Here is a 144,179-nt window from a genome sequence, read left to right as displayed (position 1 = left end):
GGACTCTCCTTTCGAGGACGTGGGAGATATTGTAGGATGCCAAAGCCAAGCATAGAACAAGGAGCATTGTAAACATGGTCGTAGAAACATATCCCCCTTTGTGCCAACGATCTTCTAGCGCTAGTGTTGTAGAGAATCTCACCCATTAATGCACCGAATGTACCAAAGATATCCATTATGCATTCCATCAACTACGAGTCTTCTTTGTCCAAGGGATAGATATGTGCAATAGTCAAGTTAATCACACAATACACTAGTGAACAAAAAAAACCCTTGTGGAGTTTAGAAAATGCATAGTTTGGTTGGTTAGCTAAAAACCCTATCGATATTGCTTGTAGACATAGCTCAAAGTGTATAAGCACCAAAATTGTGTTCAAATTAGAATGGCCACCCTACACATTATGGCACACATATTTTTTTTTGTCTCGCTAGCCTTTTTGAGCAACACAATGCACTGTGGGCCTCCCGGTGGCCTTGTTTAGGCAAAATTTCACCCTATGGTTGCCCTTGATCCTTGAACTACGTCCTTACATCTGTTGATTTTTGTGGCAGCCATTCTAGCCCTCTGTTTCTTTAGTCAAAGATGTACATACAAAATGAACAACTAAAAAATATACAATACAAATGAAGCAAAAAGGCGATATAAAAGACCAATTTTATTTCTATTGTTTTTGAAATCGCATCATGGATTGTTCTTTTTGCAAATTATATATGTTGGTATTATGGGAAGAATGGTAGGCCTCATGCCAAGGGTTTTTATCATCTTTCTAGGGTTTGTGACCCCTTGACATAGGGTGGCCTCGCAATCCATTAGTATACATTTATTTGCATTAAGAGTGAGGGAATCTTTAGTAAGGATGACACTCAATGCCTTGCACTTGAGTACCTTTATAAAATCATCTTCAAAATCTCTATGTGAGCAACTTGAAGAATAGAGGGTCCTAGGTGGCTTAAGTAGTGCCACGAGAAAGGGAGCTATCCCTGCCAACGGGCACGTTGCAAGAGCCTCCAGTTTGCATAGAAAACTTATCAATGTGGTATATAGCATGCAAAATATTTTTAAAAACATTACCACTAATTGTAAGAAAAGTTTAAATACTTGTTTAGGTCTAAAAATATTTATCTAAGTATCTCTATCCATTTCAAGAGCTTTTCTATAAGCTCAATTGATATTGGAACGATCATCTCCACACCCATTGGAATTAGCGGTTTGTGTTGGTGGAAAGTGCGTTCGGGCATACTCTCATAAAAGGAAGCACATAATTTTATCTCCATTAGGGTGCTTGCCATTGCTTGCACCAAATTCTACTCATTTTCATTGGGATGATAGCAGATTCTTGCCGATAGACTTAGTTTTCAAAGGTGATTTCAAATTGTGTCAGCTCTTCCTTTCCACTTGGATCCTTCGTGCGCATGTAGAGAGCAAGCACTGAGAGCAACTCATCTTCTTTAAGTTGAGGTGTATTAGCAATGTTGTCAAGGAAAAGAAATTCACTCCCACCATGACTGCATGCAAGCGAGTAACTGGAAGTTGGGAACAGCCTCCAACACTTCATCTCCGTCTATCATCCAATCTTCCTTCTCGACAGAGTTGAGATCTTGTAAGAGAATGAGTGCATGGATGCTTCCATTTTTTTCATTAACCTCTTTGACGTCTTCATTTGACTCCTCCATAATGGTTATAGGGTCCTTCTTGCTAGCCTTTTCCTTTTAATTTCCCTTTTCCATACCCTCAAGCACAAAGAAAATCCAGAACTGTGTCCCAAGCTTCAATTGGGTGCCTATGTACCCAATGTCTAAGTCTAGGAGGTCATTCTCATCATCTGTATTGTAGTCTCATTTGTTTGGTGATCCCTTGGAATAGGCATAAGTAAAAGTTCTTGTTGACCATGTAGAGGTGTTTGATAAAATCCATCAGCAACCACACCCTTTCAGATATATGGCCATGTGCTTCTCCATGTAATCAAGAAAGTGTTGTTTGGAAGAAATTTGCATACAAGTTGGTTGTGACCTACATGTCAATAGAGTCCTTGAGCACACTCATCAGGTCATGTGCTTGGTTTACAAGGCCAAACTTTTCCAGTTGTGTGAGGAGTGCATCACATGACATTGCCATGGGTTTGTGCGTGAGGAATATGCCAAAAGAGCTTAGAGCTAGAGGTTTGAGAAAGTGAGAAATAAACTTTAAAAACTTAGAGAGTGACATATGCCCAAAGTTACTTTAAAGAAAATTGAAAACCCCCTTAAACATAACAAAAAATCATAAATTCTAAAAAAAGTGACAAAACCCCAACTAAAATGGTTGACATTTGCAATCAATTGAGTTAACATTTTTGCTCAAAAACTTCTTTAAAAAAATGAAATGCTCCCAAAAAACTTAGAAATAAATAAAGATACGTAGAGTTGAGATACAAAATATTATTTTTATTAATAAGAGAAAAAATTTCATCAATTACAAGCTTTTATTAATGAAAATACATCATCGGAACGCAATGTTCAAAAAAGAAAGCCGTTTTCTTTTCTAGACCAAACAACATTAACATTAAAAAACAAAGAGGTGCAGCTTGGGCAATGTATATCTCTTATTGAGCTACTCATAAAGATGGCCGAGGTGCAAGTCTTTATTCTCCGGAGACATGTTTAAGCTGTATAATTTTCAAGCAATAATATCAAATTTGAATGCCTCCCATACTCCCATAGTTTGCTTCCACCTTGACAAGCTTTGCTGTGCAATATGGTATCTCCTTGGTGACTGGCCACCTTGGTTTCCCATCCAATTGCAAGAAATCCATTCATTGCACCATCCCCTTTTCAAATACACATTGTTGGTGACCATTGATAAAATTTGCTTTGCAACATGATATCTCCCTTGTGGTTGATCACCTTGGTTTCCTATCTAATTGCAAGAAAGACGCTCATCGCACTGTCTCCTTTGCAAATCCACATTGTTGGTGTCCTATGGACACTCTGCAATCAGAAGATATACACAAAGACTTGAAGAGGCAGAAACCTTGTTACGATTGCTTTGTGTGACCCATAGGTGTACTTCATGGCTACATGTACATCCACCTCCACTCTCCTTCGGGTTGCTACTATAAGTATATTGTCTAGTGTAGTCCTTTCCAAACTCTCTAGACTTGGTGAGTGAATGGGAGATAAGTTACCATACCCATTTTTCTTCGGCGTGACATAAGCATGGTTGTAAAAAATGATTTCTCGTGGGGCAAGCTCAGAGAATAAACAACCATCATATAGTAATTTTCCAAGATCCACGTGGATGGTTTCAAAGGTCCCTATGAAGAATTCTATTGGCTCCCACTCTACAAAATTATATGGAAAGATATTTACAAGAATGAACAAACAACATATATCATGCACACATTAGAAAAAGCAATGTATGAGGTGAAAGAAAATAGACAATCCTAAGTATTTAAAGGAAAGGGGACATACAATTTTTTAGAAAACCTTGGTTGAGTTAATGTTGTCCTTAGCTTCAATTGAGAAGCTATATACACATATTGCATCTTTGCTAGCTAGTTATCATTTTCTTGAACTCCACGATCTTTCCTTTCAGTGGTGTGTGCTCTAGAGTGCTCTAGAAGCTATGTGTCTCCTTGAGACCTTGTGTGCACTTGATGAACTTGGCTACATTGTCATCCACGTAAATTGTTTGTAGTCGACAATAACCTAATGACTATAGTTGCCTTGTACATTGCTACAAGAAATTTATTCAATAACATCTTAGGTCATTGAGCACTTGGGAATATCATGGAAGCACTACACAAAGAAATATATGATTATTTCATGCACACTTGTGTTCTCAATTGTATATAGAGAAAGGTTAGAAGGTATACAAAGAAAATAATATCACCGCTATAAGCCTCCACTTGAAGTTGTCTCATTAGTAATATGGTAAGCATAACTATGAGCAAATAGCATGATTATTACCTAAAAGAGCACCCAAGGAATCTTAATGCTCTTACCAAATAGAACTTTGATGTATAACAAGAGATTGAATCTTCAAAAATAAGTCCTTCTATGAGGGAATACCATTTGAGAGCTAAATGGGAAAGAATGAGCACAAAATTATCAAGGAAATTAAATCCACACAAGAGGGAAGCCCTAGGAGTAGGATATAGTTCATATCTACAACTTTAGGGAGAGGTGTGAAGTGAGGTTCATAGATCAATGGAGAGTTTCAATAAGTGTTGCTACCATTGAGGAGAGTACAACAAGCTTGAGGAGGGAAAGAAGGTTTCAAACCTCTTCTACAAGAGCCTTTTGGGAGGAAAAAGTGACAATGAAGAAGGAGATGCAACTTTCAAGTAAGAGTGAACAGAGGATAGAGGTGGTACAATAGAGAGAGAGAGAGAGAGAGAGAGAGAGAGAGAGGGGGGGGGGGAGAGACTATCAGCTACTGCTAAAAGAGAGAAGATTGATTTTTATCCAAAATTTTTAGAAAAAGGTTCATATTTAATATTTTAGAAGATAATTTTTCATTATATTACTAAATATTTATTTCCCACCACCTCTAAGCCTATAAGTTTGACCAATCATATTAAGGCCCACCATACCCACCATTTTGATCTACATGACATCCATCCATTTGCCGATTCCATAATCCCATGGTAAATAAAGAGGCCCTATTATACCCCATTCTTTTCCTGATGCAAGGAGAGCTCATCAGGTAGACACAACACAGTGTGTGCTCAACTCATTATCTCTTAAAACTTAGATTCAAATTACAAGAATTGACCTTTATACTTTACAACTGGTCAAAATCAAATCCTTTGGTCAATATGGCTCATAAAAGTGGTAAGCTAAGTGCCTTAGCTAAATAATTTACAAGTGAGAAGACATTGGCCCCAATCTAATCAATAAAGGCCCACATGTACAATCGTAAACAAAATAATGATAGTTGCGAATTCCATTGTGTCCGCATGTGGTATCACTTTCAACAGCATATGTTGGTTTAATAACTAACACCCCCCCCCCCCCCTTCCCCCCTTTCCTAGCTTGTGCCTTTGAATGAATGTGAGATACCCACTTTCTTATCTACTAAGTTAGCATTCTTTTATTACAAATGTCTAAATAAAACTTCAAATTGCATAAAGTATGATATTTTATGGATCTCAAGTTGATCATTACTTCATACATAACTTTTTTGCTCTAAAGTTGGACAAATCTAGACTCCTAAAACCTAAATTGAAAGTTTAGTGGAACCTTAGACTTAATAGATCTTTTGGAATTGTGTGTGTCACTCAAATCAAGCACGGAAGCAACTGCAAGGCCTGTAAGCCCTAGAACTTGACCAAGTGGGCATATAGCAGTTGTAGATAGTATGCAAGACCTCACCAAATAGAGATAGCAACATTGGGTAATTTTTGAGACTAGGGGCTATCTCTTGTAACATGGGCAGCTTCTAGGAGGCCCCTCACTCACATACGCATTGTGTTTGGTATATGCTATTATACTTGAATCATATACTTCTCCCAAGATAAGGGCATCCACATACCACTTAAATTTCAATACCTCAAGTGGATTTATGAGATAATAATCTTTATTATGCTAATTTTTTTTCTTAGAAACTCTATGCAATAATACTAAGTCTCTCTCTATGCTGGAATCTATGACTAACTACTCACTTTGTTGCCTAAACAAGAGTGATTATTCTAATCATGTCTAATAAATAATGCATGATTAAATCTAATTGAGTAATTAAGAATGATAGTTATGCTCTCATTAAGTATCATACATCGTTAATCTATTAATTGTGTATTATATGTACTTTACTTTTAAGAAAATTATTGACAAACTTAATTTTGATTAGTGAAAAATAGATAAACTATAGCTTAATTAAGAGAATTAAAGTTTGAGTTGTATTCTCTATTGCATGATTAAGAGACATAAATTATCAATTTTTGTTAATTTTTAGCCAACCTAATTTTTGAGCTATTAAAATAGAGGAGATATTATTTTTGTGAGAAATAAACTTGGATTTATTTATTTTGACTGTTAGGATATTGAAAGGGGTAATGGTAAGTTTATACTATCCAATTTTTCACTTTTTTGTAATTTTTTACTTTATTTTTAAATTTTTAGGAATTATAAATTTACATTAATTATTCATATGACCAATAAAAAGTAAAAATTATAACCAAAGGTATATTTTGATCTGTTTTAGGAATTTTAGAGCTTATTTATTATTTATTTTGGACTTTTTAGCTAAAATAGTGGTAAAATTAGACTTTTTTTTTAATAGTTCATAAACACAAATAATTTAAATCTTATAATTATCTATTAGAATAACTAGAGATAATTAAGAGAAATTTGAATATTTTATTTTTATAATTATTAATAAAACAATTAACATTTTTATATGTAAATTGAGTAGAAAATTTATAAGGATAATTTACTTAATTATCAGATAATTATGGTAAATAGCCCTTAACTAATAGCCACATCAAATACCTAATGTAAGGTATTTATAATGGCTTCACCAAAAAAAATCAGTACTTACATAGTATAAGTACACCCTTTTTTTTGTCATACTCATAATTGTGAGTTGAGAGAATTTATATTAACTGGATAAGAATATAATTTCCCTTAAAGAGATAAAAATACTAAAACAAAAAATAAAGGAGAAGAAAACTACAAATGTACTAATGTGAAGTGGAATATCTCTTTATATGGACACACAGTATTTCTACTTTCCACTTTCATGGGTTTCTCATTTCCTAAACTCACCCTTCACTTACACACTTAGATGTTTTGAAAATCTTTTTATTTTTCCAAGATTGGGGACCCAACTATGCTAAATATAAAAGAGTCTACTTAATTCATAATAATCTTTAAATCAAGTATATATACTAAAGCTAGTCTTAAAATAAAGAAAATAAATAGATAGAATTGCCTAAAGTTATAAGAGTGCATTTAATAGCTTCAGTTCATTCTTGGCTACCTTAAAAAATAAAGGAGATCAATAAAGTAATCTAAGTGTAGTAGCTACCATTTATATATGCTATGACATCTTGTAAAAGAGTTCAAGATCAAGCGTCGAACGACCATGAGACTGGTCCCAACAACCATGCGATGACACTAGTGGAGCATGAGGAAGCGATACTGATTATATATGTTGTGGATGTTACATAGGTTAACAATGTCACTAAATTTATTCATACATTGCATACGTGACCATAGAAAGTCAATAAGAAACCCACTAACCAAAACATAGAGTTTATCCTTGGAAACATAACATTTGTTCATAAAATAAGAAAAATATATTTGGGATAGACTATTGACTAAAGAATAATGATTGTCAAAACTTTTGGTATGGTTTCTCTTAAAGTCTCTACTTACTAGCATTGATATTAGGTGTGGCAATTGTCATTGCATGAGATTTATCTAGGATGCACTATTGTTGCTATGATAAGAGCATGTTTAGGTTGGCCGATTAGAATACTACGGACTTCTTGTATTGTCGTGGTGTGAGACAACGTCCAAGATGTCACCATTATTACTATAGAGAAAGTACGCACAGGTTGGCTTAGTGAGTTACTCTTGCCAAGGGATATGGGATGCTTAAAATGGCAATGATTTTTAGATAATGCCTATACATATCTGTCCTGATTGTACAAGTAGAATTTCTAAGAGGAACATATTTCAAGAGTGTCTTGGAAAATGATCCGACTTCTTTGTTTTTAAAGAATTGTTTTCCGTACTATCTAAAAGGATGTTGGAACTAGAATGTGATATAAACTAATAAATAACTTGAATGTTTTTCACAATGTGGTAGGTAGTATGTCCGTTTTTAACTCATACGATGACAAAATGTTGCAAAGCATGACAAGCTAAAAATAGCACGAAATGCACACAAAAAAAGCAAAAATTTTAAAATTGAACCTCGACTTTAACTAGCCTACCTGAATTAGAAAACGGACTCGCTTTTCATTAAAAATGCCAAAAAGTAAGAAAAACACAAAAAGTACTCAAAAAATGGATTTTTAAAACTGGATAAATTGACCATTTAATAAGTTTGGTTTTCTGTGATGGTTTGGTTACAAAGAGGTTTGTTTCTACTTTGAATAATAGTTTCAAGATTTATTTCAAAGTTTTGTTGGTTGAAGTAGACAAGAAAAAATCATCAAGAATGTAATTTGGATGGGGTACATACTTTTTATAGTTTTTTTTTTAAATCATGTTTTTTGATATGAGGTGGTAGCAATGATTGGTAAGCTTGGTCACTGACTCTTTCTGTGTGATGATCAAAGGTCCACAATATCTTGCACTAAGTTTCTTGCACTTCTTCATTGATGAAGAGCTACTTTTAGGCTTCACTCTCAAAAATACCATATCTCCTTCTTCAAGGAGTTAAATAAATTTCTTAGGGTAAGCATAAATCTTCTGTCTATCTTGAGCAATCTTTATATCTTGACGTATGAGATTAGTTTGTAATTGCATCTCATCAAACATGACTTTGGATGCCTGAACTCTTATGAGTAGGTCTCTCCACTTTAATGGAGTAAGGCACTCTTGCCCATACATTTCTTGAAAAGTAGATATCCCAATTGTACATTGGAATGAAGAGATATATGCAAATTCAACAAAGTAAAAATATCTTGTCCATTTACTTTTCTCATGCATACAATAAGCTCTTAAGATGTCTTCGATAATCTAGCTGGTTCTCTTCGTTTGACCATCGTTTTTTGAGGATAATAAGTGGGACTAAAATTCAATTGGGTCCATGTGGCTGAGAATAAAGCTTTCCAAAAATTTGAAGTGAACTTTGCATCATGATCTAAAATAATTCAACGATGTCAATCATGATACATAGAAACACATTTCATGCAGACTTGAGCTATATCCTTAGCTATAAATGTTGTTTTGATGAAAATAACTGAGTCATTTTTGTAGGCATATCAGTGAGCACAGAAATAGAATCATATCCTAAAGATGTAGGAAGTCTTATGATGACATCCATTGATATGTATTCCCATTTTATTTGTGGTGCATCAATTGGATGAAGCTTACTAGGGTATCAAACTCATTCATCTTTAATGCATTGACATGTTAAGCATTTTGTAACATAGCTTAACACATCCCACTTCAATCGTAGCAAAAGAAAACTCTTCTTTATAGTAGCATAAGTTTTAATGTAACCTACAATAGGTATGTTGTGAGCTTCTTGCAGTATTTGAAGTTTGATTCCTTCATCATTTGGGATACAAAAACAATTATTGAAGTAAAGATGATTTTCTTCGACTTAAAAGCCTTTTGATTTTTCTTTCTTATTTATTTGTCCAATTATGTAAGCCTAATAAATATTTAATCCTCCTGAAAACTAGATCCTCAGGTATACCCTCACAAATAAGGTCAATCAAAGAGGTAGTGGAGGTTGTAATTGCCGCTATTGTATACTTCTTGCTTAAAGCATCGGCCACTAAGTTTTCCTTCTCTAGTTTATATTCAATCCCAAAATCATATTTGCATAATAATTCCATCCATCATTGTAGCATATTAAAGTCAATTTGACTATTGGTCCACTTGAAGCTCTTATGATCTATGTGTGACTAAAATTGCCTTCCAACAAGATAATGCCGCCATACCTTGAGAGTATGTAGAATAGCTAATAATTCCAAATCATGTGTAGGGTAATTTAACATGTGAATGCTTAACTTACATGATTCATAAGCTATCATCTTTCCTTCTTGAGACATAATTCCACCAATTGCTTGTTCCTTTGCATTAGTGAGGATAGTGAATGCCTTTGTGAAATTTGGAAGTCATAAAAAAGGAGAATTCACCAAAGGTTCTTTGAGTCTCTAGAATCTAACTTGGATACAATCATTCCAAGTAAACACTTTATTCTTCTGAAGGGTATTAGTCAAAGGTGTAGCTATCTTAGCATAACCTTCAATAAAAGTACGATACCATCCCGTCAATCCAAGAAAGCTACATACTTCTTTGATATATTTGGGTGTAGAACAAGCTACAATAGCTTCAATCATACTTGGGTCAATAGAAACACCATCTTTGGAAACAACCAATCCCAAGTATTCCACTCTAGCATTAAAAAAGGTATATTTGCTATGCTTAGTATAAAGCTAGTTTTGTCATGCGTGATATTCATGCTCTTCTTGTTGGGGTGTGTGATACATTCACACGATCACTTAGTGGAAAATCTTTCTACATTAGAAGCCTATACTTTGACATCATTGCTTACATCAATAGATGCTCTCTCTCTCTCTCTCTCTCTCTCTCTCTCTCTCTCTCTCTCTACTTTATAAAAGAAGCCTAAGCTACACACTTTTGTATCCACTCATATCCCAAGCATTTGAACCCACTTTCTATCCACCATTTTTATTCTAATTTGTCATTGATCTACTTATGATTTTATACTTTCATTAGTGTTGATCTCTCTCTTTAATCTCTTGTAACTAACACTCTAGAAACACCATCAATGGTTCACTCTTGTTTCTTCCATAATCTAAATCCCTTTCATGTGGTAATAGAGTTGATGGCTTACACCTAGGCCTATTAATCCTTTCATTTGATCATCAATAATAGTTTAACTAATTGCATTCAATCTTCCTTGCATTAGGCATATAGGAATACATACTATTGAAGTGCCACTATCCACATTGATAGAATTAGAAAGAAAAAATGTGATTAGAGTATTCGGTATCATTAATTAGGTCAAATTTTGCCACCTCATTGCCACTCAATTTTGCATTTTTGCACAAGCAAGTTTTCTCTTCCTAGCTTTCATTTGCTTTTCCAATTTCTGTGTGCTAGAAGCCCTTGTCAAGAGCTTCTTGTAAATCCCCTAAACTTTGGATTTTGGAGCTCATTAACTCAGCTAATCTCCATTCTATTTTTAGATGTGTATGGAGTTTTTCTGCCAAAACAAGATTTTGTTGTCCAAATTTGGCTTCCCTCTCAAGTCGGACCCATGTGCGGGTGTTGGCTAGGCCATCAAATATAGTACATTCAACTTACGCTGGTCACGAATTCAAAAGGCTGTTTTCAGCTTCGAGCAACATGGGCAGACATCAAATCTTCCTTAAATCAAACTTTGAAATCCCAAGTCAGTTTTGTAAGGAGAATTTCCTGGGTGAGGACTTTTTCCTTAGCTATCCGAACACCAATGCCCACCAAGAAGGACCATAATTCAAACCGGGTCCACATGGGCTCAATCCCAAGATCCTTGACCTCAAGCCTTTTGCCATTGAGCGTCTCCAAGGGGGTGCCTTCCAATGCTCTTGCTTGCCCCAAGCTTTGACTTTTCAAAGGAGTGCCTTTCCATGGGCTGCCTCCCTACGGAGGAGCCATCTTGAGCTCAAGACCTTTTGAATGAGATTCTCATGGCTACACCTTGATGATCCTTGACCTCTAAGTGAGAGAATTTCCATGGGCTTTGATTCCATACCATTTGGACCAAAGTGTTTCTTGTCCTTGGTGCTCAATTCTAAAAAGATATTGTTTATAAATCAATGTATGCCTTATCTAGCTTCAAGATTGGCAAAAGCGCTACTAGCACAAACACCATGCAATTGCACACACTTGTCTCTGCATTTTGTATTTTACATTGGACACAAAGCATGATCACATTTGGATTCATACATAAAAGTATTTTGTACAAGGACACACACTACCTTACAATGTGTAATGGAATTGGCCTATTTAATTTGAGAGTAGCGGAAATTAATGAGAGTACTTTTGAGAAATGACTTTGTGAGCATAGCGAATGAACATAATTGAAGATAGCAACATAATCATAGCAATTAGTTAACTTGGCATGAACAATACTTTTACAAGAGAGAGAATTTAGAGAACATGACAACAGTTGAGGACCAGATTTATGTGGAGCCGGTCCCCCCTCCAATAGGCATTTGTATTATGATTTCTCCCATTAAGAGAGATTTGTTACAATACAATCTTTGTGTTCCTTGTGACCTAGGTGATGCAATGAAGATGGAAAGCTTCATGCATCACAAACATAACATAAACTTGAAGAAAGCTTTAACTATCCCAAGCCTCAGTCCCAAGACCTCAAACACCTTCGAAGGTGGAGAGAGCTAGCAGGGAATGAGGGTAGGGAAGAGGAAGAAGAAAAAATTCGTAGGAGAAAGAATTAGTTCCTCACTTATCATAACTCTTGTTGCTAGCATACATAATAGCATAGTAATGAAGAAGAAGGAGATGGCAATCTTAAGCATTGAAGCATGGCTCTTGGTTGGATTTGCACTCCATATCCAAGAGTGTTGGTGTAAGCTCTCAACCTCTACTTGCTTGGAGAAGGAGAGGGAGCTCTTGCACTTTTCATAACACACAATGAGAGTGTTTGTGAGTGTGTGTGGGTGAGTATACCCCCTAAGCAACCCCCTAGATTTCTTGGGTCGACCCCCCCTTGTAGCTCATGCTTGAAGCTCATTGGACCCCTCCAGGCCTAGCCAATCACAAGCAGGAGGCATTACAAGCAGCAAGGGTAGCCTTGAGACAAGTGTCCCCCTTTCCCTTTTGAGAGAGAGGGCTAGATAAATGCTAAATCAATTAATTAAATCTCCTAAATTATTATTGGACCCCTTGGGTGGCCAACCAATAGGCTTCAGGCACACCATGAGGGCAACATGAGGAGGAACTTGACAAGTGTCCCTTTTGATTTCTTTGTACCATGCATGCCTTGTGTGAGTGTGTGGGTGTCCTCTCTCGTCCCCCCTCATGTAGGCCTCACCCCCTCCTTGTAGGGATTGAATCTTTGACTTTTTGACACCTCAAGCCCCTCATGCATAGGCCCAGTTCCCACCACAATCTTGGCTCATAAGCACTTTAAGCTTGGGTTGGGTTCTCACCTCAAGTGCAACCCTAGCATCTCAAGCATGTCAAGCACCTCAAGAATATCAAGCACCTCAATCATCAAGCACCTTAGTCATCAAGCATGACAAGCAAGACAAGCACCTCAAGCTGGGTCGGGTTCCCGCACCTCAAGCTCAGCCCTAGCTTACCTAAGGTCAAAGTCCTTTTACACACATTATTGGAGGTCTTCAATGAAGCTAACCCTAAGGTCTTATGCTCCATTTGTTAGCCTTGCTCTTTGATAGACCATCTCTCATTTGGACCCCTTTACCATTGGCCCTGTGTTGAGATAGATCTATAAGCACATGTCTATATCTTAACACTTGTTCCCGTTTATTCTCCCACATTAAGTGATCAATTTAATATGAGAAAATCATTTAGGTTGGTTAGATATTAGATATTAGATTTTATGACATAATGGGTAAGACCATCCTCACTAGCACATTATTTGCACAAAAAATTGGTATACAGGTCGTATGCTGACATGGCATCTAATAAAATATTTTGACAACACATTTGGAGGGGAGGAGAAGCATCAACAACAACAACCTTGACAATTTACAGCCGACATCGACAACAGAACACAACACAGAAGCTTTGATGATTTGCAGTAGGTGAAGACCTTTGATCTTTGATATTGGTCAATTGTATATGTCCTACCACCTAGTTTCCTATGAATCTCTAGGGGAGATACATTTTGATCCTACACCCAGTTGACAAAATCTCTAGGGAGGATGTTTGACTTTGATCGTACACCCTACTGCTAAATTCTCTAGGGACTCAAGGATACATTTTTCCTATTTAGGTGCTACTATGACACGCATGAGGAGGCTTGCAAGCCTAGTGGTAGCCAAGGATCAATCAATTCAGTGCTCTGGTGTGATGGTGAGTAGGAACAGTAGAGTGTCGTGCAGGTAGGGTCATCGACTTGTCGGCCATGAGGAGAGTGGTGGGATGCAATTAGGCAATGTTGAGCTTTAGGCACTGCAAGACTGACATTGACAAGCTAGTGTGATGATGATAGTAGAATTTATGTGTGGTCGAGAATAACGCTAAGCACATGCTGATTGTGGGGCTCACATAGAATAGAAAAAATGTGCAAGTAATTGCTAAATAATGCCCCTTTTTGGAATGGGAAAGTTGACTTCTTGGCCTCCTAACATTAGGAGGTCCCACCCAATTGTACACACACACACACACACACACACAAAATACACACCTAAAACAATTAAAGTGATTAACTCCACTAATCTCAGCCAAATCCAACAATCAAGCAGTCATCAAAAGGCTAAAAAATAGAGAGCTTTTGAGGTGTACAATTGAGGGCTTAAAAGCTATGTGAAACATGTGATTAGGAGCTCTATTAAAGATATTGTAAAGCACCAATAAAGTGAGCTAAAATTAAATGCAATGCACACAATGATTACACACAAGTGCACTAATAGAACGCCACTCATCATAATATTATTAATTAAGAAGGGTAGCGGCTCATTGGTATTGCCAAGAGCATGTGTAAGCTTAACTAACAACAATGATGATTAGAAAGTGGGATAATTAAGAATGCTAAATCAATATAAGTTAATAGGTACTTGTCCAGTAGACTTCCGGACCACTTTTAGTGGATGCTTGCATTGACTTCACATGGTACACACACACACACACACACACACATTCATGGATAAATAGAAACAAAAAAGACAAGATTGGGCTGATCTCCATGCTTTCCATCATCAATGATGTCATCCAAAGCTCCCTTTAAAAGCCTATATAATGGCTCACAATGTATTTGCTCTCCAGTTCAATTATCAATCCAATTTGTGTTTATTATTTTTGTGCATTGAGTCTCCTAATTGTGCTTAGTGTGGATGCACATGATGCTCTCACCATCATCATGAATGCAAGCTTAATCTATTCCACTTAAACTATGTACTTTACATGTGCTACCATAGCTTAAAGCTAGATTGGGTCTTAATATAGCACTAGATCCTATCAAGCTTGCATTTGCATCAAAGACATCTCTAAGCTAGTCCATTAAAGATCTCTCTCTCTCTCTCTCTCTCTCTCTCTCTCTCTCTCTCTCTCTCTCTCTCTCTCTCTTGCTTGTAATGGATACCACTCATACCTCTTTGCATTGCATTTAGCATAGAAATAAGCTTTTTTATTGATTTTTCTTGTATGTGTATATGTTGTGTTTAACTTGTGCTTCATTTTCTCAAGCCCACCATCATCCATCGATGCTATTCTATACAAAATGTGTGTGTGTGTGTGCGCGCATAAGGGCATGTTCATAAGCTACCAATTGAGCTCTTTTGTGCTCAATTTGGGGCACTTTTGAGCCTACTACGCTCAACCAAGCTATTGCAATGGGCATAAGTCTACTACTCACCCTTCTATAACAAGGTAATGAGCTCAAAATGTGTGTTTTTAGGGGAAGCAGCCAATAGTTAAATCTTTGAGGTGTTGAACTAAAGCCCAATTTTGGTAAAAGGCATGTGACCAGACCTCAAATTGGTGGTCAACTCCATTTAAAATGAGTTTCGGGTCCGTAAGATCCCCCATACATGCTCAACTGTTTTAAGTCTTTCAACTTTGATGTTAACCATAGTCAATCTCATTTGTTGAAAATTTTGGCTCCATGCAGGCACCGAGTCCCACACTCTCTCTTTTTTCCTTTGTTCCTCTCCAAGACTCACCTAGAGGACGCTCCTGGAGTCGCGGTCCCTCCACACTCCAAGAACCCTACTATTGTGAGGGCTCTTTCCCATGGGCTTGAGCCTCGGCTCCGGCTCCACTGTAGCAGGTTCACACAAAGGCTCAACCATTTACATTCGACTCTATTTTGTATATCCCCTAAAAATTTGGAAACCCCCTTACTTTTAGGGTGCATCCCAAACCATGTTCAAAGGATTTATTTCCCCACATAATTAACCCCCTTTGTATGTTTTTTAGAAAAGTGAAGAGTAACTTCACATAATGCTTATAAATTACTTTGAGGATTCATGGCATAAGGTCACACAAGGAAAATTAGACACTTCCCTCCATTAAGTAAAGGGTAAGACCTTTTTTCTTCACAGACATTTGGGGTGCACTATGGATAAGGAAGTACTCATAGTTTTTGATGGCCAAGGATTCCATACTTGGAAATTTTTTTAAAAAGGGGTTATTTAATGAAGAAGTAGTTGTGGTCCACAATCAAGCCATTGGGAGAGCATTGAAACTAGGCGGTCTCAAGAACAATTCACACCATGAGATGAGAAAGCATTAGGAATTCTTCTCACAATTGTAGGGGACAATTACATCCATTACTTAGACAAATGCATGACTTCCTTTGATGCATGAGTCACACTTGAGAGACACTTTGGATCCATAGGCAAACACTCCAAAATTTCTCTAAAAATGCAACTCTATGGTCTCATCATGGAACCAAGAGAAGACCTCCCTTGTCTTGTCAATAGAATGAAGAGCATTTTCACCCAATTGGCATACATAAAGTGCCTAATAAAAAAAATACCAAGTAGCCATTCCACTCAAAGTTGTACCAGATGGAAACTATGGTCAAATTTTCATCGTACTCAAAGAAAAGGATCGTATACCAAACCTAGAGGGCATCATCAACTAGCTCTAAGATCACAAAAAGAAGATCCAAGAACAAGAACTTTAGCAGGAGCTTTTGTTACTACATCATCAAGGAACCCAATAGAGAGGAGGTGCAACACTACAATCGCACCAACCACCAACAAATGTTACAAAATCAACCCTTGTGCACATTATGGTAAAAGTAATGATGGGTTCAATTAGGTTCGTACAAAGATAAAGGCAAAGTCAACATTACTGAAGAATCTCGTGATGAAGACAATGGAGCAGTGTGCTATGTATATGTATGCTAAGACACTCACATTATCCTACACCCTAGTTTCTTACAATTCTCTAGCAAAAGAATTTATGTCCTACACCCTTGTTGTCAACCAGGGAGCCTACACCCTATTATCACCACTCTCTAGGGGGAGGCATTTATTTTGTACACCTATTTAGACTAGATATTTAGATACCACTAGAAGGTTTCTTTGACATTTGATGTGCTCAAACACAAAAGGGGAGGATTGTTAGGTTTTGTGCCTAAGCTCACACCATGGATCTCTCCTCTTAACTCACTTTGTCCAGATTCATTGTATTGTCTACTAGACTTGCTTACTACTTTTACTTGATGCTTTCATTGATTTCACATGGTACACACACACACACACACACACACACACACACACACAAACACACATGAAGCATGAATGACCAAGAGAAAATGTGGGTTGATATCTATGCTTTCCATCATCCATGATGTCATCCAAAGCTCTGTCCAAAAGCCTAGTGGCTCACAATGTGTTTGCTTAGTAGTTCAATTATCTTTGTGTACTGAGTCTCCTAATTGTGCTTAGTGTGGTTGAACATGATGCTCTCACCATCACCATGAATTCAAGCCTAGTCTATTACCCTTAAACTATGCACTTTACATGAAAGGGATTGGGATTATGGTAGAAACAAGAGTGAGTCATTTATGGTGTGATTAGTGTCTTAATTACAAGAAACTAGAGAGAGAGAGAGAGAGAGAGAGAGAGAGAGAGAGAGAGAGATCCATCTCTAGTATCATGGATTCATTGCTCTCAAACTCTACCATATTTCCAACCTATAGTCCATGCCACAAGGTCCAAAGTTTAAGTTATGCATGGACAATCGATGAAAGATACGCCACTTGTTCAAGTTAAGCTCAATTGAAGTATAGAAATCCACAAGGTCTACCATTTGTTAAAGCTAAACTCCATTAGTCAAACATAGAGAGCCACAATGTCCATAGTCTAAGCTCTACATGGAAACTTATTACAAAGTTCACCAATTGTCCAAACTAAGCTCTTTTGAATCATAAAGGACCATAAGGTCCCCACCACTAGTCCGATCTAAGCTATACTCCATTCAAGCATAGAGGACCATAAGGGCCACCACTTGTCCAATCTATGCTCTATTGAATCATTGAGAGACATGACATCCACCACTTGTGCAAGCTATGCTCAATTCAAGCATAGAGGACCATAAAGTACTTGTGCAATCTATGCTTTATTGAAGCTTTGAGATCCATAAGATTAACCACTTGTCTAAGCTATGCTCTATTCAAGCATAGAAAGCCTTAAGGTACACCACTTTTCCAAGCTAAGCTCTTCTAAATCATAGAGGACAAAAGGTTCACCACTAGTCCAATCTATGTACTATTGAAGCATAGAGATCCATGAGGTCCACCACTTGTCCAATCTATGCTCCATTCAATTATAGAGGACCAGAAGGTCCACCACTTGTCCAACATATGATCTATTGAAGCATAGAGAGCCATAAGGTACACCACTTGTCCTTGCTATGCTCCATTCAAGCATAAAGAGCCACAACCACTCGCCCAAGCTAAGTTCTATTCAAGCATAGAGAACCACAAGGTCCATCACTTGTCCAATCTATGCTTTGTTGAAGCATAGAGATCCATAACGTCCACCATTTATCCAAGCTATGCTCCATTTAAGCATAAAGGACCATAAGGTCCACCACTTGTCCAATCTATGGTCTATTGAAGCATAGAGATCCATAACATTCACCACTTGTCCAAGCTATACTCCATTCAAGCATAGAGGACCATAAGGGTTGTCCAATCTATGCTCTATTGAAGCATAGAGAGACATGACATCCACCACTTGTGCAAGCTATGCTCCATTCAAGCATAGAGAGCCACAAGATCCACCACTTGTCCAATCTATGCTTTGTTGAAACATGTAGCGATATAACATCTACAACTAGTTCAAAATATGCTCTATTCAAGCGGGACCATAAGGTCCACCACTTGTTCAATATATGCTCTATTGAAGCATAGAGAGCCATAACGTCCAGCATTTGTCTCTATTCAAGCATAGATAGCCACAAGGTCCACCACTTCTCTAAGCTATGCTCCATTCTAGCGTACAGAGCCACAAGGTTCCCAATGTATTCTCTATTGAAGCATAGAGACCCATAAGGTTCACCACTTTTCCAAGCTATGCTCCTTTCAAGCATGGATATCCATAAGATCCATCCACAAACTAGGCTCCATTGATGCATAAAAATATAGATAGACACATTGTATGGCCACAAGCTTCCATCATATCTCCAATATATTATCTTTAGTATCAGCGATTCATTTCTCTCAAGCTCCACTATAAGCCCAACCACAAGTATCATGGATTATTTGGTCTCAAGGTCCACCACTTTTCCAACCTAAAGTATCGTTAATTATTTGGTTACAAGCTCCACCACTTGTTTTACCTATAGTCCATTGTAATACGTATATTGTGGTTTTAAGCTTCAATTTTCTAACATTCTTTTGTATGTAATTTTGATATAGTTTCTCTTTGATTTTGCATTTAAACATTTCCAAACCTTATAGTTGGCTCAATCGCTAATTGTTTCCACAACATAGAAACAATGGATAAGCATCCACTTGGTGATCTGGTAACAAATGGGCTTCAAGGAGCACTATTTCACTACTACATGCTTTGAACACAAGGGATGCTTTAGACTACCACAACATGAGTGATGGCAAAGAGCCCATTTTTGGATCACATGAAATTGCAGAAGAGAATTTACAGTCAACATTTTGCAAGTTGCTAGAGAGCTTATTGCTACAACTATACAATTATACTGGGAAAATAAAAATCGATATTTATTTTCTTATTTGTCATTACTTATTGTTGCAAGGGGGGTTTTTAAAACCATCCAGCAAGGATTTTTAATAGTCCAACATACACATGAGGACATAGATATTATGTTCAAAGAAGTTGAGAGTTACACAAACCTATACTTTGCCACATTTCATGGATACATTAAGAACCAATTCATCTTCAACTCCAACTTCATTCTTGCTCACTAAAGTTCTCGATTTCAAGAAAAATTGTGATGTCTACCTATGTGATGGAGAAGACATACTTGTTGGTCACTCAAAACCACTTCAAATTAGGTTCTTTATGCAAGAGCAAACTACAATTATACAATATAAGGCACATGTAGGTGTTTCAAACTAAAGTGAAAGTATTCATCTTTGCACAATAGATAGTGAAGTGAATTCAATGTTACCATGAGAAAAGCCACCTTTGGTACCAATGGTGCAGTATGTTAAGGCCCGTGAGGAAGTGATTCTAGGACTAGAGAATTTCATAAGGTACAAGTATGCCAAGGTACTATAGACTCATGAATTACTGGAGTAAGGTGATCAAAGAGATTATAAACAAATCAGATCAAAACCACTATCATATAAACATTTTTGGCCAAAAACTCAGGAATATCATCAATTACAAAGCAGTGTGATGAATTTCCAACAAGGGGCCAAGAGGTTCTTAGGATTGGAAGAGTTAAATGATCATTTTTTTGGACCTCAATGAGATATACCAAGGAAAGAATTCGACCCCATGACTGATGTGCAACAAATGACTTTGTAATGCTACTACCAAGTGACACATAAATATATATTGTTTGGCTTGCCATGGCTTTTTCAGACATTGAAAAAGAGCCTACATCAACAAAATATAAAAAGCTGTTGCTTTTTTTCCACTTACAGTGAGAAGTTCCCAAATTACATGAATATGCTTGATTTTGAGATTCCCATAATGCCATATTTTTATCATAATACCTAATATGGTTTTGGTTTATTAAGCTCTAAATAACCTTAACACTAGTTTGCTACCAAAAAGGACACTGTAGTGTCCTTTAAAGTGTCCTTTTTTAATGAATTTAGATAGCATGGTACATGAGATCTAGAAAACATCTCAAGAAATTATTTAGAGAACTTATAAAATGTTAGCCAAAGTACTCGCTTTTGTACACAACTTCAATAGTAACTACACTTATGAAAAACACCTACGCCAAACAATAGTTGATATTTCACTACAACTCGTACTCTAGTTTAAGAAAAAGATAAGCAAGATGCATGCAATTCCATTGTAACTACTCATATATGTGCTTGAAATTTTTGTATCTCTCATATGAAAAAAAATGTGACTGGAATTGAATATGTGGATCAAATATGGAACATTTATGGATTCAATTGACAATCACATAAATTGTATAGTTCATTTAAATTTGCAATGTCTTATGTTGCATATATACTAGATCTACGACTCTCTTACTTAATGTGATATTATTTTATTGTTATGCAAGCCACATTTGGTGATTTATGTCATATCCCAAAAAATGTGCATGTTGAAATTCTTACCTTTTATTTATCAAAGATACCCTTAAAATAAAGTACACTTTTGGGTTTTTTCATTCATCTCACTTATTTGTATATAAATACCTCAAATGGACACACTTGAGGAATCTATGGTTAAATAACTAATTTATAAAGTTTGATTTCTTCTTCTTATAATAAAGTTTTTCTTATCAATAAATTTTGAAATCTATGAAAAATCTTATTTTAATGAGAAATTATATTCAATCTATGGAAATTTTGTTAAAATTGCACTAAATTTTTATGATTTTTCCATCTTAAAACTTGTCATCATAATATTTTTTATTTTGGCTATGTTCTTCACCTCATAAAATTGACCTAAAACATGAACACAACCTATAAATCTTGTTTTTAGCTTCACCAAATAATTATGACAACTTGTTGGAAAAACGAAACACTTTAGTGTCTCGAAACAATTGAGTGTCCAATTATAGAGCTAGTGTTACCCCTAGTGAAGCTACTAATTGAAGCCAATAAAGTATTTGGTTCATCAACCTTTATTTCTTTTAATACCTCAAGCACCATATTTCTACAATGCATAAATTCAATTTGAGCCAACACTAAAGTTTGGGCATAGCTCTCAAGCCAGGAGAAAAAGAGGGAGAGACGGTGTTCTATAGGTTTTTTAAAGAAAAGATTAACTCAAAATAGTTAAGAATTGTCAAAATAGCATGGTCAAACCACATTGACTCACATGGAGCCTTGTTGTCCAAGAATTTTTATGCACAGTAGTAATATAGATGACATACACTCTAAACAAAAGCGGAGTAGTATTCAATTGTGGCTTTAGACCAACCACACACCCTTGTCTTTGCTATAAAGCCCAGAGCTTGAAGAGCATTTTTTTGGATCTAAAAAGCTCATGACGTATGGTGCTTTAGCTTGCTTCAATACCTTTAGACAACATTCCTCTAATGATGAAGCTAAAAGACAGCAAGGAATAAGCAAGTCTCCATTTGGATTGGAGCTAAGAAGCCTTTGCTAGGCAAGATCCATAGCTTATGACCTATCCCCAAGGACTCGACCTTAATCTATTTGATGCATAATAATGGAAACACCTTTGAAAATTTTACATACAAGTTCTAGAGGTGTGTCTTTGTTCATAGTGCAAAGTGTGTTTGAAAATTCTTTGATAGCTTCCAAAATAGTAGGAATTTAGAGAGATAGTATTGCCACTAGTAAGCACGTTAGGGATTGTGGGGATAATGACAAAAGAGGGGTTGAACCTACATAACTTTTTTAGAAAAGAAAGATATGATTCAATGGACGAGAAGAAATCCAATTTCTCACAATGTGATTTGGAAAGAACAAGAAGTTGGGAGATATATTCTATCAATATTTTTTTTGCATTAATAGGACTCTTATCTAGAGAAACAACAAGTTTTACCCAATCATTGAATGAAATAACTAGAATGATCCATGTGATTTTGAAGCAGTGGAAGTTGAAATTCTTCAAAAATAATTTGTCATTAATGTGTTTCAAAACATAAGAGCTAGCTTGCAACAAGAAATTTGTAGAAATATCCAATCCTTGAAATAGAGTCAAGCTCTGAAATAAGAAAAGGTTCTAATTGGGAGTTAGAAGCATCTGTGTGTGTGTGTGTGTGTGTGTGTGTGTGTGTGTGTGTGAGAGAGAGAGAGAGAGAGAGAGAGAGAGAGAGAGAGAGAGAGATTCTCACATTCATCTAAACAAAAAAAGACAATTTGTTAGTCCTTTATGTGTTTTACAATCTTCAAAAGACTCCCTATTTGTTATCGATGTGACCCAAATTCATGTCACCCAAATTCTAAGATTAATTGCTCAAGTATTTGTTTTATTTGATTGATTTTGAAAATTCCAAATAGCCCTTCTTTATTTTTAAGCAACTTAGACTCAAATTTGTAATGATTGTAACTTATCAAAGTGTGCAAGATTTTCCTAGTATTTACCATCCCAGAGTTTACTTCCTTACATATCAATTTAGGAAAGAATGTCAATAGCTCCATCCTTACCATCCCTCAAAAGTAATGGATCTTCTTTATAGTTAAAAACATAGCCCTCACATTATGCTTCAGCAAGAACCCTAGATTTGCTACATTATTTCAAAGACCAAAAGCTCCATGTTCATTTGTTTAAGGTCATAAGACCTCCTAGCCTTAAACATATAAAGGCTTTCCTCATTTTGAAGTATCCAGTAAAACCACATATTTTGTTCCATACTTCAGACCAAAAATAAGGGAAAAAGAACCATCTTAGTCTAAGAGGTTTCAAGGAACCTCATCCCTCAATACATGGAATGTTAAGTAATGAAGCTAAGGATTGATAAACTCAATGCTTTAGATGGATTTAAGAACCTAATAACCCATCCGTCTCATTCCAAATAAAATCATTTTAGAAGACACCATTTCCAAAAGCGTCAACATTCTGCCAAAAAGGATCCTAGAATCTACACTATATTACCTTCAAATCATAAGAGTAATCCTGCAAGAAATGTTTGAACCAAACATCATTGCAATCATACATAGTCTTGACACCATATTAGTAACCAAATTTGAAACCGGTCATTAGTACCATGCTAAAGCAAAATACCTCATCTGAGGTAAAAAAAATATGTCGATAGTCAGGTTATACCAAACCCAAGAATCCCATCAGGAGAGACTTTGCATTAAGCACCTCAAAAGGTCAAAGTATCCTTTTTCTAATCATAGGATTTTTCCAAAAATTAACCATACAAGATGCCTTCTTTAAAAGTATAGAGGCAAAATAAGAAAACCAACAAGTACACAAATCTTGCTACTAGAGATAGAAAAAAATTATTGTTTATGCAGTGATTAGTCAAGCCAAACCCCTAACAAAGGCCCCCCATACAAGGGGGCACAACACGTTTCTACAAAAATCACCTCATGGCATGAAGATTTGTAACCAACAGTAACCTAAAATTTTGTCAGAGATCCCTTACAGAAAGCAATACAAAAAACTTGGATTAGGGAAAAACCAAAGGATATGCTCCCAAAAACTTTAACGAGATTCATACTTGGCTAAAATATTTTTTTTATTTTCTTGTAGCTTTACATGAGATTAGGAGACAAAGTGAACAAGTTTAACATACTTGTATCTCATAAAGAGAGGTGTGTCTACTTGAGATGGGGAAGCTTCTTCTTCATTCTTCTTCTTACTTGCTTTCTTCATGGCACACTTAAGCACGCAGACCAACTCAATGCAAAAACACAAATGAACAAGGACTAAGTGAGCACCACAACAAAGGAGTAAGCTCACCTCTGCCCATCTTTAGATTGCCTAGAGGGTGAGGAGAGATTTTTCCATATTCATAGTTTGAGTGTGAAGTTTGAAGGGGAAGCTCAAGTTTTGTTCTACGGGAGTGAAGAATGATGATGGTGTTATATACTCAAAAAGTATGTTTACCCATTAAACCTTCTTAAGGTCTTTTAGACCCGTTCTTGAAGGGCCATGCCCACTCACCCATGTATGAGGGAGTACCAATTAAGTTTTTCGAGGAAGCTTTCTTTCAACCCTAGTTTATAGGATAATTTTCCTACTAGGAAATCATATGAAGACATAAGAGTTACTGCTTGTAGCATGCCATGCAAGGTTGGTCTTGGAATTCTTGGTATCTGGAGACAAGCTTCTTGTTAGGTCTTGATGGTTAGCACATAAAAATGTGTGTGTGTGTGATTGTGTGTGTGGGTGTGCGCGTGCGTGCGTGTGTGCGTGTGTTATATAATGATATTACTTATCCACAAAAGAGCACTTTTACATGTTCAAAAGACACATGACTCCCGACCTCAAGGCAAAGAGTACAAACCTTCTTTTGTATTCTAGTTTTTGTACTTTGTATTAAGAATGGAAAATGCATTTCACAAACTTAGAATTACAAAAGTAGATTTCGTAGGCGGTCTTCATTTTCAATGTCCAAGAGGAGTTACCCTAAGCATGTTTAAGAAAGGATAGAACTCTCACCTACATCCACATTTACAAGACAATCAATTGATTAATTTTGAATATGTTTAACATGTGTTACTGAGCCTATCAGCTGTTATACATGTCAAACTTAAAAACACCTAGACTAATTACTCTCCTAAGCAGTACAAATCTTTTGTGATCTTTTATAGAACCTACTTTATTTACGATAAGCCATCAAGAGCTAGTGACTCCATCCTGATGTATATTGAGTTCCAACAGTTTTTAAAGCATTCTATGCATTTCATCTTTTGATCATATAGGCCCACAAAATGTATTGTAACAATAAGAAAGCTAGTTATGTGCCAATTAAAAAACGCAATGCTCATATTTCTATCGAAGAAAAACGTAGTTATTTTGATTAATACATTTAAGTTTAGGATGCTTCAGGTCAAATGATATAAATGTACATATGACATTATGTTTGCGTGTATTTCTATGTATGCATGCAATTATTGCATGGGTGTTACATGAATGTGATGTGTGTGTGTGTGTGTGTGTGTGTGTGTGTAGCTGTTTAATCATAAAATAAGACATAGTTGAACTTTTACATTCAAAAGACAACTCGCTTTAGAAAAACGAAAAGATAAGTACAAAGACAACTTAGTCTTAGAATTATATTTGTACAACGTTTGTAAGAATGAGGTCCCATTCCAGTAAATAGATAGTAGATGAACTTCCCAAATAGTAAGTGAGTGTGTAATCTAGTTTAGGACAGCTTGCCAAAGTCAAAAAAACCTTCCAAGATAAGATAGAGTCCTTACCTGCATCCAAACAAGACAAAAATTCAGTTAGCCTTGGATGTGTTTTACAGGTATCAATGGACTATAGCAGTTGTTATCCATGTCCATCTTACAAACTTTTTTTAAAACTTTACAAGCTTAGTCCATAGTATTTTTTAAGTATTTTCTCTCATTTTCTTTAAAAGAATCCCAAAGTTTCTAGGCCATCACCCCTTCTAATCCAAGTGTATGAATCATCCCCCTTTTTAATTTTTTCAATAGTTTTATCAGTTATGAAAGCTCCACTAAATGAAGTATTTCAAAAAAAAAATCATTTACGGTCTTTTATAAAGTATCAATCTTGTTTAAACTTGCTTTTAGGTTAGATACTCATCCTTGTGAATGGACTCCTAATCATCACTCAATTTGTACATCATTTACCATATACTTCTCTTAAGCAATCCAAGTAACAAGGAGCGCTGCTAAAAGCCAGGCCTTACTCCGAACCATGAAGTCTTTTAAGGGAAAAGATATACCATGTTTAAAGTGCTAGTACCATATCAATATCCAAAGCTATAACAAGAGCAACATCTACCCAAGTGAATGCAAAAACTATAATGTATATCCTAACCTTACTAAAGTAAAGACCAAGAACTTCCATAGTGTGCAACCGGGTACAACACCCTATGATCCCTGTGTGTTTTTAAACAAAAATAATGCACAAAAAAAACTATCACCACCCATGTATGTAACCACTCAATCACAATTAGTGCGCAGTAAACACCTCCAACCCATGTAAGTACCCATAGCTATCCAATATTCAAGGCCAGTCAAGGAAACTTATTGATGGTGCTATAAAACTCATGTAAAAAAGTGACAGTATCAAGTAAATCTCGCACCATTTTGATGCTCAGTGAGCCACCAAGGTAGGCTTGGTTAACGGAGTATTTCCAAGCTCAATAAAGTGGCAGCAAAATCCCTTTCAAAAGCCAAAGTAAACATAGAGCAGGTCCTCTCTTTTCTGCTCCCTTTTCCAAGTTTACCATCAATGAACAACCATGGTTTAACCAGTCATAGAGCCATAACCCAAGTAATAAGGCACCAGTTAGCCAGCCAGCCTGCAAACAAATTAGTGCGCATGTATATTTGTACCAATAACCATGGTAAAAAGACATAACCAAACAAGTGGTCCAACCTCCAAATAGTAGTTAATAGGAAGGTTTATGATAGAGAAGCCAGGTTTTAACCACAACAGTAGACAGCACGCTGTATCAAAAAGACCACCCACTACGGCATCCTCAACAGAAAAAACGCAACACAGATCAGAACCCAATATTGGGATTAAATCATTGCGTAAAATATAACCCATTGTAACTTACTGTAATGTTAAAAAATCCCCACAATGTACCATGCCTTTTGACGCATCATAAACATATTTCCATACAGTAGGTGTGAAAAAGAGATGCCGACCTGTGTTATTTGAATTGAGAGCTCCATGCTTTGATGCAGTAGAGATACAGTCACGCAGTCACTTCCCTTAAAAAAAACAGAGCACAAACAAAGCTAAGTGAGGGGCAGAGATTCGCCCTCGCTTGTTAAATAGAGGAAGGAGGGTGGTCACCATGTTGCATGCAGATTTCATGAGTGGGGAGATCCACAGCAGGGATGGTGAGGCCGCTTGCAAGGTGTAATGAAGAGGAAACCCAAATGCATTCACGGTCGAGTAAGCCCGAGGTAGTAACACGATGCAGTACTCAAGTTATTACAAGGGCCATGCCCCATGGTGGAGACATTAGGCGGTAAATTTTAGTCGAATCCCAAGAGTTTAAGTGAGCGTAGGATTGTTAAAAAGGGTGGTTTTTAAAGTGTGTGTGTGTGTGTGTGTGTGTGTGTGTGTGTGTGTGTGTGTGTGTGTGTGTGTGTGATACTCATCACGGGCAGAAAAAACCCTACCCCAACAAGTCGCTTTAGCTGGGCTAAGTCCCATGTGTGGACTTTTTTTGAAGTGAGGCAATTAAATTTAAGCTAGGAGTTCTAAAGTACCACTCTGTGTGTGTGTGTGTGTGTGTGTGTGTGTGTGTGTGTGTGTGTGTGTGTGTGTGTGTGTGTGTGTGTGTGTGTGTGTGTGTGTGTGTGTGTGTGTGTGTGTGTGTGTCTCTAGGCAGTACAAGTCGCCATGCTCCAAGGCCTTTTCTGCCCCACAAACCTACGGCTCTAATATGCAAGCGAGCAACATTGTCAATGTAACAACCTACGGCTACAATCTCCAAACTCTAGTCATAGCCTATTGAGGGTGAGTTGAAGATAGAGAATGCAAAGCTCAAAATACGCTTTACTTTCCTCGAAGTCCAACTCCAATCTCTCGAATCTCTAACAAAGCATAAAATCTCTCTCTCTCTCTCTCTCTCTCTCTCTCTCTCTCTCTCTCTCTCTCTCTCTCTCTCTCTCTCTCTCTCTCTCTCTCTCTCTCTCTCCCCAATTTTTATAATACGAGGGAACGTGCCATTCCCACGACAATGTGCAATTTTCAGTGTGTTCATTTCAGTGCGTCGATAGTAATGAATGTAGAATGCATGCATGTCTCCTTGCATGGGGGAGCTTGCACAGTCCTCTCCAATTTTCATAATACGAGGGAACGTTTCATTCCCATGGCAACGTGTAATTTTTAGTGCGTCTGTTTTACTACGTCGGTAGTAATGCGTGTAGAATTCATAGTATTTTATGCATCCTTCTATCTCAACATCCATTTGTTGATTGTCGTAAACAAACACGATGATGTTGGGCTAAAGCTTTGCCGACATGATGCTTGTTTGCTCCCACTGGTATATCTTGCAATCTCTCATGGTTTCTCATTTTTCTGAAGGCGTTGTGTACGGCCACATACTTTCAAGGAGCTAGGAGCTGACTAAACTGGAGGAAGTGTTTGAGAGAGACGTTCTCTTAAACTAGCCCATAAGTTCATCGCAACAACCCAATAGACTTTGTCGGAAGAGAAACTCTCACCTCGCTTACTGATCTAAAATATCTCTCATGGGCAAGACGGTCAAGCAATCTTCATCTTGGTGGTGAAACACCATTCACATAAATATTGTAGCATCATTTGAAGCAACTTTGGGTGGAGTCTGCAACTATTATCCAGAAATTAATCAAGAATCATTGTATGCCATCTTTCTCCAATAGACTTGATTGGTGATCTCGTCATGAATTCTCTCACCCATGTTGATTTCCTTATAAGTAAGGCCACAAGGTTGAAAGGTGCAAGACAACCACATGCCTTCAAGATGCACGCTTCCGTGATTGCATTTGGAGAGAGGCCCTCGCTTTGCATCCGTTGAAAACAACCAAGAGCTTTCTGGCCTTGCTCTTGTTGCACACATCCTGCAATCAATGCTGACATTTCAGACAGGAAGCTCCTAAAGCAATTTTTGTGCTCTCTCAAGTACACCACATTTGGTATACATATGGACCAAGACAATGCCAAGTACGACATCTTTTTTCAACAATGTAATTGTGAATTTTTGTGCCCATTTCAGCATGTTCCGTAGTTTTGTGCCCAACATGAGGACCTTTGCTTAGGCAGCAAGATCCATGCTAACATCGTTGAATCGCGGCTGAAAGCACTTCTCCATAGCAAGGAGTTTAGCAGAGCAGCTTCGCAATGCAATTTTCTTGCAATTAACAAAATTTGCGACATAGGTGAATGCAATTGGAGAGAGGCCCTTGCTAAGCATTTGCTAAAAACAACCTAGAGATTTTTGGCCCTGCTCTCATTGTGCATATCCCAGAATCACTACATTCATTGGAAGTGGTGACATTCTGGACAGGGATCTCCTCAAGCACTTTTTGTGCTTTCTCAAGTGCACCACATTTGACATACATATCGACCAAGAGCACAACATCTTTTCTCTACAGCATCTGAATAACAATATAATCCTGCAATTAGTGCATTCCAAGAGGAGACATTCCGGACAGGAAGCTCCTCAAGCACCTTTTGTGCTTTCTCAAGCGCACCACATTTGACATACACATCCATCAAGACAGTGTCCAAGCATGACATCTTTTTTCAACAGTCTTCGACTAATTGTGAAGTTTTCTGCCCATATCAACATCTTCAGTAGAGCGACATGCCTTCAAGATGCACGCCTAGGTGATTGCGCATGGAGAGAGGCCCTCGCTTTGAATCTGCTGAAAATAGCCTAGAACTCTCGTTGCGGACATCATGCAATCAATGCCGACATTCCAGACAGGAAGCTCTTGAAGCAATTTTTGTGCTTTCTCAAGCGCACCATATTTATCATACATATCGACCAAGACAGTGCCAAGCACAAAATATTTTTATAACAATGTAATTGTGAATTTTTGTGCCCATATCAGCATCTTGCGTAGAGCCACATGCCTTCAAGATGCTTATGTAGGTGATTGCATCTTCAAAGTTCTGGCCGGCACCATTCCCAGGAGCGCCTCAACATACTTTCCCTCTCATCCTCCACTTGGCTTGGAATGGTGCGACCCTTCAAGCTCAAACTAGTAATGCATTATTGTAGCATATTGCTCTACTGTATGCACAAAGCATCGTGTGCTCTTGCCTTCTTGGATGGGCTTCAGTGTGTTGCCTGTTAAACAACACTAACAAAAGGCTGGAATTGGCATTATGGAAGGCATCCAGTATGTAGAGTGAGAGAAAGAATCATGAGAGAGGAGGATAGTGTGGACCATGGAGGCATCAATTAAGAGCCGGGTGCACCCTTGCAAAACTAATTCCTCCCCCGCTTGCCCTTCTGACAACATAGCATGCTCTCGCTAATCCAGCGGCTTTGTGTACGACCCCTCTCCCTCCCGAGTCTTGCCTCTCATGGATCGTATTGTTGTGCAACCTTGCAATCAATGCTTTCTTGCCACACAATCTTCATCAACCACGAAAAATGATGCGCAATGAGCAAGAAAAACCTGTGAGCGCGCATATGGTAAAGATAGGCAAGCTTAGCAAAAACAAAACTTTGAAAAGAGATGCCAGGTGGATGAACGTTGTGCAAGATTTTTGTTTTTGCCTTCTATGCTAACAAAGTAAAAAACTTTGAAAAGAGATGCCAGGTGGACAAACGTCATGCAAGATTTTTTATTTTGCCTTCTACTCTAACGAAGTAAAGAATGAAGAGAAAGAGAGAGAGAGAGAGAGAGAGAGAGAGAGAGAGAGAGAGAGAGATAGAGAGAGAAGTTGGTGGAACACAATGCTTGGGTATGAATGGACCCATGGCTTTTATTTGCACTAACAATGCACTTTGTTGTGTCTTTGTCTATTGAAGGAGTTTGAATACAACTCCACACGCTAAGTCTAAAACCCCTCTTGATGATACTCTTTGTGTTCCTAAGTGCTTCTAGAAAGAAAAAAATCAACCAAAAATATAGAGATAAATTCAAGAGATTCTAGTTAATAAAATATCCAAGAGAAAGAACAATTTTCTTGCTACCCTTTCCACAAGCGATGAGGACACACACACTCTTGATGTTTCTTAATGTATTACTTATTTTAACCCACCCCACCCCCCCCCATTGTGATCACAAAAATGAAGGCATAAGTAGGCTTTTGGGTGGGCTAGAGAGAGATCTAAGAGAAAAAAAATTGCCAAAAAATCTAGAGATCAAAACTCAATAGATTCTAGAGACAAAAAATTTGCATGAAAGAAAACAGTTTCTCACCTCTACAACTAAGAAATTTTGCACTCTATTCTAGAGAGACAAAATCAAGTTTAGAGGGAGAATCATTGCTTTCTAGAGAGAGAAGAGGAAGAGATTCAATATGCAATGAGGAGGATTCTTTCTTTCATTTGTGGGGGAGAGTCTGTGATGGCTGGCATAAAAATGCAATAATCAGTTACAATGTTACCTAAATTCCTAATTCTTGAATCTGTCACAGTTTTTGCACATTTCTAACCTTTGGTTTTATCCTTAGGGGCATTAATTATGACAATATAAACCATGCAAAGCATTGAGTGACTTTAAACACATTGTGACAACTTTGGCTCTTTATTTGGCAAACCCAATACAAGCTAGCACTCACTTAAAGCCGAATTTACAATGTGATATCATTGCATTCAAAAAATGTGCAAAATAAATCACAAGAAACTTGAAAAGTTTTGATGAATGTAGTGTATCTCTTTATCCAATCGTGCTCCATGTGGTTGATGCGTTAGCTCCGACTGATACACCATGTGCTTGCATGAGCTCTTAATTTTCTAATAGAGCATATGATCTTTGAAAAGAATATTCAATTATGGGGGTGAATCTCTTCAAAAGGGCTTGTTTCTAAATGTTATATGCTTGTGAGGGGATAGATAGATGTAAGTCTTGAGAGCCTAGATTGGCCACTCGTATGAAATCTCACATGTAAATCATTCACATTATCCATAACACTGTATGGGTGCAGACACATGTAGTACCTTCCCAGGTGGAGATGCACTTGTCCAAGAGACTCTCATAAAAACCACACTAGCTCTCTACGTGAATGCACATAGTATCCGGATGCTTTTTTTAAATTCATATTAAGAGCACTCTTATGCATGACTTTCAATCAAACACAAACTATTGCATTGTCTTTGTATGGGTGTCCATGGAGCCTCTGTTAGCAAGTGGTGATTACCTAAAAATTTATTTATTGTGAATGCAACCAACAACTACCAATCCTGCATAGGACATGCTCTTGATGTGTGGCTCATGCCATAGGATGTAGATTCTTGCCAAAGAGGTTGGGAATAGTATGAGCTTAAGATTTTGTTGGAAAGATGTTATAATTTTGAGGAAAAATTAGAACTTTCTGTTGTGGTTTCAGCACCATCCTTTCTTTTATGTTGGCTCTCAACCTAAGTTATGGATATTTGTTGCTAGCAATTCTACTACAAAATTTATCAATCTAAATGGCTTGGTTCACTGAAGCCTATATTATTAGGTTTGTGAAGCAAATAATTTTATGAAAAATATATTGCTAATCATTAAGGAGGGTTTCATGTGAGTGTGTTGGATGAAAATCCCATTTCCATTTCAAAAAATTTATCTACAATCACACGGGCTCGAAGCTTTGTATTAGAATATTGATAACGACGACGAGATTAATGATACTTTCAACATGCACTAGTAAGCTATTTATGAGACCATCAATAACCACAATAAATGTATAGCACCTGCCTTTAATCTAAATATTAATTATTGAATTGAACGAGACTTTGAACACCCGTTGTTGGCGATACGGAAGAAGCATTCTTCTGTGATCGCTCTTGAACCAGATCACATCTTTCCATGAACTCATAAAATGGTTAGATAGTGTTAGGCACCTCTTGGTTTTGGTCTTTTGAAAAAAGTGGCCAAGAAAAATAGAAAGCTTGCACTTGCCTCAAATTTATCAGAATAAACATCACCACTAGGAAATGTCAGGCACCACTTGGTTTTGGTCAAAATGATATCAGGCCTGCCTTGTGCAAGTTGAAAATGGAATGGTCTAAAGGGAAGCTCCATGAAGTAGTTACTATTAGTTGTTGATACAATTACATAATGCCTTTATTCATATGGTATTCCCTTGTGATAAATGATTTTTAAAGAAGAATAACCCCACCCCACTCCCACCTCCCTCCCTCTCTTCCCCTCTCTGTCTCTCTAGTGTAAATGTGGTAGATTGCCTATCCACGTTCCCTCTTAAGTACCAGGTATTGAGTCCAGCACTTGGCTGACTAGATCTTTGAGGTCTCTTGGGATTGTTCTCTTCTTCTTCTCTCCCTATACACACGCAGAATTCCTTCAATGTTTTTTGTTCCAATAGATAAAAAGATTTAAAGACTGAAACAAAATGCTGACAAGAGTCTCAATGAAATGTCGTTCAACAGTCATAAAGTTACACACTCTAGAAGTGACGATGGGCACATTGATACAATTGGACCACTTTGAATGAAAGAATAACTTTCGCTATTTACAGTATAAGAGCTATACATTCATTCTTATACAGAAAACCGTGAGAATTCCCGGAGCCCATAAGGAAATTCCTTCAGCTTTACAATTGAATGCACGTAGATGTATACACCATAGTATGCAGCACGTCAGTGTAGACCACCTTAGTTTAGGTCAGCATGTACAAATCAATGTGCACAAACTGCAGGCTTAACAAAGCTATACATAACAAAAGAGTTCACATGACTCGATCAAGGGTCTGCATGACCAGCCACCTCCTCTTCGCTTGACATGTACACATCATCATCACTCGTTTCTCCTTCACTGCTCTCGTCTTCAGCCTTGTTGTTGTCCTCTGGCTTGGCATATTTCTCGCAATATTCTGCTACCATTTAGCGTCACTGTTGATCGTATTCTAAATAAAAACTTAGCTTTGTTGCTTAAAAATTCCACAAACCTCTCACTTTCTTTCCATATTGCTCGCGATCCCGCATCATCAATGTAGCCGCTTCTCCATTCAGTGGATCAGTGGGATTAGGGTACAAGAGTAGTTGTGGAAGGAAAACTTCAAAAACATTCACAAGCTCTGGAAAAAACTAGACACTTTGAGTATGCAAACAGTAGAGGCCTTTTTAGGAGAGACTGACTGTCCCAAATACACTTTACCAGACATTGGACTCCAAGTTTGATTTATCACATCCAGGCAAACTGAGCCTGACCTGCGAATGACAATGGCATACAGCCAAAACTGATCCTCAATTCTCTTTCAAGAATGAATAAATAATTGGAGCAAGGTAAGTTAAGTAATGGCAATAATTGGAGCAAGGTAAATTAAGTAATGACAATAATTGGAGCAAGGTAAATGAAGCTAAAACTGAATGCAGAGAGAGAAGACAAAAATCTAAGTACACCCACACACGGGGTGCATATTACCACCATGATATGTAAGAATGGTTAGAAGCCAACGACAATCCAAGGACAAATTAACAACCTTCAATCGGGAGCATTTCCCAGAACCCCTCTTCCAATCATAAAGAAAACCAAGCTTGAGAAGCTTGTATGTTAGGTGGAGCCTCTGAGCCTTCCTGAATACTCCAAAAAGTGCCAGAGTTGGTGAAATTTTGAGAACCCTGGTAGATTGTCCACACCATACCATCCCCCAAATGGGAGACCCCCTGTATTGGATGCGCCAGCTGTTGGTACATGGTGGCACATCAGCACACATGCCAGGTGCACAATCAATTCATGTTTAGGTTTTGTATTTAAGGTCGTCATCTTTGACTGTCTCTAAGACTAGCTATGCATGACCTCGAGGTTACTTTGATAGTAGAACCAATACACGAACTACAAGAGAGAAAAAGCAAGGAAGGGCATGGAGGGCAATAGGGTTAGGGTCTCACACCCTGCAACTCCTCGTTGCCTGCTGTGTCCCACGCCTCCGCTCCCTCCCACACCTGCTTCCTCTTGGCTTTTGCCCCTGTTCCCTGTTTCACCACTCACGTTAACTTTTTTCAGCCCTAGCTTCCTTTTGTGGCCAAGGTTGGCTGGTGCTTTCCGATGGTTGCCTACTTGCAGGCAACCCGTCCAAGCAGGCAGCCTGTCGGCCTTTGCAAGCCACTGCTGTCTGCAGCCCCTTCCATGGCGCACTCCTCCCTCGCCCACTTTTAACCTCTACTCTTCCTCCATTCTCATTTTTTCAGCCATATTTTCTGGTTCTTTGCTTCTGTTGTTTTGCATTTGTGTGCACTTTTTTTTCCATTTTTTAATTTTTTGTGTGCGCATGCGTGTGCATTTTTTTTTTCACAAAATAAATTATAATTAAAATAAACATCTCAATCTTCAACTCGTTTCTTGCAATCAAGAACTTCACTTGACGTTTCAAAGGCGAATGTTTTCTACTAGTATCTAAGTCTCAGAGTCTTGTCCTTATGTTACTTGCGATTCAAGGTTTCAACGTCAAAGTGAGTTTTTGAATCTCTTGGTCCCTTTTATGTACATGTATCACGATTGTAAGCTCTTAAGTATACATATATATGGGATTTACACAAAACTCCTATTGTGGAACCGTTTCGAAAGTTTTGAAACTCATTTCATATGAAACATTTCGAAACTTCATGGCTACTATGGTGACTACACCCCCGGCCCGACAAAGGAAGAGAGAAATCTGAATTGATGACATTGCACCCGGGAATTGTGCCAGAATCCAGGGCAAGATTGCGGCCATTCAGGCTAACGTGGCATGCTGATATGGCAGCACTCGCAGCTTTTCAGGCTCCAATTAAAGCTATTGAATTTTTAGGGTGTAATGTTTTTAGCAAATTACTGTGCAAGTATGCATTGATATGCAAGAAGTGACCACCCTCAAGCCACACTTACATAGGCACTTAGGCCCAAAAGCAATTGTTACAAAAGTTGGGCGTCCCTAAAAGCTAATCTGCTAAAAACATGATGGCCTAAAAAGTCAACTTTAAATAGAGCCCGAAAAGCTACCAATGCTGCCACGCCAGCACCGTACAGCCTGTCACATCAGCATCGTACGGTCAGCCTGTACGGGCCCACAATTTCCGCTACAGAATACGACATGCTTCCTGGGTCCCACATCTTCATGTCGGACTTATCTCTCTTCCTTTGTACAGTCATTTTGTGACACACACACACCCCCCCCCCCGTAAAGAAGAGTAATCACCCTCGATTATTGCTTCAAAACAGACAGTGAACATAAAAATACCTCAATAGACACTGACTCTATGCATACATGGATTTGACTACTCAAACCATGCACTAACACAAATACACAAGTTCTTGAATCATATTCACATCACTATCCCCATCGAGATCTTAGACATGAACCGTGATCATTTTGACGTATTTGACCATCACATCCAAACCACGCTGACCACAAACAGATGTGTTGATACACAAAATACATTCCAGATTCACATCACCCATACAAAATGTTGCAGACGTTCATCTTTCACACACACTTAGACAAAGGACTATTGTAAGTGCACATGAATCATTCAGCTACTAAGGACTTTCTGACCATAATCCCAAAAGTTACGGTCAACTTCATATGTATATATCATAAAGTCGCTCAACACAGTACTAGCAGCCTGTCAGCACCCTTGACTCTATCCTCTTATGGGATATCTATGATGGAGTGGAGTGGCTCCCCTCTGGTGCCGCACACACCAAACCAGACTCAACCCCACAATTCAACCAAACATCAGCGGTCCAGCTTACCCTTCACTTCCTTTCCTTGTGTGCTAGAAACTGTTCAGGTATTAGAATCTCCTCAGTTTCTTCTACCTCTAGCTGCTCCTCTGGCACTTAACCCTTGAAAGGTCTCAATAGACTCAAATGAAAAGCGTTGTCAATCTTCGAAGTATCTAGCAGCTTCAATTTCAAGTACAAATCATTGATCTTTGGGAAATCTGGAAGGGCCCATAGTATCGCATACTTAAATTTGGAAAAAGCCTCTCCTTACCCTTCTTCTTTCTAAGGCATGCCTTCTTAAATCTAAGAAGCACACAATCATCTTCTTTCAAGTGCAAGTCATGTCGAGATGCTTGTCTGCCGCCTTCTTACACCATATTTGAGACTTATGCAAAGCCTCCTTAACCTTGGCACAAGTCTCCACATCCGGACGAAGTGGCGTGCCTAAAATCTCTCGTCCTAGGTGCACAAAATAGGAGGCACCTTTTTGCCACCCTTGATGCCACAAGTGTGATGATGTGGTTGTCACTAGGAGGTGTATTTTTCCTGTTGCCTTCCGTAAATAAGTATTAGATATATTTATTTTATTTTTACTTGTTTGTCCTGGAACCCTTGAAAAGGTGCAAGTGGACATTGCATGGCCAGTGTGAAACGGCTGCAGCCAAATGGGTTTCTCACATCGGGGATCTAGGTCGGTCAGACAGGGACTGCCCGAGCCAGTTAGCACTGAATTCTGATGAGTATGGAAGCTCGTGTGCGCCAAACTGGAATCTGGGCCACTCGTCAAGTCACTGCAACTTTATAAGTTGAAAGGGGCTAGTAAATTAACCCACATTGTAGATGTTGGTCAAATGGTAGTCTTCAATGATGGTCAAGAGACCGATAGGGACGCCATGGAAGCATCTCCTAAAATTTAGGAAACTACTATTTTTGACCGGAAAATGTGTTCGCGTCATTAGCTCTGGAATGACAAGGGGAACATTCTATTGCTCTGCTGCCAAGTCAACTGACGCACCAGTTGAGATATTTTTAGCAGGGAAACAAACTCGAAAACTGGGCGACGTGTCAGCCTGTGAGCGATTCTGCCACTCTGGGAGGCAAAAACGAGCTGCATATCAACAAAGGGGGCGCCATTTTCAGCCTCAGGTGGATTGTAGCAGGTATAGAAGCTATGGAATGCTTACCTTGCCCTCTATGCACAGTATGGTGACGGGAGTGATGCCCCGCACGCTACATACTGCTCTCTTTCTCCCCTACGTACGGTATGTTATGCCCCACTAGTGGGCTTCTCATTTGACCTATGTACAATTCTGGGGGTTTATGCGCGTTTGCCAAGGCAAGAGCCTTCTGAACAGGAACCGGATTAGCTAATTGCTAATCCCCCACAGGTACGCACAGTTCCATCACGAAAGATTGCGAGTTTGGAGAGTTTTCTCGCGTGAAAACTCGTCCAATTCACAGGGGAACTGTCCCATTGCGTGCGGGAGCCCTTGGGACACACGTAAGCGTGTTCGCTCTGCTAAAAACGATCCGAAACAGGGAATTACAGCCTGCTGTGTTTTTCTGCAGGTTTAGGGTTTTGCACCTAAACTGCAAGGGAACATCGGGGGAGCCTCGTGAGAGCCTTGGGATGCGTGTACAGGCTTTTGGGCTCCCGGCAGTGAAAAACAGAGAATTACAGCCCGCTGAATTTCTGTGACAGCTCACCAGAAAGCTTCCAGATATCGAGGGAATCCGTCCTAGACAGGTGTTTTTGACCTACAGGGGTTTTTGCGCCGTTATGCTGTCGAAATCCGGTCGAGAACCTGCGTTTTCAGCCCTCGCCAAGTTTGGACAACTTTGTGAAAGCTTGTGCTAAGTGGTCGGATCGTCTACCTTAATTTGAATAAAGAAATACCGAAAGGGGCGCAAGTCTTTGGGGCCTACAGGGTGTCGGTCTCGTGTGCGCAATGACATTGAAATAGTACCGCCCTCTACGTTGTACGGGCCGGTTATAGTGGCAGTACTGAGTGGACAAGGGCCACTTGAAGCCTGGACAGGACCCAAAATAAAGCAAAGACCAAAAATTGCATAGAGCATATCTGGCACTGTTTCCGCAAAACGTGTTGTAAATTATAGAAATTGCATAGAGCATATCTAGCACTGTTTCCGCAAAACGTGTTGTAAATTACAGACTGCCACGTGGCAGTCCGTACACCCAGGCATGCCTAGCTTTTGGCTATGAAAAACAACTAAGGGGGACCCAGTTTAGAGGGCCCAAGTACTCTATATAAGTGTTTCCATGGCCCTCCCCCCCCCCCCCCCCCCCCCCCCCCCGCAATTTCCCAGCAGGGAATTCTGCAGGTCTTGAATTCCAGCAATTTTTAGGAATTTTCAGGAATTTTCAGAAATCCTTAGAGTCTGCAGACAGAATTTTAGAAATACAAAAAACCCAAGAAAATTCAAAAATTCAGATAGCAGACTTTTTTACAAATTTTGCAGAAATTGCAAGGGTACGCAAAATGTATGCTTGAGGCAGGAGACGATGTATGCATAGTCTGGAAACATATGTGCGCTTAGTGGCTCTCGTTTTTCGAGCGGCGATTAAGCATGAGGAGCAGAATGATAAAGCCGACCCCATAGAGGATGCCATTCAAAAGTGCAAAGAAGAAATGACGGAGACCATTACCAAGATGAACCGCAATCTATTGGGCACAATAAAAATGCTCGAAGGACGCGTGCTAATCCAAGTAAGCAAGATAAATGCATTGGAAGATCGGCTGACGACTCAGGATGAAGAGATTGCATCACTCGAGAAGGATCTCGCCGAAGCACGATCAAGAAACACACTGGAAGAGGGCGAATTGCAACCCTCAGTAATCGAAGAAATCAACACGATCAAGGAGCAAGTACGGGCCATCAAAGAGGGAGAAGAGCAACACAAAGAGATGACGACTTCTTGGGTAGGTGTTCTTACAAAAACTCAACAGAAGGCTGATGAAGCCGAGAAATGGATCGAGGTTGCCAAGAAAGGAAAAGGCAAGGAGATAACGTCCACGTCCACACCGATTATCATTAATCTGACACTAGAGGAGGAGCAAAGAAGACGTGTGCACGCTTTACATGTGAGAATTTCCGGTCTTAAAGACAAAGACAATGTGGACGAAGAGGTAAAAGAACTCATGGCCTTGATGGGGGTTCATGAGCTGACGCACACAAGAGCTTGGAGAGTGGGCTACATGAAGAAAAATGGAAACAGTGCGGAAACCTCAAAAGAAAGGGCACTCATCCTCCGTTTTCCCTCCATGGAAGCAAAGAAGACCTTCTTGAAGAAAAGGCCAACTCTTAAAGAGACGGGCATCTTTCTCGGGGATGATCTTACCCTCTCGCAGATCGCTCATATGAAGGAGGTAATGCCGGAGATTAGAGCGGCGAGGGGAAAAAGCAAGATTGCCTTTTACCGAGATGGAAGAGTGGTAATACTAGAGCGACACTCCACATGACGGTGCGAGACTTATGGGACCACACTCAAAGTTGTTGCCTGGAATTGTAGTGGATCTATGCGTCTTGATGTGGGTGCTTTTGAGGATAGTTTTATTGGAAGAGACATCATCTTCTACTCTGAGACACATCAGGCCCCTGGGCAATCCATGCCTCACATCAAGATACAGATGGGAGACAGCTTACAGACAGGAGACACGATCAGAGCACAGAGGACGGGGCCCAGGGAGAGTGGCAGTGTTATTTAGAGAGGATTTGCAGCCATTGATACATATAGCCCGCAAGGATGAGCACGCTAGGTACACGTGGGTGAGATTGAGAGCAGAGACAAGTAGATATCTTTACATTGCTATTTGCTACTTTCCCCCGAGTACGTCAGTCTATGCATCACCTAGAGGACAGTCCCCCTTTTCTATTTTGGATAATGACATATGGGAGTTTTCTAGAGATAGTGACATTATCATTTCTAGGGGGCTTCAATGCTAGGACTGCCCATCACCAGACAGTGTTTTATGATACTTCACAGGAGATGTTGAGAGAGCTAGATGTTGTAGAGACGGGCATGTCCAGACTATCACAGGGTGTGGAATATACTGAGTATGGGCGACACCTGATAGACATGGGCACTGCACATGGACTGGCCATCTTGAATGGCCTTCAAAGATTTCTTGATGCAAGAGGTTTCACATGCTTCCCACACAGACAGGGAGCCAGCACAGTGGATTATATCATGGCACAACCGAGTCTCATCTCTAGTATCCAAGATCTCACAGTTGGGCCCACACCGGTTGGGGTGGAAGTGGATCATGCTCTTGTGTCGATGACCATCTCCTTCCAGTTTAGTGTAGCACACAGGCCACGGGTAGCAGCCCCTACTCGCTACACCTTCACGCGGGAGACAGATTCTGTATACATAGACGGGATCTACAAACGCCTATGCATTGAGGAACCACGGCGACCTCTGGAGGAGCTTACTACTATGCTAACACAGACATTACATGATGCAACAGCAGAGGCATACCCACACACCCAGCCTAAGCAGAGACACCGTTCAGGGAGCATGCCTCAGAATAGCTGGTATTATGAGGAATGCCGCCATACTAGAGCTAGACTTCAGAGGGAGGTGCTTTTGGGAGACATCACTCACAGACAATCACAGATTGAATTCCAACGCTTGGTGCGGCAGAAGAAGAGTGCATTTTTGGCTCAACTAGAGCAGGATCTATACCAGCTATTCTTGAGTCGCAACTCGCATGAGGCATGGCGGCTCTTTCATGAGCAGTCTCCCCCCCCCCTCTGCCGTTACCTCTACAGAGACCTAGGGTCAGTACGCATCATCTTTGTACACAGTACCTGGACAGCCGCCCCTTTCCGACCCCCCCAATCCATGCCCACACACATGTACTTTTTTCACCGCTGAGATGGTGAAGAAAGCCATGACAGGATGAGGACTGGGAGAGCATATGATCATGATGGCTTAGTGGCTGAGCATTTCATGCATGCCAAAGATCTACTAGCAGAGCTTCTAACAGTTATGTTTAACCGTGCCATGTGTGAGGGCTTGCCTGATACTTGGAGCCTATCTACGATTGTAGCTATCTTCAAGTCAGGAGACCCTATGGAGCCTAGGAATTATCGCACTATCATGATTGGACACACACTGGCACGGTTGTACGCATCCATTCTTGAGCAGAAGTTGAGTAGATGGGCAGAGAGGGAAGGAATGCGTGCAGCTAGGCAGGCAGGGTTCAGGAGAGGCTTTTCTACTCTTGACTATATATCTTGACACTCAGGCCATTATCGAGGAGGGCAGATCTCATGGGAGATGGATTTATTGTAGCTTTGTGGACTTCCACAAAGCCTTTGACATAGTACCCAGAGCTAGATTGATGCGCAGATTATAGGAGATGGGAGTGCCCACAGAGCTCATTTGGGGGATCATGGCATTGTACTGATCAATAGTAGGGCATGTACGCACCTCTGAGGGACTATCTACACCAGTACACTCCACTATTGGGGTGAAGTAGGGCTGCCCGCTCTCTCCTACTCTATTCGGTATGTATGTGGATGAGGTTTCTGACTACTTTGAGAGCGTTGGTGATAGAGGTGCACAGCTGGCAGGGACATGGATTCCACATTTGTTATATGCTGATGATATTGTGTTGATCTCTCCGGAGGGGATGCAACGTCACTTGGATGCTTTGCATAGGTTTGCCCACGAAAGTGGTTTGTCTGTCAACCTTGGTAAAACCAAGGTTATGGTGTTTAATACCCCCCCACTCCCTTGGCCATATGAGGAACACCCCTCCCATCAATGAAGTTGGCATTGGGAGTAATGGGAGAAATAGGTACCACTAGGGGGGGGAATTTTCTGGATCCGATGCGGTATAACATGGTATATGAGAAGTCAACGGTTCAGTGAATGGTATGAATACGACATGTGGAGTAGTAGTAGATATTGTTTTTTGCTTTAATGAGAATGGCGTTGTACATGCCAAAATAAAGAAGAGATTTTGAGCAAAAGGAAGTGATCCAATGGATTTAGCCCTCCTTCATTGGCACTATCTAGGTCAACTTTCACTTGAGCTTCTTCTTCCTCCAAGGTGCCTTCAACATCCTCGTACTCCTATTTATTTTCACGTACTCCTTCCATGTTACAAGTTTGTTGTAGTGTCGCGATCAGATTGTCCACCAAAGAACAATCGGCTGAGCCTTGATACCACTATAGCCAGCTGGCACTTCAAAAATAGACGGTAGAAAAATACACAGACTTCAAACAATACATTATCTAAAAACACTTCACTAAGACAAGAGAGGTGTAGTTCCTCTTTGAGATGCATTGGCCCCTAAGATAGGGGCCCCAGGGAGTAGTTCTTCATTATAAATTTGCTTCACAATGCACAAGGCAAATGAAGCACTGGTTCGGGAGGCCTAAATACTCCACTCTCTGGCTGAGCCATCCACCACCCACTCGAGGCAGCAAAACCTCCTTCGGGAGGGTATGTGTGTCTCGAACAAGAACCCTTACAGTGGGTAGTCCTGCGGCCTTGGCCGCTACTGAAGCTGTAGTACGCAAAGTCTCTAGGACCGTCCCAAACATGGAGCCAATCTTGGAGAGTAGGGGAAGATACTCCAGCCTGAGTCCAGGGAAGCAGACTGAGATAGGCATATTTTTCTCCTCCTCGAGTACATCGGTAGTAGGGTCAAAGCCGTGGCGCCACTGATGGAGAAAGACTCAAGCCACCCGAATGCTGAGCGGGCTCATTGAGATCACTTTGGCCGCCATTTCTGTAGACTCGAACTCTATCTGATAATATCCTCTACCGAGAATCTACACGTCAATGATCTTGCCCGCTTCGGTGAGGAGTCAGGTCCCTAACCTCGCTTCTGCCGGGCCGAGTGCCAACAATCTTGCAAATGATCGAGGTGGCTTGAAGCTGTTCCACTCAGCCATCAAGCTCGCTTGCTCTTCTAGCGAAAGAGCAAGTCGAGGGGCCACCTCCGTAGTGTCGGACGAGGAGGCTTCTGTAGAGTCCCTCTCAGGTGAAGCAGCAACCACCATTCTATGTCTGCTGCTGAAGAAGACAAGGGGCAGGCGAGGACAATGAAGAAGAAGAACCTCCGGCGATCCGAAAATCACCCACAGGCAGCGAGGGGAGGCGCAATTGAGCAAGGATAAGGAGGGGGGGCAAGCAAAAAACGGGGGGCGGGGTTGGGGGGGTGCACTGCAGGAGCAGCGCGCTAACTAGCGTAGGAGGGGGGCGCTGGCGAAGGCGAAGGGGGGGCGCGTACAGCAGCAGCGAGCCCTGTAGAAGTATCTTGGAGACCAACTTACATGAGTGGCTGTAGGGCATATAATTTGTTTTTCCCTATCTTGGAAGAGTCTCCCTTCTTTTTATGCATTCCCTCGTGGTAGGGGTAGATGTAGTCCACCACGCAATTGACAAATAAAAGCACGCCCAAGAAAAGTTGGCCCATTAAATGTCAAGGCAGTTCATATCAATGATAGGATTTGATATGATAGGATTTGAAGGGCTACCCCAAATGTCTAATGACAGGCATGTGCAGCTTATGCCCTTCTACAATGAAGGGCAAATTTTACATTTACCCTTCTAATGAACAAAAGGAAAATTTTGCACCGTTCTTCATCAAAATTCCAAGAAAACTAATATTTCACTTATTGTATACTCCCATACATTAATATTTCACTTATCTTACACTCTTCCATGCATTTTAACCATCCTTTTAGTATAACTTTGACAAAATTCATTATTTAAACAACGTATTCTCAAACCACAATCCACGGACCACAACTTGGTAAATTTTTGAAATTACATAGAAATAGAGAAAATGAAACCAATGACATAATGAATATGAATTCACTGTTATCATTAAAGTACAAAATTGGAGAATCAAAACTGCCTTGAAATAAGATTAGAAGTCCTTCAATACCAATACAATGCAAAAGAGCCCTCGATACAAAATCATATCGCTTGGCTGAATATCTAAGCAAATAAAATTCCATAGTAACAATCAATTTGTTTCCAAGCTTGCTATCCTTCGTTTCCTCATAGATTTCCACATATCAAAGCATTCTTCCCACAATACATCTTGAGGACATGAAGCCTTCGGAGTATTGAGTCCAACAAACATTGCTAAGCCCAATGATGGAAGAGACAATCTATTACGAGACTTGTTTTTTATCTTATTCATTTTTGAGAAGCCTCTTTCACAGGCAACTGATGAAAGTGGAAGTAAAAGCAGAGCTCTCCATAATTTCATGGACCATGGAAAAGAAACCTCCCATTCTTCATGGTTGCAACAATCTTGCCAAGCTGAATGCATACTCTTACCTTTGAAGCAGTTACGAATTCGTGTGATAAAAGATCTGCGTTCTCCTTTGCATTCTTCTTCATTAATGAAAGAGTTGGCTCCTTTTCCAAACTGTTTGCACAATACATCTAGCCACCTTATCGTAAAGAAATCTAGTTTCTGCAAGTCTTGATCATAATCCTTCGGGCTAAAGTACTTTGCCGCTTCAAAGAGATCAAAATCAACCTTAAAACGATTTGACAATGACTCCACCAGGCCTTTGATGTACATAATTGCCATGTAAGACAGATTATTCACCACCCCGTGCAAAGTTTCATGTGGATCAAGAACATCCTCGTCACACATAGGGCCAAGATGTAGTTGATGAGAATGTGAATTTCCTGAGGAATCAATGTAATCAATGATGCCATGTTGATTTATCGCCTTGTCAAAAAAGTTGAGTGTACATAGCCTCACACCCAAATACATTCCCTAGAAAAGCCATTTGCAAAGACTCTATAGAAGCCTTCAAATGGTTACCAATAGCAGAGATATCAATGTGATCCTCTTGAAGTTTACAACTCAAGACATTGAGCTCTCCAAGGACATCTGCAAAGAAGTGTAAAAGAAACTGTATTTTGTAGTTTGTGAGGTATACATACAAGTCCGCTTCTTCTGCCTTCAAGACAGTCAATAAAGCTGGCATTAAGCGCACTATCCTTATCATAACTTGCCCTTTTGAGAGCCATCGAACATCATGCATTTTTAACAACTTCAGTTTTCCATTGCAACCAAGATTGAAGTCCTTTACAACTTCTGCCAATGATAGATGTCGCTTTGCGGATCTGGAAGCCCATTCATATAACTTTCTGGCCACTTTGTCCACAAATTTGAATTCCTTGTATAGTTTGAATGCATCACCTGCAGCTAAAGACTCTCTATGTGCAACACAATGAAAACTCAAAAGATGCGGCACAACCTTCTTCAATCTCGAAACCACACCATTATTAGCACCTATCATAACACTGGCACCATCAGTTGCAATGCCTATCATTTTATGCAATGGCAGCTTCATTTTGTCCAGAAATGCTATCAAGGTAGAATACAAGCTTTCAGCTTCAGCATTTTTGACATGCAATAAATCCACAAATGACCTGCATATACAGCCATTGCCATTTTCCCGCATATAAGTAACATAAAGAATCATGTATTGTTGAGTGCTTACATCTGTACTCTCATCAATCTGCAAAGAATAAAAGGGACTAGCAACAATTTCCTCTTTTAATCTCTCCCAATAGACTTGTTTGATGGCATTTGCAAACTCTTTTCCTGCACTTGTGCTCGTATAAGCTGAATTTTCACTTGCAATTGGCATATTTGGTGTCCGCATGAAACGCTGGAAATTGCAAAGCTTTGAAAACTCATCAAAAGGCAAATTTCTACGAACCACAAACCACAAAGTTTGCATGACTGAGATGATTCTTTCTCTCTCCTCATCTGTTAGCACTTCAATGTGTTTCTCTATGGGAATTGTGGTTTTTTTAGTGTGAGCATTCCATATTGCCTTCGCATCTGAATGCGGACCTGACGTCGCATGCTCATCTAATGCAGACCTTTGCAAGGTTGAAGATCCTTCTCCACTAAATTGAGTCTTTTTATGTGCAAAGATGCACCACCTACATTTGACTCTCTCTTTTCCATCATGATCAACTGTTGGAAAAGCCCAAGGATGAGGTATCCTCCAGCTTTCTATCCATCGTCGAGCATACTTCTTTTTGCTTGAGCTACCTTCAGCTTCAGTGTTACCGAAAGCTGTAGTAGCCGCCTCACCAGCCTCTTTGTCAAGAGAGAGTTGAGGATCATGCAAGCCAAGGACTTCTTGAATGGTCCTCTGCTTTTTATTTTTCTTAGGTCGTCCAAGAGGAGCCATCTACCAATAAATTTCAAAAACATAGCATAAACTATCTTTGCGACTACAAAAGATATATTTAAAATATACAAAATAAAAACACTTGAGATACATTAATTGAAAACAAATGAAATACATCTTTCAGGGCCAACATTTGGTGTCCAAAAGAAAGTTACATGTTCGATAGCCAATATCCTATTACAAGGAAACTTCACTTTAACTCAATAAAAGGCTGGCATCATTTCTACCAATGGCCGTAGACATTTGGTCCCATCCAATTGCATGTGGCTTAAGTCTACATACAATTCTTCAAATGACTTTCTACTCTTGTCCTGTAGAAGATACCCAGCTCTTATAATCTCCTGAACATGGTATGCTTCACTTGCTGAACGAGATGCTAGCCAATCGGTTCTGTATTCCATAGAAAACTCCCGATAGAAGATGACCATTTGATCAATAAGCCAGGCTAATGCATATACATCAACCTCTCTGGTATACACATGGTCATTATGTGTGTCCTTTAATAGCTCTGGAGCAATCCAAGATTTAGGCTTATGGGCTTTGCTTTGACAACAATTGAGTGATTGACGTCTCTCTGATTCAGGTCTCATGGCTAATCCCCAATCAATGATGCCAACTCGAGGATCTAAATCCCTTGTAAAATCCAACATAATATTGAAAGGATGCAGATCACAATGAACAAAACCTACTTGATGGGTATAGGCCATTGTGTGTATTAAAGCAGCTATAATATTTGGAAGACTGTTTGCAAAAGCCACGACTCGAGTTAGTTCTCCTTGATTCAGCTTAGCTGCCTTGCCTTTACTTGAACCTGCACCATCTTTCTCTTCTTTTTTCACAATTTTGTTGAAGGTACCTTTCTCAAAAGATAGACTATGCATCATTTTTCCAATACTTCCTCCATTGAAGTATGGAAAAATAGCTATCAAAGGCTCATAGCAAGTATGTGCAATACTACACACAATCCCCCTATGTCAAAGATCAAAGCTGACCTCGTCCTTGAAGGATTTTAATTTCTGTCCTGGCATTCCTCGATACTGCTTTGCCGCATAAGTATTTTCACTTGGAAAGTACGAAATGCCATCAATTCGTACTTGGAAGCATGTACCAAAGGAGCTGACACCCAAATTCTGTAAATAGTTGATGGCATCATGTGGTATTCCAAGAGTCATGGTACACTCCGAGTTCCTCGCAGATCTCTGCAGAGGGTTCCCAGCTGGATGCCCTTGGTAATCTATCTTTCACTCCATCTTCTCTTCCGCATGGTTGACTTGCTCCCTTCGTAGCTTTTTAGATAGCACAAATTGTGTATCTATATCTTTGGCACGCTTACTCTTCTCTCTTTCAACACGCCAAGCCAAATCCCAAGCCTTGAGCTTTATCAATTGAACGCCTTCGGGAAGAGCTTCATATAAATCACAAGTGCACTTTTCCATATTACCAATGATGCTATAAGCAGACTGGTGAGCTTTGTCTTTACTTATAACAAAGGTTTCCTTGGAGACCGCACTTACAATTGCTTTTTCAAGCATTTTTGATATAAGCGTCTCGTTCTGCACAATACTCTGCACTTGCTTCTCTGATAAGTCACTTATCGTCTTGCAGAGAGTTGACCTTAGAGATTGAAGAAATGCCTTCTTCTTACCTTCTGCCATAGTGACTATATATAGATGTCCTATAAAGAAAGAGAGAAGAGAAGTCAACCTACATATGAGACTATATTTGTAATTATATACGAAATAAAGACATTGCGTATGTGTAATACACACTCCCAAGGTGTCTGCTACCCTTGTTATTGTAAGAAGAGACATAATCTATGTTTTCGTAAGAAACTAAAGCTCAAGATAACACACCCGATCAAGCCATATGACCATATGGAAAATTGAGACTATAGAATTTGTAACTGCATAGAAGAACTAAAGGCAAAATTCGATAGCTCAAGATGGCACACCCGATCAAGCCATATGACCATGTGACAAATTGAGACTATATTTGTAATTATATACGAAATAAAGACATTGTGTATGTGTAACACACACTCCCAAGGTGTCTGTTACCCTTGTTATTGTAAGAAGAGACATAATCTATCTTTTCGTAAGAAACTAAAGCTCAAGATAACACACCCGATCAAGCCATATGACCATGTGGAAAATTGAGACTATAGAATTTGTCACTACATAGAAGAACTAAAGGCAAAATTTGATAGCTCAAGATGGCACACCCAATCAAGCCATATGACCATGTGATAAATTGAGACTATACTTGTAAATATATACAAAATAAAGACATTGTGTATGTGTAACACACACTCCCAAGGTGTATGTTACCCTTGTTATTGTAAGAAGAGACATAATCTATCTTTTTGTAAGAAACTAAAGCTCAAGATAACACACCCGATCAAGCCATATGACCATGTGGAAAATTGAGACTATAGAATTTGTCACTGCATAGAAGAACTAAAGGCAAAATTTGATAGCTCAAGATGGCACACCCGATCAAGCCATATGACCATGTGACAAATTGAGACTATATTTATAATTATATACAAGATAAAGACATTGTGTTTGTGTAACACACACTCCCAAGGTGTCTGCTACCCTTGTTATTGTAAGAAGAGACATAATCTATGTTTTCGTAAGAAACTAAAGCTCAAGATAACACACCCGGTCAAGCCATATGACCATGTGGAAAATTGAGACTATAGAATTTGTAATTGCATAGAAAAGAAATTAACAATAGGAAAAAGAGGCACGAAGTATCATTTGGTAAGAATGGATAGCTTAAGATAACACACCCGGTCAAACCATATGACCATGTGGCAAATTGAGACTATTCTAATTTCTTCTGCATAAGTTTCTTTCATTTTGGTATGCACACAGAATGACCACTTTTGCTGCTTCAAAAAAACTTGAAAAGAAAGAAATCTTAAAGTCTTTGATAGAAACCTACGACGTCACACACCTAGCTTGAGACTTAATATACATGAGTTAAAACCACACTATCACTGAAAATTGTGAGTATGAAAAAAAAAGATTGAAACAGTTTCAGACTTAACGCATAAAAACGCTTCAAACCCGTTGGATGTACATTTCAACTTTTGAGTTGAAACTTGCCTTGAAAAAAGACGACAAAATATAGCAAGATTTAAATTTATCGCCAGCAAATGCTTCAAATTATGATGTAAAAACCCGAATAGTTTTAAATATATTGTTTTCCCCTATTTTCTTCAGTTAAGAATATAAAAACCCGAATAGTTTTAAATATATTGTTTGCCTCTATTTTCTTCAGTTAAGAATTAGTAATGATGTTGGCAATCCCTGCAAGCTGCAGCAATATGTAATGTGAATTGTGCACCACCCTTAAAACCAATGTTCGGGAAAAGTGTGTCTCAGCTTAGCCTTGAGCCGGTTGCAAAATCAAAGTAGCCGTTGAGCCCCGAGGGGAGGGTTTCAAGGAGAAAATTCCGCTTTAAATACATGTTAAATAGTGTAATTTTGCAAAAATAATTGCTAGTTTTGTAAAATTTCGAATTTAGATTTGTCTTGGAGGACTTTTTGTATGTTTGTGAAAATGATTTTTCCCTAACACTGCTTCAAACTAACTATCTAAAGTTTAAACTCTAAAGCCCAGGAGCTACTGTCTAAACTCTAAAGCCAGTAGTTACTACTAACTAGTCTAGACTCTAATGTCTACCCCAATAATCACTTTAAAGGCAAGCCCCAAAAAAAAAATTTAAAAAAATCTATCAATTCTAATTTCTTATAGTCTCTGTCGATCGCGTAGGTCGGGAAGCAAGCGAAGAGACGAAGTCAGCCGGCAGGTGGGCACCGGGTGTGTGAGTTGAGGCCACTGCAGGTCGGAGACGCAGGTGGCAGGCCGCAGCAGCTCTCTATCACCCAGATCTGCAGGTCGCAGCAGGTCGGAGACTCGAAAACGCAACAGGTTGAGGCAGCAGGTTGACGCAGCGTGAGTGGGGAGTTCGGACGGCGTCAGGCTACAGCAGTTCGGGCCTCGGCTGCTCAAGACTCTAACGAGGGCAGGGAAATGAAACCTGCGCAGCGTGAGCAATGGAGTACTGAGGTCTGAGTGCAGTGAGTAGATAACGAAACTTGAAAGTTGAAAGGCCCGTAACTTGTAAGTTCGTAACATTTCCTTTTTAGGGATGTACGATGTACATGCGTTCACACCTTCAGTTTCACATGGCCAAATTTCAAATTAAGTGCAAATTCACGAGTCACGACTCATTGCTCACTGCCAACTTGCAAGTTGAAGGCACAATATCATGAAACTGCAACCCAAGACTAAACTTGGTCTAAAGCACTTGTAAAATTTGAAATAAATTTTTGAAGGGCAATTGGATGGCCGGCCCTTCTAATGTCAGATCATAGCAATTTTCTTCCTTCGCAATTGAAGGGCAACTTCAATTCGATCCCTTCAAATGCAGGGTTCTTCACGACTCAGCCCTTCCTACGCAGGGTTAACAGCCATTTGAAGGGCAGAAGGGCGTCAAAAACTATCGCTGGTTCATATGCTACTTTCAAGTGGGACCCACGCTGTCTTCTCATCAATTCATTACACATTTAACCTTATAATAGACTTTGTCCATAGTTGGAAACATTGCTGGGCTTCCTATACTGGTACCAGCACACACCTCAATATTCAAAATTTAAAAACGCAATCCACGCCCCTAGCCCATTGGCCCTAGCCCGTTTCAAACTAGCCATCATTGTTTTGGAACCTCCAAGTTTTATCCCCTTAATTATTTCAAGAGCTTCGGGAAAGTAAGGAAGAGAAAAAAAAATCCCAAAAGTAAACAAATAGAATCTCCCAAACACATTTCTAGGTGACACTCTACTATCCACCTTGATTATGACAATGCATTCTAAAATTTTCATGCAAAATACCATTTTATACAGTGGTCAACTTTCTTGAAATAGCTTTATCAGGCAACGCATGCATAGCTAGATGTGAACAAAAAGACATGTACATCTCATCAACGTTTGGATGGTAGATTTTATTGACAAAACCAATAGATGGCGATTTGAAAGGATAAGCATCCGGGAGCTCAACTCTGATTTTCCAAACACCATTTTGATATGGGCCTTCAAAAGAACCCAAAAAATATCACTAAAAGAGTGTTTCTGTAGAATGAAGAAATTTAGCATTTACTCAATTTGGTTAGTTTGCATCCAGCTTTCTAAAAGTTAAAAAATCAACATGAAACCACCCTTAGGGTGAGAATAACACTAAAGACTAGCGTATACCAACTGAGTGATCAAGCTTAAATGTGTGAGGTAGATGACAATTGAACATTCGTAGAAACACAATTGAGTCTACACAAGACGGTTTCCCGCATCAACCAAGCTTTGCTCGTGAAAGGCAGCCACTCACAATTTCTGCATACGCACAACTTGAATACCAAGTACCCAGCGAACAAATTAAAAAAAGTGTAGACACAAGGAGTTAGAACACTGCTCAGAGAAGCCCTGAAACTGATGCCCCTTACAATGTCTTCAATGATGCAGGATAACACAAGGTGCAAGTACAAGAAGAGATGTAGGAGTAGCACCTTTGTCAACATGAGATTACAGAATTGATTACAACAAAGCCCCCATGGATTATTTTGATGGGCCCCAAAAACTTTAATCTGAAAGCTGGCGACCCAAAAGCTAGCCTGCATGCAGCTGTGTATCATCACTGGCCAGAAAAAGAGCCACTTGCTTTGGATTTGCATAACTCCAATGGGGCTCTACCTTCTCTTTTATGCTGTGTCATGCTGCATTCCCACTAGCGCTTTCACTGGTACTGCTTTTTTGTGATTTCCTGCTTACTGGCTGCCATGTGGCACCTGCCACATGACATGCTGACTGGGCAATGTTGGTGGGTGGTGCTCTTTTGAAGACATTCAGTTTTCTCCTCCTTTGAAAAAGCCAATTGAACAATTGGGCACAATACAACAAAACAGACAGCTTCCTAATTAAAAGTGGCATGTACCTTATGCAAAGCAACAATACAGTAACCTTCTCATGTATAAACGTCAGAACCTTTGCAGATTATTTTGAGGTTTTCCATAGATGATCACCTGATTTGAATGCATCTTCGTGCACAATGTCACATAACGCATAGAGTATCGCAATAAGAACAATCAGAAAAAGCTGAAAATATTAACCATCCGAAGCCAGACTAGAGAGGACTAGGTGGTTATGAAGTGGGAGGGTAGCAGCCAGGGGTGGAAGGGCTTGATTCCCACACTTCGTTCTAACATGTGATCTTGACATAACTCAGAATAATTGCTCCCTACCCAGAAACCCGAGAGTTGAAACCCTCAAGCATTTAGAATCTCAACCCAATCTCCAAACCCATGGCAACTCTTCAGGCCTTCTCAAATCCCTTGAGCAGAGGCGGTAGCCTTGTTCTGCTCCTCTCACTCACACACACACACACACACACACACACACACACACACACACACAAAGAAAGAGAGAGAGAGAGAGAGAGAGAGAGAGAGAGAGAGAGAGAGTGAGTTATGATTTTATGTCTACTGGAGGCTGAAATCGGCCTATGAGACAAATTAGGTGTGGATGTCCTCTGTGTATCCATGATAGGGAAAAGGGTACAAAATAAACAAAATACTGTCACGGAGTTAGGGGATATAGGGGGTGATACATGTAAGAGGAAAGAGGGGGGGGGGGGGGTTTGGTGTCACAAACTGCTGACGTGTCAAAGCTCTGAAGAATGGAGCCAACTTGTAGATGCCGGCCGAGGGGCTAAACCCTAAGTAACAGAAGAAGAAGTCCTACCAACTTATGGGGACCCCGTCCGATGGGGCCCCAAGTGACATATAGGATTAGAATAAAGCAGGACCCTTTTTAGGCCAAGGTTTGGGGCCAATACTCTTTGGGGTGGAATTCCACCACTCCGTGTTGCGTGTCGTCTCTCTCTCTCTCCCTTACTTCATCGCGCATCGGGCGCGCTTCCGTCTTCACCGCTCATGTCTTACAAGGCATAAGCCAATTAAGATCACTTGCAAGAGAAGGATCCAGATTTGTTTCAAGTCACTGTTTTTCTCATAGGCAGTGCCATGCAGATGTTGATGTCTACAACTGCCAAGCAGCATACTCCAAGGACTTGACAAGCTTTCAAGAAAATTATTTTGCCCGAAGTTATATGGTTTCTCGCATCTTCCTTCGGAGTGCAACTTCTGGCAGAGTGGGGTATCCTGAAATGCTTGCCATGGAAACCCTAGCAGATTATATCTTGAAATTTCTCGACATCTCTCAGTAGATGTCTCTTCTTGAATTGATAACCTTGGAGGTTCGTGCGATTGTTAAGTCTTGGGACTACCATCGCTGCCAGACGAACACTGTCTGTCCAAGAGCTGATGGACCATGTTGTGGTTGTCTACGACCTTATGGAAGGAACCTAACCCTAATTTTTTTATGCAGGTTTCAGGATGGAAAGTCAGTCGACTTTTCGAGCTCAATTGATGTCGAGATTGCTTTTTAAGTTTGAAATCTGTTTGAGAACTTGTTTGGTGATCCTGTTTGGAATTTGTTTGAAATGGATGGTATTTGTTTTAAACCTCTCTTGGTGCCGGTTTGAATTGTTTGACTCTGGTTTTAATACCGGTTTCAATGATTGGTGATTTTACTCCCGGGTGGAGAAGAGAGAAATACTATTTTGGTATTGTTTGAACCTCGGAACGACGGAGGCCGATGCCTGGGGAGTGTTTCGTTGTATGTTTGAAAATCTCCGAACGACGCAAGCCAATGCCTCGGGAGCGTTTGGTTGCATGCTTGTAAAATAATTGTTGTTGTGACTCCCGGCCCGGATCTGGATGGTTATGCGGGAGGAGTATTAAGAAGTCTGAGCAGTGGTTACTCTTAGCACCTCCAAACGACGCAGGATGCGGTCTGGGGGGCGTTTGGTTGTAAAAGGACTCTATATCTCTCGGCCCGGACCTTGTTAGGTTATGCGGGAGGAGTGTTCATCGGCGACTTTATGTTTCTATGTCTTGTAACATGCATATGTGAGCATTTGTGTTGCATTGTGATTGCCAATTACTGAATATTCCTAATTGGATGAGATTGCCTGGGTATGTAATGTTAGTGCATCAAGACACCCGTGGAAGATCAGTACGGTCTGGGTGTGATGGCTAATTTTACTATGCCGGAATATCAAGAGTTCCGATCTGGACGAAAGGAGAAGCTAACTCCTTGATCAAAAGAGCAAAAAGCAAAAGCTAACTCCTTGATCAAAACAGCCGAAAGGAGAAGCTAACACCTTGATCAAAAGAGCAAAGAGGAGAGGCTAACTCCTTAGCAAAAAAAACGAGCAAACGGAATGTCCCTCGGAATGACCCTCGGAAATTTTTGAGCTAACTTGAGTTGTTTTGCAGATATGCTGTAATCGCGGACAATTACTCTCTTTCAAGAAGGGGAGATGTAACAAACTGTTGACGCGTCAAAGCCTACAGAATGGAGCCAACTTACAGATGTCGGCCGAGGGGCCTAACCCTAAGAAGAGCAAGTAATAGAAGAAGTCCTACCAACTTATGGGGACCCCGTTCGATGGGGCCCCAAGTGACATAAAGGATTAAAATAAAGCAGGACCCGCACACACGCAAAAACTGATGACGTGGCAGATTTTCAAAAATTGCATTGCCATGATGACGTGGCAGTTGTACAGATTTCCGTGATTTACGCTGGCAGCTTTTTGGCTTTGCTTTTGGACCAGATGCTTTTGAGTTTGAAGGCTTTTTATTGTATTTACCTTAAATATTGAGGTTAGGGTTCATTCTCTGGCATGCTTCCTGGAGAAGGTGCAGAGTCTGGAGTTCCACCTTGTACTGTGTTGATGCAATATAAAGAAATACCGATAGGGGTGCCAAGGTTTGGGGCCAATACTGTCACCAACGTGTGACTACTATTTATCCTTTTTGTTGATTTCTTTCTTATTATCTATTTACTTTCACTTTTTGGAAACACCCCTTGGGAAATCTAACTGCCCTGCATTGCATAGTTAGTGTGGAACTGTCCAGAGGGAGTCCAGGCCTGAGGGCAAGAGAGCACTAAGGTTGGACAAGGACTATGGTTAGCTAAGTGGGGTCATTGACTAGCCAAAGTGGAATCCTTTGCTACAGAGGCTACATTTCAGTTCTGGATGTGGCCGCAGTGTACAAAGAGGGTCGGATGATCTAGAAAGATACAATGGCAGTATCTCCTAAAATTTAGGGAACTGCTATTTTGGGACCTGAAAATGTGTTGGCGTCATTACCTCCGGAATGACAAAGGGAACATTTTCTTACTCTGCCGTGAAGTCAACTGGGCAACCGGTTGGGAGATTTTTAGGCGGCAACCCCGAAACGGGAAAATGCTTATAAATGTGCCAAGTGGCACCTTCTGGTGCACTTTCCTTATGCAAGAGAAGGGGGCGCTGAATTTTAAGCTGGGAGAGGCTCATTTTCAGATTTTGTCACAGGTTAAGAGCTATGGAGTGCTTGCTTTCCCTCCTATGTACAGTGCGATGCCAGGAGTGATGCCTTGCACGCTACGCACTGCCCTCTCTCTCCTCTATGGCAGTATGTTATGCCCCTCTAGTGGGCTTTTCATTTGACCAATGTACAATTGTGTGGGTTCATGCGCGATTGCCGAGGCAAGAGCCTCTTGCACAGGTACCGGATTAGCTAGCGGCTAATCCCCCGCAGGTACAGGTGATTCGGAGAGGTTTCACGCTCGAAATCTCGTCCGATTCAAAGGGCAAGTAGCCCTACAGGTGCGGGAGCTCGAGGACTTGCTACGGATGCGAACGGCACGCGAAACGGAGCCCGAAACAGTAAATTACAGCCTGCTGTGTATTTTTGCAGGTTTAGGGTTTTGGCCCTAAACGGACCCTAATACCCCCAGGAGGTTCGGGGACGCGAGGGGAATGCTGTACAGGTGATCTGGTGCATTTTCGGGGCTGAAAACAGAGAATTCAGCGTGCTGCAGATTCTCGCCAGGTTTTGCAAAGTGCCCGTATGCGTCGGGAAAGTCAGTCAATGCGTGGGAATACTGACTGTGAAGGGTCCTAGTATAGTTATGCTGCCGAAATCGGGCCGGAACAGTTGAAATTCAGCCAAGTGTGTGCGGGGCAGCTTGTAGGGATCCACAGCGTTCATTCCCTCTTTTGAACAATAAAGAAATACCGAAAGGGGCGCCTAAGTTAGGGGCCAATCTGGTGTCGGTCTACTCATACAGGTGCATTCTAGCAGCCTGTATCCCTCCCCCCTTTGTTGTGTCTTGAAAGTACAGGTAAAGTGGACGACAAATTAAATGGGTGAAAGCTAAATCAAGGTTTAAAGTGAAGTCTACCGCCCTTTTTGGATTGAACACGCCGGTTTCATTGTTCCATCGACGGGATTAAATCACTTTTTCCCATAGAAGTGAGCCTTGGTCAGTTCGGGCTTGAAGACACAGGGGATCATAGAACAGACACAAGGAATTGTAATTATGGCTGACAGACCAGATGATGTGACTGAAGAGGTTTCCTCTTCACAGGGTCAACAGACACATGAAGTGGGTGAGTCCTCAAGACCATCACAGATGGATGATGATATATTCAGGATCCAATTGGCTACTGCTGTGGCTATGTTCACACAAGTAATGCAGAATCCGAGGTTTTTAGCCTTTCTGCAACCTCCTGTTCCGTCTCAGCAAGTTGGGTCACTTGATCATATTCAAAAGCGTGTTAAGGCTCAAGCACAGGTGATTCATACTGCACAGTCAATGGAAACACCTGTACACTTGACGGAGAACATGCAGTCTCCACAACCTGTGCCTAAGGTGCAAGAACAGGTGGCTGAGATGCTAGTCTTTCAAGCTGTACCAGTTCAGCCCGCCACCTTTCAGCAGCCTATAGCTGGTTCTAATGGGTAGGGAAGCAACCTACAGGCTATGCAACAAGTCTTCCCACCACCTTCAGTACACCCTGGCTATTTTGGAGGTGGATCGGTATTCCAGAGCATGGCTGGTCATGCACCTAGAAATCAGTTTTACACGCCAGGAACAGTGTTTGGGGGTGCTCAAACGATGATGCCTAACCCCATGTATGGTGTCACGGGCATGCTACCAGGATTTCAGAGCACTCAGGGCCAATTTCGGATGCCACAGGCAAATTTTGGTATGGCTGGAATTACAAATCAGCAGCCAAATATGGCATTTCCATGTCAACTTAATTGCGGTCAGGGAACACAAATGAACCCTAACAGTGTTCCCATGGTTCAGTCACTTTCATATGACAATTTAACGCCACTGGAGAGGCCAACTCCGTACAAAGAAGGTGGAAAAGGTGTGACATTCATGACCTTTATAGGGTTTGACGACAGGAAGAAGGCTCTCTCATTCCTTCAGCAGTTTGACAAGGCCTATGCAGGGGGAAACTTTACAGAGGCTTCAAAGGTCCGCAAGGCAACCACTTTCTTGACAAGGAATGCGGGACAATGGTGGACAACTTTATTGCTTCAAGGGCAAGCTCCGTCCACATGGATTTACTTCAAGCAGATTTTTGCAGCAGCATGGTTATCTGATGATTTCGAAGCAGATGTCATGACAGAATGGCACCAGCTTAATGCTGCTACTTGCAAGAATCTGGATGACTACAATCGGAAGTTTTGGAAAGCTCTACTTCCACTAACTTCCTATAGGTTTGTGCCATTGACAGAACAGATTGAAAAATACTGTTGTGGCCTACCCAAAGGATTGAGAAAGTCCTGCACGAAGACCAAAGTCACTACTTTGACGCAGCTCATCGAGGTAGCAAACACTGGCAATGGTTTGCTCAAGGGAGAAGATTGTGAATTTAACACTGGCGTCAAGGCAGGATCAAGCAAGAAAAATTCAGCCAAGAAGCACGTTCCCAATGAGGCTCCTAAAGGGACTCAGGAGTCAGCCAACGTAGGGAAAGATAAAGCTACGGCTGAATAAAAGGGACCAACAAAGAAATGGAAAAGACGTTTTCCTCGCAAGTTAGAAGAGAAAAAGAAGGTCCTGAGGACAGAGAACAAATGCTTTATATGTGAACAGCCCACATTGCTTACAATTGTCCTACAAAGAAAAGGTCAGCTGATTCTGATGACAAGGAAGACAAGAAAGGAAAGAAGCCCATGGCTGGTCTAGTGCCAGATATGGTGGGCGACAAGTGAAATTCAGATGCAAGTGAGCTTTGCAAAGCATGGGGAAAGGTCAGGGATCAAACAGTGCTTATCCTCTTTGATCCAGGTGCCAAAGCCAACTTCATTTCCCCAGAATTGGCTTCAAAGTTGGGAATCAGACCTGAAGAGATGGTGTATACAGCAGAGGCAGGTTTGGCATGTCCTAGCCATACAGAGGCTGTGACACCCATCATTGGAAAGTTGCGCCTACATATCTAGTCCTATGTAGATGCTAAAGAATTTTACATCATGCCACTGGACGAATGTGATGTGTTGTTAGGTATTCCTTGGTTGTTTCGTGTACAGAGAATCATGGATGCCTACAACAAAAAGATCACTATACAGAGCAGGGGAAAGACTCACATTCTGGATGTAAAGCTTAAAGGGGAGTCTACTCCCACTGTATCAGCTTCTGCTATTACTTCTGTAATGAAAAAGCATCTTTCTGCGTACTTGGTTTTTGCACGTGAAGTGTCAGATTGTGATGAATCAAATTTATCTGTGCTAGATAAAGAAAGGTCAATGTTTTTACAACAGTATAGTGACTGTTTTTCCGATCCATTACCGTCTCAATTACCGCCAGAGAGACCCGAGGACCATGCGATAGATTTGGTGCCAGGGAGTAGCCCACCAAATAAGCCTCCGTACCGGGTTAGTGCAGCTCAGCAGAAAGAGATAATGGGCCAAGTACAGGAGTTGTTAGAAAAGGGGCTGATTCAGCCCAGTTCATCTCCATTCTGTTCTCCAGTGTTGTTGGTGCAGAAAAAGGATGGCTCATGGCGTATGTGCATAGACTACCGTGCACTGAACAAGAATACCATCAAGAATAGGTTCCCTATACCTAGAATTGATGATATTATGGACAAATTAGAAGGAGCATCTATGTTTAGTAGGATAGATCTAAAGAGTGGGTACCATCAGATCCGCATTAGATCAGAGGATGTGCACAAGACTGCTTTTAGAACGACGTTTGGCCTTTACGAATTTTTAGTGATGCCCTTTGGTCTCACAAATGCTCCTGCTACATTCAATAGGATGATGGACAGAATTTTCCGTCCACACCAGCAGTTTGTTGGTACATTCTTTGATGACATGATAGTCTACTCAAAGAATGAAGAGGAGCATAGGCATCACTTGGCCATTGTGTTCGAAGAGCTACGTAGTCATAGGTTGCTCATCAATGCAAAGAAAAGTGAGTTTTTTCTGGAAGAGATTCACTTTCTGGGACACATTGTCTCAAAGGATGGTGTCAGAATGGATCCTGCAAAAGTTGAAGCGATCAAGTCATGGCCAGATTTGAAGACGGTGCACGATGTCCGAAGTTTCTTGGGACTATGCTCCTATTACAGAAGGTTTATCCGAAATTTCGCTGAGATTGCTTCACCTTTACATGCTCTTCAAAAGAAGGTAGTCACCTTTAGATGGACACAGAAAGAGATTTCAGCTTTTAATCTATTAAAGGAAAAGATGACTTCAGATCCAGTCATTGTGTTGCCAGATCTTAGGAAGTCATTTGTGGTCCAGTGTGATGCCTGCGGTAGTAGCATTGGTGCAGTGCTAATGCAAGATGGCAGGGTAGTAGCCTATGAGAGCAGAATTTTGCAAGGGCCAGAGATGACCATGCAGGTCTATGAGAAAGAGTTACTGGCTGTGATTCATGCGCTCTTAAGTTGGAAACACTACCTGCTAGGTGCAGATTTCGTTGTCCAAACGGACCATCAGACCTTGCGATACTTCTTGACACAAACAAAGTTATCTGAGAAGCATATGCGATGGGCAAATATTTTGTCCATGTTCCATTTTCAGATTGTGCATGTGGAAGGCAAGAAGAACGTTGTGGCTGATGCCTTGTCAAGGAAGCCACAAATTTCAGCTGTGTCAATTCCTTATCATCATGAACTTGATGATATGAGGGAACAATATGCAAATGATGAAGATTTTGCAAGGGTCTTCGAGCAGCTAATGGATTGACAACGTCATGAACACTATCTTCTCAAAGATGGGTTCATGATGATGCATGGCAGATTGTGTGTCACAAAGCCATTGCGACGCAAAGTTATGGAAGAGAGTCATGTCCCACCGTATGCAGGGCATCGTGGTATCGATGCTACAGTTAAAGCGGTTGAGACATTCTTCTATTGGCATACATTGAGAAGGGATGTGGATGCCTTTGTGCGAGAATGCCTAATTTGCCAGAAGGTCAAGTTTGACAGGCAAAAGGCACCAGGGTTATTGCAACCACTACCTATTCTAGATAAACCATGGGAAAGTATTGCTATGGATTTTATCTTTGATCTTCCGAGAACGCAGACAGAAAACGATGGTATTTGGACCATCATTTGCAGATTCAGCAAACAGGCTCATTTTATTCCTGTCAGAAAGAAGATAAAGCCAGATCAGATGGCATGCTTGTTTATGAGCAATATTTTCAAGTATCATGGCATGCCACAGTCGATTGTTAGCGACCGTGATCCACGCATGACAAGTTTGTTCTGGAGAGCCTTGTTTGAGAATATGGGCACAACGCTCAAATTCTCTTCATCATTTCATCCTCAAACAGATGGGCAGTTAGAAGAGGCAAATTCTACTGTCCTAGATCTGCTGAAGTGCTATGTGTCAGAGCATAAAGGAAAGTGAGAGCAGTATTTGCCATTGGTGGAGTATGCATACGATAATACAGTGCATTCATCAACTGGCAAGGCACCTTTTGAGATAGTTGAAGGTGGCAAGAAAGTTCCTCCCATACTGCATACAAAGGACAAGATATTTGAAGCAGATAAGTATGTTCAGGACATGGATGAAATGTACAAGAAGGTCAAAGTGGCCTTAGAAAAGACTCAGGCAAAACAAAAGAAAGCAGCTGATCGTCACCGTCGTGAAGTGGTATATTCACTTGGTGATTGGGTGCTTTTACGCTTTGAAAAGGCAAGGTTAAAGAAGATGAAGGGCAAGGAAAGACTATTTCCAAAGCTCAGCATGCGTTACTATGGGCCTTTTCAAGTGTGCGACATAATCAGTGATGTTGCATATAGGCTGAAATTGCCTGACAGTTGGAAGATTCACAATGCGTTTCATGTGAGTCTTCTCAGACCCTATGTGGGTGATGTGCCAGAAGATATACCAGCTGAAGATCAGCCGGAAGTTGAGGAACTTGACGAGATCTTGGTCCCGGAACAGATTTTGGCACATAAGGAAAGGAAAGTGAAAGGCAAGGTTGCTAGGCGTTACTTGGTAAAGTTCAGAAACTATGCTAAGTGGATGGAAGAAGGTGAACTTGCAGAGTCACCAACTATGTTATCACTTTACGTGGAAGCCTTCGATTTGCAACCTACCTTGACCCCTTGAGTTTCAAAGCTACATGGATTGTCAGTGTGACAATGGATTTTGAAAGAAATGATGTACATGGTATTTAAAGTCAGCTCAAATGAAATACCTGTTACATGAATGTTAGAGCTGTACAGATTGTCAGTTTGGCAATTGATCTTATGGAATGTCCAAAAGTTTGGTTAGTGCTATAGAAGTGAGTATTTCTTGTCACTTTGTCAAGGATACAGCAGCTGCTTCTATTAAAGAGTACATGTGTAACTGCATTCTTAAACTGTTGGTTTGGGTATGCTCGAAAGTGTTACGGGATCCAACGTGTACTATAAGACATTGGCAAAATGTGCAGCTACCATTTTGTCATTGGAAAGTTAGCGACTCAAAGCAATGGCACAGTGCGAAGCTACCACTATGTCATTGGGACAGGGTTCACACGCAGGCAATACATGTGTCGACGAGGTGTTGAATACACCAGGGTTGACAATGAGCATGTATGTGTCGTACATGTGTCGATAGGTGTTGAATACATCAGTGTTGACTAGGAGCATGTACGACATAGATGCAAACGAGGACGTTTGAGATTTCAAGAAGGGGTATGTCACCAGCGTGTGACTACTATTTATCCTTTTTGTTGATTTCTTTCTTATTATCTATTTACTTTAACTTTTTGGAAACACCCCTCGGAAAATCTAACTGCCCTGCATTCCATAGCTAGTGTGGAACTGTCCAGAGGGAGTCCAGGCCTGAGGGCAAGAGAGCACTAAGGTTGGACAAGGACTATGGTTAGCTAAGTGGGGTCATTGACTAGCCAAAGTGGAATCCTTTGCTACAGAGGCTACATTTCAGTTCTGGATGTGGCCGCAGTGTACAAAGAGGGTCGGATGACCTAGAAAGATACAATGGCAGTATCTCCTAAAATTTAGGGAACTGCTATTTTGTTGACCTGAAAATGTGTTGGCGTCATTACCTCCGGAATGACAAAGGGAACATTTTCTTACTCTGCCGTGAAGTCAACTGGGCAACCGGTTGGGAGATTTTTAGGCGGCAACCCCGAAACGGGAAAATGCTTATAAATGTGCCAAGTGGCACCTTCTGGTGCACTTTCCTCATGCAAGAGAAGGGGGCGCTGAATTTTAAGCTGGGAGAGGCTCATTTTCAGATTTTGTCACAGGTTAAGAGCTATGGAGTGCTTGCTTTCCCTCCTATGTACAGTGCGGTGCCAGGAGTGATGCCCTGCATGCTACGCACTGCCCTCTCTCTCCTCTATGGCAGTATGTTATGCCCCTATAGTGGGCTTTTCATTTGACCAATGTACAGTTGTGTGGGTTCATGCGCGATTGTCGAGGCAAGAGCCTCTTGCACAAGTACTGGATTAGCTAGCGGCTAATCCCCCGCAGGTACAGGTGATTCGGAGAGGTTTCACGCTCGAAATCTCGTCCGATTCAAAGGGCAAGTAGCCCTACAAGTGCGGGAGCTCGAGGACTTGCTACGGATGTGACCGGCACGCGAAACGGAGCCCGAAACAGTAAATTACAGCCTGCTGTGTATTTTTGCAGGTTTAGGGTTTTGGCCCTAAACGGACCCTAATACCCCCAGGAGGTTCGGGGACGCGAGGGGAATGCTGTACAGGTGATCTGGCGCATTTTCGGGGCTGAAAACAGAGAATTCAGCGTGCTGCAGATTCTCGCCAGGTTTTGCAAAGTGCCCGTATGCGTCGGGAAAGTCAGTCAATGCGTGGGAATACTGACTGTGAAGGGTCCTAGTATAGTTATGCTGCCGAAATCGGGCCGGAACAGTTGAAATTCAGCCAAGTGTGTGCGGGGCAGCTTGTAGGGATCCACAGCGTTCATTCCCTCTTTTGAACAATAAAGAAATACCGAAAGGGGCGCCTAAGTTAGGGGCCAATCTGGTGTCGGTCTACTCATACAGGTGCATTCTAGCAGCCTGTATCCCTCTCCCCTTTGTTGTTTCTTGAAAGTACAGGTAAAGTGGACGACAAATTAAATGGGTGAAAGCTAAATCAAGGTTTAAAGTGAAGTCTACCGCCCTTTTTGGATTGAACACGCCGGTTTCAAATACTCTCTGGGGTGGAATTCCGCCACTCCATGTCACGTGTTGTCTCTCTCTCTCTCTCTCTCTCTCTCTCTCTCTCTCTCTCTCTCTCGCGTTATTGAAGTGCTAAAAGTTTGTTCAGTCTGTTCTTTTCTATTGGCACGTGGTGCCCGTCTTGTGACAGGACCCGCACACATGTGTAGCAGGTGATGACATGGTAGTTTTCGGATTTTATGCTGACAGTGCTAACGTGGCAGATTTCCGCAAAACGCACTGACAGTGCTAACGTGGCAGTTGTACGGAATTCCGTGATTTACGCTGACAGCTTTTTGGCATTGCTTTTGAACCAAAAGCTTTTGGGTTTGAAGGCTTTTCATATAAATTGCTTTTCATAGGCCAAGGGGCTATAAATATGTGCTAAGGGCTCATTCTCTGGCATGCTTCTTGGAGAAGGTGCAGAGTCTCGAGTATCGGCTTGTACTTTGATGATGCAATATAAAGAAATACCCAAAGGGGCGCCAAGGTTTGGGGTCAATACTCTCTGGGGTGGAATTCCGCCACTCCGTGTCGTGTGCCGTCTCTCTCTTTCAGTTCAGTTGTTATTGAAGTGCTAAAATTCTGTTCAATCTGTTCTTTTATATTGGCACGTGGTGCCTGTCTTGTTACAGTGGTATTAGAGCATCAGGCGTGTGCTTTTCTGAAAGCATATCGGTCCTACCAAAGAGCAGACAGAGCAAACCGGCGCTTCCAAAAGTCTACTGGAATTTTATTTGAAATATCTTCGGAGCCAACCCCGGACCCATTAGTCACTCCCACCCTTACTTCATCGCGCATCGGGCGCGCTCCCGTCTTCATTTCTTTGTCGTTCATGGATTCAACAGAATATTTGCAGTTTCTGCTCGACGAGCTTTACCAAAGAGCAGACAGAGCAAACCGGCGCTTCCAAAAGTCTACTGGAATTTTATTTGAAATATCTTCGGGGCCGACCCCGGACCCATTAGTCACTCCCACCCTTACTTCATCGCGCATCGGGCGCGCTCCCGTCTTCATCGCTTTGTGCATTCATGGATTCATCAGAATATTTGCAGTTTCTGCTCGACGAGCTTCACGACATTCTTTCGCGGCATCCTCAACAAAATCTTTTGATGCTGCAAAGTTTTCAACAATTTTTGAACCACATGTTACCTCCTCTAATGATGCCCCAGGAGATACCTCCTCCTCCGGCACCAGAAGTACGAGAGCTTCCAACCGGCAACCTTCTCAGCCGTCTGTTCCGATTGGGGGGAGTCTTCAGGAATATGGTGCAGCCATCTGACTCTGATCCAATGCAACCGCCTTTGCCACCGCCATTGCCCCCACCTCCACCACCACCACCGCCACCAGGCTACAATGGTTGGAGCCCATATGAATACCCTTATTATCCATACTCGGGATATGCGCCTAACCAACCCAAAGATTTCAAGGATGGCAGTACAACAGTCAAATTTTTCACTTTTTCCAGGGAGAAAGATCGGAACAAAGCATTGCAGTTCCTACAACAATTCGACAACAACTATGCTTTGGGGAACTATACAAAAGAATCCAAGATTTTTCGGAACAGCGAGATTTCTTAAAGATAATGCTATGCAATGGTGGAGTTCAATCGCGACACAACTGCATGCTCCAAGGACCTGGCAAGCTTTCAAGACAATTTTTGCACACAGTTACATGACTTCTATGTTTGAAGTCCGGATTTTGGCAAAGTGGGGCAACTTGAAAATGCTTGCCACCGAAACCATGGACGACTATAACCAGAGGTTTCTCGACGTGTACCTTCCGGTGTCCTTCTTTAAGTTCATTTCCTTGGCGGACCAGTGTGAGCGCTACACCATTGGACTACCATCACCATTGCAGGAATATTGTCTCTCCAAGAAAGTCTCTACCATGCAAGAGCTTATGGACCATGCCGCGGTTGGCTACAAAATGATGAAGGGAAAGCTAGAGGTTAGCACAGAAGAACCTCCGGTCACTAGCCACAACTCTCGCCAACAAAGAACAAATTCTCGAGAGTCTCGTGAAAGTCAATCACAAAGGCCTCGTTTGACACCTCAACAACGAGACACCTTACTACAAGAAGGCCGATGTTTTAGATGCTTTCAAACTGGACATAACTATTTTGGTTGTCCCCAACGCACTAACAGACCTGCGGAGCCGACTCCCGCGTCGACGGTCGACAAAAACCCAGGACCATCTCCAGTCAAACGATCTAAACCGGCCATTGGATTAGTACCTGACATCCATGGCATACGCCTTGAAAGTACAAATGCATTGTGCCGAGCATATGGCAAAGTCAACGATTTAAAAGCCCTAATTTTCTTTGACCCAGGAGCTATAGAGAACTTCATCCATCCAAAATTCTTGAAGTAGATGGACTTTGATTATGATGCAGAGGGTGGAGAAATTGAAGCTAAGCTAGCCACCGGGCAAACTCAGAAAGTGGTACCACTCATTGGTGCTCTTCCAGTGACTATCCAAGATTATAATGGAAAAGCAGATTTCCGCATTATGAAGTCGGGCAATTGTGACGTTCTATTAGGCATGCCTTGGCATGACAAGAATGATGCAACTCTCCAAGTTAGAAACCGAACCATCACCGTGATGCAGAAGGGCAAGCCAATCGTCCTCAAAGTTCGGTTGTCCGAACAAAACCTAAATGGACTCTCTAGTTGTTTTATAGTTAGATACTTTTGAGCTTTGTTTGAGAAAGTATTGTTTGAAACTTTGTTTGAAATTTGTGGTATCTATTTTGAACCTGTCTTGGTGCCGATTTGAAATGTTTGACTCTGATTTTAATACTAGTTTCAATGATTGGTGATTTTACTCCCAGGTGGAGGGTGAGAAATGATGTTTGAGAATGCTTGTTCATACTCATGCCCCGGACCCTTATGGTTATTTGTGGGGGGAGTATTGAATGATTGAAAAGTGATGTTTTTACTCATGGCCTGAACCCTTGTGGTTATTTACGGGGGGAGTATTGTTGTTGTTACTCATGGCCCGAACTCCTGTGTAAGCAAGTGATCTAATGTGTCAAGGTCAAGTGGTAAGTGTCTGTCCACCCAAGATGGTGGTGTCTTCTCTGGGAATGTCGGAATCCCATATGCCATGAGCATGGCCATATCTTGTGTAAACTCCTCTGATGAGTGCATAGGTGTATCCATAGCAAACCAAAAGTCACCACCCCCTCTGGAGTGTGCAACCGCCGAATGATGGCTGGAATGAATGGATCTCCCAAGGATCTTACGCCCATAGATGATCAAGACAATGTCGAAGATACCGTGTACTGCAGCAGTCACTGAGAGACCACACAGATCACCGCCGGATGGTGTCCTGGCAGGAGGTAACTTCATCCTTAGTGAAAAAACACAAACCATGTGGCTGCTATCCACCCAAAAACGCGACTGCGAGGTGATGAAAACGCTGCTGTCCAGCGATTTTCAGCGTGCTCGTACGCTCCCGGCAGGGTCCGGAGCGGTGCAGAGGGTGTAGGGAGGAGTGGTGAATCGCTGTCACTGCCCCAGATGGGCTGAATACAGAGAAAACAACAAGGGGTAATGGCTGAAATCTGAAGAAGATGAAGAGGATACACGCCGGCAAGGCACCGGATGCCAAGGCCGGGTAGGTGGTGGCGAGATCCGGGGTTCAGAAGCTGAGCGCTACCCTCCTGCTGCAAAAACGCAGGTCAATTTGCAGCCCACTTTTGCTGCACTTTCAGGCACCATAAACCTTTTGTTTGCTGAAAAAACAAAGACTTGTTGGGTACCCTAGGTGCCCAGCAACTTGTGGAAGGTGTCAACGACACAAAGTGACCAATAAAACCGCTGAAAATGGGCTGAAAACCCAAAAACGAAGATGAAGGTCAAAAACACAAATGGATCTGGAGGGGTTTTCCGCAACAAAGATGTCCAGAAATGGTAGCGCTAGCAGCCAACAGGTGATCGCCAATGGAGGAAGTAAAAACACAGGTGAAAATTGGGGATTCCCGAGACAGAAACTTCTCTAGATGCCGTCGCTTGCTTGGCTTTTGCTGATCGCTGTGTCACAAGACGGGCACCACGTGCCAATAGAAAAGAACAGACTGAACAGACTTTTAGCACTTCAATAACAACTGAACTGAGAGAGAGAGAGAGAGAGAGAGAGAGAGAGAGAGAGAGAGAGAGAGAGAGAGAGAGAGAGAGAGAGAGAGAGAGAGAGAGAGAGAGAGAGACGACACGCGACACGGAGTGGCGCAATTCCACCCCAGGCCCCAAACCTTGGTGCCCCTTTCGGTATTTCTTTATATTGCATCAGCACAGTACAAGCCGGTACTCGAGACTCTGCACCTTCTCCAAGAAGCATGCCAGAGAATGAGCCCTTAGCACATATTTAAAGGCCCTTGGCCTATGAAAAGCAGTTTACATGAAAAGCCTTCAAACTCAAAAGCTCCTGGTCCAAAAGCAATGCCAAAAAGCTGCCAGCGTAATTTAAAGAAATCCGTACAACCTGCCACATCATCCGCTAGCGCAAAACGCGAAAATCCATACAGCTTGCCACATCATCAGCCAGCGCAATTTTCAAAAATTTGCCACGTCATTAGTAGCTACGCAATTTCTTGTGTGTGTGTGTGTGTGTGGGTCCTGCTTTACTTCCTTTTGGGGTCACTTGGGGCCCCATCGGACGAGGTCTTCATAAGTTGATAGGACTTCTTCTTCTGTTACTTGTTCTTCTTGGGGTTTAGGCCCCTCGGCCGGCATCTACAAGTTGGCTCATTCTTCAGGAATTTGACACGTCAGCAGTTTGTGACATCTCCCCTTCTTGAAAGAGAGTAATCGTCCGTGATTACAACATATCTGCAAAACAACTCAATTTAGCTCAAAAAAATTTCTGAGGGACAATCAATTTGCTCTTTTTGTTAAGGAGATGTCACAAACTGCTGACATGTCAAAGTCCTGAAGAATGGCGCCAACTTGCACATGCCGACCGAGGGGCCTAAACCCTAAGAAGAACAAGTAACAGAAGAAGAAGTCCTACCAACTTATGGGGACCCGTTCGATAGGGCCCCAAGTGACATAAAAGGAAATAAAGCAGGACCCACACACACACGCACAAGAAATTGCGTAGCTGCTGATGACGTGGCAGATTTCCAAAAATTGCGTTGGTTGATGATGTGGCAAGCTGTATGGATTTCCGCGTTTTGCGCTAGCTGATGATGTGACAGGCGTATGGATTTCCGTAAATTATGCTGACAGCTTTTTTGGCATTGCTTTTGGACCAAGAGATTTTAAGTTTGAAGGCTTTTCATGTAGACTGCTTTTCATAGGCCAAGGGCCTTTAAATATGTGCTAAGGGCTCATTCTCTAGCATGCTTCTTGGAGAAGGTGCAAAGTCTGGAGTACCAGCTTGTATTGTGTTGATGCAATATAAAGAAATACCGAAAGGGGCGCCAAGGTTTGGGGCAAATACTCTCTGGGGTGGAATTCCGCCACTCCGTGTTGGGTGTCGTCTCTCTCTCTCTCTCTCTCTCTCTCTCTCTCTCTCTCTCTCTCAGTTGAGTTGTTATTGAAGTGCTAAAAGTCTGTTCAGTCTGTTCTTTTCTATTGGCACCTGGTGCCCGTCTTGTGACACGCTAGCTGACAAACGCCAGAGATGGTGAAGAGGGGGCGATCAGCCCCCCATGACTACCATGAGCAGAAGACCCTCATTACAATCAGATGTGTGATCTCTGTGAGATGAGAGATGTGGACGTGGGTATCCCACTGCTCCATAAATAGGTGCCCAAGGGGAGGTAGGGCAAAGCCTGATAAAAATCCCCATGACCCAACAGAAAAATGATATATGGAAATATATGTGGGCGGCCAGCCCCAAACTCGGGCGATCGGACCAGGTACAACCTAGACTATGGTTGGCTAGCCCGGAGACATACTAGCCATACATGCCTGCCCTAGACCTGTGAAGCGGCAAAGTGGTGTAAGTCTAACAATCGAAACATGTCTTATGGTGACCATGAGTACATAATGCATGGGCGGGTGTGGAGATGAAGAGCCCACGTAGTATGGCACTCGGGTCGGCAAAGCGGGCCCGTTGCTCCTCTCAAGCTCTGTCATAGCATGTCTGGATCTCCCTCTGATGTAGTTGTGGCACTCTATGTCCCAGGCACACTTGGACGTCTATGGCCCCTAATCTCCCCAACCTACTGTAAGGTGACCCCTCTCTGTATGGTAGGAGGTGGCATGGGAGCGTTCTACTTCAAGAAATTTGAGCTATGTTTTTCGACCTCTCACAGTTGGGGAGGTCTGTAATATTGCCTCTTGGTCACTGCTACAAAAAGCTCAATTTCTGCAGAGCTCACCTCCATCGACAAGCTAGTGGGTTTGGCTAGTTGGCTACGGCGCGCACACCCAAGTTTAGTGCGGGGAGGTTGTGAGGTCAAGCCTTGCATGCTATTTTGGGCATAGTGGTGGACTCCATTTGGAGAGCTAATCACATAAAGCTTATTTTGTGAATGCCAAGGAGCTTCCATAGCTTCCTCATCCACTCCAAAGAGCTACTCTCTTGTATTCTTTTGCTCTCTTGCTCCTGTATGGATGATGGTTGAGATTTTGAGTAGAGCCAATTTTTTTCCTCTCTCTTTTACTTTGTGCAAGTGTATTTGAAGTAGTTAATCAAGTTTGCTTAATCGTTTGAATGCTTAATCATTGTGTGGTGCTTTTTGAGTGAACGGTGATGTCCTTGTTTGTGCGTAGTAGTAGGAAGGAACAGGTAGCATTCTTGTTTGCTCATCACATAGCTTTCTTGGTGCATGCATGGGAGTAGCCATATCGCTTCATCTACAAGTGTTTAGGTTTAAGAGTAGGTATGGTCGAGGTAGCAATGTGATCGACATACATCTCTTGAGACCACCAATGTAGTGGTGTGTGTAGATTGAAACCGGCCCGTTGGGCCGTTTCCTTTGGCTTTCACCCGAAATTCTTTACTTTAGACACACACAGAGAGAACGTGCAAAGTAAACCTGCGACGGGAATTAACACTTAAGCACACACACGACTCGGAAGCTAGAATGCTCCGAGCAGACGCCGACAGCCTGTAGGCCCCAAAATTGGTGCCCCTTTCGGTATTTCTTTGTTCTTTTAGAGGGTAAATAACAAAGTAGAGTCCTAGGAATCCTTTACCTGTATCCCTCTAGATACTACCTGATTTGGCTAAATTTCGGTAACATAACAACCCCAAAACTTGCGCGAAACCAATTCCCTTGCTAGAACTCACTTCCACTCGGGTATACCCTCTGATTCCAGCCCAAAAACAGTAAATTCAGCTCACTGTATTTACTAGTTTTTGCCTTGTTTTCAGCCTCAAACAGTCCCCTAGCTATCCGCTGCCAGTGGGGCACGATTCCCAAGGGTTCTGGTGTCCGTATGGCTGAAAAATAGTCAATTTATAGCGTATACACAACGTTGAAAACGCACCTGTACGGTGAGGTTATGACCCTCGCCGGTGCCTGCTTTGAAGTAGCAATTAGCTACCCCTGTTCCTGCTCAAGGAGGCTCTTTTTTTTTTTTCCGAGAAAAAGATCCTTCTATTAGTTAATGAAAACTGCCCATGGGGCTACAACCACCTCTGCAAGAGAGGGCTAAAATAAACATGATGGGGAGACTTTCCCAATGAAAAAACAGCATATATACAATGAGGCTAAATCAAGAGATGGGAGGAGGGGAGAGCCACACAGGTGGACGGTAGTGCCATCTGAGCACACCCTGGAGGCTGGACTATGGTGTAGAAAGGCCCAGGGTGCCAGAGTCGAAGGAAAGCCTCGCGGCGCTCCCGCATGCGGTCGGAGCTGCCCTGTAGTCCCTCAAGCTGTCCTCTGAGAGTATGGATAAGCTCTAGCCAAAAGTCACGAACAGTCTCTGCTGGTGGCACAGGGCGAGCCTCAAAGATGCGGAAACAGCGGGCCCGCCAGATGAACCAAAGTGTCAGGCCACTGATGAGCTCCCAACACTCCTCTCTCTCACTGCACCACTCCTGTGGAGTAAGCTCTGTAGCAGGCTGGAGTGTAGGTCGCCCCCCCTGCATCACTATCATCCTACTGGTGGAAGATAGCTCAAACAGAAGTGCCGGGCCCGTGAGGGTGGACCAAGCCCCTGCACCCCAAGTGTACTATTGAGCCGTGGAGAAAGCAGGCATCAGCCGAAGAACTCGTAGCCACACCTGCTGGGCCGAGGGACAGTCCCAAAGACAGTGACGCTCACTCTCCACCAAATGGTCACAAGCTGCATATGCGGCCGAGAGACCACTATGCACTAGCCAGCTCCCTACTGCTGTAGCTCTGTGTGCAACCAGCCACTGAAACAAGGTGACTCGCCTTGGCTGTCTGGAGTCCCACAACCTCTCCCAAAAGGCTGCCACGAACTCGACTGTGAGACCCTCCTCCTGCCAATGACGTGCTGCAACGGGGCCGGCCTCTCTCTGTGCTGCTAGTATATGGCGTCCCAGTCGAACAGTGTACTGAAAGAACGGGACTCCTGGGTGGTCTGCAGAAGAGAAGGGGTCCCTCCATAGCCACTCACCAAGATCCCACTGTACTCGTGCCAGTGGACAGTACTCCCAAGCCCATAGCCTCCAATGTCCAATCTCAAGAGCTGTTGGGTCAAGGTCTATGACGCAAGTCCTCCCACAGATGCCCACTACTCGGATCCTCTGAAAATAGCACTCTGCTACCTGCGGGGCCTCTACTGCAACTCGCTGTAGTCGTCCCCCACCCTGAAGCTCGAAGAACAAGGCCGGGACAGACTCTGAGCAGGCCCTGACTGAGATGAGAACCTCCAGTCGTGGGAAGGCTCCCATCCACCGGGGTGCTACTGGATTGAGAGGCGTGATCCACTCAGCTGGAACTGACTCTGAGATGTCCTGACACATGCTCTGCACCCCTCTCATGCCCTATAAGCTGGAGCCCCTGCACCTCCTCTGACAAACCTGTGAACTCTAGCCAGTCACCTAGAGAGCGCGCTAGACCTGCTGCCATGGGACCCCAGGAAACATGAGGCCGACTACCAACCAAGTGGCCTCTCTGAGTGCTAACCATGGGGTTCCAGACGAGGGGCTGTCGTAGGCGCTCCTCCGTGCACGTCGGCTGTCTCTGCTCCAGACCACGCCGTAAGAGCTCTCAAGATCGAAGCAAACTCACAACAAAGCGGTCCTCCAGTCTCCTGCGCAAACCAACTCTGCGCATCTCTGTAAAGATCCATCTGGTCGAAGGTTGCCAAGGGCCTCTTGACTGAGGCACCTTGGCACGCAGCCGCTGTAGCAAGAACTCCTTTCAGGGCTCCTCACCTGGAAGAAGTCCTCTGACGATGAACTTCCCAAGAAGGGCATTGCTCTGCTGTGTTGAATCAATGATCCCAAGCCCTCCCTGAGAACAAGGAAGCGTGATGACCTGCCAAGCCACCTTGGCTCGGGCTATCTGAGAAAGGGGGCAAGAGGACAGCCCTGTCTGACCGAGCGTGTAAGCATGAAGAGATTACCTCTACCTCCTACCAAAAGTACCTGACTGTGAGTCTATCTGTACAAGGTTGACACCCCTCTGATCCAAGCATCTGAGAAGCCCATCCTACGTAGAGTGCCCTCTAGAAAGTCCCAGTTAACTCTGTCGTATGCCTTCTCAAAATCGAGAAGAAGAATCACGAGGTCCTCACCACGGAGCCGTGCCAAGGCAGAAGCCTCCCAAAAGGTAAAGATGTTGTCAAGGATACTGCGTTCCTTGACAAAACTGTCTGAGTCCCATGTATAAGGCTCTCTAAAAGTGGCTGAATCCTCAAACTCAGAGCCTTGGCAAGAATTTTGTAGGCTGAGTTGAGGATGGTGATGGGGCGCCACTGTCGAATCTCATCCAAGGAGCCACCCTCCTTGGAAATGAGGTAGATCAGGCCCTCACTCATGCTGTCAAGCATGATTCCTGTGTGCAAAATGTACTGAAAAGCACTACAGAGATCTGGGCCAAGCAGGTCCCAGTACTCCAAGAAAAAGTTGGGAGTCAACTCATCCTCACCTGGACAGCTACCACGGGGGAGGGTCCTAAGCGCCGTGTGCAGCTCCTCAAGCTGAAGGAGCATCTCTAGCCTCTGATGCATCTCCTCGGTCACAAGACAAGGCATCTGTGCCCAAACCTGCTCCCTGCATGTATCCTGTCACTCTGACTGGGGCTCTGCAGACAGTAACTCACAGTAGAAGTCAGTAGCAACCGCACGCATATCCTCGGGCTCACAAGCAACTGACCCGTCGGGCCTCCTCAACTGACTGACCTTGGCATGCGAGTGCCAAGGTCCCACTGTCTCAAAGAAAGCACCAGTCACTCTGTCACCCACCTGAGTCCACTGAGATGCCTGTCGATGGAAAGCAAACTCATGTCGCCTCTCCTCTGTGCTAGCAAGCTCCTATCGAGCCTGCTGTAACTGCTCCTCCAACCAAGGACTATCTGGATGCTGCTCCTGCATCCTCTGTAATGAAGCAATGCCCCGTCTGAGACGCTGCTCCATCTATCTCGCTACAGCCCGGCAAGCCAGAGACTCCTGAAGAAAAAAATGGCTAATTTAAGCTAGGCCTGAGGCCACTCTGTCAGCAGGAGAATCCTGTCTGTCCATGCCCTCTGTCCAGAGAGCTTCTACCCTCTCTCTAAGTGCTGAGTCCAACAAGACCCTCTCTGGGATGCGAAGCATCGTGCTCCCACTCCCTTGCCTGTCTGCCACTGTGAGGATCACTGGTGCTTGGTCTGAGAAGGAGGTCCCTGCTAGGATTCCCACTGATCCTCCCAAGTCACTGAAGTGGTCACTAGTGTAGAAGCGATCTATCCGCGATAGATTCACTCCTCCCACTCTGCGGTCCGATCGAGAGAAGGCAAGACTGTCTGGGGGCCTCACAAAACCAGAGTGCTGCGATGTATCCGAGACCCTTAGAGTCATACAAAACCTCTCCCAAGCTGCCAACTTGACTCCATGCACAGTAGCATGGCTGCCACCAATCTTGTCAGAAGGGTCTTCCAACATGTTGAAATCCCCTCCTATGCACCAATGATCTGCCTACGGCAGAGACTCAACAATCTGTGACCAAAACTCTGCACGAGCACTCGCCACATTGGGCGCATAGATGTTCAGGAAACCCACAAGGCCACCCTGAACCTGCATAGTAATCCACTGAGACCTGCCTGGCACAATAATCCCTCTGCCCACAATGGCCTGCTGCAATGAGTCCGCAATAGTCATACATACCCCACCTTGGATGCCTCCAGGCCCAAAAGCAGCTACCAAAAAGTATCATATCGTCCACGCAAAAGCTGACCACATCGCCGAATGCGGCTCTCACACAAATGGTGCTCCTGAAGCATAAGGAGATCAATCTCTCCTCCCACAAGGCAACGCTGAAGCTCTTGACGCGATCGGCCCCGCTGACGCTGAAACTGGGGCCCACCTAGTCCCTGCACGTTCCATGAGACGATCCTCATGGGGAGCGAGAGAGAACAGATGCTGCCGCAGCAGCTAGACGGGCTATCTTCGAGGTTGGCTTGGATGGGGAGTAATCCGCATCCGAGCGTCCTCTAGATAGACGTGATTGCAGTGAGTGCCTAGCCCAAGCCCAAGCCCAAGCAGAGCGAGCAGTGCGTAAAGCAACCTCCTCTGTCCAGGAGTCCTCATGAATGTATACATAGCATGGCAAACACTGCGTATCAGCAAAGAAGTAAACCACAATGTGCCTACATCCTGCTAAGTCTGGGGTTGTCACCGGAAACTTGGCCAATGGCCACAAAGTCTGTAGCATGTCTGTAACTCCTAGTTCTCCCATGTGGTGAGAGAACTCTAGGACCTGTGTATGCAACCATCCCAACACTGATCCGAGAGTCCACTCTGTCTCGGCCCTGCCGCAAAGGGGGAAGGAGAAACCAACTGCTGAGTCCAAGGCCTCTGTCCCCCTAGCGGCAAGGAACAGAGCATGGACCCTGAAGCAGGCTGCCTCATGGTCTGTTGAGGGATCGCCCAAAAAACGCGTAAAGCCGTAGTCGAAGAAGTCCCAACGGTGCTGGATGGCAATGCTCGTCAGACCACGAGGGATAGCTCCAAGGGAAGATGTCTGTACCTGCAGAGGGGGCCGTAAGAAAGGCTGACCCTCTCTCGCTAGGCGACTCGTGGCAAAGGCGCTGCCAAGAGATCTCCTAGCCGCAGGAGAAGGCCCTGCCCCCTGGGTCGACTGTGGAACTGGAGTAGGAGGGGGGGGAGAAGGAGCTGGGGGAAGCGGTGGAGAAGAGGGGCGGGAGGGGGCGACAGAGGTAGAGGGGCGAGGTGAAGAGGTGACGGGAGTAGAAGGCGGGGGGGAGGATGAGGAAGAGGGGGGGAACTCTGGGGGGGAGAGGCTGTCGAGGGTGAAGCTAGGGTGGGGACTGGAGCAGGGAACTCCTCCTACTCAAGAGGACCAAAGCGGTTCCCCGTGCTGCTAAGTAGGTGCCTGAGGGCCAATCTGAGTGCCAGGCTGACACTGTAGCCCCTGTCGTCGTCTACCACGGGCCTGCTGCAATCCCTCCTCCGCTGGAGACCCAGGCTCGGAGGGTGGCTCTGTACCGCTGAGCCCACCATTCGACTTGCTCTTTCCCCGACAGAGCAAGTGAGCCTTGCCGCAGAGGTAGAGCGATTGCAGGCGACTTCGGTCATCTGCAAGATTCTCGGCACCCGACCTAGCAGAGGAGAGCTGCGTGACCTTCTCCAGGCCCGCCTTCTTGCAGAGGTGGGCAAGATCTTGGATGTACAAATTCTCGGACGGGGTTACTATCAGATCGAGTTTGAGACCTCCGAGATGGTGTCCAAGGTCATCGCCATGAGTCCACTGACCATCCGAGCAGCACGTACCCACTTTTGACAGTGGAGACATGGTTTTGACCCGGCTTTGGATGTTCTAGTAGAGGAGGCAGACATCCCCATCTCGGTCTGCTTTCCGGGTTTACGGAGGGAGTACTTACTACTTCTATCTAGGATCGGCTCAGCCATTGGGACTGTCCTGGAGACACCTCGTACGGCAGCATCAGTAGCTACCAAGGCGGCTAGCATCCCTCAGTTCGAGTTTTGGTCAGAGATAACCCACACGCTCCCGAAGGTTATTCTTTTGCCTCGAGTGAGTGGGGGTTGGTTTAGACAGTGTGGAGTATTCGGGCCTCCCGAACCAGTGCTTCATTTGTCGACAGATAGGCCATCTAGCGAAGGCCTGTCCACGGAGGAGGCCTCGACCTACACCACAGCCTCAGCCCCAGCCTGCCAGGGCTAGCCCGCAGCCATAGACAGAGACGGGGCGAGGGGGCTTCGAGCGAGTCCCTCTGTGGCGAAGCTGGAGCCTCCATCTGTGTCTACTGCTGTGGAGTAAGAAGAGGGCGGCGGGAGGATTCTGCAACTTGGCGCGCAGAGCACTGCCCCAAAAAAGACTCAGTGTTGTAGGAGCTGACTTGCAGGAAGCTATCGGGAGGAAAGAAAGCAGGCGGGCGGTGGGGGGGGGGGGGATTGCGGGGGCGGCTATGACTGGTGCAGGGGCGGCTATGGCGGGAGCGCTGGCAGCAACGGGCGGGGGCGGGGGCGGCAGTGGCGGGAGCGCTGGCAGCAGCGGGCGGGGGCGAAGGGGGGAGGAGGGGATGGAGGCACGAGCGGTTGCAACAGGAGGGGCAGCGCGCGGACGAGCAAGGGAGGCGCGAGGGCAAGTAGGGCAGCGGGGGGGGGGGGGGGTAGCGAGGGCTGGCGGGCAGCGCTGGGGGGGGGAACAGCAACAGCGAGCTCTCGATTCAACTGATCGATGAGGAGTTTGATGACCAGGTATGTTCTGGATTTCTCAAGGAGGCTCTTGCCTTAGCACAAAAGCATTAAACCACACAACTGTACATCAATCAAATGAAGAGCCCTCTTGTGGGGCATCACATAAATGCACGTAGGGGAGAGAGAGAGCAGTGTGTAGTGTGCAGGGCATCAATCCTAGCACCACACTGTACATGAGAGGGAAAGAAAGCACTCCATAGCTCTTAACCTGTGACAGGTTCTCAATGAAGCATCCCCCAAGCATAAATCAAGCGCGCGGTTGACCAGTAATGCATCTGTGAACAAATAGATTCAAAAAGGGGAAGATCTCCATGGCTGCTAAAACCTGCGTATCACTGAAAAGCAAAACAGCCATGTAAACAAGCATCTGATGCCTTCCAATGCTGAAAATAAGCTCCTTGGTCCTAAGTAAAGTCATAGGAAGCTCAAAAATGGAGAGAAATGGTTGAAAATCAGAGTTATCAGCCTCCAAAACTACTCCAAAAAGTCAATTACGAGTTCTCTTCTCCCAAACTTGGTAAATTGGCCAAAAAATGCCACTTGGCATCATGCATGCAATTTCCCCAAATTGGGCTTCCTCTTGAAATCGCAAACGTCCTCGATTGCATACCATAAATACATGCCACTGATGATCTTGTGTTGTTAGCACTCTTGCATCATCGCATGTCTCCGCAAGAAAGGTCGTAACACATAGATACAAATGACTTAATGAGACCTTCATACTTTTGTCATTTCCATCTATTACACTGAATTCATATGTACATATGATGTGCTAGCTCTATCATTACCCCTCCTTTGCATGTGTTGGGTTGGGGCATAAGTAGGCTGTAACCCAAAGATCTCAAGGTAAAGCTACAATACATTTGGTCACTCTGACAGTTCATGCTCTTCCATCCACTTTCCATCCATAGGTGGATAGTTCTTGAACTTCACCAGGTAGCATCTTTACAACCTGTCCCTTGACTTTTTACATGTGCAAGAGGCTCTTGCCTCTGCAAACGAGCATAATTCCACAATACTGCGACGTACCACCCACGACCAAGTAAGCTCAAATTTCAAGATAATTTACCAATGCGTCAAAGAATCCAAGCAATCGCCTCAGAGAATCGGCGAGCAGCGTGCCACTTGGCAGACCCAGATCACTCCCGCAGGAGATCTAGTGGCCAATTTACCACCGTGAGACCTCTCCCTATCTCATCTTGGTTCATACTTGCAAACCCTAAAAACGTAGCAGAAAATCAGCCCTTTTTTTACCACTTTTTGGCAGGGCGAACATGCAGAATTTCCTGTCTGTCCTGTGAAGAGTAACACTCTTCCATAATGCCCTTCCCTTTGTCGGCCATGGTGTTATCCCGTGTTCCTACACTCTGTGTCTTTACCCAAAACAACCGAGGCTCACTCTTTGAGAGAAAAGTGATTGAGGTCCCCGCAACGGAACCTTGAAACCGGCCCGTGGGGCGGTAGGCTTTGGCTTTCACCCGAAATTCTTTACTTTAGACACACACACACACACAGAGAACGTGCAAAGGAAACCTGCGACGGGAATTAACACTTAAGTGCACACATACGGCTCGGAAGCTAGAATGCTCCGAGCAGACGCCGACAACCTGTAGGCCCCAACATTGGCGCCCCTTTCGGTATTTCTTTATTCTTTGAGAGGGTAAATAACAAAGTAGAGTCCTCGGAATCCTTTACTTGTATCTCTCTAGATACTACCTGATTTGGCCAAATTTCGGTAACATAACAGCCCCAAAACTTGCGCGAAACCAATTCCCCTGCTAGAACTCACTTCCACTGGGGTATACCCTCTGATTCCAACCCAAAAATAGTAAATTCAGCTCGTTGTATTTACTGGTTTTTGCCCAGTTTTCAGCCCCAAACATTCCCCTAGCTATCCTCTGCAACTGGGGCACGATTCCCAAGGGTTCTAGCATCCGTATGGCTGAAAAACAGTCAATTTACAGCACATACATAGCGCTGAAAACGCACCTGTACGGTGAGGTTATGACCCTCACCGGTGCATGCTTTGGAGTAGCAATTAGCTACCCATTTTCCTGCTCAAGGAGGCTCTTGCCTCAACACAAAAGCATGAAACCACACAGCTGTACATCAATCAAATGAAGAGCCCTCTTGTGGGTAACTGCACGTAGGGGGGAGAGAGAACAGTGTGTAGTGTGCTCCTAGCACCACACTGTACATGAGAGGGAAAGAAAGCACTCCATAGCTCTTAACCTGCGGCAGGTTCTCAATGAAGCATCCCCCAAGCATAAATCAAGCGCCCCCTCTTCTGCGATTGACCTGTAATGCATCTATGAACAAATAGATGCAAAAAGGGGAAGATCTCCATGGCTGCCAAAACCTGCGTATCGCTGAAAACGCAGCAAAACAGCCTTGTAAACACACATCTCTCATACTTGCGTAGAGAAAAGCAAGCTACCGCAAAAGCTGGAAATCTGCCGCAAATTACGGGACTGCCGTACGGTGCCACGTCAGCATGTTGTGCATCTCACGGGGTTCTGTCCCTGCTGCCTTTTAGGGTTAGGGTTAGGGTTAAGTCAGGGCAGAATTTAGGGTTAGGGTTTCTGGCAGGTTTTAAGGTTAGGTCAGAATTTAGGGTTAGGGTTTCTGGCATTAGGGTTTTCAGCAGCAGTCAGGGTTTCCTCTCGGGCAGCCACGTCATCACTTTGTGACATACCCCCCTCTTGAAAGCATTGTAATCGCCCTTGATTACGCCTGCAAAAAAGACAGAGGCCATAAACCATCTTAGCAGACACTGACTGTTAGTACCTACGTACTAGGAACACACATCTAGCACATGTACCAATCGACAGTCATATCAGACGACATCACCAGACATCATAGGACATCACATGACATTCAACATTCATTCGGATCTTAGACCATGATTTATCGGCAATGTAGCTAGCAATCACATCTAGATCCAATCGGGACCTCATCGATGTCCGATTGACTAACCCCTATTGCAACTATGTCTATTCGAGATCAATCAGACCAAAATGTTGCAGTCATTTCGTCTATTAGTTCCTGCACTTAAAAGAAGTCAAGAACAAATCAGTATCATAATCAGGAATTCCATTTCATAAAGTCATACAGCAGAATACTGTCAGCTTTCAGTATCCCTGAAGCTCAAAGAGACATCAGTGACTCTAGTATCTAAATCAAGGCATCTGTTGACAAAGGAGCGGAATAACTCCCCTCTTGTGCATCCCACTGCACCAGATCTCCGGCCAAGGTGAATTCTGGGTTCCATTTGGAGTAGACTATGCTAAACGAAATCAGGCTCCCCATCATCAGGCAAATACCTTTAAAAGGTTTCAAGAGACTCACATGAAATGCATTGTGAATCCTCCAATTATCAGGCAGTTTCAGTCGGAAGGAGACATAATTTATCTTTTCAGTGATCTGGAAAGGTCCGTAGTATCACATACTAACCTTTGAAAAAAGCCTCTCCTTTCCCTTTTTCTTTCTCAGGCGTGCCTTCTCAAAACGTAAGAGCACCCTATCATCCTCCTTCAATTTCAAGTCGCAACGATGGCGATCCGCTGCCTTTTTCTGTCGTTCTTGAGATTTCTGCAAAGTCTCACGAACCTTGGCAAAAGCCGTATCTAAGTCTCGCGTATATTCATCCGCTTCAAAAATCTTATCTTTCGTGCTTAGGAAGGGTGGAACCTTCGCAGCACCTTCAACAATCTCAATTGGCGACTTCCTCGTCGAAGAGTGTATCGTGTTATTGTAGGAAAATTCCACCAAAGGTAAGTACTTTTCCCATTGAGTCTTCTGATCCGACATATAAAACTGCAATAAATCTAAAACCACTGAATTGGCAATCTCAGATTGCCCATCAGTCTGCGGGTGGAACGATGACGAGAACTGCAACTGCGTGCCAATGTTCTCCCAAATTGCCTTCCAAAACAAACTTGTAAATTTGGGGTCTCTGTCGGAGACAATTGTCTCAGGCATGCCATGTAATTTGAAGATCTGGGCCACAAACAGTCTCGCTAAGTGATCCGGCTTGACTGTTTTCTTTCCTCGATGAAATGAGCCTGTTTGCTAAATCTGTCAATAACAGTCCAGATACCATCGTGACCACTCTGTGTTCTCAGGAGATTAAAAATGAAATCCATTGCAATACTTTCCCAGGGGCGGGTGGGTATGGGTAAAGGCTGTAACAATCCCTGTGCTTTATGCCTGCCAAACTTGACCTTCTGGCATACTAAGCAACTACGCACAAACTCTTCCACATCCTTCTTGAGTCTCAGCCAAAACAAGTATCTCTCTACCCCTTTCATGGTGGTAGCAATGCCGCGGTGACCTGTAAAAGGTGGACATGCATTCAGTCATAACCTTTTCCCTCAACGGCTGTGTAATGCACAACATGGTTTTTCTCATCAAGTAGCCATCCCGAATGGAATATCCCACTACTGTTTCCCCGTCCCGTATCCGTGTGAAAATGTCTGCAAAATCTGTGTCTGTGACATACTGTTCGACCATATCCTCGAAGCTCTTATGATGTATTGCGGATACATCACGGAAATAGCAAGAACCAACGGTTTTCGTGACAAAGCATCTGCCACCACATTCTTCTGTCCCTGCACATGGACAATCTGGAAGTGAAACTGTGACAAGATGTTCGCCCACTGCATCTGCTTTTCCGAAAGCTGCTTCTGTGACAAGAAGTAGTGCAAACTCTGATGGTCTGTAAAGACAGTAAAATCCGCTCCGAGTAGGTAATGCCGCTATTGAGTAAGAGCATGGATAACCGCCAAAAGCTCTTTCTCATAAATCTGTGCTGTCATCTCCTGCCTGGAGAACAATCGGCTCTTGTAAGCAATGACATGGCCTTCTTGCATTAAGACCGCACTCAGACTACGACCACAAGGATCACAATATACTTCAAATGACTTCTACAAGTCCGAAAAAGTCAAAACTAGTCCCGTAGTCAATTTCTCTTTCAATGTCTGAAAGGCAGTCACCTCTGTGGGTCCCCACGAGAAAGAGACTCCTTTCTGTGTCAAGATATGCAAAGGGGAAGCAACCTCTGCAAACTTTCAAATGAACCCTCTGTAGTACGAACACAGTCCCAAGAAGCTTCTAACTCCATGGACATTCTTCAAATCGGGCCAATCACGGATAGTCTCTATCTTCGCCGGATCCATTTGCACTCCTACTGATGAGACAATGTGTCTCAAAAAGTGTATCTCTGGTAGGAAAAATTCACTTTTCTTTGCATTAATCACTAACTTGTGATCTCGTAATGCTTGAAAGACCTGAAGCAGATGATCTCTGTGTTGTGCCTCATTCTTGGAGAAAACAATGATATCATCGAAGAATGTGCGAACAAATAGCCTGTACTCTCAAAAAATCCTGTCCATCATCCGGTTAAATGTCGCAGGAGCATTGGTTAAGCTAAAAGGCATCACCAAAAACTCAAATAACCCAAATGTCGTTTGAAAAGCTGTCTTGTAGACGTCTCCCGGCACGATTTTGATCTGATGATATTTACTCTTCAGACCAGTCCTGCTAAAGCACGAGGATCCCTGTAATCTGTCGAGTGTATCATCGATCCTAGGAATCAAAAATTTGTTCGTGATGGTGATTTTGTTGAGAGCTCTATAATCGATGCACATTCTCCAAGATCAGTCTTTCTTCAAAACCAACAACACTGGAGAGTAATACAGTGAGGTACTAGGCTGGACAAAACCTTTTTCCAAGAGGTCTCTCACTTGGTTCATAATCTCTTCATTCTGTGCTCGGCTCGCATGGTAAGGTGGCCGGTTCGGTGGTGTGCTTCCAGGTATCAGATCAATGGTATGATCTTCAAGACGAGCCGGTGGTAACTCTCCTGGTAGGCCCTCTGAGAAGCAATCGGCGTGAGAGTGGAGAGCCCCTTTCGGTATTTCTTTATGTATTAATCAGTGTTCAAAGTACAAGAGTGGATCGGGTCTCACTCTCAGACTCTGCGTCCAAATGCTCTGCAGAGTGGGAGCCCAAACCACTTATTTAATGTTTACAAGGGATGCCACAGAGCCCCGAAAAGCTTCAAATCAAAAGCCTAAATAAAAGCAAAGGCTCTTTCCTCTCTCTCAAGCTCTCTTCAGTTTTCAAATAAAGCATAAGACTTCTCTTTCTCTCTCCCTTTCTTACACTTGCGTAGAGAAAAGCAAGCTGGAAATCTGCCGCAAATTACGGGACTGCCATACGGTGCCACGTCACCATGTTGTGCATCTCACAGGTTCTGCCCCTACTGTCTTTTAGGGTTAGGGTTATGTCAGGGCAGAAATTAGGGTTAGGGTTAGGTCAGAATTTAGGGTTAGGGTTTCTGGCATTAGGGTTTTCAACAGCAGTCATGGTTTCCTCTTGGGCAGCCACATCATCACTTTGTGACAGGGGAAATTGCATGCATGAGTGCCAAGTGGCACTTTTTGGCCAATTTACCAAGTTTAGGAGAAGAGAACTCGTAACTGACTTTTTGGAGAAGTTTTGGAGGCTGATAACTTTGATTTTCAGCCATTTCTCTCCATTTTTGAGCTTCCCGTGACTTTACCTAGGACCAAGGAGTTCATTTTCAGCATTGGAAGGCATCAGATGCGTGTTTACAGGGCTATTTTGCTGCATTTTCAGCGATACGCAGGTTTTGGCAGCCATGGAGATCTTCCCCTTTTTGCATCTATTTCTGTCACAAGTTTCCTTTGCACGTTCTCTGTGTGTGTGTCTAAAGTAAGAATTTCGGGTGAAAGCCAAAGCCTACCGCCCGACGGGCCGGTTTCAAGGTTCCGTTGCGGGGACCTCAATCACTTTTTCCTCAAAGAGTGAGCCTCGGTTATTTTGGGTAAAGACACAGAGTGCAGGAACGCGGGATTACACCATGGCCAACAAAGGGAAGGGCATTATGGAAGAGGGTTCCTCTTCACAGGATAGACAGGAAATTCCGCATGTTTGCCCTACCAAAAAGTGGTCAAATTAGGGCTGATTTTTTGCTACGTTTTTAGGGTTTGCAAGTATCAACCAAGATGAGATAGGGAGAGGTCTCACAGTGGTAGATTGGCCACTAGATCTCTTGCGGGAGTGATGTGGGTCTGCCAATTGGCACGCTGCTCGCCGATTCTTTGAGGCGATTGCTTGGATTCTTTGACGCATTGGTAAATCATCTTGAAATTTGAGCTTACTTGGTCGTGGGTGGTACGTCGCAGTATTGTGGAATTATGCTCGTTTGCAGAGGCAAGAGCCTCTTGCACATGTAAAAAGTTAAGGGACAAGTAGCAAAGATGCTACCTGGTGAAGTTCAAGAACTATCCACCTATGGATGGAAAGTGGATGGAAGAGCATGAACTGTCAGAGTCACCAAATGTATTGCAGCTTTACCTTGAGATCTTTGGGTTACAGCCTACTTATGCCCCAACCCAACACGTGCAAAGGAGGGGTAATGATAGAGCTAGAACATCATATGTACATATGAATACAGTGTAATAGATGGAAATGACAAAATTATGAAGGTGTCATTAAGTCATTTGTATCTATGTGTTACGACCTTTCTGGCGGATACATGCGATGATGAAAGAGTGCTAACAACACAAGATCATTAGTGGCATGTATTTATGGTATGCAATCGAGGACGTTTGCGATTTCAAGAGGGGGGTATGTCACGAGGACGTGGCAACTGCTAACCTTAGTTGTTAGTTTCTTTCCAATGATTTTTGTTAATTTTTGAGACCCTCTTTTTGAAGGTGCAAATGGTCGGACATTGTATGGCCACTGTGAACGGTAGTTTCACCCACAGAGGGGAAGTTGGTCGGCACTCGAACTCGTAAAGTAAAAGGATGTCTAGGCTCAGTTCAAGATTGAAGCGAACGAGGAGAGAGGATCTCCCGGCTATTGAGACCGCCTACAGACACGCGTCGGACAAACCACCTGACCATAGCCACCATCCGACAGCTCCACCGTGCTGGGGCCAGCGTCCGAGGATGTAAGCGTGCACCTGTAAGACCCGGCGTCCCATACCACCCGGCCTCACCTCCTCGAGGTGACCTCGTGCACTCCTAGCCTCGCGGGCTAACCACCAGCACTCTACCAGTGGGGATCGATAACTGCAAATGAGGCCTTGGCCTCCCTTTTATAATAATGGTCGGCCACACTGGCCGTGTTCACACTTCACACTACGTCCGCCCGGACACTGGACGCCCATCCTGACGGCATTTGGGCTAGATCCCCTCTCTTGTGAGCGGGACATAACATACTTCCCCCCTTAAGAACCATTGATGTCCTTTTCAATGAAGTTGGGATACCGAGCCTTCAAAGCTCTAACAGGTTCCCAAGTAGCAAACCTTTCAGATTGACCGTTCCATTTAATTAAGTACTCTTCATAAGCCTTTTGGCGTGAATGACGGGTACGATGATCTAAAACTACATCTGGTTCTCGAGGAATATACTCAGTTTGCATATCTTGCCAGACATTTTCCTCGATAGGCACAACAACGTCGGCTTCGCCCAATTTCACTTTAAGGCGGCTGACATGAAACACTGGACGTACACTAACATCCGAAGGAAGAGCCCAACTTGGCCAATTTTCTTTGTGATCAAGAACGGACACAATATCTAGTTGAAAGCTTATAATGCTTTCCTGTTCGCATAGTCTTGGAATCCTTGGGTATCTTCAGATAGACCCATTGTCCCACATCTAGAGTCCTCGAAGACCTCTTTTGATTAGCATAAGTAGTAACTCGGTCACGAGCCGTTCTTATACTGTCCTTAGCCAATTCGAGCATTTCTTGCATGTCATACAGGAATTCTCCAGCTTGGCGTTCTTTGACTTTCTCTAAGCCAACAGCAATTGGGGATTTAGGTTCAAATCCATACATCAGCATGAACGGGCTAAATCCAGTAGCAGAATGCTTGCTACTATTATAGGCAAACTCTAACTGTGGAAGATACCTTTCCCAATCAGATTGCCTATGAGAGACATAGGCTCTCAACATGTCTTCTAATGTCTGGTTCATCCTCTCAGTTTGTCCGTCGGACTCAGGATGATCAGAAGACGACATACTCAACTTCGTCTGAAGATGAGCAAACACATCTCGCCAAAATCGGCCAGTGAACTTAGTATCTCGATCACTGACGATATCCTCTGGCAGACCATACAGCTTATAAAGCTGATTGACAAATAAAACTGCCAACTCATGGCTTTTTACTGTCGACTTCATTGGTATAAACTTCGCCATTTTTGTGAGTCTATCGACCACAACCCAAATAGCGTCATTTGCCCCGACTAGTATTTGGCAAACCAACGATGAAATCCATGGAAATACTTTGCCACTTGGCATCCGGGATTTCCAATGGGTGTAGCAGGCCATCTTTTCTAAGGCGCTCTGCCTTATTGACCTGACACTGAGCGCATCGCATCTTTTCACATAGCTCTCTATGTAAGAGCGCATTCTTCGCCAATAGAAATATCGCTTGACCAAAGCCAAAGTTCTCTGCATGCCTGGGTGTCCAACGCTAGGAACGTTGTGGCATTCGCACAAAATCCTTTGTCGCCTCATCGATTTCCGGCACACAGACTTTACCATTTCTGAACAATAGTCCACCTCTAATGGAATATTATAGTTGTCTCGTCTCTCCAGCACGACTCACTTGGGTCTCCGGACCACCCAAGCCTGTGTGCGAGTCATGCCGCGCTTCGACCTCGTTCCATATCTTGCCAAAGTGGCCATCGGAACGACATAGCCCTTGGAGAGAGAGATAGAAATCCGTCGAGATTTCAGCCACAGACAAGGCGTTAACCTCAGGAATCCGGCTGAGTGCATCGGCAACTCGATTGTTGGATCCTTTTCTATAACGGATCTCAAAGTCAAACTCTTGCATAAGCTCAACCCATCTAGCCTTCCGGCCTTTGAGATCACCCTGATCACAGATATAGCGCAAGGAGTGATGATTTGTCCATGCAACAAACGTAGAGCCATACAAGTAGTGCCGCCATTTCCTCAAGGCGTGGACTATGGCGTAAAGCTCCTTTTCATACGTTGGATAATGCATCTCAATGTCAGAAAGCTTTTTACTTTCAAACGCAATAGGACGTCCATCCTGGTATAATGCCGCACCAATAGCATAATGGCTAGCATCCGTCTCCCTCGTCGCACTTAGCAAGTTGGTGGATACTAGGAAGTGAACTCAATAAAGGCATAAAGTCAAGGTGGGATCACCAACAGAAAATATTCGACAGTTGGGCCACATTGCACTTTTGGATGCGGTCCCAATGAGGATAGATGGTCAGAAGACTAGTGGGAGCCCAACGGAAGTATCTCCTAAAAATTAGGGAACTGCTATTCTGGGCTGTGAAATGTGTTCGCGTCATTACCTTCGGAATGACAAGGGAAACATTTTATTACTCTGCTGCAAAGTCAATTGATGCACCAGTTGAGAGATTTTTAAGCAAGAAGCCCAATGTGGAGAAATTGCATGCATGAGTGCCAAGTGGCACTTTTTGGCCAACTTAACAAGTTCGGGAGAAGAGAACTCGTAACTGACTTTTTGGAGCAGTTTTGGAGGCTGATAACTTTGATTTTCAGCCATTTCTCTCCATTTTTGAGCTTCCCATGACTTTACCTAGGACTAAGGATCTCATTTTCAGCATTGGAAGGCATGAGAAAGAGAAGTCTTTATTTTAAAAATGAAGAGAGCTTGAGCGAGAGGAAAGAGCCTTTGCTTTTATTTAGGCTTTTGATTTGAAACTTTTCGGGGTTCTGCTTTTGGTAAACATTAAATAAGTGGTTTGGGCACCCACACTGCAAAGCATCTGGACGCAAAGCCTGAGAGTGAGACCCGATCCACTCTTGTACTTTGAACACTGATTAATACATAAAGAAATACCGAAAGGGACGCCAGTCTTTGGGGCCAATATCTCTAGGCACGGACTCTGTCGGGCCGATGCAAATCTATTGTCAACTGTGAACTGTTTTTGAAGTGGTTATTTGGTGCTGTCGTGATTGATTCTTGACATGGAGTGACCAAGTCTATTACATCCCCACATTGGCCTTCCTGCTTAAAAATCTCTCAACTAGTGCATCAGTTGACTTTGCAGCAGAGTAATAAAATGTTCCCCTTGTCATTTCGAAGGTCATGATGCAAACACATTTCACGGCCCAAAATAGCAGTTCCCTAATTTTTAGGAGATGCTTCCGTTGGGTTCCCACTACCATCTATCCTCATTGGGACCGCATCCAAAAGTGCAATGTGGCCCAACTGTCGGATACTTTCTATTGGTGATCCAACCTTGACTTAATGCCTTTATTGAGTTCACTTCCTAGTATCCACCAACTTGCTAAGTGCGACGGGGGAACCTATATGATCTTGAACTGAGCCTAGACATCCTTTCACTTTACAAGTTCCACTGCCGACCAACTTCCCCTCTACAGGTGAAACTACCGTTCACATTGGCCATACAATGTATGACCATTTGCAACTTCAAAAAGAGGGTCTCAAAAATTAAACAAAAATCATAAGAAAGAAACCAACAACTAAGGTTAGCAGTTGCCACGTCCTCGTGACATACCCCCCTCTTGAAATCGCAAACGTCCTCGATTGCATACCATAAATACATGCCACTAATGATCTTGTGTTGTTAGCACTCTTTCATCATCGCATGTATCCGCCAGAAAGGTCGTAACACATAGATACAAATGACTTAATGAGACCTTCATACTTTTGTCATTTCCATCTATTACACTGTATTCATATGTACATATGATGTGCTAGCTCTATCATTACCCCTCCTTTGCATGTGTTGGGTTGGGGCATAAGTAGGCTGTAACCCAAAGATCTCAAGGTAAAGCTACAATACATTTGGTCACTCTGACAGTTCATGCTCTTCCATCCACTTTCCATCCATAGGTGGATAGTTCTTGAACTTCACCAGGTAGCATCTTTGCTACTTGTCCCTTAACTTTTTACATGTGCAAGAGGCTCTTGCCTCTGCAAACGAGCATAATTCCACAATACTGCGACGTACCACCCACGACCAAGTAAGCTCAAATTTCAAGATGATTTACCAATTGGCAGACCCACATCACTCCCGCAAGAGATCTAGTGGCCAATCTACCACTGTGAGACCTCTCCCTATCTCATCTTGGTTGATACTTGAAAACCCTAAAAACGTAGCAAAAAATCAGCCCTAATTTGACCACTTTTTGGTAGGGCAAACATGCGGAATTTCCTGTCTATCCTGTGAAGAGGAACCCTCTTCCATAATGCCCTTCCCTTTGTTGGCCATGGTGTAATCCCGCGTTCCTGCACTCTGTGTCTTTACCCAAAACAACCGAGACTCACTCTTTGAGGAAAAAGTGATTGAGGTCCCGGCAATGGAACCTTGAAACCAGCCCGTGGGGCGGTAGGCTTTGGCTTTCACCCAAAATTCTTTACTTTAGACACACACACAGAGAACGTGCAAAGGAAACCTGCGACGGGAATTAACACTTAAGCACACACACGGCTCGGAAGCTAGAATGCTCCGAGCAGACGCCGACAACCTGTAGGCCCAAAAATTGGCGCCCCTTTCAATATTTCTTTATTCATTGAGAGGGTAAATAACAAAGTAGAGTCCTGGGAATCCTTCACGTGTATCTCTCTAGATACTACCTGATTTGGCCAAATTTCGGTAACATAACAACCCCAAAACTTGCGCAAAACCAATTCCCTTGCTAGAACTCACTTCCACTGGGGTATACCCTCTGATTCCAGCCCAAAAACAGTAAATTCAGCTCGCTGTATTTACTGGTTTTTGCCCTGTTTTCAGCCCCAACAGTCCCCTAGCTATCCTCTGCCAGTGGGGCATGATTCCCAAGGGTTCTTGCGTCCATATGGCTGAAAAATAGTCAATTTACAACACATACACAGCGCTGAAAACGCATCTGTATGGTGAGGTTATGACCCTCACCGGTGCCTGCTTTGGAGTAGCGATTAGCTACCCCTGTTCCTACTCAAGGAGGCTCTTGCGTCTGCACAAAAGCATGAAACCACACAGCTGTACATCAATCAAATGAAGAGCCCTCTTGTGGGACATCACATAATTGCACGTAGGAGAGAGAGAGAGAGAGAGAGAGAGAGAGAGAGAGAGAGAGAGAGAGAGAGAGAGAGAGAGAGAGAGAGAGAGAGAGAGCAGTGTGTAGTGTGCAGGGCATCACTCCTAGCACCACACTGTACATGAGAGGGAAAGAAAGCACTCCATAGCTCTTAACCTGTGAGTGACAGGTTCTCAATGAAGCATCCCCCGAGCATAAATCAAGCGTCCCCTCTTTTGCGGTTGACCTCTAATGCATCTGTGAAAATATAGATGCAAAAAGGGGAAGATCTCCATGGCTACCAAAACCTGCGTATCGCTGAAAACGCAGCAAAACAGCCCTGTAAACACGCATCTGATGCCTTCCAATGTTGAAAATGAGCTCCTTGGTCCTAGGTAAATGGAGAGAAATGGCTGAAAATCAGAGTTATCAGCCTCCAAAACTCCTCCATAAAGTCAGTTACGAGTTCTCTTCTCCCAAAGTAGGTAAATTGGCCAAAAAGTTCCACTTGGCACTCATGCATGCAATTTCCCCACCTTGGGCTTTCTGTTTAAAAATCTCTACCGGTGCATCAGTTGACTTTGCAGCAGAGTAGAAAATGTTCCCCTTGTCATTCCGAAGGTAATGATGCGAACCACATTCACGGCCCAAAACAGCAGTTCCCTAATTTTTAGGAGATGCTTCCGTTGGGCTCCCACTGGTCTTCTGACCATCTATCCTCATTGGGACCGCATCCAAAAGTGCAATGTGGCCCAACTGTCGGATACTTTCTGTTGGTGATCCCATCGTGACTTTATGCCTTTATTGAGTTCACTTCCTAGTATCCACCAACTTGCTAAGTGCGACGGGGGAACCTACATGATCTTGAACTAAGCCTAGACATCCTATTACTTTACGAGTTCCAGTGCCGATCAACTTTCCCTCTGCGGGTGAAACTATCGTTCATATTGGCCATACAATGTCCGACCGTTTGCAAGTTCAAAAAGAGGGTCTCAAAAATTAAACAAAAATCATTGGAAAGAAACAAACAACTAAGGTTAGCAATTGCCACGTCCTCATGACAGTAGATAGTTTCCGCGCTCTAGGCTAGGGTTAACTTCCAAGCTCGTGAAATTGACAATTTAATCGGTTGGTGCAACACTGTACTACCGTGGCCACACAACCTCCTTTTGGCGGCGGCGTCGGAGAGTGAAAGAAGACCAAAGCTTAGGACGATGCATTATTGCTTGCATTGCACGTTTCTTAGGTTGCATCTTCATTCGTTAAATTGAAACTAGATTAAGGTTAATCACAAAATTTGAGTTGTGGGAGACTCACAAACCCTCAAAAAGCCCTTGCCGTCGAGATTTTCTCCCGTCACTTAGGATTAAGTTTAGAGAGATTCATTTAAGTTTGAAAGTATATAGGGTTTTGATTTGACAAGTGCATAAAAAACTTTTTTTTACCTTCTTACACAAAGTTTGTCACAAACTACTAATGTGTCAAGCCACTGAAGACCCAGCGGGTTAGGGCTCCCCGAGCCTAAGCCTACAGATCCCGGCTGAGAGGCCTAAACGCTAGAAGCAACAGAAGTTCTTACCAACATACAGTTCCTCGTCGCGAGGCCCAGTTTTTAAAAGAGTTCCCAAGCAACTTATGGGACCCCCGTTTGATGGGGCCCAAGTTACTAAAACTGAAGCAGGACCTATCCTTATCAATTGCGTAGCTACTGATGAAGTGGTAGGGCTATATGGACCTTCCGCAATTCGCGTTGACTGCATGTAGCACTGTACGGACATTTCCGCGTTTTGTGGTGTTGGTTGCTGATGCGGCACCTGTAGGGATTTCCTAAATTTACGCTAGCAGCTATTTGGGAGAACAGATGCTTTTAGACCGAATGCTTTTCATGTACTGCTTTTGGATAGGCCTAGGGCCTTTAAATACGACAGAGCAGAGCCAACAATGTTGTAACGTGTTGAAGCAATATAAAGAAATACCGAAAGGGGTGTTGTAATAGACTTGGACACTCCAAGCCGAAGATCTAATGCAGCACATGCGAGAGAAACTAAAAGAACTAAACAAAACTGAGAGAGAGACGACACGGCACGTCGAAGTTCCGCGCCCACAAGTATTGTCCCCAAAGACGCTCGAGCGCCGCTTCTCGGTATTTCTTTATTATTATGCTTCCAAATTTACAATGTCCGAAGGTCCTTGCTCTCTCTGCAATGCTTCCAAGCTAATCTGTCAGAGTGAGAGGCCCTGGCACACTTATAAAGGCCCCTGGTCAAAAGCAGTACATGAAAAGCAATAGTCTAAAAACATATTGAGGCCAAAAGCTAGCGCCCTCTTGGGTTGTCCGTACGCGGTGCCACATTAGCATGTCAGCACGATTTGTGGCGCAAATCACAGAAGTTCGTACAACCTGCCACATCACCAATTATTTGCAAATTTTGGGCCTCTTGCTTATTTTTATAAGTTTTAGGCTCTCCGACCGAAGTACCATAGGTGAGGAACACTTTATTGGCCCTCTGTACATTAGGCCATGCCACATCATCACTTTGTGACATACCCCCCTCTTGAAAGAATTGTACTCGCCCTCCATTAGCCTACAAAACACCCAAAGGACAGAACTAGTTCGATTGTAAGTACCAACGCACTAGACGACATTTAACCAGCACTTGCACGAAGACGACAGCCACTGAACATTCAAATCACGTTCACATCACTATCCTTGTCGAGATCTTAGATGAGAATCACGATCGTTGTAACTTATTTAGCAATCACACCGAGACCGCACTGATCTCTGACGGATGTCTTGATTAACTAAATCTCGTTACTATCATATCCACATCACCCCTCAGGTGAACAAAACAGAAATGCTACAGTCATTTCATCTTTCAAACATGCACTCAAACAATAGACACATGAGATAACAGATTCTTTTTAGGAATTCCCATTTCAAAGTACTTCTTTACATAAAGTCATTTAGCAAAATACTTCAGCCGGTCAGTATCCCTAAAATCTTAAAAGAAATCAATGACTTTATTCCATCTAGGTAACCTATGACAAAGGAGTGGAGTGGCTCCCCACTTGTGCAATCCGCACCGCACCAAATTCAACCTGCCGATTCATCAGTAACTCTTGGGATAGTCGGTGCTAAACCAAAAGCTTCAAGGTAAAGCTCTAATATCTAAGGAGTATCTCCTATGTCCTCCTCCTCCTCCATCCACTTTGCATCCAAAGCCGGGTAGTTCTTGAACTTGACTAAATACTGGCGTGCTAGCTTACCTTTCACTTTCCTTTCCTTGTGAGCCAGAACCTGTTCTGGGATGAGCATTTCCTCTGTCTCTTCCACTTCGGGCTGCTTCTCTGGCTCCCTGCCCATTGGCACTTCCCCTTTTAAAGGTCTCAATAGACTCACATGAAATGCATTGTGAATCTTCTGAGTATCCAGTAACTTCGGTTGAAGGATACGTCATTGATCTTCTTTTGAATCTAGAAAAGGCCATAGTATCGCATACTCAGCTTTGGGAAAAGCTGCTCCTTACCCTTCCATTCCCGTAAAAGCACCCAATCATCCTCCTTCAGCTGCAAGTCACGTCAATGCTTGTTTGCTGGCTTCTTATGACATGCTTGCGACTTCTCCAGAGCCTCGCGCACCTTAACAAAAGCAGTGTCCAGATCCTGAGTATACTAATCTGCTTCAAAAATCTTATCTTTGGTGCTTAGAATAGGTGGGACCTTCTTAACACCCTCGATAATCTCAAATGGTGCCTCTTCCATAAACGTATGAACCGTGTTGTTGCAGGCAAACTCCACCAAGGGCAAGTACTTCTCCCATTGAGTCTTCTGATCAGAGATGTACGACTTCAACAAGTCCAAGACTGTCCATTTGTCTGTGAGTGAAACGTGGACGAGAATTGTAGCCGTGTGCCAATATTCTCCAAGATTTCCCTCCAAAACAAGCTCATAAAGTGGGGATCTCTATCCAAAACTATAGACTCGGGCATACCATGTAGTCGAAAAATCTGTGAGACAAACAGTTTGGACAAATGATCGGCTTAAATTGTCTTCTTTACCGTAGTGAAGTGAGCCTGTTTGTTGAATCTATCGATGACTGTCCAAATGCCATCATGCCGACACTAAGTCTTGGGAAGATAAAAAATAAAGTCCATTGCTAAACTTTCCCAAGGTCGGCTAGGCATGGATAGAGGTTGTAGAAGACTTGTTGTCTTATGTCTCTAAAACTTGACCTTTTGGCATACTAAGCAACTACAAACAAACTCGTCTACATCCTTTTTGAGGCTCGGCCAGTAGAAGTACCTCTCCACACCTTTTAGGGTGGTGTCTATTGCCGTGATGGCCCAAAAAAGGTGGACAATGGCACTATGTCAAAACCTTGTTCCTCAATGTCTGCATACTACGCAACATAATTTTCCGCATCAAGTAGCCTTACTTTAGAGAATAGCCTACAATTGTCTCCCCACTCTATAACCGGTCAAAAATGTCTGCAAAAATTGGATCTATGGCGTGATGATCTACCATATCCTCGAAGCTCTGATGGTAAATCGTTGAAATAGCCGAAATCTGTGGCTTGTGAGAGAATGCGTCTGCCACTGAGTTCTTCTTTCCCTGAACGTGGACGATTTGAAAATGAATTGCAACAAACTATTCACCCATCTCATCTGGTTTTCCAATCATCACCAACTCTAATGATTAGTGAACATTGTAAAGTCCGCTCCAAGTAGAAAGTGTCGCCACTAAGTAAGAGCATGGATGACTGCCAAAAGCTCTTTCTCATTAATTGTATAACCCGTTCTAGGGTGAAAACATTCTACTCTCATAAGCGACAACGTGGCCCTCCTGCATAAAGACCGCTCCCCGAGTGTGACCACAAGGCATCACAGTAAACCTCATGGCTATTGTAAATCTGGTAATACTACACTGGACCAGTTGTCAACTTCTCTTTGAGAGTCTTGAAGGCTACAATTTTAGATGGTCCCCAAGAAAAAGGAACCCGTTTTTGTATCAAAACATGCAACGGAGAAGCAATCTCCGCAAGTTTTCAAATGAACCTCCCATATTATGAGCATAAACCCAAAAAGCTTTGAACTTCGTGTACATTCTTCAAATATGGTATTATTTGAACCTTGGAACGACGCAGACGGGATGTCTCGGAAGTATTATGTCTGGAGACCAGTATTAAAACCAGAGTCAAACATTTCAAATCGGCACCAAGACACGTTCCAAATAGGATCACCAAACAAGTTCTCAAATAGAATTCAAACTTAAAAAGCAATCTTGACATCAGCTGTGCTCGAAAAGTCGACTGACTTTCCATCCTGAAACCTGCACTAGAAAAATTAGGGTTAGGTTCCTTCCATCAGTTCTTGGACAGATAGTGTTCCTTTGGCAGCGATGGTAGTCAGAAGACATAGCAATCACATTGGGCCTGATGTCCAAAAATTTCAAGTCGTAATCTGCTAGGGTTTTTGTGGCAAGCATTTCAAGATACTCCACACTGCCAGAAGTTGCACTCCGAAGGAAGATGTCAGAAACCATATAACTTCGGGCAAATATTTTCTTGAAAGCTTGCCAAGTCCTTGAAGTGTGCGGCTTGGTAGCCATAGACATCAACATCTGCATGGCACTGCTTTTGAGAAAAACAATGACTCGAAACAAATCTTGGATCCTTCTCTTGCAAGTGATCTTTACAACTTATGAGCGGTGAGGACGGGAGCACGCCCGATGCGCAATGAAGTAAGGGTGAGAGTGGCTAATAAGTCCGGGGTAGAAACCCGAAGATACTCCAAATAAGATTCCAATAGACTTTGGAAGTGCCATCTTTCTCTGTCTGCTCTTTGGTAGGACCGTTATGCTTTGGACCGGTATGCTTTGAGAAAAGCATGCTCTGATACCACTGTCAAAAGACGAGCACCACGTGCCAATAGAAAAGAACAGATTGAACAAACTTTTAGCACTTCAATAACAACTGAACTGAGAGAGAGAGAGAGAGAGAGAGAGAGAGAGAGAGAGAGAGAGAGAGAGAGAGAGAGAGAGAGAGAGAGAGAGAGACGACACGTGACACGGAGTGGCGGAATTCCACCCAAGAGAGTATTGGCCCCAAACCTTAAGCCCCTTCCGGTATTTCTTTATATTGCATCATCAAAGTACAAGCTGGTACTCCATCCTCTGCATCTTCGTCCATAAGCATGCCAGAGAATGAGTCCATATCCTCATACTTAAAGGCCCTAGGCCCAAAAGCAGTTTACATGAAAAGCCTTCAAACTCAAAAGCATCTGGTCCAAAAGCAATGCCCAAAGCTACCAGTGTGATTTACGGAAATCCGTACAATTGTCACGTCAACAGCACAAATCACGGAAATCCGTACAGCTGCCCAATCACCATGTCAACGTAATTTCTGGGTTGTCCGTACAACTGCCACATCATCAGTTTCTACACTGTCTTTTGTGTGTGTGTGTGAGGGTCCAGCTTTATTTTAATTCCTTTATCACTTGGGCCCCATCGGACAGGGTCCCATAAGTTGGTAGGACTTCTTCTTCTGCTATTGCTTGTTCTTCTTAGGGTTTAGGCCCCTCGGCCATGATCTAAAGGTTGGCTTTGCTCTTCAGTGACTTGACATGTTAGCGGTTTGTGATAGTTTGCTATGCATTCAGGTAACCTAACTTATCCAACAGATCAATCTTTGACACTAAGGACCAAACAAGATTTGACAAATAATGACAGAAGAAAAAGAAAGAAAGATACACGTCCTTTACTGACAGAGGAACAAATAGACGAATACCTCAAAATGGAAAGTGTTTTGATGGTGGGGAACAAGGGTATATATCTGCACGGTGCCCCAAAAAGGCACAAGAATAAGAACGACTGACACACTGAAATAGAATTGGGCGAGGAGATACTCGCTCCATAACAGATACTGGATAGTAAATTGAAAAAGATACTGATGTGTTGACAATATTTTTGCTTTAGGACTTTATGAATGAATGAATTTGAAATAGGAATTTCCGAAGATGACTCTGATGAAATTAATGTGTTTGGAAGATCTCGTTATTTGTGAACGGATAACAGGTGAAATCGAGAATGGGATCATGACGAATTTGCATATGAATGCAATCGGGAGCAATGACAGCTCCAGAATGAACCTAGTCACCATAAAAACTCCTAAATTTTGACTGATGATAAATGATTGAATGATACTGTGGTGAGCACATCAAGAGTTCCCGAGGTATGAGATGGCTACACAGCGATAAGATGAGTAGATTGAATGATTGAAACACTCTGTTTAGTATGAACTCAGTGTGTGATTGATGAACTGGAATTCCCGGAAATGAATCTTATTTTTGATTACTCACACATGTGATTCTGTTTGAGTGCAGGATTGAAAGACAGAATGATTGACGAAATGACTGCAGCATTTCGGTCTTGAGAAATCTATGGATATGATTGCAATAAGAATTAGTTAATCCGACATCAATGAGGTCTGGTGTGGATCTAGATGCGATTACTAAACACGTTGCCAGGAATCATGTGCAAGCAGTCTTAAACATCAATGCTCTTCAGTACTTCTCCCGGGAGTAAATCCCCAATCATTGAAACTAGTATTAAAACCAAAGTCAAACAATTTAAATCTGCAGCAAGACAGGTTTAAAACAGATAAGATCCATTTCAAACAAATTCCAAACAGGATAACCAAACAAATTCTCAAACAAAATTCTGAAAACTGCTGAATGAACGTGAAAAAGCATTCTCGATGTCAATCGAGCTCCCATTCTGAGACTTGCACCAAAAATTAGGTTAGATTTCTTCCAAAGTTTGTAGCCGACCGCACATGGTCCTTAAGCTCTTGAATGGTCGAAACTGGCTTGGACAAACACTGGTCTCATAGCGATGATGGCAGTCCAAAGATATAGCAATCACACTCGGCCTCTACGGTCATCAGCTTGAAAAGAGATAAATAAAAATAGATGTCTAGGAAATTTTGGTTTTAATCCGTCAAGGTGTCTGTGGCAAGCATTTCAGGGTGCCTTCCCCCCCTCTGCCAGAAGCAAATCCGCTCGCGTCAATGCGTAGGGTTCGTCGAGACGAACTTCTTCTTCTTCATCTCCTCCTCCTCTTGCAAGTGGTCGTGGGTTCCGTCCGATGTGCGATGGACTAAGGGTGGGAGTGACTAGTAAGTCGGGGCAGGGACACGAAGATTCTTTGATAAAAATTTCTATAAGATTTGGAAGCACCATCTTGCTTTGTCTGCTCTTTGATAGGACCGGTATGCTTTCAGAAAAGCACACGACTGGAGCTCTGATCCCACTGTAACGGGAGGGCACAACGTTCCAATGGAAAAGAACAGACTGAAAAACTTTAAGCACTTCAAATAACTGAACTGAAAGAGATGCACGACACACGAGACAGGACTAGCGGAGAGAGCACTGGCCCCAAACTTCGGTATTTCTTTATATTGCTTGAACTTAGTACAACAGCGGCGTCGCTTATCTACACCTTCACCCATGAGAGTGCCAAATAATGAGCCCTTGCCACATATTTAAAGGCCCTAGGCCTAAAAGCAGTTACATGAAAAGCATCAAACTCTAAAAGCATCTGGCTCCAAAAGCGTCTGAAAAGCTGTCAGTGCTAATCGCAGCATTCCATACAAATACAACGTCAGCATGCAACAACACAATTTGCGGAAGTCAGTACAGGCTACCACGTGGCACTATCAGTGCAAATCGTGGGCATCTGTACAACTACCACGTTATCAGGTTTCACGCAAGAATTTGAGTATGTGTTGGTCCTGCTTTATATAGTCTTTAGGTCCCTTGGGCCCCATCGAACGGGGTCCCATAAGTTGGTGGGAACTTCTTTAAAAAGTACCCCATTTAGCGAGGTTCCGTAAGTTGGTAAAACGTCTTTTGCTACTTCTTCTTAGGGTTTAGGCCCCTCGCCCGGGATCTGGAGGTTGGCGCCGTTCTTCAGTGAATTGACACGTCAACAATTTGTGACAAGAGCAAAAGAGAAAGAGCTTGGTTGGATGTAGCCTATCTCCAAAAGTTTGGATACTTGGCTGAAAAATTAAACCTATTTAGCATTGTTATGGCGGTAAGGTACCTTACTAGGAAGAGATGACCAAGGAACAAGGTGAACTTCATGATCTTCAAGCCTCACGAGAGGAAGGACACCAGGCAGTGGTTCCTCAAAACAATCTTTATATGCATTCAAAACTTCAATCTGGCTTCATCTAACTGCGAGACATGCCCGGATTCATCATCAGAATTGAGTTATACAAAAATCAAGCGGAAAGATCCATTTTCGTTAGCTTGGAAATAGTACAAGCGTTTACAAGAGAAATAGAGTCGTCGTTATAGAAATCATCAAATTTTATCTGTTTGTTTTTGTGAGTCAAAAAAACCTCCCAATCACAAGATCAGCAAGACATCATATTTGTTGAACCACGGCATGCAAAGCAAAGCAATGCAATGCGGTGCAGCCTGCAAAGTCCATGATGTGGAAGTCAGCTTGATCCACAAATCCTTGGACATGAACTCGAAGTGTGCCCACAAGTGGAATCAAGGTAGAGAAGGTGTCATCCACCATCTATGCCTCTATTGTTGCCTTCAACGTATACATCAATTCCAAGTTTGGTGTCACAAGGCTGTGGCAACCACTAACCTTAGTCGTTGGTTTCTTTCCCTTGATATTTTTATTTAATTTTTGGGACCCTCTTTTTGAAGTCACAAAAGGCCAGACATTGTGTGGCCAGTGTGAAACGGCTGACGACTAAGAGTTTCACCCGCAGTTGGGAAGGTCAGGTCGCCACGAGATGGTTGGGCCAGTCGGCACTAAAATCCAAGCAATAAGAGGGTGTCTAGGCTCAATTCAAAGTCATTTAGGCCCCCTCGCTACACTTATAAGTAGGTGGGTACTAGGAAGTTAACTCAAAACAGGCAAAGTGGACACATGGCGGCTCCAGAGCAGTTTTTCCAACTTGCATGAAGAGGGGGTGCCCATTTCAAAAAGGGAGGCTGATTTTGAGTCATAAGTGAACTGTGTGTGTGTGAGTAGTGGGTGCAGGTGATCACAACTTTACTGGAAAGCTTGCCTTCTCCCTTGTCTTATGTAGCACGATGATTCCGCTCTCGTGCATCTGGCCCCCTTTGAATATAGAAACGCGATGCCCCGCTCGAGGGCTTTTCATCTGTATGTACAGTTATGTGGGTCCATGCGCGATTGCCGAGGCAAGAACCTCTTGCACAGGTATTGGATTAGCTAGTTGCTATTCCCCCGTAGGTACAGGTGAATTCAGAGAGATTTCACGCGAGAAATCTCGTCCGATTTAAAGGGCAAGTAGCCCTGCAAGTACGGGAGCTCGAGGGCTTGCTGCGGATGTGACCGGCATGCGAAACAAAGCCCAAAACAGAAAAATACAGCCTGCTGTGTATTTTTGCAGGTTTAGGGTTTTGACCCTAATTGATCCCTAATACCCCCAGGACCATCGGGGAAGCCTTGGGATCACTCTACAAGTAATCGGGTGCATTTTCGGGGCAGAAAACAGAGCATTCAGCATGCTGCAGATTCTCGCCAGGTTTGGAAAAGTGCCCGTATGCGCGCATCTTTTACATGGGGATTTTGCTTGTGAAGCCTCGTACTGCGGTTATGCTACCGAAATCGGACTAGAGTAGGCCATTTTCAGCCTGGTAAAAGCGGGACAGATTGTAGGAACTTGCAACTTTTCTCCCAAGTTTTATAAGAATAAAGAAATACCGAAAGGGGCGCCAATCTTTGGGGCCTACAGGGTGTCACTATCTGCTTGGTAGCACTTTAGCTGCCAAACCGTGCTTTGTTTGAAGTGTTAATTCTGGTCACAAGTTTATTCGTAAGTGTTCCTCTTTGTCGTAAAGTCAAGTAAAGCTATCAAGTAAAGAATCGGGCCGGTTTCATGGCCCTGCCGCTGGGACAGAATCACTTTTTCCATAAAGAGTGAGCCTTGGTTGGTTTGCGGCGAAGACACAGAGCACAAGAGCTTGGAATTACACTAAGGTTGACACGAAAAACGACGCCAGGGAAGAGGGTTCCTCTTTACAGGACAAACACGCTATTCCTCCAACGTTCGAGGTTGGTGAGAGTTCACGGCCACCCCTATCTGTACCTTTTGTTGATTTGAATGCTCCACAAGGTCAAGGGTTTATGACTGGGCAACTAGACGAAGATGCGTTCAAGACACAATTGGTTGCCACTGTGAATGCGTTTTCTCGGTTGGTGCAGAATCCTAGGTTTACGGAATTTCTACAAGCGTCACCAGTGTCACAGCAGACGAGGCAACTGTCTCATGCAGTAGAGCCTGTTGAGGCTCAAGCCTAGGTCCCTAGCAGGGCGGGGAGCACTCACATGTTGCGGAGTCACGTGGGGGTCCAAGACAAGTATGAACAGGTGGTTAGGACACCTATTCCACAGGCTTTGCTAGTTCATCCCGCCACCTTTCAAAGTCCAAATGTTGCATTAAGTGGACATTGAACCAGTTTCCACGCTATGCAACAAGTTTTTCCACCACCCACGATACATCCTAGGTATTTCAGGGTGGATCAATGTTTCAGAGCATGGCTGGTGATGCGCCTAGAAACTAGCAATATATGCCAGGAACAATGTTTGGGGGTATGCAAGGAATGATGTCAAACCCCATGTATGGTGTCAGTGCAACCAAGGTCGTTTGGGGTGCCACACGGCAATTTGGCATGTCTAGTTTTTCCGACTAGCAACCACATATGGCACCAATGACGCAAAATGTGAATGGCCAAGGGGCTTTCACTGGCTTTGAGGATAGGTAAAGGCTCTTACTTTCCTCCAGCAATTTGATACAGCTTATGCGGGGGGAATTTTACAGAGGCCTCTAAGGTCAAGAAAGCTGCCACTTTCTTGAAAGAAAATGCGCTTACATGGTGGACGACACTGTTGATGCAAGGACAGGCACCCGCCACATGGTTGTATCTGCGTGGTTGTCATATCAATTTGAAGCCAATGTCATGACGGATTGGCACCAACTCACTGCGGCTACTTGCAAGAGCCTACAGGAGTACAATCGGAGGTTTTGTAAAGCGTTGCTCTCAATAACCTCCTAGAGGTTTGTGCCACTAACAGAGCAGATTGAGAAGTATTGTTGTGGGTTGCCTAAAGGGCTTCGAGATTACTGTACAAAGAATAGAGTGGCTACCCTCACTCAGCTTATGGAAGTTGCCAACACTGGTCTTGCCTTGTTGAAGGGAGAGGACAGTGGGTTTCCGGGCAACGTGAAAGGGGGGCAGCAAAAGAAAATTCAGCAAAGAAGCCCTTTGTGAAAGTGATTCCTGAAGCGTCCTAGGGGTCAAAAAAGGCAAACAAAAGCAAGGAGTCAACCGAGACATCTGAAGGACAGGCCAAGGAAAAGAAAAGGAAGCCTTTCGTGTGCAAGTCGTTTGAGGATAAGAAGGCTTTAATGGATGAGAACAAATGGTTCATATGCGAACAGCCTGGTCACTTTGCTACAGATTGTCCACAAAGAAGAAGACCAGCTGATTCGGACGATAAAGAGGACCGGAAAGGCAAGAAGCCCAAACCCACAGCAGGTCTAGTGCCATATATGGTAGGTGGTACGCCAAGTTTAGATGCCAGTGAGCTATGCAGAGCGTGGGGTAAAGTCAAAGACCAGACATCACTTATCTTCTTTGATCCAAGTGCTACAGCAAACTTTAGCTCACCAGAGTTTTCCATTAAGCTAGGCATCAAAGCTGAAGAGATGGGATACACAGCAGAGGCAGGGTTGCCATGTCCTGGCACTCAAAGTGTGTTACACCCATCATTGGAAAGTTACGTATGCATATTCAATCATATGTGGACACAGAAGAATTTTACATCATGCCATTGGAAGGGTGCAATGAGCTGTTGGGAATCCCGTGGATGTTCCATATACATGGAGTGTTGGATGTCTTCAACAAAAAGATCACCCTTCAGTATAGGGGCAAAACTCACATTCTTGATGTAAAGCTTAAAGGGGAGTCTGTCCCTACTGTATCTGCTTCGGCTATCACTTCTGTAATTAAGAATCATCTTTCTGCGTACTTGATTTTTGCACGTGATGTTTCAGATAATTGTCAATCAAATTTATCTGTGTTAAATAAATAAAGGTCAGCATTTTTGCAAGAGTTTAATTACTATTTTTCTGACTCATTACCGTCTCAGTTGCCGGTTGTCGCCGGAGAGGCCTGAGGATCATGCGATAGTTTTGGTGTCAGGTTGTAGCCCACCAAATAGGCCTCCCTACAAGGTTAGTGCGGCTCAGCAGAAAGAGATTATGGGCCAAGTAGAGGAGCTGCTAGAGAAAGGGATGATTCAACCTAGTTCTTTACCCTTTTGCTAGTGCTTCTAGTGCAGAAGAAGGATGGCTCTTGGCGCATGTGTATTAATTATCGTACGTTAAGCACGAATACCATCAAGAATAGGTTTCCTAACCCAAGGATTGATGATATTCTTGACCGATTAGAGGGTGCTGCAACTTTCAACAGGATAGACCTTAAGAGAGGGTACCATAAAATTCGTATCAGGCCAAAGGATGTGCACAAGACTGCGTTTAGGATGACATTTGGTCTGTATGAGTTCTTAGTGATGTCGTTCGGTCTTACAAATGCTCCTGCTACATTCAATAGGATGATGGATCGGATTTTCAGCCCACATCAAAAGTTTGTCGGCACATTCTTTGACGACATGATAGTCTACTCAAAGAATGAAGAGGAGCATAGGTGTCACTCAACCATTGTCTTCGAAAAGCTACCCAGTCATAGGTTGCTCGTTAATCCTAAGAAAAGTGAGTTCTTCTTCGAAGAGATCAACTTTCTTGGCCACATAGTGTCAAAGGATGGTGTCTGAAAGGATCTTGCCAAGGTTGAAGCAATTAGGACATGGTCAGATTTAAAGATTGTACGTAGCTTCTTGGGCTTATGCTCTTACTACAGAAGGTTTATCAGGAACTTTGTCGAGATTGCTTCACCCCTTCATGCTCTACAAAAGAAAGAGGTCACGTTCAAGTGGACACAAAAAAGGATTTCAGCTTTTAATCTCTTAAAGGAAAAGATGACCTTGGATCCAGTAATTGTGTACCACATCTCAGGAAGTCGTTTGAAGTCCAGTGTGATGCATGTGGCAATAGTATTGGGGCAGTGTCAATGCAAGATGGTCGGGTAGTAGCTTACGAGAGCAGAATCTTGCAAGGGCTTGAAAAGACTGCAAATCTATGAGAAAGAGCTACTGGCCACGATTCATGCGCTCTCTAGCTGGAAGCACTACCTGTTAGGTGTTGATTTTGTAGTCCAGACAGACCATCAGACCTTGCAATACTTCTTGACATAGTCAAAGTGATCTGAAAAGCATATGCGATGGGCAAACATTCTTTCTATGTTTCCCTTTCAGATTTTCCATGTGGAAGGCAAGAAGAATGCTGTGGCTGATGCGTTATCAAGAAAGCCACAAATTTCAGCTGTGTCAATTCCTTATTATCATGAGCTTGATGGCATGAAGGAACAGTATGCTATTGATGAACATTTTGCAAGGATCTTTGAACAGTTGCAAGATGGGAAATCCATGAGCACTACCTCCTCAAGGACGGTTTTATGATGATGCATGGCAGACCATACCTCACTAGGCCATTGCGAAGTAAGTTTATGGTAGAAAGCCATGCCCCACCGTATGCAGGGCATCGTGGTATAGATGCGACAGTCAAAGCGGTCGAGACATTCTTTTATTGGCCTACTTTGAGGAGAGATGTCGATGCCTTTGTGAGAGCATGCTGATTTGCCAAAAGGTCAAGCTTGACGGGCAAAAGGCACCAGGGTTATTACAATCACTGCCTATTCCAGATAAGCCATGGGAAAGCATTGCTATGGATTTTATCCTCGATCTTCCAAGAACGCCGACAGGGAAAGATAATAATTTGCCCAAATGGCAAGGTTGTTTATATACAATGTTTCAAGTACCATGGTATACCACAGTCTATTGTCAGTGATCGTGATCCTCGTATGACGAGCCTATTTTGGAGAGGCTTGTTTCAAACATAGGCACCACGCTCAAGTTTTCATCCTCATTTCATCCACAAACTGATATTGCTGACGTGGCAATTGTACGGAATTCCGTGATTTACGCCGGTAGCTTTTGGGCATTGCTTTTGGACCAAATGCTTTTGAGTTTGAAAGCTTTTCATGTAAACTGCTTTTGGGGCCTAGGGCCTTTAAATATGACGCCATGGGCTCTTTCTCTTGCATGCTTCCTGGAGAAGGTGCAGAGTCTGGAGTACCGGCTTGTACCGTGTTGATGCAATATAGAGAAATACCGAAAGGGGCGCCAAGGTTTGGGGCCAATACTCTCTGGGGTGGAATTCCGCCACTCCGTGTCGCGTGTCGTCCCTCTCTTTCAATTCACTTATTATTAAAGTGCTAAAAGTCTGTTCAGACTGTTCTTTTCTACTGGCACGTGGTGCCCGTCTTGTGACACCCCAACTCAACGTGTTCAAAGGAGAAGTAATGATGGAGCTAGCACATCAAATGTACATATGGATTCAGTGCAATAAAAGTGGACCAATATTGTTCTACAAATGGTAAAGGTATTATGCTCACTTCTATCGTAGATGAAATGACAAAAGTATGAAGGTCTCATTAAGTCATTTGTATCTATGTTTCATGACCTTTCTTGCGGATACATGTGATGATAAAAGGGTGCTAATCACACTAAATCATCTATGGCATGTATATCTAGCATGCAATCAAGGACGTTTGCGATTTCAAGAGGGGGGTATGTCACAAGGCTGTTGTCACAAACTGGTGACGTGGTTGCCCAGTATACACACACACACATCCTCCCCTAGCATGGATTGCAGGCTAGTCAGCACCGGAAAATACGCGAAATGTTGACGCATGACTGTCGAAAATGCTGACGTGGCATGACTGTCGGAATTCCGTACTGCTGCTGACGTGGCAGCCCGCAAATCGCGGCGGATGGATTTTTTGACATCTTTGGGCATTGCTTTTGTCTATGCAAGGGGAGAGAGAGAGAGAGCTTTTTTATTTTTAAGCCTTACTTTATTCTCTCAAGAGAAAGAGAGCCAATGAGAGGAGAAACAGCTTTTGATTTTTACCAGCTTTTGGGGCTTTGCTTTTAGCATCCCTTGTAACCTTTAAATACGCGGGTAGGCCTATCACAACTCAGAGCATCTGGATGCAGAGTCTGAGTGTTAGCTCCTGCCTACACTCTTGTACCTTGAACACAGATTAATACAAAAAGAAAGGGGCGCTAATCTTTGGGGCCAATAAATTGTGAACCGTGAATTGTTTGAAGTGATCATTTGTGGTATCGCGGCATATTCTCGACTTGGAGTGTCCTAGTCTGATACAGTGGTATCAGAGCGCGGTTGATTTCTCTCCTATGGGAAATCCAATCCTTTTACGCGCACCTATGGCTTCAGGCAAAGATCAGTCTACTTCCTCTGCATCCGGCGATGCGGGAAGAGATAACAATGAAGACTCACACGAGGAGTATGGCCCACCTCTACCTACTTGGGCGGAGCTCGAAGAGATGGAGCGTCGACGGATGATCGGCGATGCAACAAAGATGATGTTCAATTTTGCGAGACCTCTTTCGATGAGGTGCACTCACAGTGGAAGAAGACCATAGAGCCACCCCTCAAACCTGCTCTCAAGAAACCTCCTACGCCAAGGATGTACACAGAGCAAGAATTAGAAGAGGTGCTTGATGCACGAATTGCTCAGCTTTTTGACGTGCAAAACAAAGCTAAAAAGCACGACAAAAAGCAGAAGAAAGGCGCTGACTTCCCGGGTTATTTGGGTCGTCAGTCGACGTTTGAATCGGCAAGAAAGCAGAAGAAGCGTGTTCGATTTGAAGGAGTACCCATTTCCTCTTCTTTTTCTTCTTCTTCTGACAGTTCTTCTAGCTCTTCTAACTCGAGCGAAGAAGACAAAAAAGGCAAAAAGCGAAGCAAAAAGCAAAGCTTCGGGAAGGGCAAGAAAACGACAAAGAAGCCTAAATCTCGCCCCATGGTTGACAGTTCTGCGGAGGACTCGTCTTCAGATAGTTCGGACTCTGACGACAGCAGCTTTTATGGAAAAAAGAAGAATTTTTATAAAGCCAACCAGTATGACTTTCTCGAAGACAAAAGCAAGAAAGTCCGAGAGTTTAAGGAAGGTGGACAGTCAATAAAATTTGACACTTTTTCTGGTTATAGAGATGCTTCAAAGGCTTTGTCTTTTATACAGCAGTTTGACATCGCTTTCTCTGGAGGGCGTTACTCAGAGCACTTGAAGATTCGGAGAGTTGCCTCTTACTTTAAGGGGAATGCTCAAACTTGGTGGTCCACGCTTCTATTAAACAAGACAGCGCCAGTTAAATGGCTGAAATTCAAGAGGCTTTTTATTTCTTCATGGCTGACTCGAGAGTATGAACGCGACATACGAACTGCTTGGAACCATCTTCGGATGACCAAGAAGGCAATGGACGCTTATTGCGAGAGATTTTGGAGCTCTTTTCTACCCGCCTCTTCATTTAAGAAGATCTCGTTCAAGGAACAGATTGAGTGGTTTACCTTGGGTCTTCCTACAGAGATCCGAGATCACTGCTTGGAACAAAAGTCAGCTTCCATTCAAGAGTTGATGAGTCATGCGAAACGGGGTTTTGCCATTCACTCTGGCAGTCTAACCTACCCCACAGATGAGATCATGACACAAAGACCCGAACAGAATTCGAAAAATGAAAGTAGAAAGAGAAAGAGCAACCCAGAACAGAAAGACAAGGATGCACGACCCAAGCTTACTCCTCAAGAGAGGGCTCGCTACATCAAGGAGGGGAAGTGCTTTGGATGCGGGGAAACTGGGCGTATCTCCGCGAAGTGCCCTAAAATGGCACAGAAAGAACAGAACGACAAGGACGACGAGAGGCCTGAGAGTTTGAGAGCATTTGAGGACCGTGGAAGAAAAGGCAAGAGGAAAACAGGACTGGTTCCAGATTGCATGGATATTGATCCCAGCACGATGGACGAAAGTACAGAACTTTGTTGAGCTTAAGGCAAAGTGAAAGACCAAGAAGCCCTGATCTTCTTCGATGGAGGAGCCAAGGCCAACTTCATTTCACCGGAATTGGCGGCACGGCTCGAGATCACTCCCAATCGGATAGGACCACTAGCAGAGCCAGTTCTAGCACCCAGCAGGGACGTAGCCATTACACCTGTCATTGGCAAACTTCGGTTGCATTGTCAGGGGTATTTGTGACATGTGTAACAGACTTGGACACTCCAAGTCAAGGATCTACCATGACAGAACAATTAAATACTTCAAAACAATTCACAGTTTGCAATTGATTCGACACTAGCCCGGCGGAGTTCCATGCCCAGAGATATTGGCCCCAAAGATTGGCGCCCCTTTCGGTATTTCTTTTTGTATTAATCTGAGTTCAAAGTACAAGCGTGCGGACAGGCGCTCACACTCAGACTCTGCGTCCAGATGCTCTGAGTTGTGAGAGGCCTGCTCACATATTTAAGGTTACAAGGGATGCCAAAAGCAGAGCCCCAAAAGCTGAAAATTAAAAGCCCATAAATAAAGCAAAGGCTCTTTCTCTCTCTTGCTTATAAAATAAAGCAAGTTCCAAAAAGCTATCCAATCAAAAGCTTTTAACATAAATCAGAAGCGTTTTCTCTCTCATTCTTCTATGCTTTTATAAAATAAAAGCAAAAGCTTCTCTCTCTCTCATCTCTTGCGTTGAGTCAAAGCAAAAGCCAAAATCTGCCCAGCTTTCCGTAAATCACGCTGGTGTTCGTATAGCAGGCCACGTGTCAACCCGTCACGTCAACAAATCATGGTTAGGGTTAGGTTAGGGTTTGGGTTAGGATTAGGGTTAGGATTTCATCAGAATTAGGGTTTCTGATTTTAGGGTTAGGGTTTCAACAAAATTAGGGTTTTGGATTTTAGGGTTAGGGTTTCAGCATATTAGGGTTTTGGACAGCCACGTCATCACTTTGTGACATACCCCCCTCTTGAAAGCATTGTGATCGCCCTCGATTACTCCTGCAAAACAGACAGAGGCCATAAACCGTCTTAGCAGACACTGACTATTAGTACCTACGTCGTAGGAACACACATCTAGCACATGTACCAATCGACAATCACATCACATGACATCACAGGACATCACTAGACATCACATGACATTCAACATTCATTCGGATCTTAGACCATGATTTATCGGCAATGTAGCTAGCAATCGCATCTAGATCCACTCACGACCTCATCGATGCCCGATTGACTAACCCCTATTGCAACCATGTCTATTCGAGATCAATTAGACCAAAATGTTGCAATCATCTATCAATTCCTGCACTTAAAACAAGTCAAGAACAAATCAGTTTCATATTCAGGAATTCCATTTCATAATGTCATCCAGTAGAATACTATCAGCTCTCAGTATCCCTGAAGCTCAAAGAGACATCAGTGACTCTAGTATTCAAAAATTCGAGGCATCTGTTGACAAAGGAGCGGAGTAACTCCCCTCTTGTGCAAACCCACTACACCAGATCTCCGGCCAGGCTGAATTCTGGGTTCCATTTGGTGGACTATGCTAAACCAAAATCTTCAAGTTTAAGATTCACATTCCCAGGAAAATCTGCTAGGTCTTCCTCCTCCATTCGCTTCGCATCCAATGCGAAGTAGGTCTTGAATTTAACCAAGAACCGTCAGTTCGCTTTACCTTCTTTCTTTCTTTCTATGCCAATTTCTGTTCTGGAACGAGTCGTTTTCGTCCAATTCGAGTTATTCATCATCAGACAAATCGCCTTCAAAAGGCTTCAAGAGACTCACATGAAAAAAACAATGTGAATTCTCCATGTATTCTGGCAGCTTCAGTCCAAAGGAGATATCATTTATCTTTTCGAAAAACCTGGAAAGGTCCACACTATGTCGTGCTAAGCTTACAAAGAAGCTGCTCCTTTCCCTTTTTGTTTTCTTTCTCGGTCGTGCCTTCCCATAATGTAAGAGCACCCAATTCTTCTCCTTCAATTTCAAATCGCGACAATGGCGATCTGCTGCCTTTTTCTGTCTTTCCTGAAATTTCTGCAAAGCCTTGCAGACCAAGTCCCTTATGAACTGATCGGCTTCAAAGAAAAATCTTATCTTTCGCGCTAAGGAAGAGTAGAACCTTCATAGCAAATTCAAAAATCTCAAATGGCATCTTCCCCATCAAAGAGTCAAACGTGTTTCTGTAGGCATATTCCACCGAAGGTAAAAACCTTTCCCAAGTAGTCTTCTAATCCAACCAAGAAGACTTCAACAAAGCTAGTACCACTAAATTAGCAATCTCTGATTGCTCGTCAGTCTGTAGGTGGAACGAGAACTGCAACCGCGTGCCTATGTTCTCCTAAATAGCCGTTCAAAACAAACTCATGAACCTGGGGTCCTGTCGGAGACAATCGTCTCAGGCATGCCATGTAATCTGAAGACCTGGGCAATAAACAATCGTGCCCACACTGTGTTCTCGGGAGATGAAATCCATTGCAATACTTTCCCAGGGTGGGTGGGTATGGGTAAAAAGGCTGTAACAATCCCTGTGCTTTATGCCTGTCAAACTTGACCTTTTGACATACAAAGCAACTGCGCACAAACTCGTCCACATCCTTCTTGAGTCTCGGCCAAAAGACGTATTTCTCTACCCCTTTCAAGATGGTAGTAATGCCGCAATGACCCGTGAAAGCCGGACAGCGGCATTCGGTTAGAACTTTTTCCCTCAACGGCTCTGTAATGCACAACATGGTTTTCTTCATCAAGTAGCCATCCCGAATGGAATAATCCGCTACTATCTCCCTTTGCTGTATTCGACTCAATACATCTGCAAAATATGTTCTGTGGCGTACTGACCGACCATATCCTCGAAGTTCCTATGATGTATCGCGGAAATAGCCAAAACCAACAGCTTTTGGGACAAAGTATTTGCCACCAATTTCTTTTGTCCCTGCACATGGACAATCCAGAAGTAAACCGTGACAAGAAGTTTTGCCCACCGCATCTGCTTTTTCTGATAGCTACTTCCGTGACAAGAAGTAGCGTAAACTCCCATCATCTGTGAAAACCATAAAGTTGGCTCCGAGTAGGTAATGTCGCCACTAAATAAGAGCGTGGATAGCCGCCAAAATCTCTTTCTCACAAATCTGTGCTGTCAATTCTAGCCTTGAGAACAATCCGCTCTCGTAGGCAATGACATTGGCGTTCTTGCATTAAGACCGCATCCAGACTACGACCATAAGTATCACAATATACTTCAAATGACTTATGCAAGTCCGGCAAAGTCAAAATTGGTCCTATAGTCAATTTCTCTTTCAAAGTTTGAAAGAGAGTCACCTCTGTGGATCCGCACGAGAAAGGGACTTCTTTCTGTGTCAAGATATGCAAAGGGGAAGCAACCTCTGCAAACTTTCGAATGAACCGCCTATAGTACAAACACAATCCCAAGAAGCTTCTAACTTCATGGACATTCTTCAAATCGGGCCAATCACGGATAATCTTTATCTTGGCCGGATCCATCTGCACTCCTACTGCTGCTGACACAATGTGTCCCAAAAAGTGTATCTCTGGTAGGAAAAATTCACTTTTCTTTGCATTAATCACTAACTTGTGATCTCGTAATGCCTGAAAGACCTGAAGCAGATGATTTCTATATTCTGTCTCATTCTTGGAGAAAACAATGATATTGTCAAAGAAAGTGCCAACAAATAGTCTATACTCTCGAAAAAATCATGTCCATCATCCGATTAAATGTCGCAGGAGCATTGGTTAAGCCAAAAGGCATCACCAAAAAATCAAATAACCCAAAAGCCGTTTGAAAGGCTGTCTTGTAGACGTCTCCCGGCGCGACTCGAATCTGATGATATCCACTCTTCAAATCAATCCTGCTAAAACACGAGGATCCCTGTAATTTGTCGAGTATATCATCGATCCTAGGAATCGGAAATCTGTTGTTGATGGTGATTTTGTTGAGAGCTCTATAATCGATGCACATTCTCCAAGATCCGTCTTGCTTCAAAACCAACAACACTGGAGAGCAATACGGTGAAGTACTAGGCTGGACAAGACCCTTTTCCAAGAGGTCTTTCACTTGGTTCATAATCTCTTCGTTCTGGGCTCGGCTCACACGGTAAGATGGCCGGTATCATATCAATAGTATAATCCTTAGGACGAGCGGATAGTAACTTGCCTGACAGGCCCTTTGAAAAGCAATCGGCATGAGTGTGGAGAAAATCTTGGCGTTCTTTTGTTCAAGTCCAAAACATATTCGACCTTTATCCATCGTTCAATTCTCTCCCAAAAAAAAGTGAGTAAAGAAACTGAAGTTCATCAAGTACAATCTCTGAGCCCTTCATTTGTCAAAGTTGATTTCTCGGCCAGGTAGTCAACCACGGCGTTGTTGTTGTGGTACCAAGGGGTTTCGAGTAGAACGTCACAACCTTCCAAGGCAAATACGTAAAACTCCTCGTGCCCTAAACACCCCTGTCATTGCAAACGAAGTTTGCCAATGCTCGATGTAATGGCAACATTCCGTCCCGGTGCCACTCGAACTACCTCCACATGTGGCCTCAGCTTATCGGACGTAATTCCATATCGAGCCGCCAATTCTAGTTCAGGCCCCACGCAATGTGGTACCATTTCTGCTTTTTATCTGCCTTTTCTGCCACATCTCTCAGCTGCTTTAGAACTTTCTGGCCTTTCTTCATCCTGTTCATTCGGTGCCTTGCTAGGGCACTTCGCGGAGATATGCCCAGTTTCCCCGCATTCAAAGCATTTCCCCTCCTTTATGTAGAGAGCCCTCTCTTGAGAAGTAAGCTTGGGTCGTGCATCCTTATCTTTTTGTCTTGGGTTGCTCTTTCTCTTTCTACTTTCATTTTTCGAAGTCTGTTCGACTCTTTGTGTCATGATCTCATCTATGGGGTAGGTTAGACTGCTAAAGTGAATGGCAAAACCCCGTTTCGCATGACTCATCAACTCCTGAATAGAAGCTGACTTCTGTTCCAAGCACTGATCTCGGATCTCTATAGGTAGACCCAAAGTAAACCGCTCAATGTGTTCCTTGAATGAGATCTTCTTAAATGAAGAGGCGGGTAGAAAGAGCTCCAGAATCTCTCGCAATAAGCGTCCACTGTATCCTTCTTGGTCATCCGAAGATGGTTCCAAGCAGTTCGTATATCACGCTCATAATCTCGAGTCAACCAAGAAGAAATAAAAAACCTCTTGAATTTCAGCCATTTAACTAGCGATGTCTTGCTTAATAGAAGCGTGGACCACCAAGTTCGAGCATTCCCCTTAAAGTAAGAGGTAGCTCTCTGAATCTTAGAGTGCTCTGAGTAATTCCGCGAAAGCGATGTCAAACTGTTGTACAAAAGACAAAGCCTTCGAAGCATCTCTATAACCAGAAAACATGTCAAATTTAATGGACTGTCCACCGTCCTTAAACTCTCAGACTTTCTTGCTTTTGTCTTCCAGAAAGTCATATTGGTTGTCTTTGTAAAAATTCTTCTTCTTTGCATAAAAGTTGCTGTCGTCAGAGTCTGAACTGTCTGTAGACGACTCCTCTGTAGAACTGTCACTCATTGGGCGAGATTTAGACTTCTTTGCGTTTTTCTTGCCCTTTCCGAAGAGTTGTTTCTTGCTTCGCTTTTTGCCTTTTCGGTCTTGTTCGCTCGAGTCATGTGAGCTAGAAGAACTATCAGAAGAAGAAGAAGAAGAAGAACTGGGTACTTCAAATCGAACACGTTTCTCCTGTTTCTTTATCTTTTCAAATGTCGACTGACGACCCAAATAACCCAGGAAGTCAGTGCCTTTCTTTTGCTTTTTGCCGTGCTTTTTAGCTTTGTTTTGCGCGTCAAAAAGCTGAGCAATCCGTGCATCAACCACCTCTTCTAACTCCTTCTCTGAATATTTCTTGTGAGCAGAAGGTTTCTTGAGAGTGGGTTTTGGGGGTGGTGGTGTGGTTTTCTGTCGCCGCGCATGCACTTCCTAAAAAGAACTCTCGCTCATATATTTTACAAATTTTGAGTCCTTCACAAAATTGAGCATCATCTTTGTTGCATCGCCGATTAATTGACGACGCTCCATCTCTTGACGCTCCGCCTGAGTAGGCCGAGGCGGGCCATACTCCTTGCCGGAATCTTCGTTGTGACCCCTTCCCGCATCTCCGGATGCCGAGGGAGTCGACTGATCTTTGCCTGAAGCCATAGGTGCCACGGAAAAAAAAATTGGGATCGGATTTCCCGTAGCAAAGAAATCGGCAGTGCTTTGATACCACTGTTACAAACTTGGACACTCCAAGTCAAGGATCTACCACAACAGAACAATTAAATACTTCAAAACCATTCACAGTTCACAATTGATTCGATGCTAGCCCAGCGGAGTTCCGTGCCTAGAGATATTGGTCCCAAAGACTGGCGCCCCTTTCGGTATTTCTTTTTGTATTAATCTGAGTTCAAAGTACAAGAGTGAGGGCAAGCGCTCACACTCACACTCTGCGTCCACATGCTCTGAGTTGTGAGAGGCCTGCTCACATATTTAAAGTTACAAGGGATGCCAAAAGCAGAGCCCCAAAAGCTGAAAATTAAAAGCCCATAAATAAAGCAAAGGCTCTTTCTCTCTCTTGCTGTCACGGGGACGTGGCAGCTGTTAACTATGTCACGAGGACGTGGCAATTGCTAACTTTAGTTGTTGCTTTCTTTCCAATGGGTTTTGTTTTATTTTTGAGACCCTCTTTTTGAAGTAGCAAACGGTCGGACATTGTATGGCCAATGTGAACGGTAGTTTCACCCGCAGACGAGAAGTGGTCGGCACTGGAATTCGTATAGTAAGAGGATGTCTAGGCTCATAGCAAAATCATATAGGTCCCCCCGTCGCACTAAGCAAGATGGTGGATACTAGGAACTGAACTCAATAAAGGCCTAAAGTCAAGGTGTGACTACCAACAGAAAGTATCCGACAATTAGGCCACATGTGCATGCACTTTTGGATGCGGTCCCAATGAAGATAGATGGTCAGATGACCAGTGGGAGCCCAACAGAATCATTTCCTCAAATTTAGGGAACTGCTATTTTGGGCCGTGAAATGTGTTCGAGTCATTACCTCCGGTATGACTGGGGAACATTTTATAACTCTGCCGCGAAGTCAACTGAGCAACCAGTCGGGAGATTTTTAAGCGGCAAACCCGAAACGGGAAAATGCTTGTAAATGCACCAAGTGGCACATTTCTGTGCACTTGCTTAATACAAAGAAGAAGTGGCGCTGAATTTATAGCTGGGAGGCTCATTTGCAAGTTCCCTGCCCCACAGGTTAAGAGCTAAGAGCTATGGAGTGCTTCCTTTCCCTCTATGTACAGTGTGGTGCCAGGAGTGATGCCCTGCACACTACACACTGCTCTCCCTCTCCCTTACGTGCAGTTATGTGATGCCCCACAAGAGGGCTTTTCATTTGACTGATGTACAGTTGTGTGGGTTCATGCGCGATTGCCGAGGCAAGAGCCTCTTGCACAGGTACTGGGTTAGCTAGTGGCTAATCCCCCGTAGGTACAGGTGAATTTGGAGAGGTTTCACGTGAGAAATCTCGTCCGATTCAAAGGGCAAGTAGCCCTACAAGTGAGGGAGCTTGAGGTCTTGCTACAGATGCGACCGGCACATGAAACGGGGCCTAAAATAGGGAATTACAGCCTGCTGTGTATTTTTGCAGGTTTAGGGTTTCCGCCCTAAACGGCCCCTAATACCCCCAAGAGGTTCGGGGACGCGAGGGGACCACTGTACAGGTGATCTGGCGCATTTTCGGGGCAGAAAACAGAGAATTCAGCGTGCTGCAGATTCTCACCAGGTTTCGCAAACTGTCCGTATGCGTCGGGAAAGTCATCTATTGTGTGGGGATACTGACTGTGAAGCGTCCTAATACAGTTATGCTGCCAAAATCGGGCCAGAACAGGGGTTTCTTCGCCTGGATTGTGCGGAGCAGCTCGTAGGAGATCACAGGTTCTATTCCCTCTGTTAAAGAATAAAGAAATACCGAAAGGGGCGCCAATTTTGGGGCCTACAGGTTGTCGGCGTCTACTCGGAGCATTCTAGCTTCCGAGCCGTATGTGTATTCAAGTGTTAATTCCCGTCACAGGTTTCCTTCGCGCGTTCTCTCTGTGTGTGTTTTAAGTAAAGAATTTCGGGTGAAAGCCAACGCCTACCGCCCTACGGGCCGGTTTCATGGTTCCATCAGCGAGGCCTTCGGGGCGGCGGGGAGCGTTAGCCTTCTCGCCCTCCCTTTTCCTACGGAGCAGCAGACACTAATGGAGGCTCATGCTCCGCCCCAAAGGGACTCCTCCGAAGCCCCCTCGCCCATTGCAACAGGCCATTGTGGGCAGAGGGATTATTGTGCCAGGCAGGGCTCAGTGGATTACTATGCAGGTTCAGGGTTGCCTTGTAGACTTCCTGAACATCTATGCGCCCAATGTGGCGAGTGCTCGAGCAGAGTTTTGGTCACAGATAGTTGAGTCTCTGCCGCAAGCAGAACACTGGCGCATAGGAGGGGACTTCAACATGTTGGAGGACCCTTCTGACAGGATTGGTGGTAGCCATGCTACTGTGCATGGAATTGAGTTGGCAGCTTGGGAGAGGTTTTGTATGACTCTTAGGGTCTCGAATGTTTGGCAGCACTCTAGTTTTGTGAGGCCCCCAGACAGCCTTGCCTTCTCTCGTTCGGACCGCGGAGTGGGAGGAGTGAATCTATCGCGGATAGATCGCTTCTACACTAGTGACCATTTCAGTGACTTGGGAGGGACATTTGGCATTCTGGCAGGGACTTCCTTCTCGGACCATGCACCAGTGATCCTCACAGTGGCAAACAGGCAGAGGAGTGGGAGCACGATGCTTCGCATCCCAGAGAGGGTCTTGTTGGATTCTGCACTCAGAGAGCGAGTAGAGGCTCTATGGACAGAGAGCTTGGACAGGCAAGATTCTCCTGCTGACAGAGTGGCCTCAGGATTAGCTCAAATTAGCCGTTTCTTTCTCCAATAGTCTTTGGCTCGTCGGGTTGCAGTGAGAGAGGAAGAGCAGCGTCTCAGACGGGGCATTGCTTCATTACAGAGGATGCAGGAGCAGCATCCACACAGTCCTTGGTTGGAGGAGCAGCTACAGTAGGCTCGACAGGACCTTGTTAGCACAGAGGAGAGGCGACATGAGTTTGCTTTCCACCGACAGGCATCTCAGTGGACCCAGGTGGGCGACAGAGTGACTGGTGCTTTCTTTGAGGCAGTGGGACCTCGGCATTCGCATGCCAAGGTCAGTCAGTTGCGGAGGCCCGATGGATCAGTTGCTTCTGAGCCCGAGGATATGCGTGCAGTTGCTACTAACTTTTACCGTGAGTTACTGTCTGCAAAGCCCTAGTCAGAGCGTTAGGATGCATGCAGGGAGCAGGTTTGGGCACAGATGCCTTGTCTTGTGACTGAGGAGATGCGTCAAAGGCTTGAGATGCCACTTCAGCTTGAGGAGTTGCACGCGGCTCTTAGGGCCCTCCCCCGTGGTAGCTGTCCAGGTGAGGATGGGCTAACTCCCAGTTTTTTCTTGGAGTATTGGGACCTGCTCGACCCAGATCTCTCTAGTGCTTTTCAGTACATTTTGCACACAGGAGTGATACCTGACAACATGAGTGAGGGCCTGATCTACCTCATTCCCAAGGAGGGTGGCTCCTTGGATGAGATTCGACAGTGGCGCCCCATCACCATCCTCAACTCAGCCTACAAAATTCTTGCCAAGGCTCTGAGCTTGAGGATTCAGCCACTTCTAGAGAGCCTTATACATGGGACTCGGACAGGTTTTGTCAAGGAACGCAGTATCCTTGACAACATCTTTACTTTTTGGGAGGCTTCTGCCCTAGCACGGCTCCGTGGTGAGAACCTAGTGATTCTTCTTCTCGATTTTGAGAAGGCATACAACATAGTTGACTGGGACTTTCTAGAGGGCACTTTACACAGGATGGGCTTCTCAGACGCTTGGATCAGAGGGGTGTCAGCTTTGTACAGACATGCTCACAGTCAGGTGCTTTTGGCAGGAGGTAGAGGTGATCGCGTCATGCTCACACGTTCGGTCAGACAGGACTTTCCTCTTGCCCCCTTTCTCTTTCTGTTCTATGCAGAGGCGATGAGCAGGTTTTTGGTGTCGCACCAGGTTGGTCTACAGGGCTTAGCACTCCCTATTCGGGGAGATGAGCTGCTAGACGCTGAGTTTGCCGATGACTCAGCCTTGTACTTAGATGGCCAGGAGGCCAACCTTCACAGGTGTGAGCACGCTCTGGAGACCTTCTGTTGTGCATCGGGCGCACTGATCAACTGGAGAAAAATACAGTGGCTTTCTCGGTTGGTAGTGCTCCTTTGCCCGATTGGATGCCAGGAGAGGGTTTTAGGTGGATCCCCCCAGGGAGTGCAGTTCGGTACTTGGGCTGTCAGGTTGGTTTGGACTTGTCTCCCGAGCAGCAGATTGCTCCCCTCCTCCTGTCTATCACGAGGAAGTTGTTACATTGGAGCTCAGCACGACTTTCTTTGGCTGGCAGAGTAGTAGTGGCCAACCAGGTGTTGTTGGCGATTGTGGTACATCACTTCTTGCTGGATCTTCTCGAGTTCTTGTATCAGCCAAGTAGAGAGGCTGATCAGGAACTTCCTTTGGTCAGGACGTGACACTCAAGTAGCCCGAGCCAAAGTGGCTTGGCAGGTCATCACTCTTCCTTGTTCACAGGGAGGGCTTGGGATCATTGACCCAGCATAGCAGAGCAGAGCCCTGCTTGGGAAGTTCATCGTCAGAGGGCTCCTTCCAGGTGAGGAGCCCTGGAAGGAGTTCTTGCTACAGCGGCTTCGTGCTGGGGTGCCTCGGGCAGGAGGCCCCTAGCAACCTTCGACCATATGGATCTTCACAGAGATGCGCAGAGTTGGTTTGAGCAAGAGATTGGAGGACCGCTTCGCTGTGAGTTTTCTTCGATCTTGGGAGCTCTTGCGGCGGGGCCTGGAGCAGAGATAGCCTACTTGCACGGAGGAGCGCCTACGGCAGCCCCTTGTCTAGAACCCCATGATTAGCACTCAGAGAGGCCACTTGGTTGGTAGTCGGCCTCATGTTTCCTGGGTTCCCATGGCAGCAGGTCCAACGCGCTCTCTAGGTGACTGGTTAGAGTTTACATGCTTGTCAGAGGAGGTGCAGGGTCTCCAGCTACAGAGCATGAGAGGAGTGCAGAGCATGTGCCAGGACATCTCAGAGGTAGTTCCAGCTGAGTGGCTCACGCCTCTCGAGCCAGTAGCACCCAAGTGGATGGGAGCCTTCACGCGACTGGAGGTTCTTATCTCAGTCACGGCCTGCTTAGAGACTGTTCCAATCCTTTTCTTCGAGCTTCAGGGTGGGGGACGCCTACAGCGAGTTGCAGTAGAGGCCGTAGGTGGCAGAGTGCTGTTTTCAGAGGATCCGAGTAGTGGGCATCTATGGGAGGACTTGTGTCATCGATCCTGACCCAGCAGCTCTTGAGACTGGACACTGGAGGCTGTGGGCTTGGGATACTGTCCACTGGCACGAGTACAGTGGGATCCTGGTGAGTGGCTCTGGAGGGACCCTTTCTCTTCTTTAGACCACCGAGGTGTCCCGTTTTTTCAGTACACTGTTCGACTGGGACGTCATATACTTGCAGTACAGAGGGAGGCCCGCCTCGTTGCAACACCTCATTAGCAGGAGGAGGGTCTCACAGCTGAGTTCTTGGCAGCCTTCTGGGAGAGGTTGTGGGACTCCATACAACCGAGGTGAGTCACCTTATTTCAGTGGCTGGTCGCACACAGAGCTACAGCAATTGGGAGCTGGTTAGCGCATAGTGGTCTCTCGGCCGCATGTGCAGCTTGTGACCATCCTGTGAAGAGTCAGCGTCACGGTCTTTGGGACTGCCCCTCGGCCTAGCAGGTGTGGCTACGAGTTCTTCGACTGGTGCTTGCACTCTCCATAGCTCGTCAATACACTTGGGGAGCAGCGGCTTGGTCCACCCTCACGGGCCCGGCACTTCAGTTTGAGCTATCTTCCACCAGCAGGATGATAGTGATGTAGGAGGGGCGACCTACACTCCAGCCTGCTACAGAGCTTACTTCACAGGAGTGGTGCAGTGAGAGAGAGGAGTGTTGGGAGCTCATCAGTGGCCTGACACTCTGGTTCATCTGGCGGGCCCGTTGCTTCCGCATCTTTGAGGCTCGCCCTGTGCCACCAGCAGAGACTGTTCGCGATTTTTGGCTAGAGTTGATCCACACTCTCAGAGGACAGCTCCACGGACTACAGGGCAGCTCCGACCGCATGCGGGAGCGCAGAGAGGCTTTCCTTTGACTCTGGCGTCCTGGGCCTTTCTACACCATGGTCCAGGGTGTACTCTGATTGCACTACCGACCACCTGTGTGGCTTTTCCCTCCCCCCATTTCTTGATTTAGCCCCATTGTACATATGCTGGTTTTTTCATTGGGAGAGTCTCCCTCCATGGTTGTTGTAGCCCTCTCTTGAAGAGGTGGTTGTAGCCCTATGGGCAGTTTCAGTAACTAATAGAAGGATCTTTTTCTCGGAAAAAAAAAAAGTATCTCTCTACCTCTTTCATGGTGGTAGCAATGTCGCGGTGACCCGTAAAAGGTGGACAATGGCATTCAGTCATAACCTTTTCCCTCAACGGCTGTGTAACGCACAACATGGTTTTTCTCATCAAGTAGCCATCCCGAATGGAATATCCCGCTACTGTCTCCCCATCCCGTATCCGTGTGAAATTGTCTGCAAAATCTGTATCTGTGGAATACTGGTCGACCATATCCTCCAAGCTCCTATAATGTATCGTGGAAATAGCCAGAACCAACGGCTTCTGAGACAAAGCATCTGCCACCACATTCTTCTATCGTTGCACATGGACAATTTGGAAGTGACACTGTGACAAGATGTTCGCCCACTACATTTGCTTTTCCGAAAGCTTCTTCTGTGACAAGAAGTAGCGCAAACCTTGATGGTCTGTAAAGACAGTAAAATCTGCTCCGAGTAGGTAATGCCGCCACTGAGTAAGAGCATGGATAACCACCAAAAGCTCTTTCTCATAAATCTGTGCGGTCATCTCCGGCCTTGAGGACAATCGGCTCTCGTAAGCAATGACATGGCCTTCTTGCATTAAGACCAAACCCAGACTACGACCACAAGCATCACAATATACTTCAAATGACTTCTGCAAGTCCGACAAAGTCAAAATTGGTCCCGTAGTCAATTTCTCTTTCAATGTCTCAAAGGCAGTCACCTCTGTGGATCCCCACGAGAAAGGGACTCCTTTCTGTGTCAAGATATGCAAAGGGGAAGCAACCTTTGCAAACTTTCGAATGAACCGCCTGTAGTACGAACACAGTCCCAAGAAGCTTCTAACTTCATGGACATTCTTCAAATCGGACCAATCACGTATACTCTCTATCTCGGCTGGATCTATTTGCACTCCTGCTGCTGAGACAATGTGTCCCAAAAAGTGTATCTCTAGTAGGGGAAAAATCACTTTTCTTTGCATTTATCACTAACTTGTGATCTCGTAATGCCTAAAAGACCTGAAGTAAATGATCTCTGTGTTCTACCTCATTCTTGGAGAAAACAATGATGTCGTCAAAGAAAGTGCCAACAAATAGCATGTACTCTCGAAAAATCCTGTCCATCATCCGGTTAAATGTCGCAGGAGCATTGGTTAAGCCAAAAGGCATCACCAAAACTCAAATAACCCAAAAGTCGTCCGAAAAGCTATCTTGTAGACGTCTCCCGGCGCGATTCTGATCTGATGATATCCACTCTTCATATCAATCCTGCTAAAGCACGAGGATCCCTGTAATCTGTCGAGTATATCATCGATCCTAGGAATCAGAAATCTGTTCTTGATGGTGATTTTGTTGAGAGCTCTATAATCGATGCACATTCTCCAAGATTCGTCTTTCTTCAAAACCTACAACACTGGAGAGCAATGCGGTGAAGTACTAGGCTGGACAAGACACTTTTCCAAGAGGTCTTTCACTTGGTTCATAATCTCTTCATTATGTGCTCAGCTCACACGGTAAGGTGGCCGATTCGGTGGTGTGCTTCCAGGTATCAGATCAATGGTATGATCTTCAGGACGAGCAGGTGGTACGTAGGCCCTCTGAGAAGCAATCGGCGTGAGAGTGGAGAAAATCTTGGCGTTCTTTATCAAGTTTAGACATATTTGTCCTATCATTATCGCTCAATTCTTTCATAAAGATGGAGTAAACAAACAGACTAGAGTTCATTAATTTAGAAATGGCCGAAGCCGATACAATAGGGACAGACTCGCCCTTCACTTTAATATCAAGTACAATGGTTAGTGTCGCTTTCCTCACCCGATAATCGACTACGGCGTTGTTCTTGTGGTACCAGGGAATCCCTAAGAGAACATCACAACCCTCCAAAGGCATTATGGAAAAGTCCTCATGTCCCAAATACCCCTAACAATGCAACCAAAGTTTGCCAATGAATGGTGTAATGGCTACGTCCCTGCCGAGTGCCGCTAGAACTGCCTTCGCAAGTGGTCCCATCCGATCGAGAGTGATCTCGAGCCGCGCAGCCAATTCCGATAAAATGAAGTTGGCCTTGGCTCCTCCATCAAAGAAGATCAGGGCCTCTTGATCTTTCACTTTGCCCCAAGCTCGGTAAAGTTTTGTACTCTCGTCCATGGTGTTGGGATCGGTACCCACACAATCTGGAACCAATCCTGTTTTCATCTTGCCTTTTCTTCCACGTTCCTCAGCTGCTCTCAAACTCTCAGGCCTATCGTCATCCTTGTCATTCTGTTCTTTCGGTGCCTTTTTAGGGCACTTCGCGGAGATATGTCCATGTTCCCCGCATCCAAAGCACTTCCCCTCCCTTATGAAGCGAGCTCGCTCCTGAGGAGTAAGCTTGGGTCGTGCATCCTTCTTCTCTGGGTTGCTCTTTCTCTTTCTACTTTCATTCCGAGAAGTCTGTTCGGCTCGTTGTGTCATGGCCTCATCGATGGGGTAGGTCAGACTGCCAGAGTGAATGGCAAAGCCCCGCTTCGCATGACTCATCAACTCCTAAATAGGAGCTGACTTCTGTTCCAAGCAGTGATCTCGGATCTCTGTAGGTAGACCCAAGGTGAACCGCTCAATCTGTTCTCTGAATGAGATCTTCTTGAATGAAGAGGCGGGTAGAAAAGAGCTCCAGAATCTCTCAGAGTAAGCATTCACTATATCTCTCTTGGTCATCTGAAGATGGTTACAAGCAGCTCGTCTATCGCGTTCATACTCTTGCGTCAACCAAGAAGAAATAAAAATCTTCTTAAATTTCAGCCATTTAACAGGCGCAGTCTTGTTTAAAAGAAGCGTGGACACCAAGTTCGAGCATTCCCCTTAAAGTAAGAGGCAGCTCTCCGAATCTTGGAGTGCTCTGAGTAGCGTCCCCCCGCAAAAGCGATGTCAAACTGCTGTATAAAAGACAAAGCCTTCGAAGCATCTTCGTATCCTGAAAAAGCGTCAAATTTGATCGACTGTCCACCTTCCTTAAACTCTCAGACTTTCTTGCTTTTATCTTCCAAAAAGTCATATTGGCTGGCTTTATAAAAATTCTTCTTATTCGCATAAAATTTTCCGTCATCGGAGTCTGAACTGTCTGGAGACGAGTCCTCTATAGAACTGTCAGTCACTGGATGAGATTTGAACTTCTTTGCCTTTTTCTTGCCCTTTCCGAAGCGTTGTTTCTTGCTTTGCTTTTGCCTTTTCTGTCTTCTTCGCTCGAATCTGAAGAGCTAGAAGAACTGTCAAAAGGAGAAGGAGAAGAAGAAGAAAAATTGGGTACTCCTTCAAAGCGAACACGCTTCTTCTGTTTCTTTGCTTTGTCAAATGTCGACTAACAACCCAAATAACCCCGGAAGTCAGTGCCTTTCTTTGCTTTTTGCCGTGCTTTTTGGCTTTCTTTTGCGCGTCAAAAAGCTGAGCAATGCGTGCATCAACCACCTCTTCTAATTCCTTCTCTGAATATTTCTTGTGATCAGAAGGTTTCTTGAGAGCGGGTTTCGGGGGTGGTGTTGCGGTTTTCTGTCATTGCGCATGCACTTCCTGAAAAGAAGTCTCGCTCATATATTTTGCCAATTTTGGATCCTTCGCAAAACTGAGCTCTGACTTTACCCTTATTCTTTGTCCTTATGTACCAAAATCTGTTCAGAAACAAGGATCTCCTCGTTTTCTTCCACTTCGGGTTGCTCATCAAGCTCCCCATCTTCGGGCACATCATCTTTAAAAGGTTTCAAGAGACTCGCATGAAATGCATTAATCCTCCAAGTGTCAGGCAGTTTCAGTCGGAAGGAGACATCATTTATCTTTTTGAAGATCTAAAAAGGTCCGTAGTATCACATACTAAGCTTTGGAAAAAGCCTCTCCTTTTCCTTCTTCTTTCTCAGGCGTGCCTTCTCAAAACGTAAGAGCACCCAATCATCCTCTTTCAATTTCAAATCGCGACAATGATGATCTTGTCACAAAGTGATGATGTGGCTACTCTGCAGAAACCCTAAAACCTGCATACCCTAATTTCTGCCAAAAACCCTAATCTGCAAAAACCCTAATTCTGGAAACCCTAACCCTAACTACTGCTGAAACCCTAACTGTATCTGAAACCCTAATTCTGGCGACAGAAATGCCATGTGGTAGCAATACGGACTTCCCGGTTTTGCGGTGGAATTTACAGCGCTGATTTCCAACTTTTGGGCGACGCAATTGAGCATGAGAGAGAGAGAAATTCCCTTGCTTTATTTGTAAAAACTCAAGTATGTGAGAGAAAAAGAGAGTTTGCTTTATTTCTGAAGCTTTTGGGGCTCTGCTTTTGGCATCCCTTGTAAACAATAAATAAGCGGTTTTGGGCTCACTCTGCAGAGCATCTGGACGTAGAGTCTGAGAGTGAAACCCTAACCACTCTCTTGTACTTTGAACATTGATTAATACATAAAGAAATACCGAAAGGGGCACCACTCTTTGGGTCAATATCTCTAGGCACGAAACTCCGCCGGGCCAGTGCAAATCTGTTGTGATCTGTGAAGTGCTGTCGTGATTGATTCTTGACTTGGAGTGTCCAAGTCTGTTACAGTGGTATCAGAGCATGGCCGATTTCTCTTCTACGGGAAATCTGATCCCCAATTTTTTTTCCGCGACACCTGTGGCTTCACGCAAGGACCAGTTGACTCCCTCTGCATCGAGAGATGCGGGCAGGGATCACAACGAAGATTCCGACAGAGTATGGCCCGCCTCGGCCTACTCAGGCGGAGCAACGAGAGATGAAGCATCGTCAAATGATCGGCGATGCAACAAAGCATAGTCTACTCCTAATGGAACCCCGAATTCAGCTTGTTGGCCGAAGATCTGGTGCAGTGGGTTTGCACAAGAGGGGAGTTAATCCACTCCTTTGTCAACAGATGCCTCAAATTTTTGAATACTAGAGTCACTGATGTCTCTTTGAGCTTCAGGGATACTGAGAGCTGACAGTATGACTTTATGAAATGGAATTCCCAAATGTGAAACTGATTTGTTCTTACTTGTTTTTAAGCGCAGGAACTGATGGACGAAATGACTGCAGCATTTTTGTCTCAATGATCTCGAATAGACATGGTTGCAATAGGGGTTAGTCAATCGGACATCTATGAGGTCATGAGTGAATCTAGATGTGATTGCTAACTGCATTGCCAATAAATCATGGTCTAAGATCCAAATGAATGTTAAGTGTGACTTGTCATGTGATGTCTAGTGATGTCCTATGATGTCGTGTGATGTGACTGTCGATTGATACATGTGCTAGATGTGTGTTCCTAGTGCATCGGTACTAACAGTCAGTGTCTGCTAAGACAGTTTATGGCTTATGTCTATTTTTCAGGCGTAATCGAGGGCGATTACAATGCTTTCAAGAGGGGGGTATGTCACAAACTCGTGACATGGCTGCCCAGTACACACACACATCCTCCCCTAGCATGGATTGCAGGCTGGTCAGCACCGGAAAATACGCGAAATGCTGACGCGGCATGACTGTCGGAATTTCGTACTGCTGCTGACGTGGCAACCCGCAAATCGCGGCGGATTTTTCGGCAGCTTTTGGGCATTGCTTTTGGCTACGCAATGGGGGAGAGAGAGAGAGAGAGAGAGAGAGAGAGAGAGAGAGAGAGAGAGAGAGAGAGAGAGAGAGAGAGAGAGAGAGAGAGAGCTTTTTATTTTTAAGCCTTGCTTTATTCTCTCAAGAGAAAGAAAGCCAGTGAGAGGAGAAACAGCTTTTGATTTTTACCAGCTTTTGGGGCTCTCATTTAGCATCCCTTGTAACCTTTACATACGCAGGTAGGTCTCTCACAACTCAAAGCATCTGGACGCAGAGTCTGAGTGTGAGCGCCTACCTACACTCTTGTACTTTGAACACAAGTTAATACAAAAAGAAATACCGAAAGGGGCGCCAGTCTTTGGGGCCAATGTCTCTAGGCATGGAACTCCGCCGGGCCAGTGTCGAATAAATTGTGAACTGTGAATTGTTTGAAGTGATTATTTGTGGTGTCGCGGTAGATTCTCAACTTGGAGTGTCCAAGTCTATTACAGCTGTGGTGAGTGTCACAAGGCTATGGCAACTACTAACCTTAGTTGTAGGTTTCTTTCCCTTGGTTTTTATTTAATTTTTGGGACCCTCTTTTTGAAGTCACAAATGGCCAGACGTTGTGTGGCCAGTCTGAAACGGCTGACGGCTGAGAGTTTCACCCGCAGTCGGGAAGGGCAAGTCGCCATGAGATGGTCAGGCCAGTCGGCACTAAAATCCGAGCAGTAAAAGGGTGTCTAGGCTTAGTTCAAAGTCATTTAGGCTACACTTATAAGTCAGTGGGTACTAGGAAATTAACTCAAAAGAGACAACGTGGACACATGGCGGCTCCAGAGCACTTTTCCCAACTTGTATGAAGAGGGGACCCCGCCCATTTCAAGAAGGGAGGCTGATTTTGAGTCATAAGTAAATTACTGTGTGTGTGAGTAGTGGGTGCAAGTGATCACAGCTTTAATGAAAGCTTGCCTTCTCCCTTGTCGTATGTAGCGTGATAATTCCGCTCTTGTGCATCTTTCTCCCCCTTTGAATACAGAAACGTGATGCCCCGCTTGAGAGCTTTTCATCTGTATGTACAATTATGTGGGTTTATGTGCAATTGCCGAGGCAAGAGCCTCTTGCACAGGTACTGGATTAGCTAGTTGCTAATCCCCCGCAAGTACAGGTGAATTCGGAGAGATTTCACGCGAGAAATCTCGTCTAATTTAAAGGGCATTAGCCCTACAGGTGCGGGGGCTCAAGGGCTTGCTACGAATGCGACCAGCACGCGAAACAGAGCCCAAAAGAGAAAAATACAGCCTGCTGTGTATTTTTGCAGGTTTAGGGTTCTGACCCTGATTGTTCCCTAATTCCCCAAGGACCATCGGGGAAGCCTTGGGATCACTCTACAAGTGATCAGTTGCATTTTTGGGGCAAAAAACAGAGAATTCAGCGTGCTGCAGATTCTCACTAGGTTTGGGAAAGTGCCCGTATGCACCAGGAAAGTCATCTTTGACATGGGAATTCTGTCTGTGAAGCCTCCTACTGCGGTTATGCTGTCGAAATCGGGCTAGAGTAGGCCATTTTCAGCCCGGTAAAACTGGGACAGCTTGTAAGAACTTGCAGCTTTTCTCCCAAGCTTTATAAGAATAAAGAAATATCGAAACGGGCGCCAGTCTTTGGGGCCTACAAGGCGTCACTATCTACTTGGTAGCACTTTAGCCCCAAGCCGTGCTTTGTTTGAAGTGTTAATTCTGGTCACAGGTTTATTCGTGAAGTCTTCCTCTCGGGTGAAAGCTAAAGTCTACCGCCCTACCGGCCAGTTTCATTTGGTGGCCAATCGTGAGAGAGAAAGTTGCACATAGAACCAACTCAGCCAAGGTCAACGAAAATAAGGGCTTCTTGGTTGCGGATGCATCCCCAAGCTCTGCAAGGCTCAAGAGATGAATCATGTGAAGGTTCTTTATTGATGTCGTAAATAAGCCCGGCTGAAGTGTGAGGCATCTTGTTGTTGTTAGCGCCCTCAGAATGGTCATTGGTTCTTGTTGTCAGTGGTGGTGTTGGTATTGTTGTTGTTGTTGTTGTTGTTGGAGGAGGAATGAGTTGAGAAGTTGTTCTTGTCATTTTGAGCATAAGGCCAATTGGTGTGGGATGGTTGTGGGGATCCATGTAGAGGGCAAGTATGGGAAGTGTGGCCTATGAGACCACAATCAAAGCACCTGCCTTGGGCACGATACTCAGCTATTTTTCGAGGAGACAAATTTTGTCATCGAAGAGGATATTGGGGTTGTCAAGGAATGCATGCTTGAGTGGAGTAGGACATGGGTGGTCAAGAGGAGGTGGTGCGGTCTTCAAACATCAAATCACACCATGGTACGGTATCCAATGCGAGAATGAGACATAAGTTGGCAAATGTTGCCAACACCTTGCCAATTCAATGAAAGGTAAACCAGATGTCTAACGCTCGATTTGGTCAGCCAAGGTGTAGTCCCAAAACAAAACCATACATTGAAGGTATCAAGAGAGTCGATGCGGAGGAAATTAGAGCGTGCAAACATAAGGTCCATCTCAAAAGTCTCATCCAAGAAATCGTGACAGAGGACGGTCTTGAATTCTTGCCATGTCTTGAGACTGTCAGGTTTGGCGGAGTCTGAGACCATTGCATGGCACTGTCTTTGAGGAAAGAGGTGACTCGGATGAGTTTAAACTCTCCAGTAAAGTGTTCGGAAGATAAAACCAAATTGTTGTAAGAAGTTGAGAGCATTCTCCGAGACCTGTGTGCCAGCAAAAGAAAAAATTGACAGCAGAACTGCCACCTTTGAAAGCTTTGGGAGTTGAAGGTACAGGAGGTGATGATTAGCCATCCTTTGCCCATAAGAAGAGAAACCAGAATAACAAGATCGAGATGGACTGAGTGGTATAATGAAATATGAATAAAGTCTGTAAGATGAACATGGTCATCTTGAGAGGAACGAGCTTTAGATGGAAAAACCCTGGGCACCTAAGCCTTAGAATGTATCATTAGGATACTCCAAACCCAGATAGACAATGTCATAGAATAGCCAGATATCAACATTCTTTTGTTTTGTTCCAAAAAAGATTCTTGTAAATGGAGTACATTACTATTTACTACTTTCAACGACCAGAAGATTTCCTACGTCTAGAATCTTTTGATTTCCCCAAAAGATTCACAACCGCTTAAACACAAAGCACACCTATGCATATCTAAGTTCCATGCATTGTCCATGAAGTGGGTGCTTTAATTAGTATCGGAGAATTCTCCTTCGATGATTTATAACTAATGAACAACTGAAATCTGAAAGAGCTGCATACAATCCATGGAAATAGCAAACCAAACATAACGTACTATCTTTGGGCCCGTTGAAGAGCACGTAAAACTCACTTATTCCATCGTTCACCATCTCCACCTTGTAATCACTCATCATTCTGCATGAGAACGAAAAGTCGTTGTTCGATCTGAACAACACAAGATTTCTGTACTCGAGTTCATAAGGGGCTTACAGTTTCATGACGTCCATCTCGCGTCGCTTGCTAGGAGACGACATTGCCTGGCCTCAGCACTAAGGGGCACGGGAGCTTTAAGGAAGCTCAGGCGGTGGGATCAAGGGCGCGGAAGTGGGGCGCGGTGATTGATGGCATCGGGGCGCTACACGTGGCAAAAAAAAGTAAACTTGGACGGGTTTTGGTAAACGGGGGCGCCGGGAGATAAACTCGGACGGGAGGGTGACGTGGACAGGAAACGTGGCGCGAATGGGCTGAGGTGGAGTCCCAGGTGGCAAATGGTGGGCCAACATGGCATTACTTTCACGCGGGCATCCCGTTTTCAAATTTGCCCTCGCGGAAATGCAGGGTAATCAGAGATAATCGGAGGTGAGATGAGAGCAGGAGAAGGGGAGGCTGGTATCTGAGACAGTAATCAGATGAAGACTCTGTAGGAGATTGGAAGCTCAAAGGCAGCATGGATTTGAACCAGGTAGTGTGTGTGAGTGTGTGAGTGTGTGTGTGTGTGTGTGTGTGTGAGAGAGAGAGAGAGAGAGAGACAGAGAGAGAGAGAGAGAGAGAGAGACAGAGATGTTGTGTATTAGATGCCTCCCATCGATGTAATCAAAGACCGGCCATTGAGTGGATATTTCAATGGTGAAACAACGACTGAAGGAGAATCGTCAGATGACTGGCCAATCAACGAGGATAATGGCATGGATTACTGGACACAGAACAATGGAGCTAGTCCCAGCTCAGTCGCATGTTGGCATTCGCAATGCTCTTGGGTTGCCTTAGATCCGTCTTCATACACATCAAAAACATTTTTCTCCTTCGACGAGATGACATACTCCTTAATGGCCAAAGATTTGGGAGGGACAGAGACCATGTCACTAGCAATGCTTCAAGCGATCGATGTTCGGGGATTGTTTGATTTAAAGAAGTGGAATAGGATGAAAGACTCCTTGATGCTTTGTCCAGGTATAGGGCTGGAAATAGGCTGCCTACACTTGAAATCTACTGGCCTAAAGGTTGCCTTTATGGAAGATTGGGCACATATTGTTCATGCAGCCCATTGCCCTTTGACACATGACAATCATCTTGGAGTGGCTGCCACTCTCAAGGCCGTCCAGAAGGAATGGTGTACAGACAAGAGACAACATGGGTTGCCTCTTGATTACATAAAAGACTCAATCACTGCATGTGGATGCTTACTAAAAGAGAAGATTATTGATTATGATGTAGCTGTAGCATGCATCCTCAAGTATACTTCTCGTATGGACAGGTAATCTTTGTGCAGCCTTACAGTCCCCAAAATCCTGATGAGAACAAGCGGCCATTCATCCTCCTCATTCAAGACGAGTGGATGCTACAAGTCCCTCTTCGTTTCTCTCGTCGGAACTCATGGGCCGTGGATAGCACTTTCAAGACAAACATTTATGGTCTACCGCTCTATGGTGCAGTCTTGCCAAACCAAAACGGTTTAGGGATTCCGATATGGCTGATGTTATGCAGCAGTGATGTGTGTACCAGCCAGGAAAAGGTGGCCCTAGAGCTCACGTTCAAGATGATCTTTGCAAGGTTAGGTGACGTTCGGCCCGCCCATTGTCATTGATAAGAGCCAGCAAGAGCTCGAGGCCATCCTCAAGGTTGTGGATCAAGATTCTTTTTGCTGGAGAGAAGACGAGGATGGAAGGCGGCAACAAGTCGCATGCAAAGTTTTGCTATGCTGGTTTCATGTCAAGAAGGCATGGGTTGAGAACCTATTGCCCCAGGTAGCTGGTCATTTCTTTGATGTGTTCTTTGTGTCAGATCATGTCTACAAATTGACTGTCGTACTCACATGGCTTTGTTGTGCATAGGTCCCTAAGGACAAGCGTGATGATGTGTACAATCGCATGTCGAATTTGATGCATGCAACAAGTGAGGATATATTTGATGCAAGGTGCGATGAGCTATTGCAGATGTATCAGGCACATGAAAATATTCGATGGTATGTATCCACTGGCTGGTGTGGCAGCACATGCATGTAGCGAAGCCGTTGGCCAAGATTCGGTCGTCTATTTCAGCATGGGAATGTGGATACTACAAACTTGGTTGAGCGATTATGGCAATATGTCAAGTATACCTTGCTAAATGCATAGATAAACAGGTCTCTGTTGGTCTTGTTGAATGCATTGGTGGGCGATTCAGTGCATGGGACATATATTGGGGGAACACTTCTCGAATTCTTCAAGAAAAAGCAGGAGATTGGTAAGAGCGGTTCTCTTTCGCTTGAGAGTATGCCTTTGCTGTTGCCAAATGTTGAGCTCATGTTGTTTCAATTTGACAACCGTTCAGCTGATTCCGGGCGTTTTAGTCGTTTTGGATCAAGCAAGCAACATACAGCCAAGCTAGCACCAAGCGAATCGATTCTTAAACGATTTGAAGCAGATCCAAGCACCCTCGAAGTGATAGAGGAAGGACACATGCGATTCAAAGTCCTTAGCACTACTTCGGCCTCAAACTGGTATCATGTGAGCATGCAATCCAACTACTGCGATTGTGCGGATTGGGGATCAGAATGTAAGCATCTATATGGCCTTCGACTGATAATTGAGAGGCACTTTCCTCATCTTCACGAAGTTCTCCCCATCGTAGATAGCGTTCAAGCTTTGAGCCATGTGGACCTACAACCCATAGTTGGAGCATGGGAAGATAATATAGCACTAGAGCATGACAATTTCGATGTAGCTGAGACAGTTGTCAACAACATAGACAATGAGATTGGTAGCTGCATCTATGACATGAGGAGCATGTTGCAGAGTCTAGAAGAGCAGTTGGTGCAATGATAGCTCTTTGAAGCCAGCCATACTAATGCAACTAAATCTTTCATGAAATAGTCTCGCCGCCTTGATCATCCCAAAGAAGATTGAGCTACCAACAAAGGGCTCGATCAAGCAAGTCCAAGCTCACGTTACTCTAACTCAACTCGGGCATGGGATGCCCGTAGAAGCAAGTGGAGCCAGCAAGGAACAGGTTCTTGAGGCCGACCTGCCACCATCTAAAGGTCCAACTACTGGTGTTTCGCGACACAAGCATCAGCGTGGACGGAGTCGAGTCCGCTTTCAAAGAAAGCCTCGAATACATTGTACTCATTGTTGCAGCAAAACTCTCATGCTCGATCCATTGGAGATCATTTCATGCCATACATGCCATGCCCTCCTTCCGTTATTGCTCAAACATGCCCCAGGTGGAGCAGAGTCGACCTTGCTTAATCGTCATGTCACCCTCTTTGGTGAGAGCATCCAAAAAGGGATGATTGTCTGTTGCAAAGCTGGCGAGGTTCCCACAGAAGAGAGAAGCTTCACAATCTGCTTGCTTGATGGGTCAATACTCGAGGCAGTCCTTGCGTCCCAGCAACGAATGGTTCTCTCTACATGAGAGACATGTAGTTTTTTTCTCCCTTATGCAATCTGCTGGGCTGATTTGATTACCAGTTTGTGAGCGTTCGGCAAGCACTTGTGAGCCCATTTGCAACTATCTTTGGACTGATTGGGTGGGTTGTTTTGGGAGCAAGTTGTGAGATGATTCCATCTCCAGACTTCCAATATGTTTGGTTGATGACTATTTACCTTGTTTAGGCTATTAGGTCGATCTTTTTGGATGGCATCTTGCTTGATCGTGCGTAAGCGTTACAGCTGGGTTTCGAAAAGTTATTCTGCCAATGTGTCATGAGCTCATTTCACCTACCAACTTGATGCATTTCTCCTGTAAATTGTGTACGATCTCTATGGACTACGACTGCTCTAAGTGGATGACATTGAAACTGACCTTTTGTGAGAGTCATGGATGGGTTGTTGCTAAATGTATGTCTTGTTTTGCCAGCCAATTTTTCTTATCCGATTGTGTACGATCTCTGAGCACTAGGGCTGCCCTAATTGGATGGCATTGAGGTTGATCTGATTTCTCAGCCGATTTCACTTGCAAACATTTAGCGTTTTTGGTATCTGAGTATTTACAGTTTTTGGTATCCGAAGCATCAATGGCATTTATGGCATCCAACAATTTACAGTTTCTGGGTTAGAGGGTTGATTTCCTTTTTGATTTTTTGATGTTTTTTGGATTCTTGCCATACATGCGAGTGAGTTGTTTTGCCGCCCATATATGAGGTGTGTGCCGCACCAGAGATCAAGACATTTACGGTCACCAACTATTTACGTTACTGGGGATGGAAGGCTGATGTTTTGTTTGACCATTCTTGGGCACTGCGGCTGGTTTCCCACTAGATTTGGTGAGCATTATGGCATGTTTGAAGCCGGTTCATGCTTAAGAGGCTGGAGAAAGTGAATGCTTACTGCAATGACTTATGTTGGGCAGCATAGACCCTTGCAAAGAGTGGCTCCTTCGTATACTTTCACCGTATTTTGACCATTCAAGGTTCAAGGTTTGAGATGTTTTTCTGTTACGCTTTGTGTCATAACCATGTAGTGAATAATGCCTTTGCATTTATATGATGCATTTTTCACTCACCAATGCCGAGATGAACTTTGTGTTGCATCATGGGCTTATAGCACTAACATCTTGGCGACGAACTTCACTCCTTGGTTGCACTATTCGTATGTATAATCAATATTCGTATGTATAATTTGGCCATGCATTTGTTTGATTGGTCAGGTGACAATTTAATCCATTGAACAAAATAAATACTCTGCCAATGCACACAAATACTATGTATCATCCTTTAAGTTTGCAACCACAATGTGCCTACATGGTATGCCAACAAAGGGTTGTCAGTTTGTCATTTTTAATATAAGCACCTTCGCTTTTCCGAGGATACATAAATCTACCAAAGATAAAATTTGGAACTTAAGAGTTGCTATTCTCTATGAGCAATCAGATTATCAAAACATTACAAAGAGAGAGGGAGAGTTTCAATCGCTGATATTCTGACAAGAAAGAGATTCCAACAAATGTACACAAAACTTAGCTACGACGAGCTTAAAATGTGTTCAACCTGCTTGCTAAATCTGAAGCAAAGGAAATCCATATGTGTAAACTCAAGAAACACCCCACTTGGACTACAATAAAGGCTATGACAATGTCACGCTCTCACCACTCATGGAGCTTCTCAACACCCACAACGCAATCCGAGCTCAAAAGGAAGGTCTTTATGTCTCCTCTCGTGTAAAGCAAGCTCAAGTTTGAACTGCAAACAAAGTGTGTTATTTGATGATCATCTTGCATGGATCTTCTTGTTGGAGGAAGATACATAAAGACCTTCCTTTTGAGCCCCTAAGCCATGCTTTTGGACCTCATTTGATGTCACAATTACTTTGATCAAGTTTGGGTGATTTAATGCCTAAGCTCCACAATTTAAACGGAGGATCACACATGTTATTTCTAGAAATGAAACACAGACGAGCTCGTGAGCACAAAATGAAGCGAGAGCGTGAGAGGAATGCATCAATAAAAACACCATCATTGGCTATGGAAGGATGTAATGAAGAGATTGCTAACTTACAATCAACTTCCTCTCAATGTGTTGTGGATACCAATGTCCACTCCTATATTTCAAAAACTACGTGATAATTTTTGGCCACAACTATATAGTTGTGTAGGAGAGATTAAGAATTGATATTTATTTACATACTTATCCTTGCTAGTAGCAAAAGGTGTTTTCAAAATTGTGCATTTGGAATTCTTAATGGTGTGGGTCATACACATGCGGGCATACATGCAATTTGTAGTAGGCTCTCAAAGATATTGCAAACGAGCATGACATTCACATTTCCATATTTGATGGAACATTTCCAAAACTGTGAAAGCTCTTTCAGCTCCGGCACCATTGTTGATGAAGCAAGTTTTTGACTTCAAATCCTTTGTTAAAGGGTACATGTGTGCTGAAGAAGATGCTCTAGTTGGACACTCTAAGCCACTCCAATTTCATTTCTATACGCAAGGTGAAATCTTAGTAATGCACTACAAAATTCCCCCTAAATCACGTGACTCGATGCCAAGGGAAACAGGAATTAAGTTGTGGCAAAGAGATGATCAAGGGAAACCAAAATTACCTTTAGGCTATCCATATGTGGCACCTATAGCGGACCATGTGAGGGATAGATAGTCCGTTAGTTATTCACAAGGGATTGAGGCATATCTTTCTTGAATTTTGAAAGATATATTCTCTATTGAAGGAAAAAGACCAGGATTATAGGAAATACATGGGTCTAGTTATTATTTATTGGCAAAACATAATTAGTGAGCTTGCACAACCTAGTAACAAACACATTGGTGAATATCTCTAGAGCATTTTGGCCAAAGACCACAGAGAGTCATCAAATGCAACAAATAGAGAAAGACACAGATGAGCTCCAAGGATGTGAAGAATTGAATGATCACTATGTCAAATCTTAAAGTGCAAGGCCATTGGATTCTTTTAGACCTCGAATTGATGCAAGGAAAGGGAATTTTGTTCTTGTGAGACCCACATATCCAGAATATCCGATCTCACTCAGCTAAGAGTTACAACGTCAGACGTTGATGTAGATAGCTCCTCTCCTAGCTACAAGGCAGCCTTCGTTGAATATTGAGCACCAAAACATCAAAAAAGAAATCCCACAATCCTTGAAGAATATATGGGAATTTTTTTAAAAAGAATTGGTGTTGCAATCTTGCTGACCCAAATCGTTGGGAGTGTGTTGAGTGTAGTTGTGTGATCATGGACTACAAGGGTGGAAGACTTGCAAAAGCAATTGAGATCCCACCTGATGTTGTGGAGAAGGCACAAGGTAGCTTAAAACGAGAAAATGAATAACATTTTATATTCATATCTTGGTGTTTCCACCCCCCCCCATTCTTTGTATGAATTTTATGAGGTGTTTATGAACACCAACATGAAATCGTGTTTCTCGAAACCACATTTTCTTGAGAATCTATCTCTTTGTCTAATGTAGCACAAGGACTTGGCAACAAACCTTATTTAGAAAATTGGCAAGTTAAACAAAAAAGAACTGAAATGAGCTTGGCAATTTTCTAAATAAGGTTTGTTGCCAAATCCTTGTGCTACATTAGACAAAGAGATAGATTCTCAAGAAAATGTGGTTTTGAGAAACATGATTTCATCTTGGTGTTCATAAACACCTCATAAAATTCATACAAAGAATGGGGGGGGAGGAAACACCAAGATATGAATATAAAATGTTATTCATTTTCTTGTTTTAAGCTACCTTGTGCCTTCTCCACAACATCGGGTGGGATCTCAATTGCTTTTGCAAGTCTTCCACCCTTGTAGTCCATGATCACACAACTACACTCAACACACTCCCAACGATTTGGGTCAGCAAGATTGAAACACCGATTCTCTTTTCAAAAATCCCCATATATTCTTCAATGATTGTGGGATTTCTTTTTTCATGTTTTGGTGCTCAATAAGCTGCCTTGTAGTTAGGAGAGGAGCTATCTACATCAACGTTTGACTCTGTAACTCTTAGCTGAGTGAGATTGGATATTCTGGATATGTGGGTCTCACAAGAACAAAATTCCCTTTCCTTGCATCGATTCGAGGTTTAAAAGAATCCAATGGCCTTGCACTTTTAGAGCTAACATAGTGATCATTCAATTCTTCGCATCCTTGGAGCTCATATGTGTCTTCCTCTATTTGTTGCATTTGATGACTCTCTGTGGTCTTTGGCCAAAATGCATGCTCTAGAGATATTCACCAATGTGTTTGTTACTAGGTTGTTCAAGCTCACTAATTATGTTTTGCAATTAAATAATAATTGGACCCATGTATTTCCTATAATCCTGGTCTTTTTCCTTCAATAGAGAATATATTTCTCAAAATTCAAGATATGCCTCAATCCCTTGTGGATAACTAACGGACTATCTACCCTCACATGGTCCTCTATAGGTGCCACATCTGGGTAGCCTAACGGTAATTTTGGTTTCCCTTGATCATCTCTTTGCCACAACTTAATTCCTGTTTCCCTTGGCATCGAGTCACGTGATTTAGGGTGAATTTTGTAGTGCATTACTAAGATTTCACCTTGCGTATAGAAATGAAATTGGAGTTGCTTAGAGTGTCCAACTAGAGCATCTTCTTCGGCACACATGTACCCTTTAACAAAGGATTTGAAGTCAAAAACTTGCGTCATCAACGATGGTGCCGGAGCTAAGCTTTCACAGTTTTGGAAATGTTCCATCAAATATGGAAAAGTGAATGTCATGCTTGTTTGCAATATCTTTGAGAGCCTACTACAAATTGCATGTATGCCCGCATGTGTATGACCCACACCATTAAGAATTCCAAATGCACAATTTTGAAAACACCTTTTCCTACTAGCAAGGATAAGTATGTAAATAAATATCAATTTTGAATCTCTCCTACACAACAACTATACAGTTGTAGCCAAAAATTATCACGTAGTTTTTGAAATATAGGAGTGGACATCGGTATCCACAACACATTGAGAAGAAGTTGATTGTAAGTTAGCAATCTCTTCATTACATCCTTCAATAGCCAATGATGGTGTTTTTATTGATGCATTCCTCTCACGCTCTCGCTTCATTTTGTGCTCACGAGCTCGTCTGTGTTTCATTTCTAGAAATAACATGTGTGATCCTCCGTTTAAATTGTGGAGCTTAGGCATTAAATCACCCAAACTTGATCAAAGTAATAGTGACATCAAATGAGGTCCAAAAGCATGCCTTAGGGGCTCAAAAGGAAGGTCTTTATGTATCTTCCTCCAACAAGAAGATCCATGCAAGATGATCATCAAACATTACACTTTCTTTGCAGTTCAAAATTGAGCTTGCTTTACACGAGAGGAGACTTAACTACGGATCACAATTGGAAATCGATTACTCCTAGAACTAATTAGGTTGCTAACGATTAAATAATAGTGTTCCAAGAGCTCAAAGACTTGCTCAAACTAATCATTAGAGCTATAAATAGGCATAAGGCATGTAGAGGACAGAGTATAGCCTAGTACTAAGGATCAAATTAGATGATCAAAAAGAACTAATCATGCTTAAGAATCTAACACAAACACAAGCGATCCATTCATAGTTGAAATGTGCATAAAGAACCTTCTTACTTCATCTTCAAATGAGCTCCTTTTATAGAATAAGCGAGAGATTTCTTGCTTACATCATCTGTGAGGTGTGATAGGTTCTTCAAATCAGCCCAAATAGAGAGGATCATAGGCAAAGGTCGCATGCACTTTTTTAGGGGCTATTTTGATCCACTAAATGGACTCATTTGCAAGTATACTAGGTATAGAAAACTCTTTGGGACATATATGTACGGATGGGCATCATCTAGGATGTTTGAGCATGCATAGGTAGTTAGGGAAGGGCTCCATAAGTGGTGTGAAATATGTCACACACCCTAACAATCAAGGTACCTGCAATCTTCCTATACAAGGTAGCATTCTCAAGTACTCGACAAGCATCATTCCCCAACTTCAACTTCTGATCTAAGGGCATTGTAGTAGGCTTACAATAACCCTACTTTGTTCACATTTCCGAAGCATACTACGTTTGTGAGAGCCATACACATTCTTGTGTGCAAATAATCTCAATGCCCGAAAAGTAGCACAAATCTCTTAGACCTTTCATAGCACCGTTTTAGATGAAATGGAAAAATCCACAACTTTGAGACTAATTTCAATGCCTATGGAGTCCTCTTTCTTGTTTGATTTCAGTTCTTTTTTGTTTAACTTGCCAATTTTCTAAATAAGGTTTGTTGCCAAATCCTTGTGCTACATTAGACAAAGAGATAGATTCTCAAGAAAATGTGGTTTTGAGAAACACGATTTCATGTTGGTGTTCATAAACACCTCATAAAATTCATACAAAGAATGGGGGGGTGGAAACACCAAGATATGAATATAAAATGTTATTCATTTTCTCGTTTTAAGCTACCTTGTGCTTTATCCACAACATCGGGTGGGATCTCAATTGCTTTTGCAAATCTTCCACCCTTGTAGTCCATGATCACACAACTACACTCAACACACTCCCAACGATTTGGGTCAGCAAGATTGAAACACCAATTCTCTTTTCAAAAATCCCCATATATTCTTCAATGATTGTGGGATTTCTTTTTTGATGTTTTGGTGCTCAATAAGCTGCCTTGTAGTTAGGAGAGGAGCTATCTACATCAACGTTTGACTCTATAACTCTTAGCTGAGTGAGATCGGATATTCTGGATATGTGGGTCTCACAAGAACAAAATTCCCTTTCCTTGCATCGATTCGAAGTCTAAAAGAATCCAATGGCCTTGCACTTTTAGAGCTAACATAGTGATCATTCAATTCTTCGCATCCTTGGAGCTCATATGTGTCTTCCTCTATTTGTTGCATTTGATGACTCTCTGTGGTCTTTGGCCAAAATGCATGCTCTAGAGATATTCACCAATGTGTTTGTTACTAGGTTGTTCAAGCTCACTAATTATGTTTTGCCAATAAATAATAACTGGACCCATGTATTTCCTATAATCCTGGTCTTTTTCCTTCAATAGAGAATATATCTTTCAAAATTCAAGAAAGATATGCCTCAATCCCTTGTGAATAACTAACGGACTATCTATCCCTCACATGGTCCGCTATAGGTGCCACATATGGATAGCCTAACGGTAATTTTGGTTTCCCTTGATCATCTCTTTGCCACAACTTAATTCCTGTTTCCCTCGGCATCAAGTCACGTGATTTAGGGTGAATTTTGTAGTGCATTACTAAGATTTCACCTTGCGTATAGAAATGAAATTGGAGTGGCTTAGAGTGTCCAACTAGAGCATCTTCTTCGGCACACATGTACCCTTTAACAAAGGATTTGAAGTCAAAAACTTGCGTCATCAACGATGGTGCCGGAGCTGAGCTTTCACAGTTTTGGAAATGTTCCATTAAATATGGAAAAGTGAATGTCATGCTTGTTTGCAATATCTTTGAGAGCCTACTACAAATTGCATGTATGCCCGCATGTGTATGACCCACACCATTAAGAATTCCAAATGCACAATTTTGAAAACACCTTTTCCTACTAGCAAGGATAAGTATGTAAATAAATATCAATTCTTAATCTCTCCTACACAACAACTATATAGTTGTAGCCAAAAATTATCACGTAGTTTTTGAAATATAGGAGTGGACATTGGTATCCACAACACATTGAGAGGAAGTTGATTGTAAGTTAGCAATCTCTTCATTACATCCTTCAATAGCCAATGATGGTGTTTTTATTGATGCATTCCTCTGACGCTCTCGCTTCATTTTGTGCTCACGAGCTCGTCTGTGTTTCATTTCTAGAAATAACATGTGTGATCCTCCGTTTAAATTGTGGAGCTTAGGCATTAAATCACCCAAACTTGATCAAAGTAATAGTGACATCAAATGAGGTCCAAAAGCATGGCTTAGGGGCTCAAAAGGAATGTCTGTATGTATCTTCCTCCAACAAGAAGATCCATGCAAGATGATCATCAAATATCACACTTTGTTTGCAGTTCAAACTTGAGCTTGCTTTACACCAGAGGAGACTTAACTACGGATCACAATTGGAAATCGATTACTCCTAGAACTAATTAGGTTGCTAACGATTAAATAATAGTGTTCCAACAGCTCAAAGACTTGCTCAAACTAATCATTAGAGCTATAAATAGGCATAAGGCATGTAGAGGACAGAGTATAGCCTAGTACTAAGGATCAAATTAGATGATCAAAAAGAACTAATCATGCTTAAGAATCTAACACAAACACAAGCGATCCATTCATAGTTGAAATGTGCATAAAGAACCTTCTTACTTCATCTTCAAATGAGCTCCTTTTATAGAATAAGCGAGAGATTTCTTGCTTACATCATCTGTGAGGTGTGATAGGTTCTTCAAATCAGCCCAAATAGAGAGGATCATAGGCAAAGGTCGCATGCACTTTTTTAGGGGCTATTTTGATCCACTAAATGGACTCATTTGCAAGTATACTAGGTATAGAAAACTCTTTGGGACATATATGTACGGATGGGCATCATCTAGGATGTTTGAGCATGCATAGGTAGTTAGGGAAGGGCTCCATAAGTGGTGTGAAATATGTCACACACCCTAACAATCAAGGTACCTGCAATCTTCCTATACAAGGTAGCATTCTCAAGTACTCGACAAGCATCATTCCCCAACTTCAACTTCTGATCTAAGGGCATTGTAGTAGGCTTACAATCACCCTACTTTGTTCACATTTCCGAATGCCCAAAAAGTAGCACAAATCTCTTAGACCTTTCATAGCACCGTTTTAGATGAAATGGAAAAATCCCACAACTTTGAGACTGATTTCAATGCCTATGGAGTCCTCTTTCTTGTTTGATTTCAGTTCTTTTTTATTTAACTTGGAAATTTTCTAAATAAGGCTTGTTGCCAAGTCCTTGTGCTACATTAGACAAAGAGATAGATTCTCAAGAAAATGTGGTTTTGAGAAACACGATTTCATGTCGGTGTTCATAAACACCTCATAAAAATCATACAAAGAATGGGGGGGTGGAAACACCAAGATATGAATATAAAATGTTATTCATTTTCTCGTTTTAAGCTACCTTGTGCCTTCTCCACAACATCGGGTGGGATCTCAATTGCTTTTGCAAGTCTTCCACCCTTGTAGTCCATGATCACACAACTACACTCAACACACTCCCAACGATTTGGGTCAGCAAGATTGAAACACCGATTCTCTTTTCAAAAATCCCCATATATTCTTCAACGATTGTGGGATTTCTTTTTTGATGTTTTGGTGCTCAATAAGCTGCCTTGTAGTTAGGAGAGGAGCTATCTACATCAACGTTTGACTCTATAACTCTTAGCTGAGTGAGATCGGATATTCTGGATATGTGGGTCTCACAAGAACAAAATTC

General features: G+C 43.3%; 2 protein-coding genes and 2 pseudogenes across 2 annotated transcripts; 1 reads left to right on the top strand and 3 right to left on the bottom strand.

Moving 5' to 3' along the window:
• Positions 1-33,746: 33,746 nt before the first annotated feature.
• Positions 33,747-131,371, bottom strand: LOC147425881 (ubiquitin-conjugating enzyme E2-23 kDa-like). Its single transcript, XM_086498005.1, has 6 exons — positions 131,328-131,371; positions 131,173-131,252; positions 52,177-52,291; positions 34,418-34,470; positions 34,209-34,337; positions 33,747-34,133 (listed from the first exon to the last, which is right to left on the bottom strand). Exons 1-6 carry the CDS (start codon positions 131,369-131,371, stop codon positions 34,003-34,005), a joined length of 552 nt encoding a protein of 183 aa, XP_086354131.1. The 3' UTR covers positions 33,747-34,002.
• Positions 44,952-45,574, bottom strand: LOC147425883 (uncharacterized). Its single transcript, XM_086499243.1, has one exon. It carries the CDS (start codon positions 45,557-45,559, stop codon positions 44,981-44,983), a length of 579 nt encoding a protein of 192 aa, XP_086355369.1. The 5' UTR covers positions 45,560-45,574; the 3' UTR covers positions 44,952-44,980.
• On the bottom strand, positions 45,563-46,727 carry LOC147425882 (uncharacterized; annotated as a pseudogene).
• A 298-nt stretch (positions 131,372-131,669) lies between the features above and the next one.
• LOC147425880 (uncharacterized) lies at positions 131,670-134,929 on the top strand (annotated as a pseudogene).
• Positions 134,930-144,179: the final 9,250 nt, after the last annotated feature.

The sequence above is a fragment of the Adiantum capillus-veneris genome, chromosome 24, assembly GCF_014529385.1.
Source record: "Adiantum capillus-veneris isolate H3 chromosome 24, ASM1452938v2, whole genome shotgun sequence".
NCBI lineage: Eukaryota > Viridiplantae > Streptophyta > Polypodiopsida > Polypodiales > Pteridaceae > Adiantum > Adiantum capillus-veneris.
The sequence above is the reverse complement of the archived record's forward strand: the minus strand, read 5'-3'. Positions and strand labels throughout refer to the sequence as shown.

Bases quoted from the DNA above. Each gene is read 5' to 3' on its own strand.
- LOC147425883 (XM_086499243.1), bottom strand. From the start codon at position 45,559: ATGGCAATTATGTACATCAAAGGCCTGGTGGAGTCATTGTCAAATCGT.
- LOC147425881 (XM_086498005.1), bottom strand. From the start codon at position 131,371: ATGTCGTCTCCTAGCAAGCGACGCGAGATGGACGTCATGAAACT. The intron at 131,253-131,327 runs GTAAGCCCCTTA...GTTCTCATGCAG, and splicing joins GAGATGGACGTCATGAAACT to AATGATGAGTGATTACAAGG. The intron at 34,471-52,176 runs GTACATGTCTTT...TGTCATTCGCAG, and splicing joins CATCCAAACGTTGATGAGAT to GTCAGGCTCAGTTTGCCTGG.